Raw genomic sequence first — 102,246 nt, forward strand, 5'->3', positions numbered from 1 at the left:
GCATTACTCTGACTGAGCGGTATAAGTGAAATTAAGTGAATTGGCCCAATAATGTACGCAGTTTGATTTAATGCTTCGCCTCTAGTTATAATGTATCAAGAGTCGGACATTTCGCAAGGCTTAGCTTTTAATAAGGCGTCGTTAGAATAATGCACAGTGTAGGGAAATTTCAGAGACAGTGGGTTATCAATTTATAAATACATTTCCTACTGTTTCTTTTTGCTCATATAATTTTGATTTTGTGTTCTATTTTTGTTTATTTACCAGTAAGGCCCTAATCTGGATGAGAACTGTCTTCTGAAATACAGATTGATATCTAGTTCGGAAAACAGTGCTTAATATAATTTGGTGAAATAAATAAATCTTTAAATATAAATAAATATGTGGGGAAATCTCACACACGGCCATCCGACCCCAAGCTAGGCAGAACCTGTGTTATGGGTGTCGGACAGCTGATATATCTACACAAATATGCCTATTAGATAGATACATACTAAATATAAATATCGACACCCAAGACCCGAGTACAAATATCCGTCTTTAAACAAAAATATCTGCCCCATATAATACACTCACGGGCAATGAAAAAGTTCCACTCACAAAATGCAGACACCAAAAAACCCCAATTTTTTCTAACTTTTAATTGAAAAATTGAACGAAATATATTGCTTTTTGTTGGTAATATCCTGATGCTCTGTTAAATGTACTTCAATGCTAATAAGGCGTCAACATCAATGTCATTAAGCTAGCCTTTTCCGTTTAGGAGAAATTTTGAGGAGAAGTTTTTCTCAGTGGAACCTTTTCATTGCCCGTGAGTGTATATAGGTACTTACGTCGATGTCTGTCCGTTCATGACTAAGTACACAAGTAATCACACCAAAAGTTTCTTTATATTTGTGATACAATCTAAGTGACTTTTATGCAACGACTAATACCAAAGTACACAGCAGGTTGAAATTTAAGCAGTGGATCTCAAAAACAGGTCGATGTAACTTTGCAGTCACAACATGAAAAATTTCCAGTGACGTATGGAACTACGAATTTATTAATAAACGTTTTTTACTTTACAATGGCCAGTGCAATTTTTTCACTGCTCGTAAGTATTTACACTTTCTATAGATACTAAATTGGGCCTACTCTACATTTTCTTTTTTAATAGTTGTCATATTATTTGCTCATGCAATCAATGATGGTCATAATATTTGTACTTACATCCATTTACGATGACATGCCTTTGGTAAGTTCACTCATAAAACTCCAGCCTACAATATACAATATTGTAGTCGGAAGTTTTATAATTATGTATTTATTTTCTCACTGCTGGGCAAATACCTCCTCTTTCATTTTTCACTCATCCCGATCCAACGCCGCTACCTCCGACTTATAAATAATAAAATAATAAATATATGTGGGGAGACATCTCACACACGGCCATCCGACCCCAAGCTAGGCAGTACCTGTGTTATGGATGTCGGACAGCCGATATATCTACACAAATACATAGATAGATACATATTGAATATATAAACCACAACCAGACACAAGGCAAACACAAATGCTCATCACACAAATGTTTGCCCTAGCCGGGATTCAAACCCGCGGCCCCCAGCTTCGGAAGCAGCTTCACTACCGCCTTAGCTACAGTGCCGTCATCTTCAATATTGAGAACTAAAACCGCCAGTGAGCCCACTGCCGCTGAGTACTCTGGGCGGTACCCCCAGCGACGTCAGCCGCATGATGGATGGCTCCCGAATCCCGGCTCGCGGCTACCTTCATATTTATTGGCGGGACTCTCCCAGGCGACGCGTATCCGCTCTCATGTGAGAAACGTCACGTTGGACTAAAGGCAGGTTGTTCGAGGTTTCGGGTGGGTTCTTAGATTAACGATATACGAAGTAGATATAAAAACAAAGGTAATAAGTGTCCGCATTTTGTTTACTGTCTAACCATTGTACCAACGAATAAAGTCACAAATCTTCTAAGCGAACTAATTCAAAATAAGGACTCAGTGGGAGAAGTGGGGCGTTTTTTGTCGAGACGTTACTTTTGCACTGACACTCCATCTAGTCCGATTTGAAATATTTTTTGGTGATTTCATGAAGTACTTGAACCATTTTACCACCCTAAGACACGGGGGTGAATATTGATATTAAGAGTCATCAATAAAAACTCCGTAGAAAACCTTTAAAAGCAGACGATTTAAAGACGTGGAATAGTGACCTGAATTTTAGAAAACATGTGTCGCTGGTTAATTTAGTTGAATCAGGTGCTATATGGTGGGAAAAACCACTAGTCAGTACGAAAATGACTTGCAGAAATAAAATATTATCCATTTGCGTCACCGTTAGCTTAGTCAAAATCTATAATGTGTTTTTCTACGATATAGGTACTTTCTATGTCCGTAACTTTAAGGTGCATAGCTTGGACCTTAAACAACAAACTGTATAGAATAATGCTACATAATATAAAAAATATAAAAAGGCAAACGGATCAATCGGTTACCCGCCTAAGAATCGATTGTTCAACAATAAATTATCCAAATAACATAGTCCTCTAGCTAAATAAATAAATCAGGAAGTCTTAACGGTTTCGTCAACGCCGTAATTACTTGCAAGATTTATTGCAATAACTGGCTATTATCACCGAAACTGTGATATTTGAACCCTTTTGTATGTAAGTGGCCGACGCCATCAAGAGACAGGTGAACCGGAGACAGGCAAAGCCGCGCGTAAAACATATACCTTTCTTCACGGTTTTTGTTGCGTTTTTTGTGACTATCGCTGGTAAATCGTGTCCAGATAAAGGTCGAACTAACACCAGCAGTAATTAGTAGCGATTAATAATCGGTTATCTTGATCACAGAGTCGGATGGCGTAATAATTGTCGGACATTTCGGTTCCGACTATCAAATCTAGCTTTCTTTGTGGTTAATAGCTGTTATTTCAAAACGGCAATTATCCTTTGCAATTGATCTATTATTAGGTATAATCTTTTTAATGATAATCCTTTTGTCCCGGCTGTAATAAATGGTTACAAAACATAATTCACAGTAGGAAATCGCTTCGGAAATCCTATCGATCAATGTTCGATACTCCTGTAAGTCAAACAGAGACTGCTCACCTACAGGAGTTATTCCGACTAAACGAGATCAAGCATCAGATACCGTGTCGTTGTTTAAAATCAATTTGTGGGAATAAAAAGCTTGGTTCATGTCATAAGTGGGCTTTATCTAAGATCGAGTGATGTCGGCGGGAGTTTCGCGCATGCGTTGTGAAACATAAGAATGTGACGGCGCAGGGTGCCAGTAAACGGACAGTCGACTGACTTCCGAGCGGACTTTCAGGATTAATATTTACTGTTCGAACTTAGAAATTAATAAAACGCTATTATACACTCACAGGAAATGAAAAGTTTCCACTGAAAAAAGCACCAAATCACTCTTTGACGGAAAAGGCCAGCTTAATGACGCCTTCTGCGACATTGGAGTAAGTACCCACATTTAACAGAGCATCAGGATATTACCAACAAATAACGGTAATAGTTTGTTAAAAATTTAAATTAGATCTTTGAAAAAATCGTTTGGTGTCGGAATTTTGTGAGTGGAACTATTTGATTGCCCGAGAGTGTATTATCTACCTACTCTACATTTTTAGTTTGAATTTGGCTGAATGTGTTGAGGCAAAAAAAAATGTAGATGGTATTTATATTACCGTTGAATAATTAACAGTGAAAATCTTTATAAAGACGTTAAATATAGTACAAACCTCAAATTAACGTTCAAATTTATGTACCCTCATAGTTTTGGCCATGAAAATTTGGCACTTTTTTGACAATACAAACATAAAATAAATACAAAAACAAAATGCAAGCATACTGTTCTGTTTTTACACGGACAGCGCGCAGACTCCAGACTTCCCCGAAGTGCGCGGGCGCAGGTCTGCTACTGGTGCTGCCTAATTACTACTTATATCGACAAATTACCGACCATTTCAAATTTAGAATGCTATCTGTCCGTTAGAATTCCATAAGGAAACACGAATAGCGTGCATAGTTTTTCTCTATTTCTGACATATCTCTCTAACAACATCGATTAGGTTTTGAAAATGGCTACCGCTATCTAGAGGTAGTGTTTTAAAGAAACGGTAGCTGTTGTAGACGAATTATAATGTTTGGTCTTTTCATGGGGTCCGTTATTAAGTCGCTATTTGGGGAAATATTTAAATTGGTTGTTACTAAATTAGTTTTGTATATAAAAGCATACCACCGTCGTCGCATCCTTCGCATATTTTTATTTAGTTTTTGAAGCACATAGAAAATCTACATTAAGCTACAGAAATTCAGTCACTTAATAATTAGAGATCTACAAACAGTTACAAGCCTAAATAAAACATGTTAATAAATGTTAGTGCTGTTCAGTGAGGTACACATACATTCACATCTCACTGAAATATCGTTGGCAATCTTCGTACTTATGTTACTGAGAATAGTTAAGAAAATATTTAAGACCATAATAAAATACTTTACTTTGTCTTAGGTCCGGTACAATTCACGAGTTCACGTATTTTGTTACTCCACATTTTTTCCCTACTATCCAAAACATCGACATCCTTACCCCATCCCTAGCCGTCGGCTACTGACATGTAGCTCCGGCGCATGCGTCGCCCTCCGCTCGCGATCACTTGATGCATGGCCTGCCTGGCCGCGCCTGACACTACCAACTAACTTGCGATGAGGACTGGTGTTTAAATTTTCGTGGCTATATCTAAAAATAGGAAATAATATTTATGCGATACTTATGAAAATTTAAGAGAACAGGTGAAAATAGAGACTGGTCAAATAGAAATTTACCCAATTTTACCTACCTTCCTACTCCCGCCAACCCTCAACTGCTGGAGAACCATTTTGATTATTACCTATTTCCTCAAAGACAATAACCAAATTGGTATTATCATCTCTACTAGCGAAAGAAAGAAAGAATAGCAGGCATTATTGACAACTGACCACAGTGCGTATTTATTGATGGGCCCGCGCATCAGACCTTGACAGACAGATAGACATGACGATACAATTACAGCTATATAGGCAGTACCCATCATCAGTAATAGTGGACTTGTGAACAATTTGTCTATCAAATTGCATATCTGTCTAGTACTTCGAGCTTGCGTGCACGCAATTGGTACGCAGTGAAAATTGAAAAGAAAAACGTTATAAAAATTTGTAATATTACATACAACCTACTACGATGAACTATAATTTTAACTCTTTAATTTACGATATTTTTAACCGGTATCCCCTGTACATATAAATTAACCCTTTCGCCACTGAACCTTAGTACTTATATTTTGAGATTGGTATGTTTTTATAATACCTAGTAGGTATCATAATTTTTCACCACAGACATCATTGTCCGTGTTTTTCAGTATTTCAGAGTTTCTCCGTTAACTAGGTACTTTAGTATGAAGGGTTGTCCTCTCTGGAAATTATCTGAAAAAAATACCGTGTTTATTTGTTTTCTTATTTAATTTAATTTGTATAATCTAATCTAATAGTGTTCAACCATAATCTTCTTATATGTTTTTATAATATGTAATTAATCATGTATGACATACTTACCTTACAATGACATGACTGTATTATGTGAGATTATTGTGTTGTTTCTTATAACAATTATTAGTTTTTGGTAATTAGTAATAGTAGTTAAATATAAGTATTTTTATTATCTTATCTTATGATTGGACCAACTTACTTCAATAAAGATGCTTTGATTAAAATAGTTTTTAGCGTAATAACAGAAAACAACAAATATTTTATTAAATTCGTTTTAACCGGTCAAAATAAATGATAATATGATAGTGATAATTTCATTAAAGAATTATGTGAATATTTACTAGCTACTTTTCATTTTACGAATCCAACAACGTACCCACCAAAAAGGCGAAAAGCAAAACACCTTTGAGTTGGAATCTGTTGTTTATTTAACAGAATTCAAATGCGAGTTTAATAAAGTGGGCCGAACGTATAATTTTCGATCGAGCCGGTAAGCGTCTTCGGTCGATCGATCATAAAAGAGTTAGCGTTTTACTGCGGCCGATCCCGCGGATAACGACCGTCCGCAGGTGCGCTTGCGCCGAATATTTAACACTGGAGGGTTACTCTATAGTATAGAGTAAATAATAAATTTCAAAAACGAACGAATGAGGGCTATCGTTCAAACGTTCAATCGGCACAGCAAACAGTACAGAAGAAAAAGAAGCAAGCAACAGCTCTCCCCCTCATTTCCAGAGTGGTGAACAATAATAGAAGCCTTTTCATTCCTGATCCCTGCCCGTACTTCTGTCAACCAGAATAGGTGCATCCCGCACATTTAGAGCCCAAACCTTAGTTTTTCGTCAAGTAGAGTGACCCTCCTTGTTTCCACCCCCTACTAATAAATGTACCCTTAAGACTTTCATCATAGAATAGTCACTTACTGGTGGTGTACATTATTCAGTGGCTTTCAATGAAATTTCTAGGTAATCATTTGTTTTGTGAATTGGCATTGTGAGATTTATGATGACTTGCTAAATTTAGTGCTTGTTTGTGAATAATATTAACAATTTGAACTATCATAACAAAAGCGGGCATTGGCCAGTAAGGGCCAGTCGGTCTGATATTAATGGTTCCGTAGTAGTTAAAAATTCTATCATTTTAAACCAGCAAAAAATATGAGGGTTGTTGATAGACTTTATTGTAGTACATACTTAAGTTTGAAACTGAGTAGGTTCTTAATTAAATTATATAAGACATAAAAGTTTGAAGTCGTTTATGACTGTCTTTACTTGTGTAGGTTACTCACGGAGCAAAGTGTGACCAAGACCAGCAATTTGGAAGATTGTAAAATACACAAAACACGATAATGAGTCCTCATTATGGCCAACGAAGTGGCGAGTTTATGGCCAATATAAATTCTGATCTTGATTTACGACCACTTTGTTACAAATAGCACCAAATGTCGATGAGACCTGCATGTCATTTGTTGATATATTTATTGGTATTGTAAAATTGTAACGCTATTAACTTGTTTGGTTTGAGGGTTAACCAATTAAGAATCAACTAGGGTTATCTACCAAACCCGAGTAGTATAGATAAACGAGGAGAGTCAGCTGCAAATGTTTTGATAACTTTTATAAGTAATGATGAATTTGTATATCTGATGGTACAACGTACAACAACGATGTTTTTATTGTAAGTATGGTATACGTGTTGCATTACTAAGGTTCAGTATCAACGATTAAAGTTCTGCAAGGCACCTAATTGAGTGAATAAAACGCTTCGGCTAAATCGGCGGATGGCACGCGTCACCCAAAAGGTGCGGTTTTTGCGGTCGCCAAAATATTCACTCAAACATACCAAACAAACCCTGCGCCACTACTTATGTCACCCTGTTTCCCTTAGAGCATTGTCTTACAGCACCTGCATATCCTGCATCTTTGCCTGACTACGAGTGTATTTATTAACATCCCAAATACACTTTCGCGAATTCCGTTAATTTGCGGGTTCCCTTACGGGGAAAGTAACGGGCGGCCAATCATTTAGTTAAACTTATGGGCTTTGGAAATTATAAGAATCATTGGCATTTTACCGTTGAGCTGATTGCAGTTAATAGATGAAACAATATTAAGTGAGGCAGTGGTGGTTATTTGTGATAATGAGCGGAGGGTACCAGGGTCGCAGGACCAGCAGGCGAGTGGGCGCCGGCACGCGAACTAGCAGAACCAGATTTAACGGCTCATTCTGCTATTTCATCAGTAGTCTTTTGTGTGATCATGTAAGGCAGTCTTCCAATTTTATCTTAGAAGTATGTTTACATATTTACAATATTTTTTTCAGCTATCTTTGTACGTTAATCAGTATTCTTACCTGAGTAAGTACCTACCATCTTATAGTCAAAAATCTATGCACAAATATAATAGATTTAACACATGGAAATGAATACACTAAATACACTCACGGGCAATGAAAAGGTTCCATTTAGAAAAGCACAAAATTCCTCCTTAACGGAAAATGCTGCAACATTGAAGTACCTACATTTACAGAGCATCAGGATATTACCAACGAAAAACGATAATGTTATGTTAAAAAATTAAATTCAATCTTTGAAAAAATTGTGGTCGTTTGGTGTCGGAATTTTGTGAGTGGAACTTTTTCATTGCCCGTGAGTGTATGTATTCAATGTTTTAGTAGAATAAGCGTCGCGTCGCGGTAGGCGCCGCCCCTCGTTTCACATTTAACCTCAGGTTAGGTTACCTGCACATAACTCTTAACCTTAACCCATACCATTGTTACCGGAGCTCATCTCAAAAAACAGACAACTAGTTTATTCACGTGTCTAAAGATCCGTGTTTTTACTCGCACCAAATTAAATAAATTGTTACGTGCGATTAAACCCACGTATTTGGTTCAAAGGAATTCGGATGCCGTGGTGGAGCTATCGGTTTTTTTGGTGGTCCCGCGGTAGGTAGCGTCTAGCGAACCACCGGTAGCTGCGTCCAGCGAACATTTCATGCGCAAGATCGTTCAAACAAATCGTCCAGCGTCACCGAGCATCACGTCTGTCCTTCCAGCTCGGTGGACGCGGCGCGGCGGCGGCGGCGGCGGCGGCGGCGGCGGCTGAAGGAAGCCGCGCGATATCAGGATAACATTCCCAACAATTAATAACAATTATTTCATAATCTCGATTGTATTGTTGCTGCGTCCGTTGCATAATAATCACTTTTTACTCACATTTAATCGAGCCGTGCGGCTTCCGACGATTAAAACAATTTCGGTCGCGTTTCGCTTTCTTTTTGTGAGTGGCAACGCGGTGTCATGTTTCCATAAAATCATCGAAGCGGCTACATTTCTTGGGGCGCTCTTTGTTTTATGTCCATACTCGGTGGTGAGGGATAGTGTGCTTTAAGGTGATGAGCTTATAGGTTAGGGGAATAGTTGATTGTGATCAGTTGCAGCATTTCACAAGAAGTGCTAACGCCCAGTAGCCTAGGTAGTAGGTAACCTGATAATGTGGATATCGCTCTGCCTCCGCTCGAGTATTCGGTACGATTAAGATGAAATTGGTTTTGTTTTAGTATTTTTCAACGATGACCATGTCTTTGAGCGGCTCACTTGCGTGATGAAACTTAATAGGTGTTTTTTTCTTGTTGTCGTGAACAAGTAATATTACTTCGTATCTTCTTGCATTAGATTTTGTTAGGTAAGTATTTTTAAAGGATAGAGGTATGCGTGGTGATCAGTAGCCGCTTGCTGTTGACTTTGTGGCTGGTTTGCGGTAAGTATCTCTTATGGAACCTACTAGGTACACCAAATAACCCTGACGCTATCAATAGTAGTTTGGGGACATGGTTGCACTTGCACCCAAATACCTAATTATTATTTTCTAGGTAATTTTCTCTGTAAGAAAATTTTCACAATTTTCACCTCCACTTACCATTTTTTGCAGGAAATTTCCAATAATATTCCAGCCAGTCTGCCAATCCCGAATTCCATATCATAGAATGTAAGGATCAGTGAAGCAAAAACAATGCCATCTGTTAGTGTTAACGGTTTATAAAAAAACTTTTTAAATGCGGTTTTAAATTCGGTAGCTTTTCCACCCGAATGAGTTGTTATGGTTTTTGTTTTCTCTCTGGTGTGTAACTTAATAATTTAGAGTTTTTGTTTATTTGTTGATTCTTCCAATGGATTAGGTTAATCGATTATGTGGAATGTTGCCAAATATTTATGGTTCGGATATTTTAATCCAGGTTGGTTTAACTAAGCCGAAAGGGGGTCATTCTGAGAATGCGAATTTCCAAAAGTCATAAAACAAAAGTTGCTTTCGGTCTTGTATACCACTTTTACAACAGTAAATAGTACTCAATACTTTACATAGGTATTTCCGAGTCCATGTGTTTTTGAACATACTAAGAAATTAACCGACACCGATCACTAGTTAATATAATACCTGCGTATTCTAATCCCGGCGTTACAAAGTAAAAAAATAACCATAATAGAGTCTCCCACCTACGGCGTTCCCACTGGTTATACACGTAACCGAATACAGGACGATCCGTCCGTCTGTCTGTCCGTTTATTTTAATTCGATCTGTCAGAATTGAGACAAAAAACATTTGACGGGGGCGATGCTACCGGGCGCGGGCGCCTCGCTACGCGGTAAGGTTTCACTTCCAATTTTCGAATCGTTTATTGGGTCGCCATCTAATATGGTCGGTAATTCTAGGTTCGATTTTAAGACCGGGAGAGAGGTAAAAAGTATATACAAAGTTCGGTTTGAAGGGACCAATCAGAGTTATTATATAAATTGTGAAATTACCTATTTTGTGACATTTACACTCACGTGCAATGAAAAAGTTCCACCTGCCATTGCCGTTCCATATGTGACTGTAACCTTTTCATTGCTCGTGATCGTGATCATGAGTGTATTTTGTAAAAAGTAATTGTTTTTGACTTCATCTTTCATATTACTTACCGTCTACGTTACGGTGCCGTTACATTACGAAGATAGTAAGCAATACCATTAGTAAGCACTTGGCTACTTATGTTTCTTGGTTTCAACAAATGCTAGGTTAACCATCATTTATAATAACTATGAATTCTGAAAGTTATACGAATCGATTAAGTAATAAAAGTTCAATCGTAGATAGATATCCACACGATCGCCTATACATAGATAGATATCCTGTCGATAAAATATGAAAATGATAACCTGTATTATCGTTTGAAAAATTGGACCCCTAAACAATCTTGTCATCATGGTTTTTGTTACTTTGGTTCGATTTATGTTTGTCTCCACTATTCTTTCCATCTACAATCATAGGTCGGCATCAATATGGCCACTTTGGCCTGAGCTGTTGCAGCTCGGAACAGCTCTATGGTGGACATATTGAACCATTCAGCGAGGTTCTGTAGCCAGTGCGTTCTTCTAGGGCCAGGTCTTCTCTTGCCTTGAATTTTCCCTTGGTGTATCAATTACCACCATCACAAAATGTTATTTATGAAATATGAATTCCGCAATTTCAAATCCAATTCAAAATGGCGACCCTATCTTAGGACAGGCGACACCTATCGCGCTAATCGATGACCGCCAGCCACGCGGCGCCGGCGCAGTCGCGCGCGCATCGCTCCACCGCGAAACCTGACCAGGCGGCCTGGGCTACCTAGAGTAGAGGTCGATCTACATATATACATTATGTGTAAAAAGTATCGGGATTATATCCATAAAACAAAAAACGTTTGTTATTCATCCAAATTTATTTTATCACCTTCAAAGTATGCTCCTTCAGAGACGATACACATACGCCAACGAATTATCAAATCATCACAACATTTTACATTTTCATAAACGCTATTTTCATAGTTTTTTTATACATTAGTACTCGCGGCGATTTTTCCTTATTGTCTATATAATATATAATCCCCGAAGGGGTAGTCAGAGGTGACCTGCAAGTGAGTCACCCGCTTTTCGTTATACATTTGCACTCAGGAGATAGGTCACGAGACTCACAAGCAGTATCGCAGTTTTGGAATGGGCACAATGCACATTAGGCTGTCCCGTCAGACCTTTTTTTATATTATATTTCCCTTGCACAAGTCCTCTTAAAAGTTGCGTATTGGGTCATATATAATCAAATAGTTTTATTATTTAAAAAAAATATCTTCAGGGCTCTACCGATGTTCAAACTTTCAAAATTTTGCATTTTTTTTTAATATCCACCATACATTTTTTTAACTTTTGTACAAAAATTAACACAATAATGTGCTATTATAGTGTTTGTGAATATAATAACAATAAATGTCAAGATCATCATATCATCGATTTTTGGATCAAAACTTCAATTTCAATCCAATAAAGAGCGAGTTACTCAATTACTGAAGTTTAACTTATAAAAATATCTAAAATTTAAAAGATATCCCTTTAACTAACAAATTTATAGCTATTACTTAAAACACTTCATTGTTTTATCGATTATTTTGAAATGTTCTATCGATTATTTTGAAACGTGTGTTGGTATTATTTTTTTTTGTATGAAAGTTACTAAAATTCGAAGTGAGGTAGAGCCCCCAAGATAACATGATATTCTATTTTTATTAGATATTTCGTAATCAGTGTAATATTACGCAAGTTTTGGTGCCTCTTGTGATACTGTAAGCTAGAAAACGAAATTTCCCCATACTACGACGGGACAGCCTAATGAACATAGGGTACACATGTAGAAAACTAGATGTGCAGGTTTCCTCACGATGTTTTCCTTCACCGTAAAAGCACGTGGTTTTTTATTTTTTTATTTATTGAATTATATAGGTAATAATAATACATAAGAAAAAAACAAGCTTAAGGATACTACAATAATTGTATGTACTTAAATTTCTTATTTCTAAAGAATTCATTGGTACATGGCTGGATTCGAACCCACGACCTCACGAATAAAAGTCGAGCGTCATATCCGTTCACCACCACGCTGCTATACTTACTGACAAAAAACGAACGAACCGGAACTTTCGTGCAATCGCCACAACAACAAGATAAAGTCGGGGCTCGCGCAACGCGGCGGTCCGAAACTTAGTTTTTCGTCATATACAGTGACCCCCCTGGACCAAAGGGCATGGTCAACCTAGTCTCCTCTGTCGACGTGCATGCTAATAGTTTTGTTATAAACACTTACATGTATGCATGCATTTTTCTTACGACTTTTATTCCCGAACGGATTTAATTGTCTTTCACTGAAAAGGTATCAAACGAAATTTCATAAATGTATGGAGAAACGGCGTGTGCAATGCCGATGTAGAGGGCCGAAGAATCGCACTTGTGTTATGTTGCATCGCAGTCACTTCTATATTTAACAAAACTACTTATTTTATTTAATATTGTAAACCTATTAAATACATTAACTAACTATACCTAAACTATTACCTATTTTTTGTTACAAAAAATAAATGAACGTTTATTCAAATTCTTGTTTTGTAACTTCAATGGATTTGAATACGCACGCTTGCCGCAGTGCCCACGGCGACCCATTATTGTCTGATACGGTCCGTATAATTTATGAAATTATCAAAAATTATATTCCAGTAGTCACTGCCCAGTAGTTAGGTACCCATTGTTTTTTGTGCCCAACCCCAAAACAGGACCGAATAGAAGAAAAAAATGAACGCACGCGACACGCAAGGTACCCTACTGTTTGGAAAAAATAAGATCAATAATGAAATCTCTGCCAGTTTGAATGCGGTATTAAACGGCTATAAATTATCCTAATATCGGTAAACTATGATTAACTCATAGGCGCCCGTCTGAGTTTTTATCAACTCTTTGTTAAGAATAATTAGTTTTTTACGGTCTTTGTATTCTTTAACTTAAATGCGGTTGACCGCAGAAACGGTCATCGGTATTTAAACTGAAAAAAGGTTTTAGCGGAGTTAGGACAGTAATAAATAAGTAGGTACTTAAAAACTTTTTACAATACTCTGAACCTAAAAGTAGGTATAACTATAGGAAGGAAGCAACACCTACAAAATAGACACTAAGGAATGGTAAAAAAAAACATTAGCTTAGTACTAGTTACCTATACGAAAACGCAATGGTTTTTGTATAAAGGTAGCTGAGTTTTGAATATTACATTTCATCTAAATCCCTCAGATTTAGATTTACCTTTCTCGGTAGTTCAGAAGCTTGATATAACGAAAATGCTTCCCCATACAAAATACTTGACTTACTTGTATGAGTAGGTATGGGAATTAGGTAAGTAAACAAAAGTTGATCAGAATAAAGAGCTCTCTGACCAAATTTCACTCAAAATACAGTGTATTGTTTGTTTTTGACTCAAAATACAGTGTATTTATTTTATAGAGGACCAGTCCTGTGCCAAAAAAAAACATACATACCTCGTCCTTTTTTCGAAGTCGGTTAAAAACAAAGCGCTAAAGTGAACCTCATCAACCATACCAATCTCTAACTCCATCTCTGTTCTAGTATTGAAACTTTTCAGTGTATTCTGTGGCAACCGACCGTTTTGTTTTTTATTGTTCCTCCGTCTAAAAGCTCGAGCCAGACTCGTCGCCTATAGAAGTTACAAAAACCTTACCTCATAACTTATAGATGGCGCTTTTCGTTGTATTCTAACAGACACTATTACGAGTAGCATCAAAATCCAGTAAATAAAAATACAAATCTGAGATTCGATAAATTCACAATTGAATATCATACAATTAAAATATCAAAGACATGGTAAGTTTACCTACTTTTCGATATCTTGATATGTACGGTAAAGTACCTACCACGTTAGATAATCTTAAATTGTTTTTAAAATATAGTCTTATTCGTTACGTTCTCTTAAAGCAGTCAACATGCGACTGCTAATAATTTGGTCTCTCATAATAACTGTGGTAAATGCAGGTTAGTTTCATAATCAAAAGTGTATAAAGTGCTACGGTAAGCCGCAATGGGGTGACTCGGCATGTGATTCTGGATAACTATAACCATTGGACAACAAATAAATACAGTTTAAAAAATAAACAAATACAACCGTGTTGTTTGGCACATGGGCCAATAAAAAAATATCGGTGATAGAAAAATCCTCATGACCTCCATTACCCGAAATAAATGTGCCCACCACCTTGTACATTTTACACAATTTACACGATCAAATTTCATATCTAAGTAACTTTTTATTTTACAGAACCATCAAATGAAAACCAACTGGATCAAGTGCAAATCGAATATTTGCCATCCCGAAATTTCATAACTGACGATGTAACCGTCACAATAGGATCAAATAAGTACCGCCAATTCAAGGAATGTGTAGTACAAACACCTGACGGTACAGAAATAAACCTTTCTGAGGGAGAAACTTTGCCAGGAGTCCAGCTCGCCACAGGGAAGAAAGTTGTTTGTGGAGTTAACGTGAAAGTATGTAGACCTTGGCGACAATCTAGGAGACTGGGTCCTAGTAGCCAAAGAGACATCCCAACAAGCTGAATTTGAGAGAAGGTTAAATTTCACAATTTCGAGTGTCGGTACGTTAAAATCTATGTAATTTTTTTAAATTTACATTGGTTTCCGTCATAATTTAGCGAAAATTTTATGGACTTAATTCAATAAAAAAAGAAAGGCTTCTACCTACTTGTATTTTTTCAGCATCACCAGGTTCAGACGAAAACCTTGACGCAGTCGCACCGCAAATTGAATATTTGCCGTCTAGAAACTTCGTGTCTAACGATGTAACTGTCACAATAGGATTAAATAAGTACCGTCAATTCAAGGAATGTGTAGTACAAACACCTGGCGGTACAGAAATAAACCTTTCCAAGGGAGAAACTTTCCTAGGAGTCCAGCTCGCCACAGGGAAGAAAGTTGTTTGTGGAGTTAACGTGAAAGTAGACCTTGGCGACAATCTAGGAGACTGGGTCCTAGTAGCCAAAGAGACAGCCCAACAAGCTGAATTTGAGAGAAGGTTAAATTTCACGATTTCGAGTGTCGGTATGTTAAATAATACCTAACGGTTTTAATTTTACACAGTTTTTCTTCAGTCTTTCGGTAAATTTTATAGACGTCATTCAATCATAAAGGCAAGGCATCTACATGTATTTTTTCAGCATCCACAGGTTCAGACGAAAGCCTTGACGCAGTCGCACCGCAAATTGAATATTTGCCGTCTAGAAACTTCGTTTCTAACGATGTAACTGTCACAATAGGGTTAAATAAGTACCGTCAATTCAAGGAATGTGTAGTACAAACACCTGACGGTACAGAAATAAACCTTTCCAAGGGAGAAACTCTCCCAGGAGTCCAGCTCGCCACAGGGAAGAAAGTTGTTTGTGGAGTTAATGTGAAAGTAGACCTTGGCGACAATCTAGGAGACTGGGTCCTAGTAGCCAAAGAGGCATCCCAACAAGCTGAATTTGAGAGAAGGTTAAATTTCACGATTTCAAGTGTTGGTATGTTTATATCTATTTTCATTCATTTCTTTTCCTTTTGCATTCTAATAATTATTTTTAATTATATCTATATGGTATTTAATATTTAATAGAGCATACATTATTTGTCAGAATCTACAGGATCAGATGAAAATCTTGACGCAGAAGTCGAAGCCCAAATAGAATATTTGCCGTCACAAAACTACACGTCTAACGATGTGACTGTCTTCATTGGAAGAAATAAAGCGCGTGCAACTGAAGAATGCCTGGTCAGATCACCGAAAGGTCAGCAAATCAGCCTCACTAAACATGAAACGTTACCAGGAGTTCAGTACGCAGCAGGAAAGAAGACTGTTTGTGGAGTGAATGTGCAGATGAAATCTGAAGATTACGAAGGTGAATGGGTTCTCATAGTTAAAGAATCTACACATGGCACGCCGTTTGAAAGAAGACTTAAGTTTACTATTACAAGTCCAGGTATTCATCTTCATATTATTATATTCTACTAGTAGTAAGTAATACTAGATTTAACTATTGAAAACTATGTAATTTTATCCGCAGGACCGGAGGAGGGCGATATAACTGAGGATATTGTAAACACAGGGCCCATAACGTATTTACCATCAGAAAGCTATGAAACCACAATATTAAGTACTGTTAATGTAAGCATAGCAGCAAAAGCAAAAACTGGCACTCTTGATTGTTCCCTAATAAATCCTCAAGGAATACAGGTTATTGTCGATGATGAAGAGAAACTAGAAGGAGTACAGGAGTATAAAGAGCATCATATATCATGTGGTGTCACTATCAAGATGCTGTATCCAGCCTTTGCAGGCCAGTGGGTGTTGATAGCAAGGGAAAGCTACAAAGGCAAATTTACTGAAGAAAGACGTCTCAATTTCACAGTTGTCCTTATAGGTTAGTAATATTATATTCAATCATTATTTTATAAACGAGTCCCTAAACCTTGTGTTTGAAAGGTGTATTACGAAGTCCAGAAAATACCTACATATTTTAAAATTTCGGTCGGTATACTATCATTTCTTTTTTTTTGCTGTGCTTTAATTTTTTTTTTTAAACGGCGGATTTTTTATATATTTTAAATAATTTTACGCACGCAAAGAGTTATTTTTATACCTTGTAGTTTTTGTTTCTACTTACATTACAATGCTTGCAAACATAATTATAATCCTGATAATCGTGTATGTATACACGTGTAGGTATATACGATATACCTATAGTAGAAATGATAAAAAATATAATAATATGAAGTTCATTGATATCATGACGTTTTAGTAGCTCTATCAATATAGATCTACTAAAGCAATTATGTTTATCTAGTCACGTAGAGATAATTGGTTGTAAACCTGTAATATTTTTTATAAATATTTGGTGTCTTTGATTATTTTATCTACATTACCGATGCTTGAAAATAAAGGATGTAAAAAAGGTACCTACATTCTAGGTGCTGGAGTACTGGGTATTGGGAGGTAGCTTCAAAAAATTTCAATAAGCATGAAGAGAGCGTGGTCACGTTGGTTGTTTTGAGAAATACGCTTTCAAGCGGAAATGATGGTTTTTAAGATTTTTTGTATAAAAGTACGCAAATTGCACACATCAAAGGTACTTACAGTGCGACAAACTTATCTGTTCCGGTGAGAGCGAACTAAATTGATCCGAAATTGATCCGAATGAATTATATATTTATATATTATAGATTAGATGGGTTTATTAAAACCACAAGAGCGAATTACCACTACTGGCAAACTTAAAATCTCTCACCGGAACAGATAAGTTTGTGGCACTGTACCGTTCACTGAGAGGTGGCGAAATAATTAATTATGAGTTTGAATATGAATAAAATAATTTCAGAACAAGTGGATACATTTCCCAAAGACGAATCAACAGTGACGAAAGGCAACGATCTTTACCTTCGCTTGGCCGAACAAGTTTTCCCTGGGGATACTTGCCTTATAGAAGCACCACTTCCCACCCGAAAGGTGGACGTCATTAACCCAGAATACTGTGGGTTTTTAATCCGTTCAGTATCAGAAGAAGACCAGGGGCTCTGGAAGATCTCTTATGGCCTTGGAATAACAAAGAGAGCCACTTTCAATTTGACTGTCGCGAGTAAGTTTTATTTATTAATTATATACAGAACCGAAATTATGTAGTTTTGTCTTCTCACCCCTACTACAGCTACCAGAAAAGACATAAATAAACTAAATTACGACGACTTGGGAATCTCGACTAATTACTTAATACGTAAATAGCATGTTTCCAACTATCCTAGGTTCCAGTTCTGAGGGAAGCACAAATAACTACAGAATCAGTCTCAGAAAACATCAATCTTTCAATGAGTACATTGGACCAGAGGAATCCCAATACTGCATGATACAAGACCAAGACGGCTACACCGTCGCTGAGAACTTTGGACGCTGCAAACTGCAGCTGGGGCCAAATTACGATTACCAGAGTGGATGGTTGACTCTGAAAGTGGCTCTTCCGGGACAAATAAAGCTTTCGGAGTACCCACTCGATGTCACTATTGTTGGTAAGTTATGTTAAAAATTTCTTGGTTTATTGATAATTATGATAGAGATAGCCATGTATCTGCTATCTGCACAGAAATTTTATATTTTTTGTAAAACTTACTATGTACTTACAGTATTATTTATGAAGGACAAGAACTTGATATCCCTTACTTCCTGTAGCAAACTAGGTTTGTATGTATTAATTTTACCTGTACCTATTAATTTTTCAGATCCAAAGCCCACAGTAAGTGTGGAAGTGAGAGAGGCGCAGCCCTCAATATTTCTGTCCTGCTCCGTCGCCCCTCATCTGGAAGTGAAGGTCTGCAAGTTCCGGAATCCAGCGGGAGAAGTCTTCATAGCTGCTGAAGGGGTGGGCCAAGATCGGTTCAGATATTACGGCAGAGGGGACAGGTATACATACTATGTAGTTTTTTTTTTTTTTTTTTTTTTTTTTTTTCTAAATGAAACCTATTTACTGAAGTCGGCCATAAGGGACTTATTCAGTTTTACCCTAACTGTGGGGGAGGCGCCGATAGGCGCCTTCACCCAGTTAAAAAGAGAGACCTACCTAAGTGACCCGTCACCAGATGGAGGTGGTGAGAACCGGCCAGGAATGTACCTGACGCGGGTATAGTACCTGTTTTGGTGGAGAAGGATCCTAGCCCTACGATTCGGACCGGCAAAAGGCCGAGTCCGAGTGTGAGTCCCTCCCCCGGGTCTGGGGCGGGGTGTGTAAAAGTTAAGTGGGACAGTTGCCGAGGCAGGGGTCGGGGAGTCAAAGGTTTGCAACTCCCTAATACGGACAGTGATCTCATCGTCCGGGTCACAGAGAACGTGTCTCGGACGACGTCGCCTCTGTTTGAACTCAGGGAAAACGTGATAGTTAGCCGGTTTGCTAATTAGTGGGTTCATGTGATTAACCGCTTGGTCGAAGTAGCGGTTTGAGGAGACTTTGAGATACTGTCGGATAGTAGGGATTTGCAAATCTTTGTGCAAGTTGAAATTGCGGACGTACCAAGGCGCGCCTGTCGCCCTGCGCAGAAATCTATTTTGGATTGCTTGTAAAGAATTGATATATCTGTTCGAAGCATGAGCAAACACTACGCTAGCGTAGGTCATGACGGGTCTTATGCAAGTTAGATAGAGTCTCACTTTGCTGCGTAGTGAGAGCTTTTTGCTTCGAAACAGAGGAGTTAGTCTTCCTAAATAGAGAGAAGCTCTATTCCTAACCCTACGTATATGACTAGCAAAAGACAGTCTGCTATCGAAAGTGACACCCAGATATTTGACATGGTCGGACCAAGGGATAGGCTTGCCGAACAGAGTGATGTTGGGTTGAGGAGCAGTGTTGGGCCGGCGGAGAGCCCGTGAAAAGTACACTGCGGTACTTTTCTCCGGGTTCACCTCCATTCTCCATTTGCGAAACCATTCGCCGAGGGCGTTGGTTGCGCTTTGGAGATGCCCGTGCTGGACTTTGCCTTTAAACCTATCCCTTAAGTAGATCGCTGTGTCGTCAGCATATAATGCTAGCGACACATGCGTATGTCTGGGGATGTCACTTGTGTATAAGGAGAAAAGAAGAGGAGCTAGAACTGACCCTTGCGGGACACCTGCACGAATCGGATGAAGAGATGATCTGGAACCCTCGACGCGAAACTGGAAGTACCTGTGGAGCAAGAAACTGTGGAGAATAAGCACTAACCGATCCGGGATGCCTAACGTGAAGAGCTTAAAGATGAGGCCGTTGTGCCACACCTTGTCGAAAGCCTTCGCTATGTCGAAGAAGAGAGCTGCAGTGCCTTTCGGCCTCTTCCTATGGAAACCATCTAAGATGTATTCCGTGATACGATGAACCTGGTTGACGCAAGAGTGCTGGGCCCTAAAACCAAATTGTTCGTTGGGGATGAGGCCCTGAGCGTATGCTATCTTTTTGAGCCTGTCGGATAGCAGCCGCTCATAGACCTTACCTAAGGAAATTAAAAGACTGATGGGGCGGTAACTAGAAGGTAAATTTCTAGCTTTGCCAGTTTTATGTATTCCTATGACGTCTGCTATTTTCCAGAGGTCTGGAAAATAGCAGTTCGCCATAGCTGAATTAAATATGGTTACTAGTAAGAGGATAAGCGAGGCTGAGAGGTTCTTAAGGACTCTGTTGGAGACGCCATCAGAGCCAGGAGCCTTCTTGCAATGAAGGTCCCTTATGACTAACTTAACTTCGGATACCGTCACGAGGTCGAGAGAATCTACTGGAGGTAAGCTAACCCTACGTCCTACTTCCTCGTCTACGACTTGGATGAATGTGCTGTCGGGATGCTCTTCCGAAGGAGAGCATTGCGCCTCTAGACTTAGGGCGAGACATTCAGCCTTTTCATCGTCGTCGAAGGCGAGGGAGTTATCAGGTTTCGACAGGGGGGGCATGTCTACTACGGTATCCGATTTAAGCGCGCGTGTAAGACGCCAGAAAGCAGTGTGGGTTGGCCTAATATCATCCAGCAGGCTATCCCACCGCTCTGAACGTAGAGCCTTCATCCTAGATTTGCATTTGAGATGCAGAGAGCGGAGCCTATCCTTGTTTTCCCTACTTGGAAAGAGGTCGTGTGCCCTAGTGGCGGCGTGCTTTGCCCTGAGCAGGGCCTTCATATCATCAGGCAACCTCCAACGATGAGGGGTCATCGCAGGAACCCGCCTGGTGCAGTCAGTGATGACTGTTTGAAGGTGACCGCTCAAGGCATTGATCGCCGTATCTATCTCTACTGTGGAGTTAATTTGAGAAGGTAAGTTTGCTATGTCAGAAGGACTAGCCGAACCTAAACGCTGACTAAGCCTATCCCAGTTAGTTATGGTTTTGGTAGGAGAGAAGAGGGAGTTGGCATCTCCGAGACCCAGTATGACCGGTCTGTGATCGGAGTCAAGCTCGTGTATTACCTCTAGCTTATTTAAAGAAAGAGAAATGTTCTTTAAAAGTGCAATGTCTAAAATGTCTGGCTGATGCTCAGGATTGAATGGATAATGTGTAGGCTCCATTGGAGCCACCACATCAAACATGTATTCATCCATGAAATTAAAAAGAATATAACCGTTTGGGTTATTGACTCTACAGTTAAAAGATTTATGTTTACTGTTAAAATCCCCTGCAAGTATGACATTATTCCCCATATCCAAAAGTGACTTAAGGTCCTCAGTTTTAATTACTTTTCCTGATGGCTGATAGCAAGAGGCAATATACAGATCCGGATGTCCGGTCATAGCCAGCCTGCACACTGAGGCCTCGAGGCTGACAAGCTCCGGGGTATTGACACAACAGACATGAAGTCCACTACGGTAGTAGATAAGTGTACCACCGAGGGTGGACGACAGTCTGTCATGCCGTATGATTTTATAGTTACTAATGTTGGGATTCTTCATGTGAGGCTTTAGAAAAGTTTCCTGCACAAGAAGGATGTCAATGTGATGATCGTTGAGGAACTTGTGAATCTGTTCTTTTTGATCTTTAAGAGAGTTGGCATTGAAGAATCCCAACATTAGTGACCTAGGTTTAGTTCTACAGGTGTTAGAAGTCATTGCGAAAGTTTATTGGAAAGGGCGGAAAGTTCCGAGCTTAGATGGTGGAACTGAGCGAACACATTCTGTTGGATCAACAGCATGCGTTCACTCAGTTGGGTTATCGCGAGCTGAAAGTCCCTGTTTGGATCACCGTTGTCCCTCCTCGGGGATGGAAGCGAGGACTGAGACAGCGGTGATGGTCCTAAAGAGGGCGGGCAGGTCGCGGGAGGCGGGGGAACCACCCGAGAGGGTGCATTCATCCGACTCGACGACGGTGCCTGCCTTGGTCCTTGTGAGGCTATGGTTGGGGGTCGAACCCAAGCGTTAGGTGGGGTGGCTACCGACGCGTCCGCAAGGGCCGCTAAAGGCGCTTGTGGACTAGGGTTTTTCTTTATAGATGATGATGAAGTTTGTTGTTGACTGGGCTTGGATTTGGGAGCCCTACGGTTACGAGGGCGCTGGGGGCAGCCGCCATATGAGGCTGTGTGTCCCAGCGTCCCACACAGAACACAACCAGGGGCCTCCGTACACTCCTTGGGATCTTTTGGGCGCGGGCAGTCGTGGGTGTGATGGTCGCCCAGACATTTAACGCACCGCGCCCTGACGTGACAGTAGAGGAGTGCCCGTAGGATTGGCAGTTGTGGCACTGCGTGGGACTCGACTTCTTGTAGGGCTTCTCAATCTTGAGCCCAGAGATTTGGCATATGGCCGTTATATTGAATATCTTTTTCCCCTCAGGGGAAAGGTCAAGGATGACGAGGATCATGTCGTAAATGACCCGCTTGCCTCGCCCGTACATGCGGTGAACCTCATGCACCGGCAGAGACTGCGCCTTCAGATCCGACATGATCTCCGCAGAGTCGAGTTCCTTGGGAACTCCCCGGATCACTACCCTTAGGCGGCGGTCCTCTGGGAGCTCCCAGTGGTAGTACTCGACCTTGCGCTCGTCGAGAAGTTTGGTAAGAAGGCGGTGATCGCCAGAGGTGGGCACCTGGACCAAAATACCATCTCTGGTGTTTTTGGCCTTGGTGAAACCGATTTTGTTTGCGGCAAGGGCCTGGGAAATAGAGTTCCAGGAACCTTTGTCGCGGAGCATCAGAGATGGAGGGGCTCTCGCCTTCGGACCTTTCGGAACAGCGGGAGCAGAGGGCAGGGAGTAGGAGAGGAAGGGGGGAGCTGGGTTCTGACAGCTTTCGCTGCCGGACGAGGGAGCTTCGACTTCGCCTTTCGCTTGGCTCCAACGACGGTGAAGCCGTCGTCAGGGTCAGCGGATGAAGCGGAGTCCGAGAGGTCCGAAGGATGAGCTACGTCCATAGCCTCAGGCGACGACGACCTACTGTGCTGAGCACATTGGAGGGACAGAGATACTGGCGATGTTGGGATGACCCGGGGCACACGGCGAGCAGGAGACGCTGAAACGATTTCATCAGGTGACGCAGGCGAGAAGTCAGCGTCAGGAGATGACGGACATGGCTCCACAGGAGAAGCCGGAGGGCTGATGGCGGCAGGCGAAGCAGGATGGCTGGATGCAGGAGCGGCAGGCGACGCAGAACTAAGCTGAAATTTTGTGAGGACCTTCTGGAAAAGCGAAGGGTCCTCACGTTGTATGAAGAGGAGCAGCTTTTCAAACATGGAGTCCATAGTGGAATCCATGTTGAAAAGAGGTTAAGTGTTACCTCCCTGCCTTGCGGCAGGGGGGCAGATAGAGTACCTACTACGTACCTGTAAAAAGGTACGCGTGCCTGACTGACCCTAACAGTCCCTAGGCAGGCGCAGGTAGTGCAATTGCGCCTGCGTGTACCTGAGTTCAGGTAGTTGTCCCTACGGGTACCTGAGTTCAGGTCCTAACGGTCCCTACACTAACAGCCCAAAGGACCGAGAAGCCGGGCCGTAGACCGACTCCAAACAGTCCAATGGGAATAGGAAATAGGGATGAGGAGGGGGTGGGAGGGAGACAACTGGAGATCAACTAGGAGTTCCCCCAAGGCTGATGGTTCCAGTCCCGTCCGGTAAGTTGATATTTCCAAAAGGGAAATATCGGGCAGCCGGGTCAGTGCCCCGTAATCGGGTTCGTTAACACCGCAAGGTATCAGCCGATACGACCACACAAGAATGGTGTGGATTTTCAAAATCGTATGCAAGTCCAGAAACAATAATCGTTTGTAAAGAGTCCGGAAACAAGGAGGTCCGTCCTCGGCGCGCGGCGAGCGGTGACTGGCACCGGTCGACCACGGCGAGGGGTCGGGGGCGGCGACGGCGGGGCGTCGCGGAGAGCGGCGACGGCGGGGCGTCGCAGCGGGGCGGCAGGCAAGGAGACTGCAGCGGAGGTACACGTCTGCTCGGCAGGAGCGCTGAGAGGCGTGTGTGTGACCGTATTTTGTCTGATACTATACTATGTAGTAGGTACAGAGGGTTTGTTATCGACGTAGATAAACGTCACTATATCGCGCTTCGTGATATAAATACGGTGCTGTGGAATGCACATTAAACGACCTTATCCACGTCGATAAGGAACCCGTGTAACGGCCGCTTGTGTAGTTTTTACAAAACATTTTAAAATCCAAACTATCGCTTCATTGTATATTTTTTCTTTTTTTCCCGGTAGCTTATTGAGCCTTGAAGTGGTTCAATGATAAAATTGAACACTGTAAATAAATTTCAGCTCATATCACTGTAAGCCAATTTGAGGATGAAGCCGGTGCGCTGATAATTCAAGGAACTTCTTACTCCAAATTGGACTACTGCCGATTCGTACGCATTGACGGTGTTGGTAAGTGACTAAAAAGCTTAAAAATATCATTTTACTAGCAGGCCCAGCGAACTTCATACTGCGTCTTAACTCTAACCCGCCCTACCCTTACAGTTTTACCTTTTAAACCTTTCCTGGACTTCCACGAATATTTCAAGACCAAAATTAAGCAAGTCGGTTTAGCCGTTCTCGAGTTTTAAGCCGACTAACGAACATCAACTTTATGTATATAGATTTTAAAACAATACCATTCTTACTCTGCCTCAATAAATTATTTATTGCAATTATAATAATTTTCAGGTTTCACCACAAACAACATGCCATCTGACTATCACAGCGTGAGTGACCTAGCGGTGGGCAAGTGTAGCTTACGTATCGAGAGCCCTTCGGTGCTGGACCGCCACCCTTGGACCGTGGTGGCTGCCAGAAACGGCCAGGAGTACAGTGCTGCCACCAACCACGCACTGACTACGGACGATGGCGGGGAGGAAGGTACGTTATATACTACGTAACTGGGGGGTCAAATAAAAAAAATGAAGTTTCGAAGCGCTGCTGCACGAATTGCACGATCGACGACTACAGGCACGTTCAAAAACCTACTTTTACATTTTTCGCATTGCATTTCGATGAATACATAGACACATCCTTAACGCTGTGAGTAACATTCCTTGCTAGTTTCATTTAAACATTTAAACGGTAAATTGTTCACAGCAGCTGCATCGAGCCGAAGCAACGTGTTCCTGCTGTCCTGGGTGGTGATATTCGCCAACCTCGTACTCATGAGTACACTAGTACTCCATCTGGCCTGGGGCTACAGGAGGGCGCAGCCTGGTAGAACTGAACAACTGAATCATATACCTCAAGTGGTCATTAACGAAGCCGAGCCAAGGAAAGTGCCTTTAAATTAGAGATAACAAAAGTTCTGAATTAATTTATTTTATACTACGGCCAAATTATGCTACGGCGTAGCCTCGTAGCAAATAATTGTAAAACGCCATCTGTGAATTATTCAGGAAACCTTTTCGTGAATGCTCTGACTAAAAAGTTTTGTTTGGAACAATTTGAAAGTAGATGGAGTATAGAGTTCAAAATTAAACAGTTTTTATAATTTAATAATAATGTAGGCAGGAGGTACAACTTTATTTTTGATAATAAACGGGTAAATGTCAATTATTCTTATCTATTTTTTTATTCCGTAAGTGATATCTTGTTTGGGACTGCGGTGTGGATCTAGGTTTCTTACCTAGGTAAGGTACTCTCACACTCATGGTAATTTTTCATTTCATCACGTAAAGTAAATTCGTATCTAATCTTGAATATTTTATGTTAAATTATAAAGTCAGGAGCGTTGGTAGCTCAGTCGGGTAAGCGCCCGCAACTCACGCCAGAGATGCGGGTTCGAATCCCGGCGCTGACATGTACCAATGAGTTCTTTGAATTTAAGTACCTACAATGTACCTATATACCATCGCTCTTACGGTGAAGGCAAACGTCGTGAGAAAACCTAGTAATCTAGATTTAGCACATCTAGATATATATGTGAACCCACCAACCCGCAGTGGACGAGCGTGGTGGGAAATGGTCCAAGCTTAGGAAGGCAGTTTAGACCTTGTGGATATGCACAAAGGTTCCACTCGAGAGAGCCAGCTGCAGGTACTTACACCCCGACAGAGAATAGAATAAAATATAATATAATCAATGATTTCAAAAGGACGCTAGTAATATTTAAGTCAATGAATATACTTAATAGAATATAGAAAACGAAGTCATATACTTTGTGATTTCCTAAAAATATTTTATTTTATTTATTTACTTATAACGATACAGAGTTGCGAGTTGTTTATATTTGACATAAGCTGTTCTAAGTAAATAAGTAGGTACCGAAGTAGGTACGTAAACTCTTCACATGACTGAACAATTTAAGAACTTTGTAAACATCTGGAGCCTCCTACATGCCCAGCAGTCCATCTCCATTACACAAAATTGAAACTTTGTAAATTACATTACTTTTCTTTTGTGTCGGCCAGAAACTTTGTGTTGTGTTAGACAGGTCTGTGTCTTAATGTCCTTAGCACAATTTTGGGCCCATTTTTTTTCCTAAATTTACATATAATGATGATTTACGAACATTGCTAGTAAAATAAAATAATGTTTATAGTTTAAAAAAATATGACTCAAACGTTATTTCAAACAACATAGGTAGGTACTAACTATAGGTACTTACCGCTATCAGAAACATAAAATGTCTAAGTAGCTATATGCATATTTTAATACAGATTTAATTGATTATAATCATAACAATGAACAATACAATACAATCAATTCAGACTGAATCCGCAATCCGTTCTCAGAGAATGGAGGTGGAGACCCGAAAGACATAAAGAATCGCAACACATTAATCTCGCCGAAATCCTGGCAGAGTAAAAGGAATTCTAAGTCTCCTATTGTTGGTTTGATTTGACCTAAAAAAGTAAATGAGTCGTGGGTAAAGTGGACCGTTCTTTATTAGATATTGATTGGTCATGTGGACTCGCTCGTGGCATGTAACACCCTTACGTCATTTCTCAGAAGCTTATTAGGTCTAATGAAGGCTTGGTGGGACGTAAATAGATTTGTTTTTCTTCAGTTCATTCAATTTACTCTGCTTGAGTTATCTTGCGAGCTTCAAAACTTGGGTCTCTACAGCGGCATCCACTACATGTGGGACCCATCATCGCCATCGCTAGTAAAGACTAAAATCACCCGAAAGAAATGTGCAAATTGGCAACTACTGAAATGATTGACAGGTTACTTTGATGTCCCGAGTCCCGCCTTGTTCCACAGATGCGAATAACATGAAAATAGACAGCCATGTCGGATTGTCTGAATTCCCTTTCATTCGCCATTCAATAGGAAAGGCACTTTGAAGATAACGATGGTTTTAGGTTGCATTTTCTACGATCCGTGTGAAGGTTAGATAAAAGGCGGAAGTTCTTTTCATGTAACGAAGAAAGTTGCTGTTATTATAGACATCATTTTTCTGCTACAAATTATTGTAGAAATCATTTTATCACATAACAATCCGTTACAATATAGGTAGATGTAAAGGAATGGAAAAAAGTAGGGAGCATAATAAAAAAGGTGTGTCTTAGCAAAAGCGGAAGTCATAAATAAAACACCTTACTCAAATATCACAATTTAATGGAAAATAGTTCAAAATGAATTATTTTTGTTAGGAATTTCATTAAATTACATGATAAAATTTCAAAAGCGGTTACTTAGCTATATTATGTGATCCAAATTTCATTGATACAATATTTTATAATTTCTAAATTGGTAATTAATGTAGGTGGGTAAATTATTTTTGATTACCTCTATTAGATATCGTCGGATATTTTTATCTATACTGCATTGGAATGATTATGCTATACCGAGAAGATAATTTTATTATATGCATTAGAAATATGAATTTAAGTATATTTAGGGAATTAGACAGTATTGGGTATATTGAATAATTACATTATTGACTAACAGTTATGAGATTCTACAGAAGACTAACAATCATGTTTTAAGAATTCCAAAAATGCATTTAAGTATGTAAATAAAATTATAATTAGATTTTAATTATTACTAAGCAGGCAGGTCTAGTGAACAATATAGAAACTTCGGGTAGAATCTTATTTTTAAATGGTTAATCCTCAAGATGTAGGGATATCAAGGGCCCGCGCGCACTGCATTTTTTTGTAGCGCGATAGTTTGCGAAAAAAAACGCACTACTCACATAAAATGCACGAAGATACAAAAATGCACAATACATTCACTAGACCGTACGCAATACGTTTGTAGAACTCTGTTTACATTATAATATTGTACCTTATAATTTTATTAATCTGCCATTGTTCCCATTCTTTTTTTTAAGAATAAGTAATCCCAATGTACATAATTTCCTAGATTTATTTAGAGCCAAATCAATTAAATAGGTGAATTATGTCTACAGTACTTTAGTATATGTTTCAATTTGGACACAAGGCAGTAAAGTCCCATACAGGATTGTAAACTTGGCACCAATATAAAATATTGACTAGAATTAGTAATTTGATAAGATATCAAAATATTCATAAGCTTGGCTTAGAATTTGAAATTTTGTAACGCACTTTATACAATTTAATTTACTCTGCGAAAAATAATAAACAAGATTGAATTCATAACATTCTGAAAAAATTGGTATAGATTGCTCTAGGTGTTTATCTCGTATTTATATTGAAATATTTATCAATCTGTACAAAAATCTTCAGAATTTCGACTTTTCTGTAGACTTTATTGTTCAACCGCACTTATTATTTTAAACTTGCATGCCAAAATTTCGACCCAACTCGTCTTAATAATCCCAAGAAGACATTATTTTTGTAAAGCTACAACCAAAAAATTAAAAGCTAACAATCACATAAGTCAAAAATTAATGCAGTAATAGTTACGAATTTACATAATTTCGAATACCTATATTTATTTTTTCAGTTTGGTTTATTTCAATGTGCTGGGTTGAAATTTAAGCACAGGTTGTTATTATTGAATAAACTTAGCTTCAATTACTCACGAAATCACACCATTAGGTCATATAGAATATATTTTTAATAATAGATTAGACAATTCAGGCTTTATAGCCTAAAAAGAAGAAAATATCAAAATTTACGAGAGAATAGAAATATAAGTAATTTTAGAAGTAAAGAAGTTTCGTTCAATATTTAATTAAAATTACAGAAAACAAAAGTTTTATATATATTATAGATAGCTACAAATAAATACAATAAGATACAAGTAAAGGTAAAACCAAACCTCTTTACTTCTAGCTGACTCATTTTATTATATATTAACTAACACACTTTAAGTAATTATATATTTATTTAACTACACATAGACATGGAAATAGACGTAATTTGACCCAAATAAGTTTCTTTCAGCCCAACGCAGTACCCATAATAGCCATCTATTTAATCAATATCTTATTTCAATATTATAGCATCTCCTTCAGTATCTCGATCACATAGCTTTAGATCAGCTAGCACGTTCGTTTCAATACTATATTCACAAAAAATCTAAATTAGATATTTTGACTTGTATCATATTTGACAGTTAGTTGTATTTTATTCGAATTGTAAAAATCTGAATACTTCGCGATGTCGCGAATACAAAGTATCTATAGACAAAATATTTCAAATGTAAGTAGGTACCAACCTAAAGATTCTACCAAGAAATTATTTTTACGTTATACTGCAGCCTGCTATTACGTCTACTCCGTTGCGCCTAGAAAATGTTAGAAAATACATTACATATCACTCTCCAGCAGGCCAGCCCGGCGCGGCGGACTCCTCTCACAGTCGATGAGCTCAATATCGTCCTCCTCTTTCCTCGGCCTCACCGTTTCTCCCATTACATTATTCGCTGTCTTTTTGTCGTCATCCAGCTTGAGTATTTCAACTGTCACTCCGATCTCATCCTTGTCAGCCGCCGTCCGGCTGGGCCGGCGGCTGGGCTCGTGTCAGGTGGCCTCCAGCTCTATCAGGTCTCCGTCGTCATCGGTGAGACTCTTCTCGGCCAATCGGAAGCTCTCTAGGAACTCGTTGAGGTCAACGAACCCGTCCTTGTTGATGTCCATGAGCCGGCAGATGTCCACGAGTTGTTCCTGAGTCATCTGGTTCGGCATGTACTTGCCCAGGATCTGGCACGCTTCTGAAAACTCCTCCAGTGTGATGAAGCCTGCGGAAGCGTCCTTTTTATTAACAAAAATAACGTTTGCTGGATTTAAACACTTACTACCCTGACTACCTTTTGGACAGTAATGTACTAAAGAATGTCAGATCAATTAAAAGTAGCTCCACTAAGAAATTATTCTGCCTCCGTTCACTGAAAATCTCTGATTAACTTCCGACGGTAAACGTAATTAGTCTTTTCTTGCACTATCTTTACGATCGAAAGTTCAATAAGACGGGAACTGCAATTTATTCTTTTGAGAGCTTTTGGAAGTAAAAGCATATTTTTTCTGCTTTCTTATACGATGGTCAATAAAGTATATATTATATCTATTCTATCATTTTATTTATGAATAAGTGTATAGCTGCAATAAAGTTTAACAGTCAGAACTTTCTATCGTGCTTCAGTTACGTTTCTGTACAATAGAGGTAGTATTGTAGTAAACAAGACCTCGAATAAAGCTAATGGATCATGTTTATTGCCGCTGTAATATCATAAAAAGATAAAGCATACTCCATTACACTAAAGAAAATGGATAGTCCACTTAATCCCCTGAGGAACCGATCCCCTACAAAAACACCTCGTTTTATTAATTAACAAGGAGTCGTCGATAAGGCTGGCCGTAAAGGTCATAATGGACGCAGGTTTTGCATAAAATATTTCTTAAGAACAAAGAAAAGCACGTAAAGTAGGGCATACGTAAAAGATAATGGAACACAAAATATCTATCATGGTAATATAAATCTTAGATTTTAAAAGATAGACCACGAGTATTGGCACAAACATTAGTACATATAGATATTTTTAACTGAATTTTCCTTAGAACTGAATTAACCCTTCTAGTATTGGTCGTTACGACATTTTATACCTGGACATACAATAAGGGTAAGCCTTTTAAGGCCATAAAAAGCTAGGAACAACGTTAAATTAAATAGCTCATAGAACAATGCAAACTCGAGTTTATAGCGGCAATGGCCTGAAATAAGTTTAGTACTAGACTTTTAAATACATATTTTACTAACTATACTCGGAGCTGCAAAAGCGAAAAGAGGGAGCTTGGCTTTCCATTTTCAACAATATCGCTAAATTGTATAAGTAAAAATTAGGTTTCTAGTCCTTTTTTATTTCGAATCTCTAATCTTACTTCTTTTAATTTTAATGATGTACCTAGTTACAACAATTTTAGAATGTGATACTTATTTTAAATCTCAATGTAGTTATGCTCTACGAGGCTATGGATAATACTTTATAGCTTTCACGTTCTGACATAATGGCACTAGTATTCAATTCTACGACAGTTTTTAAGTACTTACACTAGTTTTAGTTCAGATAGTGTATAGGATCAAAACACAAGATACATACATAGACACAGCATGAGTACAGCCCTAATATAAAATGACATAGTCCACTGCAGTACGTATTAATAAGTATAGGCATACTGACCCGAATTGTCTTTGTCCAATATCTTGAATATCGCTTCCAAACTGCTTTTGTTTTTGTACAGAGTTTCGACGACGGTTTGCGTGTCGGCTTTCCTGCCGTTTTTCTGGAACAAAGGATTTTCAACAGCTACATTAGTACAACCCTCACATTGTAGCTTGCACTTGGAACTCACTTTTATGTTATTTGAGTCATATTAAAGTAAGTAGGTACTTTATGGAAAGTATCCTTGAAATTTGGGGGTGCATGAGAGGAGCCTCCCAGAGTGTTGTACTTGTATGAATTATAATATCCATTATAATATGTACATCCTGGGTAGTGAAGCGAGTCACAAAAACTAATCTACCTGACTAGTATCCTTATAAGACAACACTAAATGAACGATAAACGGGAGGGTCACTTGAGCTTACGAAAAAAAATGTTTCAGAGTTAGTTGCGCCAACCACGATTCTACGTCGTTGTATTTTTTATGCTAGATTAGCCCCTTAGATTTGGTCACGCAACTTGGTGTTGTGTAGATAATAATTTTCAGGATTTCGTTCCTTTCCAGGAAAGTTAATGACGTGTTCAGGCGCCGTAAATATTTTTCGTTGCGCCTTTTATTATGCTGATTGTAATACCTTCGCATGAATGGCTGTGTAGATTGGTTGCATTGTAGGTTTGAAAAATAATACCTTTGCAGGTATAATATAATGTATAAATAAAATAAACAGTATTGATAAGTAGTGGCCGATATAATATGAGCGCCATGTTTTGAACTTTAGACAACTAAATATTTTAACTTTTATACTTACCAGTGAAAGAGATTAAAAATATATAAACCTAAGTACTACTCTTTTTATGTCTTATACGTTTAAGATAATAATGTTGTATAAAAATTTTCGTGTGTTTAAGTAATAAATATTTATAATGAACTGGTAATTACAGCCATTAACGTGGGTAGAAATTCATAACATCTCAGAAATTAAGTTATGAAATTACACAACAGCATTATTATTTCTTAAGAATGAAATATTTCAAGATAAAATTTATTAAACTGTTAGGTAATGGGGACTACCGTTTTTTTGCTCACCAGTTGGCGCCACTGTCGACTGAGGTAAAGAGGTACCATAGCTGTCAAATTTATCAAAGGCGACTTTATCAAATTGGCGCCAAATAAAGTTTTTAAGTCTTGAATCTTATAAGCTTATTAATTATATAATAACTATCATCATATCGAGTTACTATGCCGCAATGTTGTTCAGATCCGTTATATTGGGAAAGAAAAGGAGGACATATGTTACCAAGTGATAAAACTGTTCTAAAACAGTGGCTTGTGAAATAATTATTATCCGATAATCTCGTGTTTGTGAAAATCATTATAACCAATTTCAGAAAGAACATAATGTAAATAAGGATTAGGCATTTAATAAATACACTAAAAATAAAAGAATTACACACTGATTTAACTTTTATTTATCCTCTCCGTTTAAACACACTGCTATACAAAAAATATAACACATTTGTAATCCACACAATGAATGCTGGTTGAGTTGTTAGTTGAAACTTAATAATGGTAGTATAGTATAAGTACTAAGTATTCTATTATTTGTGGGGGTGTCAGTACCTGCACCTGGCTCACTCGAATGGAGCCTTTGTCCATGTCCGCCTTAAGGTCTAAACTCCACTCCTAAGCTTGGACCATTTCCTACCACACTGGTCCTCTGCAGGTTGGTGGGTTCGAAAATCTAGATATGCAGGTTTTATCACGATGTTTTCATTCACCGTAAGAGCGATGGTATGTACGTACACTGTACATAAATTCCAAAGTAGTTACTCATTGGTGACAATATCTAGATCTGGAGTTTCATTTTTAGTGTTTACACTGCTATACAAAGTTTCTTAAGGCCACTCAACAGTATACACTGAATCATTTTGTTGTATGTTCTCTACGTTAACAACCAAGTTACTGTTACGGTCATAGTCTTGGTGTCTGTAAAAAGCAAAAACATAGCTGTTACCTAAGCAAACAAGCATACATTTCGTAAAAAATAAGTTTGTAAACAGTAAACAAACTAACCTCTGAATTAGCTGCTCTTTGAGACCGCTTATTTATGCGCCTCTTTTCCTTAATTCAGCTTTCAAAGCGTGCACATTCATCGATAAATAATCCATATTTGCGATAATTTCGCGAAAAGAGATCACTTTTCAACAGGGAAATGAACGAAAATATAATTTATCACGAAGCCCGCCAAACAAATTATATGAAAAGTAAAATGTCACTTAACCTCAGTCGACACCAGCGCCCCTAGCGGCAAATTCACACGCGTTACTCCCCATTGTAACAAACTAATATTTTTATTTGGAACACGCACATTTTTTGTGTTTTGCGACAGGATAATTTGAAGTTAGAGGTCTAATTAAAAACTCTAGCCTACTAACTCATTATACTGTATCAGTAATGTAGATATCTCTGTAAATGTGATAAATAGGTACTCCATTTAATTCTGTAAGTACTCGTAACAGTTGTAATCTAATTAGCATTCCTAATCTCCTTGAGAACAATTTTGGGCTAGCGTATATATTTATACGCACGTATGTGTGTGTTGGTAGTACATTTATGCTCGAATTATTATATTCTGCCATTACACCACCGGTTCGGGCGAACACGCCAAAAATATGCCCGTCTACGTGCATATTTTTAAGCGCTTTATGTATCGCGCGTGTAAGCGCGTATGCTGAAACGATCGAAATTATATGCGTAAGTTTACGAACCACAGTATCAAATATGTATTTATTTATTTAAATATGGAACACCAGCAGTTGAACAAACAAATAAACAAAAAGCAACCACAATCCCACTTACAGAAACATTAAAGTCGAACGTGTCCATGTAGCGCACCCGGCGTGTGTCCGGGTCGGTCCGGACCAGCTTGTCCTTGAGCATCCGCCAGGGGAGCCCCAGGTGAGTCACCTGCTCCATCACGTGGCACCAGTCGCTGATTGACACGTAACCTGAGGATTTATGGAGAGGGTTAGGGAGATGGACTGAAATAGCTTAATTAAAATCTTAGCGTGTCGGTTCAAACACAAAGCTGGACTAGGGTTGGTCACTGACGTAATGGCAGGATTAACTATTCAGATTAGGTTATCAGTCGCTGACTGTCCAGGGTTTGTCGGACGTCTTATGAACGTATTGTACGCTACAAGAGAAGCCCCGACTCTATTTATTATGTCAGTCAAAAACTTTATGCCACGCAAGCCTTATAAACTGGCAGATAGTTCTATGAATGTGGGGGTATAAAATATGCTAACTAAGTATACAATCCTTAACGAGATATTTTCATTCATCTTCATCGTCTACTCAATGTGGTCCGATGTCTGTCTGAGATCTATCGTGGTATGCGGAGGTACATTTCGGCATCCACATTCCGACCCTGTTTCAGAACACAGCCCCGATATAACAGAGGATCGGCGGAATGTTTGTATTTCAGTACTGAGTTCATGGCAATATTGATTTAATTGATTAATGTTCACATAATCTGACATCTTAAATTTAAGGATCGGTAAATCGTAGTGTACCCTCATAGTAGCTACCCTTGCCTACTTCTATTACGGGTCTAATAATAAACTTTGCAAATTTCCCTATCTAAGGGTAGGCTATTGGGATGACAGCTATATTAACTGCTCTTTCCATATTTTCAGTAACTAAGTCAGTAAAAGCATCGTGGGAACTTTAGCTACTCATGAAGTTATTACTGAGTAAATTACGACCCTTACAAATATTAGAATATGAAATGGAACTGTAAACGGAATAAACGTACGGCCATTAAAACTCAAATGTTCCATATCCCACTTCCATCCTTCTCTTATTATCATTATCAACATAAAAGCTATCCTGTTTTGACGCAACTTTTAAACAACTTTTCGCCAATTTATATGCCAAGAGAGTTGGTAATATTACGCTCGTATTCATACGCATAAGCTAAAATAAATGGAATGAAATTTGACTCTGAGGGCTTCTCTAACATAAGAACTTCTCGATACATTAAACGTACCGATTGCATGACAGATCTCGTTTGTAGTTTTCTTGCAAATCTAGAGTAACCCCTCCTGTTTTGAACAATGGTTCTCGTTCTGGCGGTATATTACTTTTATTACTTGGGACTCGGGACTTTAACTCGATTACACTAGTACGTCTGCGATCTGTGAATCGATTCCTAATTGACGATTCCCTCATTCGAGTTCAGAAGGGATTGAAGGTCAAACAATTGACCATTCCATTACAGCTGAAAGCGATAAAGGTATTTGAGCAATTAATGACTTAGGGCTTAGTCCAATTTATTTATCTAAATTAAGGAAACGTACCATTTTGGAGGGTAACAAATTTTTAATGGTTTGAATTAAACTTTGCGGATTTGATACAATGCCCAAAATCCTAAATTTGATTCACATAATATGATACGCGACAAAAATATGTTAGTAATTAAGGCCGACGTTTTTGTTGATCCTGTAAACGACGCAATAAATCACAAGATACGATTTAAATTCAGAGTAGGTAACTTTTTCGCATGAAATACATTCGCCGGGTGACATTATTATGAATTGTTTGAAAATGGCAGTAACCGCGCGCCAGTCACCTGTCGTGACCTACACTTAGGGGCGCAAACACTTTGAAATTCCCAGAAGTGGAATTTCAGGGAAACCTTTTAAAAGCGGTAAATGGGGTAAATGTGAACTTTGAACCGGTATGTCATTTTACAAATGCGTTTATGATGTATGAACGCATTTGTGTAAACACGTTATGATGTAGGTGCAGTTCATAAGTGGAGGACTATTTACCAACCACTATGGTTCTACATACCTAACTACTAATTGAAAAGTGAATGTCGTCTAGATGTCGTAATATAATGAACCACGATTTCACATTACGAATTATTTAATAACAGATTTCGATGAAATATTACAGGTAATAAGACCCATTCAAGTTAAAGAAATAGTGCAATTTAATTAAGTTTATTAATACCTCGTTGTGTACTTATGACAAATAGACACCATAAATACATTATCCAGTTTCAAATATGTCAAAACCCTCTCTCTCAGTTGTCACTACTCGTGTAAACTCGTGTGCAATTCAAACTCACCACTCTGCTCCGAGTCCAGGTTCCTAAACGTAGCCTCCAACGGCCGCCGCGCCATCTGTATCTGGCTGTGCAGCTCTCTCATGGCTGAAGACTCAACCAGCCCCACTCGCTGGCGGAAGGTGAGCCGCCTCGTGCGCGACACCGCCGCTGTGTACTGCACGAACTGACGCTCCAAGGAGTTCCCGCACAGCTTCAGGTATGCACCTTTGTTGGAGCCCAACTCGTAGTAGTTGCTGGCCGAAAATATCGTTATCACCTGACAGAAAAAAAGAAAAAGAAAATGTAAGACTCGTAAATCTTCGATGAATTACGGTCGTCGAGATTAATATAATTTCGGAATCCAGACAAAACCGCAATTTTCCAGTTATTTTCAAACGTGGATTCTTTTTTCGACAATGGCACGAAAAAGGTATTTTAATGAGAATTCTTTTTTTAACTAAATTGTTTGGCAAATATAAGCGCAGAAGATTGGTAAAAGTGGACCTTGTTAAATAAAAAAATCTTCAAACTCTGCAACATCTGTGCTACGTAAATTTATTACTCAATCATCGAATATGATTTTTCTCCACTTTTTTAGACCCGTATCGTAAAGAGGCTGCTTATTACGTCGTCGTTGATATGAAAACATTTTCAAAAGAACATAATTCGCTTTGAGAATTTACTTAGGCATTACGACGAGATCACAAAATGCTTTAGTAATATCTCTTACGCTTATTACAGATAATGTAATCGCGATTTTATCAGGCGTACCCAAATGACATTCAGCTAAATTACACAACGTTCTCTCGACGAGATTCTTTGTTTAAATTTAAATTAGGTACATTTTACTAATGCTCGTAAGAACATCAGAGAAGCACGTAGGTATTATTCATTTGTTTTTTAGATGATAAATTCACAATTTTAGGCTGTAATGATCTTATAGGTAACCTTCGGTTGAGAATGTTGAGATTCTTTACCCTTCACTATCCAGAGTATATAGGGTGTGTGACTGAATAAATTAGGCGATCGATAGAAAACCTCAAATAATTGATATTGGGAGCGATCGCGATCCCTTAAAATTTAACAGCAGCTGCGATTTTTTGCAGCAGTATTAATTCTGTTTAACACCAACTCAATACAACAAAACCTCACATTCCCATTGTGCAGTATCTCGTACCCGCCCGGCTTGCACTCGTGGCTGCGGACCAGCAGGCTGAGCTTGTTCCGCTGCAGGAAGGCGCTGGAGACGTCGGGCCCGAAGTAGGTGCCGGCGCCGCGGAGCGCGTTCGCCACGCAGCCGCCGCCGCACTGCGGGTCCGACCACAGGATGTCGAACACCTGAGGGGATTGCACAGTTAGGACTTGCACAAAATGTTAAAAATAGTTTAACCCTCAAATGTATAGCTTAGCTCTACAAATTCACGGGTAAGTGATTTATCTCGATTTAAGAAACGAATTCCATATTAATTTAAAGCTTAGCAAATATAGGTAGTATTAATTGGTGCAAGTCACCCTTAGAAGAGGAAGGTGTGTTATATTGTTGGTGACGTATCTTTCTAGGTCTATGTAAAAAAATTGGAAGCACGGTTTCTTGGAACACGAATCCGCGATCTTAATGCATAAGTTTAGTAAAATTAATAGGGCTTGTGTTGTGAATTGGTACGAGATACTGCACAATGGGAATGTGAGTCATTGTGTGAATCTTTATCGATTGAATAATCTTTAACTCATCTATCTTTTCAACTGTATCATACAAATATATTCGTAACCATACAAAATGTTTTCCGAAGTGAAACAAAAAAAGTAGCTTATAAAATAATACGGTAGCTTTAGTAGGTGCGTTTTGAAATGAGATCCTTGATGTAAGAACTTACTTAATTCTCGCTCAAAAGTTGTTAAGTGTGATTGTGTAGGTAGGTACCTGTCTCGTGTTTAGTACGCAAATAAAATTAACTCATTAACGAGAGAGAATGGAAATGCGAAGACTTTGTCGTAGCTAGAAATTGGAATAAAGACATAGTTAATTCTACCTTTTTTAATAAATTAAACTAATTCTGGCTTAGGTTATGCTATGATAGGTATAATTTAGCTATGTTGGATGGATAAGTTAAGTACCTATTTACCTTCACTTTTAGTGTACCTAAGCACTACAGCTATAAGTAAGGATGTCACATCGAATCATCGACATCCAAGCCACAAGAGCATTGAACAAAAATTCCTTTCATAAAAATAATAGCAATGAAAATAGACACTCAGATCGACACGTGTATTTGATGAAACTCCTGAAGTTTCAGAGGCTATAAAACTCCCATTCTGAATAACAATGATCGAGGTTTCGACTATATTCGATACAAAAAGTCTTGTATTATATTTTATGTCTCTTCGACGTATTTCCGTAATATTCACGTGACTCAAATATCGAATGAAGCATGACATTTAATCGCTGAAGCGTTCGTGAATAAATTATAATGATTTTAATTGAAATCTATTCTATATTTTACTGACGTCCACCAAATATGCTTCCACAGCTTCCATTATTCATGCTTGTTTTTAATGCTTGAACATCGATCTCGTCATCAAAAATAGATTACGCGGGTGTTGTGAAATATCCCATTTCGATTCATTTTGAGGTTTTGTTTCAGTTTCGCATTGCGTCAATTGTTAGTATGTGGGACAGTGAAGAAAGCGGGGTTTCAGGGTTTCACAGAGTCCCTAACGAATAAAACCACACAATTTGTATTATTCTTTTACTTAATGTGAACGATATAGGATACTTATTGTAATATTATAACCAATACGATTTATAAATGGATATTTTATATGGATCCCAGTTTCCAAAAGTACAGAAAAAAATATAGCTACTAACTTCATTCATGTCATATGAAATTAAAATTGTAGCCTCCTTTCCCGAATCTGGTAGTATGTATTATTTTGGTTTATTTTGTATCGTATAGCATATGTAGGGTCTTCAGGCATCCATAGAAATGAAAATAAAATACCGCATTTCACATAAAAGTAAATAAAGATTTTATCTATCTATCTAACAAGCTCCATGTCACGCTGTTATGACTTTTAATTGTGTTACAATAAGGGTTCTCTTCAGATTTCTTATGTGGAACCCAGTAGATATACGTATAGAGGCCAAAATAGCGTCCTCACACGTGGCGCGGCCAATTCGTCGGTTTTACGACTTTTTTATGCCGTCAATCTGTAAAGTGACTCAGAAATACGGTTTCCTGATACACTTCTTTAGTAGCTAGCCATTTATTTACCTTGCATCGTCTTTAAATAACCGTTTTGATTGATTTGTAAGTATTAACTATCTGGTAGGTTACATACCGGACAGGCCAAATCTAGCCTTTTATTCTAGAAAAAAAAATACACGACTTAGGTTACTTTACTGACTGCATAGAGTCCAAACAAGAAAGTAAAAAACCATTATCTTAAGTAGCGCATATTTATAATAATGATGTTGGTAGGTAGGTATACCTTTTCACTAATGTACGAGTATGTTGACACAGACATGGCAATATTTTTTCTTGTAGGATATAATCCGAAAACCGCTTTGTCACACTACATTTCAGTGATAAAAGTGCTAAGAATTACACGCCCGATTTTTCCCTAAGGCCTACCGATGTAGACGTATTTCATGTCTTTTTTGTCGGAGATATATGGATAATTTTACGTTTAAATTGTTCTTGTGTTAAAAGACGAAGGTATAATATCTATCCGTCTAACTTCTTCTTATTGACGCATTAATAATGTAAACCATTGTATTATACCTTATTGTACCCCATCTGTCATTTATTCTGCTAACACCGTCCTACATATGTACACACTGCCTTACAAAGACTTCCTTACTTTTTGAATTCCACCCAAACGGAAATTACTATTAATATTAACACATAACGCGTAAGTAATCCATTGTTCAGGAAAGTAAATGGAAAAATAATAACATCCACTTTTGACTAACGAAATGGAAACACATTAACGCTTTCTGGCGGATTCATTTCAATATTTGGAATTCAATTTATGTCCACCCGTCTTTTATGTTTATGATACAAGTAGTGTACTGTGAAGGCTGTAGGTCCTTTTACTTTGTATACATAGCCCCAGAAGAAAACATAGTATACAAATACAATACTAAATACAAACATATGGATAATATATTATAATTATATGGATATTATGAGGTACGTATGTCATGTTACTCGTCTGGATGTCTGCAATCTACATGCAAATATTAGGAAAAATGTTACAAGAAAATGTAAATGCAACATCAGAAACTTTTTGAATAATGAAGCAGAGTCGCTAGTCAGAAAGACGCGACGGGTTAAATTTTTCAAATAAGTACAACTTAACGAGGGCACATAAAAGGAGCGCGGCGGCGGCGGCGGCGTCCCGAGCGACAAATCGCTAGACAAACCCTCCTGGGAACTAAACTAGATAAACTAGTCACCGACTAAATTCGTCATCTCAACCCTCGGGTCGATTCCCTCTGTCCTGGCTACAAAATTATATTACGCGAAACCTCCACGGGTGAAATTGCTTCAAAAGAAATCAGATTATACCGCCATCGTAAGAGGCGATGGGCAACGAAGATAGAGATACTCAGTAAATGCCTTTCACGACAAAATTACGTGTGAGATCGTTCAATCACAAAAAGCAAAAGAAAAAGAAGTGGCATTTTCCGAATCGATCAAAATAATAGGAAAACTGATCCACCGATAATATAATGGTTGTTGTTTGCGGCGTGACCTTTCACTTATTTCATAAATAACAAAACAAATTGCTCCAAGTGGGTACCTATTTTACGCAGCTCAGTCTGTTAAGCGATTTTATATAAGAGATTAACCTCTGATGACAGAATTAATAGGTTAGATTAGTCAATTACCGGCTGATCCTTTAATAACTAGTTTGATGCAGCGAGCGGGTGGTTGACTGAGATGTTATTAGCCGCTCGCTGCGGGGCTCCATTACTCTCCAAGACATCTACACTAGCAACACCGATGTCGCAGTCTACAGTGCAACAACGCTAACTTCGCCACAGAATCAAATGCCACCAAAAAAAATGTCAGGCCAACAATTTTTTAAATCTTTGCAACAGATTCAATTACGAACCAAAAAAGGTTTTGTTAGGGCAAAACAAGTTTACTAATCGTTGTAATTTCAGAAACTTAATTTTCTTACTTGATACGTAGGGTATCTTTCATTGTTTTAGGAAATTAGTTAGAGATAAAGTAATTTTATCATATTTTACCCGTTGCAAATTTAACTTTGTCTGACTCTAGTAACGTTGGGTGACAGGGTTATCTATATAGGAGAACCGTTTAACATTTATGTCTTTTGAACAGTCGAGTCGTTCATTCATTGGAACTGTAATGGTTTTTAACATAAGAAACAAAAGAACTAAAAAATAGAATTCATATTTACGCAAAATAAAGATAGGAAGTTTTTTATTTATTTAAATCACAAACCACGAAAATCTATTGGAAAATCCATGTTTACCGCTTATACAGGAAGTTTACTAATACACATCCTCTATCTAAATTTGTAATTGTGTAATGCATTTAGTACACGACACTCTAACTCTGCTATTAAATTTTCCATGCTCTAACTAACTCCCGGATCTTTGAATATACAATCAAGGAGAAGCGAATATTCAGTCTGCAGACGATATCGATCTACATTCTACAAAGTATACATCAGTAACAGAGTTACTGCACTAATCCATTTAATGCAAATGAAATTTATCTTTCTGCGCCAACGATTCTTTGTGACGTTGCCGTTGTTATACGAATTTTATAGCGTATAGTAAATCCAGGATTTTAAAAATATATTAGATCTTTATTTTAGTTTTATTATAACTATTTCAAAAAGCATCGTACTTTATCACATTACACTAGCACCAATATAGCGGGATTTTAGGAACACCGGTGCGTATAAAACGAATGAAAAAATAAACGTTTTCTATAAACGAACGCAGCGATGACAAAACAGGTGACGAGGCAAACACAAACGCATTGTACAAACCCATTCGGTGTCCACAATCCACAACCGGAAAGCGCGACCGCCGAAATGTCAGCCGCTACCGGGTGAGAATTAATCAATAGCGACAAGCGAGACATGAGGCTCGCGGCATGCATGATTGATGGCACCAACCTGCTTCCACTCCGCCTTGTCGATGACCTCCGCGCCCGGCGCCTGGCTGTCCGACACCGGCGGACGCAGCAGCGATATGTACTGGGAATTAAAAAAAAACATTAGTTTTTCTTTTAATTGTATACTTTTGGGGTTACGGTTTACGGTTTAAGACATTTATTTCTCAAAAAGAATAACAAATTCACTTATATGAGAAACAACATATTTTCTAAGTACTAAATCTATCTATATTAACAGCATGCGTAATTATGGATAAGTACGTACATTATATAAATGAAGGGTAGTCCTAAAATAAGTAACATAAACAGATTGTAACAAAGAAATGTTTGCCAAGGTTGTGTTTACATTGATGGCGATTATGGCGAATACAAATGAAAAATATTACAGTGCGTTATATAAAATTTGTGCTATTTAAAATATAAATTCATATTATAAATAGGGTATAATATTATATGTATGTATGAATTTACACTTGAAATAATATGTAAGTATGTAAATAGTTTTTTTTTTCTTAACATGGTCTTATGTAGTATTAATAGAAATCTGACGTAGTATTAATATAAAATACCTAGGTATATATCCAGGATAGGCTGGTATAAATCTTATTTTATTTATTTATTAAGTAACGAAAAGTCCTTTAAAATGTGCAATTTTAGTAGTTTCTTAAAAATTGTTAGTGTTTTTGCTTCTTTTATATCTTTAGGTAATTTATTGTACATACGAGCTCCTTCGGCTATTATGCTACTCGGTTCCCCGATTTTTTTCTCTAACTACGCGTCCCGCGGTGGCGTCGATGCCTGACAGCTAAGTATTTGGTAGGGTAGGTATAATGCTACTATGTAGTTAGAGTCGCGGTTTACAGAGCAACGCTCCGAATTTTTTTTTTCATATGCTAGCGTGAACTCCCTGTATCGGTTCCATTAAATAGAAGGTACTCCGCTTAAAGTAATCAGTATTAGGGAAAACAAACGAATTGAAAGTGCTACTATCATGTTGCATGCATATCGATCATTAGCGAGGTGGTCAATTGTCAAATGTTTAGTTGAATCGAAACTCCATTTTCATAAAACCGTGAATGTAGCCGGAGACGTGATCAACGATAAATTAAACTTATGCTTAGCTATCCCTTAAAAACGGGTCAGTTAATATACTTCAGCTATTCCTATTACCTCATCACCGGCAGGTATTCAAGCTTGTTACTTCCAGCTCAGTGCGTTCACATTTTCAAGTTCCTTAGTCTGGGTTTAAACGCTATTATCACATTGAATAGCCGGTGCACTCGAGATCTCCACGAGCATGAAAAGGAGAGGTAGCTATTTGTCCGACTGTTTTAATATTTTAATTTGTATAAAACTTGATAAAGTCGGAAAGCGATGCAGCTGCAACTTTCTTAATTGAATTTTGTGCACTTCTGGAAATTCCTTGCGTTATTGATGAAACAAAAGCCGTTTCTGATGGGAAATTGGAATCAGGTGCTGTGGCTTTGCTGTAGTACTTAATAGTTATTTTGAATAACAATGACCAGAATCATTAAGTATCGGTAAGTATATCTATAAGCTAAGTTACTGTATGTAGGTATATCTAATGAGTAAAAAAAACTAAAAGGTAAGATTTAACCTGTTTATACGAACATTCTCATCTGATAATTGCCATACTTGAATATATTTTAACTATTATGTAACTATGCCACTGAATTTACGTCGGCCATGTACATACATAATATCTATACATGAACATGTACATTTTATATGTGTTATGTACTGTTTGTGTTATTTCATCGGGTAGTGGTAAACGGATTAGGGATGTCGCGTCGGTTCTTTATTAGATTAGACTGGAAATGTTATTGTTGAATTCCTTCCCTTTGAGCAATCTTTACAAAGGCGCAATCGGAAAACATATTTTTGGGTTTCTCTGGTTGTCTGAATTGATAGAAATGCCATTTATTGTATCCGCTAATTCATTTCGGTTGAAGTTTTCGTTCTCGTTTTTTTTTGGAAAATTATTCATTTCACTTTTTCTGATCCAATTTGTTAAAATAACAACACCAATCCCGCTCAGTATTCATAAGATTCTGCTCAGTAAAAATTACGAGTGGAAAAGTTTAGTCCGTCCGTAAACAAAGTTGGAATAACAATGCAGGTACGTCCGGTATCTGTCGAATTGAGGGAAATACCAGATTATGAAGATATTTTCTTACGATATTGGTGCCTTACATCACCTTTGGTTTGTGACGTACAATACCTTAGTTAGTAAATAATGAAGCAATTAATTAACTCCTTATTCTGAGCAAAGTGGATCTCGTGTTTCACACCAGGGTTTTCAGCGTGTTCCATTATTAATAATAATCATAAGTACATCGATCACTTAATTATTAGTGTAGGTATAAGGTTTAATTAATTCTAACACATGAAGAAATATATTTTATTATTATAGTTGCAAAACAGAACTTGTCTTTTGTATCTGCAATGCCGCTAAAACATCGATCTGTAGCAAAGTGTCTACTGGGCATTTTCAAGCTATCGCTACATTTCCTCCTAATGGCTCTTTGACAGATAAACTTATACTTTCGCCGCTCTGCAAATTACGACGCGACGTGTCGCCGTCTTTTTTTCGCGAATTTCCAAAACTTGTTCAGAATGACCCGCCGAATCACCTTTTTGCTTAGTATACCCTTTTTGCAACACCCTATATAAGTATTGTAGTGATCGAGTCTCTCAACAAATAACTAGTTGATTCCGTTAACTTGTAGGGCATTACCTATATGTGTAAGGACCTATACATATCATAAACGCGTGTAGCTCGTACTACAACAACTCTATTCAACGTGACTGACAGTGGTACGGGACACCTTTACAATACTCGACATTCAGCAAGCTTGTTTACCTGAAAATGTCGTATTGGTCGGGCTGCTACGACTTATGAAATGGTTTGAACATAAGTTTGAATGATAACTTTTACTACTTAAACCCTATTCGTTTCTTAGATAATTATATTCGAAATAGACCTGCATATAGAGTATGAGTTTCGACACTCCACATGGTAGCCTCTGTTACGTACCGTGAAGTAGGGTACATTGAACTGATAAAGGCATATTCACACATATCAGTGATGCTTCAGTGCCGACTGCCGACACAGGTCCGCGGCGGACCTGTGCCGGCACTGTGCATGTGTGAATGATCCTTTAACGGGAAGGTCACTGATACAATTCCACTATGGATGGAAAGAAGTACCTAGATGGACAGTATACGCTACATACTGTACCAAACTGTTTTGTAAACTGTCATTTCAAGTTTGATCTGAAAAATTATTATTATTATTATATCTTTGCCCGTGAGGAAGGCCGAGGACCGAGTGTTGTGACGCTACATGGGAGAGGCCTATGTCCAGCAGTAGATGATTATTGGCTGATGACGATACCTTCTCCCGGTCGAGGCTGCGTATGACGTCGAGGTCGGTGCAGTCGGAGATGCCGCCGTGCACCACGAGCACGCGGTTGTTGATGACGGCGCCGAGCGGCAGCCAGCGGTAGACGCCCTCGATCAGCTTGAGGAGACGCTCTGCGTTGTGCTGCAAGAGGAGGAGCTTCAGGGAGTGTATCACGAGTATAGCCTACTCAAGTCGATAGCAATTTGTATGAAATCTTCATCGGCGCCACTGTCTAAAAATTCATATAAACTCCAGGAACCGCCTATCGAATAGCTAACGACTTAAGTCGACAATATTTGCAATACGTAGGTACACACAGTTAGTGTTTCGCGAACTCTTTTACAAACAAACGAATAAAGAGAGAGGTTTATTAATGTAAACTTCATGTTAAATTGTGGCTTCGCTGTCGTTAAATATTCAAACGTTGTGAATACCGGTAAAAACACGCAGAAAGTGCCTTTTATAAATGTGTACCTACTAAAAGTATGATAATATGTGCACCAAAGTAAAATAAACAGGTATTGCAAACCCTCTATTCATATATGACTCAAAGGTATGAAATTAAAATGTTAAAAATAAGTCAAATCTATGTTTGCATCATTAAAAAAAGTTTTGAAGAGTAAAAGTTGCGCGCGCTTTTATTTCGGTACGAAGTAAAATTGTACTTTGTCAGCTACGAACCCTTTGACGTAAAAGTTTTAGCGTCTTAGCTCTAGTTTTGCAACTTACTCAGGTATATTTACTCACCTTGTATTTCTGATGTACTTCTTTAATGAATCCGTACCTAATTGGGGCAGAAAATAAAGAACTTTATTACACAATTACACACAACTCTCCGTGAAAGTTTCATAATTTGCGTCTGCGAAAGCAAGTTAGTTAAATACTTTAGCTAGCTATCCAACTCCAAGTATTTTGTATTCGCCCGTACAAACGCTACAATGCAGAATGCAATATTAAAAGCGGACTGCATCAGTCTGTCGTATTTGGTGAACATAACATGGTGCAAATTGACTTTGGGATTTTGTTATTCATGTAACAAAATCCCAAAATAGTTATTTAAATATTATGTGCCATATCAAAGGCTTCAATATGTTTGAGTTACACGACACGTTACACCATTTTAAATTTACAAAGAATTATTTTAATAGGTCCATAAATTGCAAAGTAATCTATGAACATACAGAAAAAAATTACATACAGACGAACTGACAACCTCCTCCTTTTTTCGATGTAGGTTAAAAATGCGTAATAAGACCTTTGAGCTCCAGTTTAACAACGCAAACCGCCGTCACTCACCTAGAGTTCATAATAAGGTCCTCGTGGTTGCCCCGGTTCAGATAGACGCCGCCGGGGAAGGCCAGCATGCAGGCTAGCAGCAGCAGCAGTACCTCCAGCCCCTTCTTGCCGCGGTCCACGAAGTCTCCGTTGAAGATGTACGGGTTCTCCGGAGACGGGAGACCGTTCTGCGTAGGGAGGTGGTTAGAGTTAGTATTGTTTGTCTTTCGTACAACTTATGGATGTAATAAATGATTGAGTATTAAGTATTGTAATATGATTCATTCATACGTGGATGCTCCACGGGATTATATTTTGAAATTCTGCACTTCAAAATAACCCGCATGACCGATGTTCTTACACTGGTAACCGGTAATATTGGTATAATAAGTATGTAAGTTCAAAGAGCTCCCTCTTTTGAGCCTCCTTGCCTATGTCCCGTGGATGATGGTTGGTTTCAATGATTCAAGCATACTTATTACTTAATTTTGAAAAAAGGTATGTTGTATATATTAGGCTTTAGTTTTTTTACTACCTTGTAAATTGGCTGACAATCAATGGATTTCTATTGAGTCTGATTTCCCGGGACTCAACCTGAAATAATATAATTATGCACCTATATTGTTGTAGGTATGTTGAATACGGAAATATCGGAGTTTGGGTTATGTAAATTTTGAGTAACATCTACTACAGTAGATTCAAATCAGATTTTCAATTAGATCTGCGGGGACTTGTAGCCGATCGTATCTCCGGAACAGATTGTGCGGGACGTGCCTGAGTCCCCATGTCGGACTAGGGGGGTCACTCTATATGACAAAAAACTAATTTTTGGAGCGCCTCTGCGCGATCTTTGACTCTTACTCGTTGTATTCAACGTTCCGATTGCACGACAGCTCTCGTTCGTTCGTTTTCGTCAGTATAGAGTAACCCTCTATAGAGGAATACTATGAACTACGGTCTAATATCAGCACGCCAATAATATCATTTTGCATCAGATGATATTTGCTTTGCATTTCACATCATATTCGCTTGACCTTTACGTCAAAGATAGAATCTTATTCCGGATTTTATATCTGCCACTTTGTTTTATTTATTCATTCAGTGCACGGCTAGATCATAAAATAATACAATAAAATTTTCTGCTCCATAGAATCTAAATGTCTATTAGTATTCATACCTAATCTAATTAAGACTCTACGTACTTTGTACAATCTAATTGTCTGCTTCAGTAAACTTTCAGCTTCACTATGTGTCTAACACTCAGATAATATGGGTCTTTGACGATATCGTAGGGCTAAGTACTTCCCTTTACGGCTTAAGTTATTAATATTTTTCGTGAATCCGTACATCGGCCCACGCAGTGCCTGCAAGGTCGCCGTGGCACTGTCAGGGATCGATGGGCGGCGTGGGGCTCCCTCTTGCGTCACCGTTATCCTTAGTATAAACCGCACAAACCCTGTTATCCCCTTTTTACGAGGACATGACCTGCGCTCAGCTATTATGACCAGATACGGGCTCCGGGCTGTAAAGAGGACAGGCCACACATAAATTTTATACGCACTTTAAAAAGTAGTTTCCTTCTAATTTCAAAATATTAAACGACTTTATTTACGAAAAGCATGAGATGAGCTGTGACTCGTGTAATAAAAAGAACGTTAAAAAGCTCTCTCTGCAGTGAAGACATAACTCAATTGTTCACGTGGCAAGTGAGGGTTACGTGTGTAAAATACATATTATGATTGCTTTTGTGCTCTTCAACTCCGTGAACATAACAATCTTAGTACCTATGAACGTATTGTATTTTAAGAAATGGTGTATTACGGACAGACGCCAACAAAATATCGTGTGTCAGTCCAAAAGTTTCAGAAAATGCCTTTTGAAAATAATGACTGTGTCCGCTGAAACTCGAACCGCACGCGAGCGGCCATCACATTAACAAAACAGATTAACTGCCAATCTCATGCTCCAACCCTTTAACAAATCCATCCACTCCCTGTCAGCTGAGCGAGGCGGATCGTTGGCCATCACATTAGATTATAATGCACACCACTGTCAGCCCTATGTCATCCTAGTTAAGAGCTAAGAGCATAAGGATTTTATGCCCTACTCCTTAGATCTCGTCCCACAAAGGATGGCATTAAAGCATGAAACTTATAAGCTCCGATCGTAACGTCCTCTCGTGTGCATAGTTGAACTAACTAATAACCAGAGTTTGGTGTGTAGGATTGAAACTATGGCAGTAAACGTGAAGAGCGATTAATGGCGGGTGTCGCGTTTAGTCGCGTCGTTTTAGGTAATCCTGTTGGTTGTATTCTGCTTCTTTTGAGTTTTATTTAAAGTGACTGCAATTTTCTTTTATTGGAAATTATCTTCCCCTTCAACAATAGGTATTACTAAATGAAAATAGAACATCTGGTTGAACAAGAATTGCAATAAGTAGGTATAAGCGCAAACAGCTAGCTAGTAAGGCTGTATATTAATATATTAATATATTCTTTAGTTCTTTATTGCATAACACAATACCTATTTATAAGTTTACAAAGAGCGGACTTATTAAGTTAGTCAGACAAGAGGAAGTGGATTCAACTCCATATAAAGTGTTCAATTTAAGTCTCTCTTTAATTTACCTCTATTTCTTAGTTAAAGATGAATCAGAATAGGACTGTTGAACAAAAGTAAAGGTAGTTTATACAATTGGTACGCTTGGGAGAGAGAACATAAAAGATCGTCAATAAAATATGTTTACGCCCCGATCCCTCGAGCGTCGTATCTGATGTCCCTTGATATGAAACGTTATTACTTCTGTACATCGATACTGGAGGGTTACTCTACCCTACAAAAACTAACGAATGAGAGACATCATGCAATCGAATCGGTACGCTTCATGCAACGAGATAAAGCTTTGGTTAGCACAGCAGCGGCGCGTCTGAAACTACATGTGTCGTAAGCTAGAGTAAGTCTCCTAATGGTGATCATCGATCTTATTTCTGGATACCATTACCACATTTATTTATACGAATTTTAAATAAGTAAATCATAGCAATGTAGCATCAGTAATAGCAAACAGCAGCAGCGGTCGTCATTTTCATTAGCTCGGCTGGTTCTTGCCCATCAGTATTAGCTTATCATTATTACCAAACCCCAAACAGGCCTGGTCAACTATCCATCAGAAACTGCTGGATATGCTATGCATGGCCTCGAGCTCCGTTTCCGGAATTCCTTACACAGACACTACCGACTGCCCTCTCCAAGACCATTAAACATTGTTTGCCTTCGCATTACGCGCATAACCCCTCCTTATGTACTGATCTCCAGTAAACATTGTAATATCATAATGATAAACAAACAATGCAATAAGCGATCGACAAGTAGTCGGGGCTTACGGAAATAGCGTTGTGAAAACATGGCGTTTAAATGAGGTCGGCGTAACAGGCGGTCAATCAATCAAGCTGACTGCGACTGGACAAATTGGATGACGCGTGCGCCGCTCCCTCCCGCCAGCCCTGCGGGGTTGCTCTATACTGACGAAAAACTAACGTGGTCATCCCAATTTATTGTGGTATATATTATTGTGTCACTATATAATAATTTTATATAGTGGCCTCCCTGGGTCGCCGCAGCGCACACTGAGAGGTTGATGGTACTGCTAAATGCGCATACCACAATAAATTTGGCATTCGTAGGTATATATGTATAGGGTGTTTCAAAAATGGTATGCCGAAAGGGGGTGACTCAAAGGGTCGTTCTGAACAACTTTTGTTATACGAGTTTTGAGAATTCACGTAAAAAAAACCTTCACCACAGAAACTTTGTTGGTTACATGATCTTTCGTTCTAGATGATCCTTAAATAAATCTGTACAGACAAAAGGTTTTATGTAGACATACAGTGATTGTAGATACAACAATATAAATGCCATAAGTACATCATAGGAACAAATAGTTTTTCGTGTATTTCGTTTGTTTTATTCAGTTCATTTCACTCTGCAAATTGTTGCGTAAATAGAATGGCACCTAGTTTGTTTATTTATACAGTTGATTCACTCTCATCAGTGACTTCTATTTGTGACTACATAACTGTAGTACATTTTCGGTTGTAGGAACTGGAAAATCGCAACTTTATTGCCCCACCAACGTCGTTTATTACCAACAGTAGTACAAGTATTAACTCATTAAATTATGGTTATAAACTCTCCAAACAAGACCGTTGAAAACAAATTAGCCTGCAGGTTTAATGGTGGCTATCAATAAAGGCGTAGCCGCGTAAGCTGGCCGTTTGTCTGTTTACCGTCCCCGTGAGCCGAGCCGAGGTGAGCCGCTCATCCACTGGACGCGTGACCTACTCCGCCCCCTCCACGTCAAAACCCCATAACTATACTGTGGCTATGCTCATGTTCTTTGAGCTGTAAATATTTTCTAGAAATAGAAAGATAACGCGGTCGCTGAGATCATTAGGAGCTGATAAAGAAGCGAGATTTCAATTTCTGCGTATCAGAATATACATCCTATTTTCATTTCAAAGTTATGGCTGGCGCTTTTAAACTGCAGTTACTTTTGACTCTCAAAAGATAAACTCTCCTTTGAATTAATGCTACTAGCGGGTTCAGTATTTGCTCTTGGCGTCAGCGGAAAATAAGCGGAAAGACTCCTTACGGAAACCTTACGCCCGCTCAAATGCAGACTACTCTTCTAAATAAACGTTTACCCAACAAATAGCGGACGTGTCTCCTATTTGCTTCTGTATGCTCTTACAGTTTATGCGATATGTTATAGGTGCACGTGCTATTTGGCCCGGACAGGGTCACTCTAGTTTCAGGAAAACAGAATTTTGGAGCGAAGCTGCGCTATCTACGACTCTATCTAGTTGTAATAAGCTTACCGATATAGCGTGATAGCTCTACGAAACTTTGTATTTCGTCAAGCAAGAGTAGTCCCCTGGAACTAGAATGTTCCGCAGATACTATGTCACTTCCCCTTCAGCTCCGAGTGAAGACGATGTCGAGTTTGGCTTTTACTAACCTAACTGTATCTACATAGTGTACCTATTAGTTTGAAAACTACAGTATTAATTTGGATTTGTACACCGTGTACAGAACGGTTGGTAAGCATACATTTGTCCGTGTTTAGCAGTCTATAATAATTATGAACAAAAAATTAGCGTAAACATTTATTTTTGATGCAACGCTGAATCTTTATCTTACCTTTTGCCTTTTAATATAAATACCTTTTCCACGTAAACTGGCATACATAGTTCTTTTAACATGTAGAAATATTTGACGCTTACCTAATACAAAATAAAGTCTGTATTTGAAATCAAACCACGTCTTTCAATCGCGAATTCTATTCGAATAAATTGCATGAACGTTTGTTGGAAGCGCCGCGGTGACTTTAACAAATCGGTACGTTTCTTTGGATTGGCTTCGCGAGGGTCAATCAATGGCTGAATAGTGAAAATGTCAAAGGTGAAACCAATCCAAATAGCATGGCTGATGATGTAAGTTTTGACATAACAAATAAATTGCTTACGATACAGTTTAATTAATTAAGTACAGTTAGTAGTAAACTACAATACTTACGAAGCTGCAATCACCTACAGTACCTACATCAAGGTAACATTTGAGATATTATTAAAGCTTGTGAGTTTATACGTTCGGCGGATTAAAAAACTCATTTTAAATCAAGCTAAGCAGCTATTAAACCATATTAGCTTTTTCGTTCTCAGGGCTAATAAGAGAAGTTTCCACTGAATGTAATCCGGACCCTTAACATGAGACCGCTTTAGGATTAACCCCATTTACTTCCGATCCAGAAAGTACACGATAAAATCCGCCTAATGTCTAAAAATAGGAGTAATCACAAATAAGCTTATGAATAGACCTATAAGTACATGTACCTATAGGCAATAGATATATGTATGTTATGTATATGTACATGTAGGTTGAAGTGGTAGATAAATGTAATATAATGTGAAGCGTTAAAAAATACGGTGCCGCCGACTGCATTAATCTACAGGTTTCAAATTTTAATAACATCACGCTTGCAATCCCTTACGGAGGAGGCAGAAATGCACTGCTAAATCTCATTTCAGTATAAATGTCTTTCACATCATGTAAGTATATTACGTGAAGCCGGTACGTATCGTATTTAAATTAGTGAGACGGTGTACGGTATCAGCTGTAGTTTTTGTTTACTATTCCGTGCATGGCGGATGGTGACTGTCACGCGCGGCGGACGCTCTATCTAGTTCGTATTGTTTATCAAAGATAACAAAGTACTCTGTGCCTGGTACGTTAGTAGCGATACTCACCCAAAGAAAAATGTAGGGGATGGGCCCTACAATGCCCTACATCTGTGACAAAAATCGCTGAGAAAACGTATTCTTTTCTCTATTTGGCACTGTTACGTTTGCGTCGAAAAGGGCTAGTAAGCCGCTGCGCTGTGCGCGAAACTAGAGGGCTGCTCTAACTTGACAAAAAACGAACGGAAGACAGCTACCACATCACAGAGGCGTGGCGTGGTTAGTAGCGCTTCGAAACTTCGTATGCTAAAGTGACCTTTCTGCCTGCCTTTATACAGCCTGTATTTATAAGCAAAAAGTTGAAAAGATTCTCAACGAGTTTCTTTTGCCATTTCTTTCCTCCTTAATGAGCCCGTGAAATGGTGGTAGAGTAACATTATGAGTATCGACAAATAATTGTAACATTTTACGTCGATTACAAACATTTCAATATTTCATTTCCTTGACCCTCACCTTATGGAATATAACGAGCAGATCGTCGAGCTTCCCGTGCAGGTCCCCGCAGATAGTGATCTGGCTGGAGATGGAGGTGGTGGCGGCGTGGATGTTGGGCAGCCGCTTCAGCGCCGCCGTCGCCTCCTTCAGGATCTGCGCCACGTGCCGCGCGTGCAGGCGGTGCTGGGAGGGGAGAAGGTCATCATCATCATCATCAGGTCCTGAGATCCGTAATCAGGGACATAGGGCTTGAAGAGTAGATTTCCACTCTGGCCGGTCCGTAAATTACCGCCGAAACCGGCACAAGACCGGTCAGTGGAGAAGATTACTAGGGAAATAAAACAAACTCTTCTTTTTATGGTATTGGTGGTAAATACAACAGAAGAAGAGTCTGGGCTAAGGTTTGTCATGCTGATGCAAGGATTAGTGAGACAGATCAGCGTATTTCGTCTGTGTGTTGATGAATCTAAATTTCCCTAAAAACGGTTGTTACTGGCGTAAATGAAATTAATTTCAACATTGCACAACCGAGCATTGGAAGGTGAGTTTAAAAAAAAATTAGCATGACGTGAGTGATTATGATTTTCCGGGAATACATCGCCTTAAGGTAGTTTTCCTTCAGTGCCCGACTTATATATGTGTCTACCCTATGTAATATAAAAAGGTAATCAGGCAGAACTCGATCGATAGCTCGTGATGACAACGTGACAAGCCCTCGGCAGTTACGGAGCGGGTTGATTAGTCACGATTACCCCCCGTTGCCTGATGTTTTTACGCCAATCCTTGGAGCTCTATTCAGCGCAACAAAATCATTCCAAAGCGATAGTTAGAAATATTTTGAATACCAATATGATATAGATTGATGGTGTAGTTGTAGTGAATTATGACATAAAATATATTGTGAAAGCTTTTAAATACCAATATGATATTAATATTAAAAAGAGGGGGCTTTGAGTTCTAGTTATTACTCTATGACTGAAGGTACACTCACGAGCAATTTAAAAGTTCACATATAAAAAGACATACCAGGTGGAACGATTTCATTGCTCGTGCGTGTAGTATAGAATGTCAGCAATACTTCCAAGCACGGCCACTTTGTGATTGCTTTGCTGCTATGAATAGTCAACCTGCACATGTTTGAAACACCGCGCCGCCACCTCTAACTAGGTTTTAATGGCGTCAGAACTCATTACAAACAAGTTTGGTCGCCAGAAGGACCTGTATATGAAGCACTTAACACCCAACCTTTGAATAATTTTCACTAAGTATACAGTAAACTCACCATAATTGAGGTAAATAGAGGTCCTTTACCCTGTACATATACGGTAAAGTACCCGTTTCGTGGGTACCGGATATACCCATACCCACTGTCGTCTTTACATTTGCGGTTCCACGAATGTGAATAGCCCCGTGGACCGGACAATGTAAGAAGATCTCCCACAAAATCGCTTTATTTGAGACGTTAGTAGATGTCTAAGGTAAGGGAATTTAACGGTTCATCAACATTCGGCTACCCAATGAAATGCTATTTCACATAGGTAGGTACATTATTGCCAACGAAGATGATTTGAGGTTTCCCACAAAGTGGACGAAACGTTCGATAGGCGAAACAGACTGTGGGTTTAAAGTTTATGTGCCAAACGATAGTGGACAAACCGTTTCAGGGGGTCACTCTCTCACGAATGATCTAACAAAAACAAAACTGCAGCTCTTACCAAGACACTATCTCATTGTATTAGGCAATGACAATTTACGTTCGTTCGTTCGTTCGTTCGATTAAGAGAGTGACCCTCCAGACTCGGAGCTTACAGTAACAGAGTATACTATAAATGATGGTACCTTTTTCTTCCGGAATGCCTCTATGAGTAGGTCGATGTCCTTCCTCTGGAGCGGGAACTCAATGTCCGGCCCCCGCATGGGCTTGGGGGGCGCCGTCTCGTCCACGCCCCCGCCCTCGTCCGACTCTTCGGAGAATACTTGCTCCACTGCAGGGACACCAAGGAAAGGTTACACATCTAAGAGGTTATAGACAGATTTTTATAGGTAGGAATGATTATTTTCTCTGAACTATTTTCATGGAACTAAGCATACATAGGTTAAGCCCCAGTTTCATCATACTCGGTTAGATCATAACCAGGGATTAGTTTTTGACTTTTGACACATCTGTCAAAAAAATTTAAGACATATAATTGATGAACCAATCCCTTGTTATGGTCTAGCCGAGCATGATGAAACTGGAGCAAAGCATACATAGAATAGCTTAAGAATCTATGTGAACCTGATTTGAATTTGAATCCATTTGAATGGCACTTGCCCTGAAGATTCCAAAATGTCAATTAGGCACTTGGCTTACAATCTCGGAATGAAATAGGGCTTCTCTCAACCTGAGCCCCGAATCCCTATAAGTCACCATGAAATCCTGGCGGCGTCGCCGTTCACAAAAATAAAATTCATTTTCCCAATCCAACTGGAGCCGGACCGAATAAATTTTGCACAGCACAGCTTGTAGAGCTTAAAGAATTTCGGTAAAACAATTTGTTATTGGAAGGCTACCTAAGCTTTTGCCAATAAATTTTCAGGAAAAACGCCTCCAAAGTCACACTCAATTATGCAAGCAGCCGGCCTTAGCTTTATAATATTAAAAACTAGGTTTCGTGTGACATAGTTCTAGAAATAGCGAAGGCCCAGTTCTATCTTCGGAGAGGTCATTGCAGTTGGAATTATGTATTTGTATGTGACATAGTGGACCGCAGGGCTCGCGTGCGCTCCGGCACTGAAATAAACCACAAAGAGGCCAAGCAAGTGGACAGCCATTGTCACACGAATAAAAAAGAACATACGTGTCTGAAGTAATTGAATTCATGTGTAATTAAATGTACTAAGGACATTGCCTTTTTTGTTTAGTTGACTTCTATGCAGTGGAATTCTATTATTTAATTATAGCACTACTACCTACTCTATTTTTATGTCCCAAAACAATAAAAATAAAAACCTCTTAGTAATCAACAACTTTTCATGGTAGGCAGAGATGCATTCTTCATATGTTTTTATTGGTACTTTTCGACACCACATACAACATACAACACTCGTAAACTTTGGCTCTTTAGTAAGTTTAGGTAGGTGCACTCACGAGCAATGAAAAAGTTTCAGGGACGATAGCACCAAATTACTCCTAAACGGAAAAGACTAGCTTAATGACGCCGTCTGCAGTATTGAAAAACATTTATTTAACAGAGCACCTGAATATTCTAACTAAAAAGTAAATATTTTGATCAAATTCTAAATGACTTAAAAAAAAATGATTCATTAGGAGTCGATATTTATTTAGTGGAACTTATTCATTGCTCGTGCCTCTCGTGAATGTACTAGCGGTTATACCGTTTGATCGACATCAACATAATTATTTAATCATTGTTGTCTAACTTCTATTCCATTCATTAACTTCTGACATTTACGAGTTGAAGGGCAACTTATTTATAAAAGACTTCGGCTAAAAGGAAAGCATACGTAGGGTTTCAGAGAAAATTCCACGAACTTGACTATGGCTAGTGATAGCTTTGTAAGGATTATCACTCGGGACAACAATTAGTACATATCTACAGCCGGTATTAGTATCTATAGCAGGTATTTCCTTATCGAAAGCCACATTCAACAAGCCAAATCCTTTCAGTGATTAATCGTCGGAGGGGAATTTTCGAACGGCAATGGCGTAGATAAACGCTGTAGCCGCAATCGAACAATTGTTTGTTTTGTTCTTTCGGGCCGGTAGGTAATCGATCGGAAACCGCTACGGTGATAAACATAGTTAAATAAACGAGTCAATATTTAGACTAAGGGTGGACAAAATGTGTATTAGTGGGAATAAACTCAGGTGCTTTTTTTCCCTTGTCTATTAATAGATGATTTAATTAGATTGGTATTCAATAAACCCCTAATGTGTTTGTTTTGTGATAGACATAGGCATCTCTAACTCTAACTCGTCTGCTGGTTTATAACAATAACATTATTTTCTTTGAGGAGGTATATATCTAGTATATGTCCAGAACTGGATAGCATTTACACTCTACGTTTGAGTAGAGCTACAGTCCGCATGAGTTGCTCCCCTCGACCCTTTTTTCTTCTCTCGTCTTTGACCCTAGTATAGCATAGGGATATGCGGGGTCACTTTCTAAATCGCTCCAAAGCTTCGGAAAAACAAAAGTGCAGCGCTAACGATCGTTGTATTGTGCTGATTGTGTGACAATTCTTGTTCGTTCGTTCGTCTTCTTAGAGAGGGTTCAGGAGGGGAGCGCTTCAAGGTCAACTCTCAAGATAATTCTTGCGGGTTACGTGTGTACACTCACAAACAGACGCAGTGCGCGAGGTTTTTTTAGTATAACATTATGCAGACGTGTACACTCACAGACAGAGGCAGTGCGCGAGGTGCGCTCGGAGGAGGTGCGGCCGCTCGTGTCGCGCATGTGGCTCAGCAGCGCGTTGAAGAAGTTGTACAACTGCAACAATTATACATATGTTTACTAAGTTATATGGATAGGAGTAGAGTATTCAGGAATTTTATGTTCCAACCGAGATATACCTACATACGGCGGATCCAGGGCAGTCAGCGACTTACAACTAACCTTACCACAGAATAATAACTACACTCACGGGCAATGAAAAGTTTCCACTGAGAAAAGCACCAAATTACTCCTAAACGGAAAATGCTAGCTTAATGACGCCTTCTGCAACATTGAAGTACATTTAACTGAGCATCAGGATATTACCAACTAAAAACAATAATAATATTTTGTTGGAAATTTTATTTCAATATCTGTAAGAATAGGGGCGGTTTGGTGTCGACATTTTGTGAGTGGAACTGTTTCTTTGCCCGTCAGTGTAGTATGACTGTATGACCTTACTGGAAAATCATCTTCGCACGTTGAAAAACCCAAATCCAACAAAGAAGAAGAATAACTCAAAATATAAATTCAGCTAAAAGGGCAAATTTTCCCCTTTACCTAAATTTATATTTGAGGCAACTTCAGTAAAATATTATTACCTTCCTAAAGCTTGAAAAACTGCCGCTAAAGGTATGAATAGACGTGAAATTGATAAATTGAATTAAAATACGGGCCTGAAATAACAGCATTAACACGCTTAATTTAACGCTTAATCTGAAAGATGATAGGTACATTTTCAATTCGGTAGGGTAAGTGTTCGGTTTGATTACTTTTCAAATCTAATTTCTATCGTCTTCGTCAAAGCTCTATACAAGAATACATAAATGATATAATATGACACTCTCTGGAGTCTGGAGGTGAAGAGACAGTCAGCTTTATACACACTTTTGTTTTTTGTGAAACTTACAATATTGGTTCAGTCATTAAAACTGTTTGTGGGTTTTTGGTCTCGCTCGAATTTCGCTTTCGCCACATGTGGATAGGACGGTATTTGTGCATTCGTAGTGTGTATCTTTCTTGTCAAATTAGAAGAACAAATACACTCACATGCAATGAAAAAGTTCCACTCACAAAATGCCGACACCAAATGACCCCAAATTTTTCAAACATTTAATTTAAAATTTTAGGAAAATATTACCTAACTTAGCTAAGCTAGCCTTCTCCGTTTAGGAGTAATTTTTTGGAATCTTTTCATTGCCCGTGAGTGTATAATTAGTGGTGTGAGGGGATATCGTTATTTGACAACATACAGCAAATACATAGGTACGTATCGTTTACGTATTAATTAATTAAATTAAAATTTCGCGCCGCGCTTCTCTTTCTAAACATCACATTCCCGCATACCTCGAATTTCTATGTATAATATTACTTAAAAAATGCAAACAAACTGACTCTCAATCGGAAATACCTATGTATAAGTCCTTCCAAAAACATATTTGAAGGGAACCTTTCCTGATTCTATCCTAAACAGAGATAAAAAGGTTATTAAAGGAAATTGAACATCAAGGGTAAGGGGTAAGGCTCAGGGGGGGTCACTCTAAGACGAAAAACGAAGCTTTGGAGCACTGCTGCGCGAGCCACGACCTTATCTCGTTGTATTAAACGTGCCGATTATAGAGTAACCCTCCAGATGTAGGTAGGGATAATACCTACTTATTCAGAGTATTTCCAGCGCGGTCGTGCGTTCAAATTGCTGATCCTACGTAATCAGGGAGTACCCCAGATCTTATCTTCAAGGATAAGAATTAACCTGATACTGTGTTCCGATACTATCCTGAATAACTACTAATTTCATTCAAATTAATGCATATAAAGAAAACAAACAAAGATACCTATTAAAATAAAATACAGGATGACCCATAACCCATAAGCCAAAATAATCCTTCTAACTTAATTCCTTAGCAAACTGTTAATCTTCATTCTGGACTACTTTTTTTCCTTACTTAGGTATTTTTGTTTAAGTATTTTTTTTAAATTGCTTTTTTCTTGTACATGTAAATATAACCGTATAGGGACTGCAATTTCATAAAACACTGATGCTTTGGAAATTACTAATCCGTTATGATCGTCCATCAAGACCATCAATCAAAAAAGTTATTTATTCTTCAAGGGCTAAAAGGTACCACGAAAAGAATATCTAAGAATAGCAAGGTAAGGGGTATCACTCAATAAATAATATAGGTAATTTTGTTTACTTATGGATAATATACGTAGCATAAAATATATAGGTACCTAGTATCGCCATGTTTTACGATTCTGATTGTTTATTTACTATCCCACATATTATGATGATCATCTAAGAAACATAATCGTTATTGAATTGGTTCATCTCTCTCTATTTTCCTTTGTCAAAGTTATAAAATCCTATCCCGTAGTCTTAAAAATAGAGGTTATCAAGACGCAAGAGGACATAAAAACGATATCAGAATATAAATTGAAAGTCAAAGCTCATTGGATTATAAATTTCACTTTTAGTACGGCTTTAAAATTTTCCACAACCCGATTATTATTTAAGTGGCCAGACAGATAGTCACTGCACTCTGCATTTGTGTGATGTCAAGTATCTATTGACAAAATAATTTATATCATCCTGCCTATCATTACTTTATGTACACATGGAAATTAAGGACCAGTATACAAAGTTCCTATACCTTACCCAATTTACTCAGGGAATAATATCAACGTTTGACGATTTTAATAGGTACTTACCTAATATCCTAATATCGACTTTCAGAAATTTCACGAATTTAGAGTGTGTGTGCATCTACATAGGTACATATTGCTTTATGCATTCGGTTCGACTATTTGTAGGCACGATTCGTTTGCCCAATGAACGCTCAATGACTGCTCAATGACTACTCAATGACTATGCAATGGTCAGCGCGAGCTAAAATGCTAACAAGCGCATCGGGCCGTATTTTAGGGCTCATTGTAGGTACAGTCAGCTGCATAAGTAGCTACTAGCTATACACTTTTGTACCTTGTCAAACTGACTAACCGGCAATTTTTCAATGAATGGATAGGCGGTTTCAGGTTGACAAGGTACGAAAGTGTATAGTTACTTATGCAGCTGACTGTACCTACTAATATGACATAGTTCAATGTCATTTTAGTGCTTAAATGCACATTTTAGACACGTGTTGAGTGCCCACTGAGCATGTTGAGTGTGTTGTCGTTTAATTATTTGAGCGGCATCACACCTTTGAATGTTTGTTTGTCTTTAATTTTAATTTCGATCGGGTTAAAGCGAATTGTGTTCTAAAAATAATGTCTTTTTCGAAACAAAAGTCTACTGCAATTACCTAGATTGAAATGCAATATAACACACACATATACAAACTCATATAAGTAATTATAAGTTATACGTCTGCGACAAAAATATCAAAAAAATCGCATTGCGCGCACAGCCCAGCCTAAGTAGAACTACTACCTAAACATTTTGTAATTCAGACTCAAATCTTATAAGCATTGTTTACTGTAGTTAAATATTTGCCAACTCTTTTCTTATCAGGTTAAAACCGAATTTAATACTTATTTGAGAAATGATTCATAGTTATACAGTGCTTTAGATTTCGTATGCGATAAGAATGCAGGCAAACTACACAATAATTATTATACTGCCACACTGTTATATTTTCCTGATAATTTCGTGCAGTGCCCAATAAAATACCAAGCAACGTAAGTAGGAACATGTAACGGGTGGTTTATAACGGAATTTGAGACATTTTATAAGGCGTTAGACGACTGTTTACAATAATTAAAACGCTCACCATGTGTCCTAAATCACAATTTTTTTTTGTCGTGTGATATAATTACAAATTATAATAGTCCACAGAGTTGAATTATCAAAAAAAAATATACGCACACCTAGTTATCAGAAGACTATCGGATGCATGTGTTACCTACGTAACTGAAACAAATCATAGTATATTATGTATTTAATTAAGAAATGATGACTATTTAACGAATTTTATCTTAGATATGAATGAGATAAGGGGGCATGAACACTTTCAACCTCTACTAACTGACTTACACTACTATACACCTCCTTAATTTCCATTCTCAAACGCGACTCATGTCATGATTAAAATCAACTAACCTAACAGTTTAAAAAAAAACGATATTCAACACTGCATAACTTCTGAGTGGGAGCTACGCTACCACAAACAGATACACACCCACAGACAAACACTTTCAACGTATACCACCTCTCTTCATCCTCCGTATATAGTTAAACCACCTACCTTGACCTGGTCCTGCTCCCCGGCGTACTCGATGCTCTGGAAGATGGTCCAGGTGTAGCGGCGCCGCACCTCCATGCGCGCCAGGTAGCGCCGGTACCACTGCTGGATGAGGATGGCCGCCTTCATTGCTGGGGACAAGCGGGGGAGGGTTAAGATAAAGAGAAAAAAAGGATATAAAATACCACAGATCAAAAAATTAAATAAACAAACAAAATAACTATAAATATCTTTTTATTTATTACAATTTATTACTTATAGGTACTTTACTTAATAAGAAATGTATTAACAAATGTTGTGTGATTTCCTGCACTGGAAACGCCCGCGCCTCAGCTTGCGTTACTACAGTGCAGCGATCGATAATTTTTTCGAATCTACACAAACATATAATAAATAATAAATAAATATGTGGGGACATCTCACACACGGCAATCCGACCCCAAGCTAGGCAGAACCTGTGTTATGGGTGTCGGACAGCTGATATATCTACACAAATACATAGATAGATACATACTTAATATAAATACCAACACCCAAGACCCGAGAACAAATATCTGTGTTTAAACAAATATCTGCCCCAGCCGGGAATCGAACCCGGGGCCGGGACCTTCGGCTCAGTAGTCAGGGTCACTAACCACTACGCCATTCGGTCGTCGAATGGAAAAAACAAATGCCACTTTTGGAACTGACAAATTTGCTTTACATTTTGACAGTGACAGTTGACGATACTGTTCTTTTTCCATATGTTTGTGTAGTTTCGAAAATATGTAAGTAGTATCAAATCCTGTGATCGCTGCACAGGTGAGGTGGCATCCAGCCACTTGACGCGGCACTGATTTTCAGCCGCGTCCTTCAGGAGTTAGAATACGGTCAGCTTTATTCACTACTTGTTCGAGAAAGGTCATATATATATATTTATGACCGTTCCTTTAGAACGCGATGCGTCACCTAGCAGCGCAACGCACCAATGGGACTTCACCTCACACTTAGACTTTTTCTTTCTTTTGAGATTTTAGCTTTTAGCTATGAATCTAAAGTACGAGTATTTGTTTTCCAATTGAGTCGTATTGTTTTGTATTGTGTATTCGTGACAGGGGTGGCAACGCGAAGGCAAAACGAATGTAGTAATTAATTGTCGTCCGTTTTTTAATTTCATGAAAACCTCTTGACTCAAACTACAGTTCCATTCTGATTCTGATTTTAATGTAAATACCAAACCGACAATGCATGCCCAATTAATTAACAAACAGCATTCGGCAAAGCGCATAACTTTTGAACCAATTTTAATGATCTCTCGATTTAATATAGGATTTTCACTTCTCAATCTGAACTCGTCACGATACGCATCTGTATAAATTGTATTATATTCAGTTTTCTTTGTAAATAAACGTAATATCAGCACAAAACCTATGGATTATTAATCGCTTGAACATAAATTTGGTTTGAAAATTCACAATACAATTTGAATCGATTTTCGTTTTGTAGCTTGGACCGACAGGACCACTTATTCAGTATTTAAACTAGTAACTATAACAATCCTCTTTTCTTGTTTAGAGGTTAAAAAGAACATTCGATAACTGTACTGTCATTTACTATGAGGCAACAATGGTAGGTATTTATTTAATTTTTCATTGCACAAAATATACTTCAGTGTACAAAAGGTGGACTTAATGCTATATGGGAACCTTAGCATTTTCTACTTGTGAACCTACAGGAGGTACGTATGGTATCGTAGTGTAGTAGTATTAATACAATACATATTTTATAAACCCAAAAAACGGAATGCAAGGCCAAAGTATACTTATCAGAGCATAGATAAATTACGGCACTAAATAACGGAGAAATACTGCACATTATAGGCTCAAAGTGGACCGATCCACCCCTTCCCTCGATCCCATAAGAAAGGGTTAGAACGTTAATTGCCGTACAACTTTTCAGACGAGCCCTTCCTAACAACTAGATAATGTCCATCCCATTACATGCCCAAAGAATTATTCAAATTTACGAGCCACGAGCCCAACGAGCCGTGTGTGTATAGGAAGACCTTTTTGATAAACATTCCGTACAACACAAAGCCGGGAACTCACGAAATACGTGTAAAACTTGAACTTTTTTGAAACTTTCACAACGTATGACGTTAGTTGTAAAGTTGTTTAACTTTAAGGCCCGGTCGCGCTACACTGAAAGGTACTCGTACACTAGTTTTGAAACTTTGTCTACAACTTTAATTTGTGAGTATTTGCGGATTATGCTTTATACGAGTAATGCATTTTCAAATATTGTGTAGCAGTTTACACAGCATTTGGTCCATGATGTATTACAATGATTGTATAGTTATTTCAAATTAAAAAATCCGCCGAAGTAATTGGTGTTATTAGTCATTACACTTACTATCCATCAACTTAAGGGTAGTAATTACCTAGGTACTTATAATTAACAACTGAAATAAAACACAGACATATAGATAGAAAAAGGAAACTATTATCTCAATTAATGAATCTACTCGTCTGAAAACTAGTCGTCTCGTCCACCAAAATATGAGTGTATCGTCCTATATCCGAGATGATTGTGTTCTATTTATAAACAAGTAGCGAAGAGGACACCCCTCTGTGACGCCGGCGTGGAAATTAGTGTTTGACCCAATTCTATTATCGCGAGAAAACAACAGAGAGATAAATTGTAACATGCAGGCTACGTGGTTACGTTTAATGAACTGTATCCCCATTAAATCGCGTTAAGGCGATAAGTCCGCCTTTGTGTACTTTAACTGTTAACTCTTTTATCTGTACCCATCTTGTGAAATATTGTTTATCTGTATGCAATAAAGTGTATAAATAAATAAATCTAAATTTAATTTCATACATTAAGGCTGGCTTGCACCAAATATTCGATCTCTGATAGTAGACTGTCGAAGCAAGACAGAGATAGATTTCAATTTGATTTAATATTTGGTTTAAATAAAGATTTAAATAAAGGTCATAGCAGAGAATCAGTTAAAAATATGCACGAAAAAAACTAGATGCAAGGAACAGGCGGCAGTATAGGGCGTCTGAATCAAGGAAGCTATAAAATAAATTACACTCAGGTTATCATTAATAAATTTTCCTGTTTTTTAACTAACACAAACTTTGTATAATCCAACAGGGAAATAAATTGAACAGTAATCTAATCTCAAGAATAAATTTGTTTTATCCTGAACTTCATCGCTGGAAAACACGATAAAGTGAAAGTTCTTCAATAAATATATTTATTAGATTCTGTTCTTGGAAAAATTATAGAACATAAACACTCGCAGTACATATATTGTCAGAAATTTGATAGAGATTGCAATATGAGATCTAGATTTTAGTTTGCATTCATTGGCAATAAAAACTGCATGAGTCGACTTGTGAAGTGATCTAAACTGGAGTGGCAAGTACACTTCTGCAAGTTTTATACATGCCAAAGCGGACTTTTGCTATTTATATTGCCAATAATATGAAACCCGCTTATGCTCTGAACTAATGAATGATATCTAGGTACCCTTTAATGATGATGGATCATTTAACCATCTACTAATCGATGTTGAACAACGACAATGAGCTTAATGTCTCCAATCAACAAGATCACTGAGCTTCATTAACCAATCACCGTATCTGAATTGGCAGTCAGCCATATTGAAGTAGGTATATAGACACCATGGAAGTAATCAATACTTACCTACCTAGAGATGGAGGGATTTAATCAGTGTTGTTTACGAAGCCTGATGAAAGCATCTACAGGATAATAAATTGATCTTTTCCTTTTATAATTCACAAATTATTCACCATGTCGTTCATAAATTGATCGATAGGCTCTATACCGAATGTCTACCATACCCATCATTCATACCAATATCTACCTAGAGCTACCACATAGTGGTGAGCCAGTCACTGTTGTAGCATACGAAAAACTTAGTTTCTCGGCGTCACCGCACTAGCCATGACTTCTCTTTATAAACCGTACCGATTGCATTTTTACCTCTTTTCCCACCCCTTTGGGATCGAATTCATTTTTAAAATAAAATTGGATCGAGGTAGACGAGACTGTTAACTAGACTGTTAAAAAACATTCTTATACAAATTTTAGTAACTTTACCAAACAAGCTGAGGCAAGCTGAGCTACCTCAAATGGAAGGACACAGAGATATGCATACCTCAGCATCAATTCATTTGCTAAATGGAGATGTGCCCGTGTCCTAACACCAAAATACAATTTCTAAATGAGTTAGGTGTAGAGCTGGGAATTCGCAAAATTTATGTTTATCATATTGTTGTGTTAGGTTATAAAGTTGTAATATGAATATGAATGTGAGCAACAAAGGTTAAATTTTACAAAAAATCAACTGCATTTTAAAAGAGATACATTTTATAAGCGTTTCCCACAGGATGACCTGCTTTCACACTACCTAAATGCAGATGATAATAAAAAAGCTCAATTACTCAACAACTTACTGAGATAATTTAAAATGTAAATATTCTAAGATGCTTTCGGAGAAAGTTTTAATTTAAATCTTCTAGCGATTGTCTTTTAAAAAAATAACTTTGTATTTAGGAGGTTTTTATTTAGGAGGAATGTTTTTAAAAGTAACAGAGCGTTTGCTACGTTTCTTGCAAAGATTCTCACAAACGGATCTGGGATTAAACTCGTTATCTGATGTCTGGAGTTGTACGGAGATGTTCAGGTATATTTTACCGAGTAACTCAATCAGTTTGTTCTATAAAATGAAATGAAATAGACTGTATGTATTCCAAGCCCAAGATGTTTTTGGTAGAACATACAATTATTTTATCCTTATACATATTATGTATAATGTGGTACCTATATGTAGCATTTACTTTAGTTTAATAAAAAAAATATTTGTGATGTGTGCAAACCCGATGTGGAAGACACAGGATGAATAATATAAAATTAGCTGTAATCCACACAAACATTTCCTGGGCACAAAATCTACAATAGCCGCAATTCAAACACACTGCACGTATTTGGGTGGATTTCAACAAGTCCTAAAAAATCTTCATTTCCGTGGACTTTTTTATCTTAAGGTTTTTCATATTAAAAAAACGCTTTTATTAAAGATTTTGTTAATATTAGTATTCTTTCTTAATGGCTAGCAGATAAGTTAAAAACTTAACGAGATACAGATGATTAAAAATTTCGTGCCACGGCGATGAACCATGCCTTCACGGCAATGAAAAAAGTGTCCACGGCAATGAAAAAAACATCCACGGCAATGAAACTAACGTCCACGGCAATGAAAGAACTGTGCTATGGATATGAAAGAATCAATCCACTGCAATAAAAAAAACTCTGTGAGGGAAATGCAAACTTAGGCAGATTATGTATGGTAGATAGAAATATTTGGATAGATATTGGAACGAAAGAATGAACGACAGTATGTATAAAATAATAAAGAATGTAGTATGGAATTCTTTAAGTACTATTATGGGGTTCGTATTGCGACTTATAAAAACGAAATGTTTAATTTGATATTAATATCGTTCACAACATATAATTAACCTTACCTATTATAACATCTATATTTTCATAAAGTATAATATTATAAAGTATACGAACTGTTAATTTTATGTAAAATTCATAAAATATACTATGATATGACATAGTCTGTACTGAATTACACATCACCGAACAAACCCCTAGCACCAAAACCTAAAGATAGGTGCAGTTAGGTGCACATGTTCGTCAACAGCGAAGCGGGGAGCAGCATGTGCACTTAACCGCTCCTCCTCGCTTTCCTCGTCATCGCACCTATCTTAAGAATTTTGGTGCTAGGGGTTTTAATGGTGTTGTGTAATTTTACACAGATAACGTGATATGATAGAATATTTTATGAACTCTATGATAAATGAAAGTATATTTTAATTGATATAATAATATGAAATGTATGTTATCATCATCAGCCTATAATCATCCACTGCTGAACATAGGTCTCTCCCAAGGAGCGCCACAACACTCGGTCCTCGGCCTTCTTAGTCCGGCTACCTGCCTACTGCCTAAGCTTTCACATTTTGTTAGCTATGTCGGTGACCTTAGTCCTCTGACGGATAAACTCTTTTCTGATACGATCCATTAGAGAAACCCCAAGCTTAGCTCTCTCCATAGCACCCTGAGTGACTTTAAATAGGTGGACCAGTCCCACTGTCAGTGTCTACGTCTCTGCACCATACGTCATCACTGGCAGATTGCACTGGTTGAAGACCTTTGTCTTCAGGCTCTGAAGAATGGCCGAGGAGCATATATGTGACGATGATTCCCGAATGCAGCGCAACCCAGTTAGATGCGCTTTTCAGCCTCTTTGTCAAAATTGCTTCTGCCTAGCCGAATAGTCTGCTTGAGGTAGACATATACCTAGTTGTCTCACCAACGATCAACGGCTCCCGTTTGATGTGAACATTCTACATGACTTTCATCTTGATCAAGTTCATGCTATTCTATTATCTGCTGGGGGTGTAAGTACCTGCACCTGGCTCTCTCGAATGGAACCTTTTTGCATATGCCCAAGGTCTAAACTGCCTTTCTAAGCTTGGACCATTTCCGACCACGCTGGTCCACTGCGGGTTGGTGGGTTCACATATCTAAATGTGCTAAATCTAGATATGCATATTTCATCACGATGTTTTCCTTCACCGTAAGAGCGATGGTATACATTGTAATTAAATTCAAAGAGCTCATTGGTACATGTCAGCGCCGGGTTTGCACCCGCATCTCTGGCATGAGAAGCGGGCGCTTGAGCTAATACCGATCTTATTTATACATAACGTTAATTATAATACTTATGTTTTAATATTTAGTTTTTATACAACGCGATACGCGTCCGTTTTATCGAACTGCAAAAAGAGGTAATTTGTAGGTAATTTTAGTGATTGGTACCTGTATTATAAAAATGGTAGATATTTTTCTTTCCCTTATCATACATACCATGGCGATGAAAACATATGTCACGGAAATGAATAATCTGGGCACGGAAATGAATAACCAGGCCACGGCAATGAAAATAAATTATTTTACAAGACATGGCGATGAAATTTTTCTCATTTCCGTGTCTTTTTTTTCATTGCCATAGCAAATTTTGGCCACGGAAACCACGGAAATTAAAGCATGGCGATGAAAATCAAGGCATTAAATATAAATAACAAAAAAAATATTAACTCTTCAAAGAAACAAACACTTTATACGATGAATATTTTCAAAATGCTTTCTTTTGAATGCTTACTCAAGAAGACAAACTTAATTTTATAGAAGTTATATCTATCCACGGCAATGAAAGAAAAAATTTCCAGTTACCAAAAACAAATATAACTTTCACTATAGCGCGAAATCGTGGCCACCTGTGTACCTCTTTCTACGTCGAGCAGTTAGGCGACACTTGTAAGAAACGATTAGCGCACCGAGGGGGGTACCAAAGTTCATAGATAAAACAATATCATTGATCATGTTTAGGACACGGCAATGAAATTTAGTTCTGGGACACATGGATTTTCACTTACCGTTCGTTATATTCTTTATTTATTTGAATAAATCTATTTCGTAACAATACTTTAACTATTAATGTATCAAATGAAACTAAGTTTAAATCTAAACACTCAATATTTTTTCATCAATGAAGAATAATACAAAACGAGGTGACCTGGGGACAAACACGGCAATGAAAGATTTCGAGGTTTAATATTTTTTTGTAAAGTATCCATTAATCCTATTGATAAAATATTTACTGCTTCATATAGATTACTATTCCACAAAACCGGAAAAAAATATTAGAAAATTAGATCTTTGTTTTTTAGTACCGATTTCATTGATGCCACGCAAATTTTGGCCGCGGGAAATTCACCCATTTGAGTCGCTTTGTAGAAGTATAAACACGTTCCGTATCTTTATACCTTTGTGAGTATTATGTCCCAGTGACCAGATTATTCCTCCTCTTTTGCAAATTTTATCTTGAAATAACTGAATAAATACCTGAAGTGCCATATTTTAACTCCCACGCCTCCCCTAAACCTAATACCTACGTGTTTCAGCCGTAGCTATAAGTACAATACGACCTTTGTAAAGATAATTGGGTAAACGGTTAAAGTGCTAGTAATCTACTTATAGAAGGTTCATTTTATGTATGACTGTCTCAACTTGGAACTATGTACTCTTAATAATTGTAATGTATAAGAGAAAGATATATAATATTTTAAATAAAAATAGGCTTTAATATTATAGTATTAAAAATAAGCTGTAATGTAGTAACGATAACGTGACTACAATGTTTAATAATTAAGTGCTCTGTAAATGTAGGTTCTTACTACGTACGGTGGCCTGCGCCTAAAAGTATACAGGCGGAGTTTTTAAAATAGCGATCTCAAGCTTACATGCTGCTCAAGCACATCCACATAAACACCACTGCTACACACATCACACACAACACGTCCCCGGATTTATAACAGATGTAGCTGGTCCCTTCATCATCAGGGATCGCTATTTTAAAAACTCGGCCTGTATACTTTTAGGCGCAGGCCACCGTACCTAACATATTCATTTCAATTTAGTCACTTTGATAAGATGAGTCGTGGTCCAATTATCCAGAATCAAAAATATCGCATTTTTACTTAACATTCCATAACTATACATACTGTACGAAAAGTGTCGCAAAGCCGTGAAGATGAATATTTAGATAAGAGCAATTTACTGTTCATTTTAGTAGGTAGGTATTTACTTTAGCATCCGAATCTACTGTTTACACAATAATGGCTGTTAGTAATAACTACTTAGTGAGTACAACGTAAACTTCGTAACGCGATAGTCCGGGGCAATAAACACGAATAGCGTTCATGAATCAATCTGAAGTTTAATTAAAGTTTCAGGCACATTTCAAGAAAACATTGTGAAACCAGCTATCTTGCAAGACAAAGAAATCTTTTGTTGATTTAGCATAAAAATAGCTACTCTAAACAAAATGTAATGGTTAGACTAAAAAGACTCGTTTTCTAACTAAATGTTTCATTTATGCTAAGTGTGAACAAGATTCAAGTCACTACTCTAAATGAAATTCAAGCGACAACCGCAGCAGTATCCTTTTCTATATTCCCTTTCCCGAGTACTTACTTCTTTCAGCCTTAGTCATGCTGACGTCATCGCGGCGCCAGAAGCGCAAAAAAGGCGCGAACGCTTTCATAGTGCACTCTCCGTTGAGCACCTTCTTGCCGAGTTTCTTGGGCACCTCCTGCTCGATCTCTGAGCTGCGACACGAGGAGGAGTCATCACCAATGCTCCTGGCGCGTCGCCCACCACGGAAGCTCACACACCCGCAACCCTCGCTCAACGAAAACATTTTCCCCGAGCTCTTTGTCTTCTTGTACTTCTTATCTTTTCGTTTTCGCGTACATCGCGGCGACTTTTGGCGTTGCTTAGGAATATTGACTCGTCCGCGGGAATAAGAAATATGTTTTCATGGCCCAGTTGATGCTGGTGTCTGTAAGGAAAATAAGTTTACGTTAGAAAAATGCTCTCACATCTTTGCCGTCAAGTGAAGCCATAAAGGCAGATTTAGATGGGGTCAGTGACTGACGCCAAAATCGAAACAAGTAAATTGATATCAAGTCAGTAGTGGCGGAAAATCAGTGCTGACTTGTAAATTTTCATATAAATATTTTAAGTCAGTCGAGTCAGCGCTCACTTGTTTAGATTTTGGCGCCAGTCACTAACCCTGTCTAAATCTGCTATAAAACAACGCCTTGAAAATAGACAAATGGGCAATTCTGTGAATAAAACGGGCCTTATATATTCTTCACGACGTGAGTCTACGCAACGGGCATCTATCACGCGTCGGCAACTTGTCACTCACGGGGATGTGGGAGCGGCTAATAGCCACGTATTAATTTCCCCAAATTTATCGCCCTTCCAATTTGGGATCCTCTTACACATCCACAAATTAATAGGTAAAATGAGACCCTTGGATTTGGTGAAATGGTGACAACATAACGTAACATAAATACTCCCGCCTGGTTCTAATGCTGTGCTCCCTTGCGGAGAACGATTTTGGTGGCTGTAATTAAATTTAAATGTAAACATATTATAGGCATTGAGCACATGGAATGGGCCTCTTGAATAAATTAACTAGTCAGGTATGTTGTACTTAATTGAAAGTCTCTGAATTTATTCTTTAGCAATGTACATAACAGCTACCTATAATACATTATTATGATTCTACACTGTATAGTGTACATGTATAAATAATTGTCATAGTTTCGGCTGAAAACAGGCAACTAAAGTGTTATTACTAGGACGAGGCTGTAGGCGCCATCAGTACACTTACTATTAATTAAAACTTCGGGAATACATGTCGCTGAAAATATACATGTCTATTTACATAAAACAGTTCGTATGTTAACTGAGTCTGAACTTTATCTGAAAATTTATAGTTTTACGCTCCATCCTCCATAAAGGGCTGCCCTAGTTTTAAATGTCAAAGGTTATACATATTTAATTTCTTTATGTAGTACAATTTTATTACACTTATTTAGAATATTGCTTAACATTTCACTCAACTCAGTACTTGAAGAGTGATTTTTTCATAGCATAAAGGGACCGTAGATTTGAATGTTTATATTATGGTTTAAAATTCGCGCTTTCCCGATATAAATTAATGATTTCCCGTGTCTTGAACTCTTGAAAGGCGAACAAACGTAAGGACGAACAACAAAGTGATCCTATAAGGGTTCGTTTTACCTTTTGAGATACAGAAGGTTCTACCTTTTTTGGCATAAGATTTTTTTGCCTAATCTCGTATTGCATAGTAACGTTTGGTCAAAGTCTCGTTACGCCGAAAATCGTATGGCATAAATCTCGTTTAGTAAAAAGTTATTTCGCATAACATTGTTTAGCCTAATAATGGTATGGCCAAATCTTGAATAGCCTAATAATGCTATGGCATAGGTTTATACAAAGTAATAATATTCGTTTGGCTTTAACTTCGACGGAGCGTCTCCCAACATAGCGCAAACTGGTGCCTTGTATTGTTTCCGCTGTTTGAAAAACGCTCCGCTCCGCTTCGCTGCGCTCCGCTTTGGTTTTGATGAACATGTGCCCTAACACGCTCCTCCTCGCTTTGCTCGTCGTCGCACCTATTTTTAGGTTTCGATCTCATGGGGTTTGTAATAATTATATTGGTCGTTAACTTTCGATTTTTTGATCATACAATATCGTGATTTTCGGGATGTAGGAGAAAAATACCAAAATTTGTACATTTACTACATACTTAATAAGATAACATTAGGAGAAACAAGATTATACATAGGTATAGACGAACATAAATTTGAGCAAACGAAACTTAGGTGTTTAAAGATTGTGCCTAAAGAGTTTTAGACGAAACGAGCCTTATGCCACATAAGTCTTGGCAAAGTGATGGTTCGGCCAAAAAAGTTTAAACCATACGAGTTATGCGAAATGAGTTTTGGTCAATAAAGATTATGCCAGATGAGCGGAACCCGATACCGAACCATCAAGAAAAAAATTAATCACTCATGCCCTGCAAGTAGGTGTGGATTACCCGAAAAGAGGCATCTAAATATATCTTTTCGTGCTCAGGGAAAGTTGCATTAAGTATAAGCATTTTTCTATCCTTGGGTAACAATTTACTGTTGGACATATATATAATCTATCCAACAATATTTTTACAATAGCCCAGATTTTGTGGAATTACTTGAATTTTCTAATCCCTTGTGCCCACAGCCGTTATATTTTAATTAAGGTTTTATAGCTTTCATATCTTTACGCAGAATCCTCTCTGAACAAAAGGTAGGTCTCGAAAGATTTAATTATTGGTTATTGGTAAGGCTCTATTGGTCTTGCGAGCCGGCAATGCTTTTTAAAGAGATCAAAGCCCATAATGAAAGTTTAACGCGTAATTAAATGAAAAATCATCAGTAATTTTCAAGACTTATCTGGCAAACTCACAGAGCAGCAATACAATGAATTGTGTTATCTCGACCATAAAACTAAAGTTTGCAACATTACTCGAATTAAGAGCTTCGTGCTCTGTTTTAATGTGAAAGTTTCGAAATCGCAATGTAATTTTGAACATCTAATTACACAGTCACTACAACTATGTAATGTAACCTACCTATCTATGTATGTACCTAATAAGATTTCGCTGCTAAAAGCTTCGGTAGTGTGACATTTAGCTTGGAGTTTCATTATGTGGTTTGCCGCGGGTTACTCGCAATGTAACCCCGAGTGCGGAAGAATGCTGCCTCCCCCCGCCTGTCCCCTACCCCTAGCCCCACCACCCTTCCCCGCCCCTCAACAAGGAATTCGCGATAGAACTGAATAACATTAATAACTACCAACTTTACTTACATCACGCGCAACAATACCAACTGTGTGCAGTTGCAATACTAGCTAATGCATACGGTAAAAGGTCACATATTTAAGTCGCCGTCGGCTTGCTGTTAATTAACTAACTTCAAATAAGCATTAGTTGATTAAATTACAAAGTTGAGGTTGAGTTAGGTATGACTTATTCGTTGTACTGTTGAATACAAACTGATTATATAGTTTAGTCCGATTAGCATTCGTATCCGAATATTACCATTTCCATGACAAAAGGGACGCGATTAAATCACGGCTGGATGTTTCCAATTATCCAGCGACTGGAATAGGAATAATCTGCGTAAACTCGCACAGTGTAAAGATAACATGGCGGCGTGTGACTGCCGCAAGATGGACGACCTGTCTGGTCAGTATCAGAACCCGCTGACTTATTGTGAAAAGTTACAGCAAATCCTCGCCCTGCCACTTTATTTGACAAATGGTTTAGAAGTTACGAAAGCAATCTGCTACTATCTAGGTGCAGCTAGCTACTACAAGAATTTATCCCAGAGTGTGACTTTAGTTTTACCTTGCGGGAATTCAGCACGCTAGTGACAGGGTAACAAAGTTTTGCGACAACAGCTTTCAGACAGGCAACTACTAATATGTACTCTAGTTATTGAAATCTCAAAACTAAACACAAACACTAACAAAGTTACATCATCATAGAGCACTCGCCGCTTGTAAAATGAGTATAAACAATACTTGCAAGCAGACTTCAATCAAATTCGATTATGCTAAACGTACACAAATTCCATCTACTTTTAGACTGGACATCACAAAGCGATGATGTGATGCGGCGAATGGATTGAATTCAGGCGACAATTTAAAAGATGCCAGCGGATATATTTTCGTCCGCAGCTACTAGTAGTTTATCTAAGAAGTCAGTTTGAATGGGCGACGTCGTAAACCCGATTTTACTTTATTTCCCTCGGGAAAAGCGTTTTGGTTAGAAAATTCAACCCATGCCCCGAACGCCTCCTTTTCAATGCTCTACATTTGTTGATTCCGTTGAGTGTACGATTTATAACCTCATTTATTTGTTACTTTTCATACTTCCCATCTAAAACTCGTTTAACTCTCACTTTATGTTTTACAAGAGGATTGGTCTTAAAATGTGTGTTCTTTATTCCGAGATTTTCTTAAGGCGTCTTTTAGACAATCTATAGGAAGTGCAAGAAAATAACATCACATTATATTGAGTGCTTTCATAATTCGCGATGAAAGGTTCGCCTTGTATCTGTACATAATAAGATCAATGTTTCGGTAGATAGGTAGGTACTTTACTTTCTTGTGACTTTACCTACTTAGGTAGGTATATATACACACTTTTTTTTAAAAAAGGACAAGGTAAATTACACTTTTTACAGAAGGACGGACGGTTCTATTCTGTTCTGATACTAAAGGTCCTTGGTCCTGGCTACCTAAATAATAATACTATGTAGAGTGATTGATTGTAATTTTTATTTTAATTATACGATTGCCGATTGGTGACGCTATCTAGCCATTAATTATAGTAGGTACCTATTCATCATCAACCAACAATAATTACCCTCTCCTGGTATCTAGGTTTCGTTAGTCATTTTGCATTGATCGTGTAATAGAAAATTGATTCTGAATTATCTGAATATGACGTGCAGGCAAGGCCTAGGTCTTGGACTAGGCCTTGGACTAGGCCTAAACCCTTCCTTCATTGGAAGGAGACCCGTGCCCCAGCAGTGGGGACGTAATGGGTCGTGATGATGATGATGAATGATGATGACGTGCAGGCAACGGAGTGAAATTTCTTTTCACAATCTTATTGTAATTATTTTTTTAACCGTTTTGTAGATAGATAAGACGTCGTATTGCCCGAGGGCCGTAATAAGCGTAAAACTGAGGTTAAGATGCAAATCAGGACTCAGGACCAAGTGGTGGGTGCTAATAAAAATGGTAATCTTATACCTTATTTTAAAATTTTGAAGACAACTGTCTTATCCTTAGCGTTTTTGTATGTTTTTTTTAAGGCATGACAAATAAAAATCTAATGAGAAGTTTAAATATAGGTATGTACCTTATCTACTTATACTATATATATATATTTTACAAATAAAAAAATACAATGTTTATTTCTGTGTAAAATAATAAATTACAACTGATGTTTATTTTCTGTATAAAGGGTTTCGATTTAGAGCACCCTACGGTACGTGAAATATGAAAGCCTCACATTACAGATAGGTGTGGGCCCCCAACATTCTTGAGTTATGAAACACTCAGGATAATAATAATTATATTGACTTTGGATTCTAGGTTCGTATTTTTGTCATAGGCTATTTATCTTACACTAGCTGTCCCCGCGAGCTTCGCTTCGCCTTAAAAAGTTTTCCCGTGGGAATTCCGGGATAAAAAGTAGCCTATGTTCTTTCTCAGGGTCTTAACCATATGTATACCAAATTTCATTCAAATCAGTTCAGTAGTTTTGGCGTGAAAGAGTAACAGACAGACAGACAGACAGACAGACACAGTTACTTTCGCATTTATAATATTAGTTAGGATAATAGCAATGCGTAAAATAACGATTTTAAGAAATGTAAAATATATTTTCCTCAAATAAGTACCTACCTTTTCCCGCGTCAATTCAGAGAACTGACGACAGAAATATCCGCGTAATTGAATCACCTTACTTTAAAACTAAGTTTAAGTTTGAAGGCTGAAGTTAAAAAGTTTATCGAAACCCTTTTATATCCTCGCAGTTCCTTTTAACTCGGTCTTGAAAGTTACGGAGTTTTTTTTTCTTTTTATACATAACAGCCACAGTCCACTCCTTGGCGAAAAACTCCTCAAGTCAGCTGGTTTAGAAGTACATATACGAAAAATATATATTAGGTAGGTAGGTACTAAAGGTACGTTTAGATGAGCAACGATTGAACTCATAAATTATTGAACCGAGTTAAACATATTTTTGTCTATTTGTGATTCTAGGTAAGTACTAGAATGTTACATTATCCCACAGTGCTGACAAAGGCTCTCCTTATCCTGGTTTTGGAAGGCAAAGCTATCGTAAAAAATGGTGTTATATGAAAACTATAAGACGTATTGTTTAACTTTGAATAGACTCTCTAAGATTCTGCAAATAAACCCCTTCACCTTCACTTAATTTCTTCATACAGAACAAAACCCGTAGTGCCAATTAACGAAGACACGCTTAGAGTGGAGTGTACTACACCTCGTGTGCAGTTTACGACGCGGAAACGTGTCAACTACAGTGGAGGTCTGGGCAGCTATTCAGCAGACTGGCGCCGTATTCCTGCCAACTTAGCGGTTGTAAAACGATAGTTAGAAAGATAGATAAAAGAAAAAAAAGAAAAAAACACGCACTCACGCCTTGTACTACTGTACTCCCTTGCGGGTAGGCAGAGGTACATTGCTGCACCCACTTTTCGCCAGAGTGTTATGTTAGTCCCAATGTAATAGGGGGCGGGCCTATTGCCATTTTACGGGCACATCCAAGACCCGAGAACAAATATCTGTGTTTAAACAAATATCTCCCCAGCCGGGAATCGAACCCGGGACCATCGGCTCAGTAGTCAGGGTCACTAACCACTACGCCATTCGGTCGTCATATAAATCAGTCAGATAAAAGAAAGTTTTTTTTTTTAATGTACTTATGTGAAATGAAAAATATGCAACACCAGAAAAGGGTTCAGAGGGCTAGTGCGTATGTTAGCAGTGAAACCTAGCTCAAAATAGAGAATATGCATATTATGCATTTCCATTTATTTTTTTATTCGACATTTTACACAACGTTTGTAATTTTATTTCAAGTAGGTATTTTTATTTGGGTATTTTTTTTAATTCAAAGTTATAACAAAGTGTATAATATGCAAACAATTAACGTGAATTTAAAGAAACCGATAGATTTAAGAAACCCAAAAATCCGTACACCGATGTCACGATGTTACTTTAGAATCGCTGAGTGGTCCGGAATACTGCGCCTGCATTGTGGCACCGTGGATCTTTGTGTGCATCGCCGGAGTTGGGCTGCCAGTCTCCGCTGTAAGGACTGCGTGTTCAATTGTGTCATCGACATTTCGATACTGTGTGGCCGTTGGATGGACACTAGAAATGACAATAGCTATATCTAAACTTAGGTTTGATAGTAATCTTGAACTATTTTTTAAATCATTTATGAATAAAACCGGTAGGTATTTCCTATCTATAACACTAGAAAACTCACCGTTGGATGGATTTTAGGAAATTTATATCTCATAATTAACTCTACTCTTATAAATTCGATTGTTTTAGGGTTAATTCTCGAACTTGCATTTCCCAGAATCTATCCGAGAGTACATTGTCTAGGGTCAGACCGAAACGAAATATTTGCTTTTTATAGTAGGGGTACGATCAGCTGCATAAGTAGCTGTAACTGTCAATGTTTTAATAGGCAGCTTGTGAGTTTGACAAGATACAAAATTGTATGTACAGCAGATCTACTCATGCAGCTGACTGTACATAAAAATTTAATGTACAGCTGCTTTATTCCTACCGTTCCGTTTATTAGTTAGACCTGAGTGTATGTAACTATGTATATGATACGAATGATCTATTCCAATCCTAATAGCTTTTTCTTATCCATCATGAAGCTCAACGAAAATACGAGCACCAAATTACAAAATCCACCCGAACTCTGCCAGGGAAAATAGTTCACACTACGAGTCATCCCGTGATAGATAGGACATGGCTTTCCCATCACAGATATCATCTATTTTAATTATACGGTTTATGTCATGCACACCGCCACTGCCATTACTACACCTAGGTACTTAAATTGGCGCCGTATAGACCTATTCAAAGAATATTATAATTAGGAATTATGATTAGTCTGCGAGATTTTTATTAGGTATAGTTACTTGAAACCGCAACCAAACGAGTCCTGTATATTTTATTATAAGTTTGGACTACACATGCGTTCGAAGCTAAGACAAGTACCTAAGCCACGTTGGAAGGTGTGGTGTGGTAGGAATAGACAGCTTTTTATTTATGAGGATATTATTTTGATCGAGACTTTTATTAGCTGCATTAAACTAAGTACCTACGTGTAATCCTAACTAATATTATAAATGCGAAAGTAACTGAGTCTGTGTGTCTTTCTGTCTGTCTGTCTGTTACTCTTTCACGCCAAAACAACTGAACGGATTTGAATGAAATTTGGTATACATATGGTCTAGACCCTGAGAAAGAACATAGGCTACTTTTTATCCCGGAATTCCCACGGGAAAACTTTTTAAGGCGAAGCGGAGCTCGCGGGAACAGCTAGTTGGTGAAATAAAGTCAAAAAACTAACATGCACGTACACTATTATTAGCATTGTCATAGCTTCCGACATTGTAGACGGCGGAGTGTACATTTGTACATTAGTTACATGACTAGTGCATGCACCGTGACAGGAGCGACGTTGCGGTAAACAAGTTCTATTTGTGACTGAACGTTGTCCCAAAATAAATACAATTATTATCCCGAAGACCACGTTAGCGGATTAGTATAATGTGTCAATGTAAAAACGTAGCTGTGTACAGTCTGGAGCAAGAAAACCTGACCCTTCTCAGAGTGACAAGTCTATAGCTTTAATGTACGCAATTGCACTACATCGTTTTTTATTAACAAATATCAGATCAAAAAGACTACTAAGTAAATTGAAGTGTTAATTGATGAATGTAAAATTATATGGATTACCTTTCGCTTTGCAACACTTACCAATATTAGCCCGTACAATACCTACGCAAACAAAGGGAAAAGTCTACAAAACAAAAAAAAACAACAAAGTTTTTCTTTTGTGGCAGCCACCACCGTCACCTGCTCGCTATATCTCAGCGACAGAGGAACTTCGACTATTACTTTTTTTCTTTTGTTTACTTTAAAAAAATATCGACCTATCGACGAAGCTTAATAACTGACATAGAATAACGATTATGGCACCGGCAAAATTAAATTCCAGGTAATTTAAGTAAACCTCTGTATGGTGCTAAGGTAATTAATCATTTAATGCTTAAAACCGAGAAAGGCTGTTCCAGACCCAAAAGGATTAAAGTTAAAGAAAGTTACAACAGAGCTTAAGGGTTACGACTTAAGGGCGAGGCTGCAGGGTAATTCTGAAGCTTTGAATCTGGTTGAAGATAGCGCGTGCTACTACCTAGATACAATGGGTGTCCACTCAGAGCTAAATCTTTTGTTAAATTATACCTAACTGCGTATTCAGATTTGATGTAGCATTGTTCTACGCAACAAGCACGTTTCGCAGCTTAATTACCTCCCGTAAAAATGCAGTGGAAATATTTTATAACTACTGCTTGCCTTTGAGCTTATCACAGCTTTTAAGTTTTTCTGTGGAAAAATCTTAATTAACGCAAGACAGCGTAATTTACTTCAAGGCGCGTTTTAAACTATCTTGCAAAATCAGATGCAATACAGGAACTGCCATAAGCACCTAGCGTGTGAGCGAAGCGTATGTCTTTTTGTTTTCCACGGGATTGTTTTTTTTTGTTTGTTGGTATCGTCCGCCATTCATTTGATTTTTGTTGACGTGTGTTGGAATCCAGGCCGCCCGCTGCCGCCGTGCTCGAATATAGCGCAAAGAAATGCGCTTGTGGGAAACCGCAACCGGAAACTGTACAGTGTGCGCGCACACCACGCCACGCAGAGGTGGCGCCACTGCCTGTGTCCTGGGGGATCTCGGATATACCTTGGTGGTCGATCTATACCTGTGGTCTACATCAGCGCCCCGTGTGCGGCGCGAATGATCAGCTTCGTTGTGGGTGTCATCTTTAATTACACCTTGGGGAATTTAAAATAGTTATTTCGAGATAATTTATTAAAGCACGCTCAAATGATGGCATTTTTTATAAAGACTTGTTATGAGGAGTGTTTTTGCCCAAAAAGCCCCGCGCGCCGTGAAAAGACGAAAAGTATATTTATGTAAATATTAATAATTATAAATTATATATCAAGAATTTTGATACAATACGCGAAAGAAACTATGGAAAATGGCTGCGAGCCAAACCACGTAGCTCTATATTATTTCACTTCTTGCAAAAAACTAATGAATGAAAGTGAACCAAGTTTAATGACTTTTTTTTATTTGATATAAAATATAAAATAAAATAAGTACTTAAGTAATTTATAGAAATAAAAAAAAAAACACGCACTCACGCCTTGTACTAATGTACTCCCTTGCGGGGTAGGCAGAGGTGCATTGCTGCACCCACTTTTCGCCAGAGTGTTATGTTAGTCCCAATGAAATAGGGGGCGGGCCTATTGCCATTTTACGGGCACATCCAAGACCCGAGAACAAATATCTGTGTTTAAACAAATATCTGCCCCAGCCGGGAATCGAACCCGGGACCATCGGCTCAGTAGTCAGGGTCACTAACCACTACGCCATTCGGTCGTCACGTTTTTTAGAAATAAAAAAGCTCCAAAATACAAGTACCTACCTACTTCGTTTATTTATTGTATGTATGTTGCTATTGGTACCTATGTATTAGCTACTGTACTTATGCTATGGTATTAGACGGTACGGTATTTTATTTCATAGAAAATATTAACAAGAGACAATTTCATTTTCATAGCTCTGTAAAACTTTTATAACCATTCCTTTGCTTTAATACTTAATTTTGCAAAGCAAATAAGACTTGTTTTTATATACAATCGTTTCATTTTATAACAGTGTTATCAAATTTTACAAAGGTACATTTTATACAATGTTATAACATCGAAAATGCGAGATACAAAATTAAATTATAATGTAATCATTTTAGTACGTCATTTTATACAGGGTGTTGCAAAAAGCAATATAAAATATCTAAGCCCGAAAATGAAGTCAAAATTCGCGAAAATTCCTTGACTAAGATCTCAATGCACGTAGAATATGTGCATTATGAAAATTACACAACAACAGATGGAACCTATACAGACTAAGTATTAGTATATACATTACACGACTTCGCATGTTCTATGTAATAAGTACAGAATTATTATTTTTTTACTTATTATTTTATAAATTTTGGAGCCACAAACAGTGAACAAACTTTATCAAAGTTCCTTTTTCGTTCCTCAGCCTCCTCAGTAGAGTTTGAGGTCACACCAGAATTTTGTGAATTTGTTCAAAACAAAATGCATTAAGTATTTCGGTTATCTTGAAACCCATAAAGCACGGCAGTTATTTTTAACTACGCAATAAGCATTTTATATTTTGATCACAATAAGTCTCTCCTTTTTGCCGTATCAAAGGAAATTATCGCAAAAAAACAATGAAAAGTTGTGAAATGGTTTCATTGTTTTAATATTGATAAAACAGTTTGTTTACTAAAATAATGACAAGCGTAGCCTACCTACATTAATAAACCACCTACCCTTAAATATAAAAAAGTGAAATAACAAAAAACAACATTAAAAACAAACTTACACTTTTCTTTTCTTCTCACAATCCCTTTCATAAATAACTAATCGATAAAAATAACCACCTAGTGTGTCTACACCAATTATGTCACTGTGTATTTAGAATGTAAGCTTTATCTGTAAGTACCCTAAGATAGTTTTTATTAATGAGAAATGTCGTGTGAGTGCCAGTGTGCGGTAAAACCTAAACTGGTTTTTGTCACACTGTTAGTATTTAAGTCTTTATTGTAAAAATATGTTTGATTAATAAATAATAATAAATAATAAAAAGCCAAGAAGAGAATGTGTAAAGGCTGATACGATATTAGTCAGATCTCTCCGGTCATTAGGAAAGGTGCGCAGCAGGCTGGCTGCGTATTTTGAACCATAATTATACAGGGTGTTGCAAAAAGGGTAAACAAAGCCGATAGGATTGACTCAGGGGGTCATTCTGAACTACTTTTGCTCTACGAGTTTTGAAAATTCATGATAATAAAAAAATATTTTCCATAGAAACTTTGTTGGTCACGTGACTTTTTACTATGGAGAACGAATATTTTTATAATTGATTATTTTTATTGTGAAAATAAGCCAAGCATCAAATACGATAAAACTACAAAAATAGGCTCGGCTTTCTGTAAGTGATTATGATTAATTATTAGTCCATTAACGATGGATGTTGGTGATGTATTTTTAATTTAGACCTTCGATTATGAGAGCAACAATCAGGAATGGAAAAGGGGGGGTAACCTTCCCTGACACAACACAACTCACCCAACATATATCTTTTATTATCGATCAACTAATAATACCTTACATAGGTATATCACACTCCTATTATGAGGTATGTACATAACACGAAGCTATTATTTTGTAGGTGCAGTAAAAATGGTATAATTAAAACAAAGTAATTGTTCCAAAGGTATATACATGTCCTTGTTGATACATAAAGACTTTGTGGTAATTGCTAACATACAATTTTACATTAAAAACCCTATACTTCATAAAATAAAACAAAAACAAAGAACCATAATATTATATGTTCCCTGCTCAAAAGATAATACGAGTATGCGGGTTTCATCCCTTGGCTTAAAATGTACCTACTAATTCATTACTCTTTGGTAACATCACAAAATGTTTTAATCGCGACGTGATTTTTTATGCTACTACGTCATGTTATACCTAAGCGTAATAACTTGCTTCGTTTATCGCAGGAAACATATGAAGCCTATATTATTATACATGCTCATCAGGAACATAATTAATTTTGAGGTAGGTAGGTACTTACTTAGAGGATTAAACAATTTTTCCGATATTTTACAGGATTTTAACCCTCGACGGGAAAAGAGGTAAGTATGTTTTAAGTTTAACGATCTGTCTATCTGTCTGTGGCAGCAACAGCTCCCACTCCCAATACTCCAACTCTGCACTATTCGGATTCGAAAACTACCTGGGGTAACATAAAGAAAGTTAACAGCTGAAGTTACTTATGATAGAGGCTGCTCTTCGGTACGATACCTATAAATTCATTTCAGTGTTCAGGTACTCACAACCTTCGTGTCTGAGTACAGTCGCACCGCCACCCAGAAACATGGAGTGGCTCATTCATCTTCGCGAGACGAACATTTATTTGTATGTTGCGCGGATATTTATTCAGGGTTTTCCTCCCTAAATCTCTTTAGGCGCGAAATGTTCGACGGCGGAAACGAAAAACATTATTGCAAACAATCTCAGTAATTGATCTCGGGACACGAGCATGGAAAGATACTTTGCTTTGACAGATATTATTTACCACATTTTATAAATACAAATGCAAATCTTCTTTTTTTACAAAGAATCGAAAAGCTGCTGCAGCGGGTAAGCTAATTGACATTTTGCAGCGATGAAAGCGCTGCCGCTGCATCCTTTGAATATGCAAAAGTCTGAAAACTCGGGATGTTTGCAGCGTGTTTGCAGCGCTCGCTGATTAGCGCTGACGCGATGCGGCGGCGGCGCGGGCACGGTGACGTCCGACGAGGAATCACGTTTGCGTCGCCGGACCTAATGTAATCGCGGGGCAATTATTACCGTTTGTTCGGGAACAACACGTGATTGGATTAATGAATTCGAAACTCGATGTGCAATTAGGGCTTACTGCAAACCCTGGATGCCTGATCAGTGACCGCCTGAAATACGAAATGTATGTTTATTTAGTAAAGTATGTTTGTATAGCTACCCCATATTAGGGATAGTGTAATTTACACTTATAAAGTACCTATGTCCCAACTTTTCATTTGCAACAATTTTTTTTTTTTTAATAACTGAACAAACAGCCAAACAAACAATGATTAAATACATTTGACACAAATAATAAGGCCTACAGTTCAGATAGATTAACTAATTATTTATAAACTATGCGTTAACAGAACAGCTTATTAATGGACAACATTTCATTTTCTTTACCCTATATTTTTATTAGCTATTCGGAAAGTTTATAGAAAATTAGTGGACCCGTATTTTTTTATTTTGTATATACATTAATTTTTGCATGTTATTTTAAACTTTAAAGTTAATTATTTTAAAACCGGAGGTGACGTCACATATTAGGCTCAATTTTTATTTTTGTCTATTGCCTGAGTCTCGAAAAAAAACATAAATGACACTGACAAGTGACATTTAAACTTTGTTTACATGCCAACCAACAAATGGGTCATTTTCAAATGACATTGATATTTCTGATGATGGAAAGTAGGTACTTATCATGTAAAAAAATAAGCAGAAGCATTTTTTCAGCTGTGTAGGCGGTGGCATACTCTGGGACATATTATATAGAGGTCATCTCTTAATAAAAAATAAAAAAAATAGTCAGAAAGTGTCAGAACAGAATTAATGAAAATGACCCAAATAAACAACAACGTCACGATAAAACGTCAACGTCAATCAAAAATGAAAGTGACAGTTACTTTGTTTTTAAATCTATGGGCTTTGATCATCAAAATGCATCGCACCTGATGCATGACGTCATCAGCACTTTTTTACTATTTTATGATTTTCTCGAAAATGATACATCCAAAAAATACAAAACCATTTTTTTTGTGGCCTTTAGAGCTAAATCTCGAAATGGTTTTCGATTTATAGCAGCTTTAGTTTTTTGAAATGTTGTCCATTATAAACGTAAGTAATTTTGGGTACACTACATAATTCCGAATTACTTTTTTACGAATATGAAAATAACGATTTTTAAAATTTCGAATTTCATAGTTCCGAATAATTCACAATCCCGAATTTTAAGTTTCCGAATAACGAAAATCACGAATAGTTTATAAACGAAATTTCAAACAACACATTTATTAAAATGACGAAAGTCAATTTTCCGAATATTATTATTTCGATGTTTCAAAATTACGATTTTTTATTATATCAAATTGTTAAAATTACGAATCCCGAAGTTTTAATATTCCGAAAATACAAATTTCCGAATGTTTCCTAGTTAACAAGAAATGGTTATATGAATAATGCAGCATGCAGCATAATGCGTATAAAAACAATATTTTTTAAGCTATATTATGTTAAACGCTCCGCTCCGCTTCGCTGCGCTCCGCTTTGTTTTTTGATATCTATGTGCACCTAACACGCTCCTCCTCGCTTTGCTCGTCGTCGCACCTATCTTTAGGTTTAGGTCCTAAGGTTTTTAAGTTTAAACACCATAAAAATCCTAGCAATTGTTTTGCTCTAAATTTGAAACGCTCCGCTCCGCTTCGCTGCGCTCCGCTTTGTTTTTCGATATCTATGTGCACCTAACACGCTCCTCCTCGCTTTGCTCGTCGTCGCACCTATCTTTAGGTTTAGGTCCTAAGGTTTTTAAGTTTAAACACCATAAAAATCCTAGCAATTGTTTTGCTCTATATTTGAAACGCTCCGCTCCGCTTCGCTGCGCTCCGCTTTGTTTTTCGATATCTATGTGCACCTAACACGCTCCTCCTCGCTTTGCTCGTCGTCGCACCTATCTTTTGGTTTTGGTTCTAAAGTTTTAAAGACGTTTATGTTTTTTTGTCAAAATCACGAATTATCATATTTCCGATCGGGATTTGACTTTTTCGTGATTATAATAAATCGGTATTTTATTTTTCGTATATTAAAGTAATCGTATTTTTTTACATTCGTATATTTAACAATCGTAATAACAATATTCGTGATTATAATATTCGAAATTATAATTTTCGTGATTATTATAATTCGGTATTTAAAAAAATCGGTATTGCAATATTTCGTAAATTACATATTCGGGGTTATCAAATTCGGAAAAAAGTTTTTCGAAATATTTGGGTGTTCCCAAGTAATTTTACTTAAGTATAAGTAATAAGAGAGAACACACATATAGAAAGGCAATTGAAGTGCTTATCTTTACATTTAAATTTAAGAATAATTATTTAAGTTTAATTGCTATGTATATTGTATGCAACAATATTGAATAGCTAAATTTGCGCAGTGGGAGACCGGAGTATTTATTCGCTGTCCTCAAATTGCGTAAAGCTCAAGTGTCATTAAAGCACACATTAATTTTCCGAGAACCGGCCCAACAAGACATCTTTACGGTCGTTGTAACTGTTTCATGGCAGAGCGGACAAGACAGGCATACCGCATAATCTGGGACCTATTCGTACAGTGTAAATACTCTAGGTATGTAGGTACTTATAATGTAAGAGAAAATTCTCCTCAGGTCTCTCCATAAGGCGATGGCAGCAATCACAGAATACCTTTGGAATCTGTGACACGGTAGGCGCTTCTAACGAGCTAATTGGCGTTTGAATAGCTAGACATTAGTGAGTCGTGACGAAACTCGTTTAATCACTGCGACACCAGAGGCTCGTCGGACTAATAAGGATTGCGGCATGGTTTCGTATGTAAAAAAATGTTTCGGTTATTTTTATTCCTAAGATGAACTAACTACCTCACTTGATAATTAATTAGTTAAGTATATTATTAATATGAAATAAATGGACCCTGAAATACAAATGAAACCATAAAATGTTACAGCGAGGCGAATAATGTAGATTGCTGCTCTTCATTCTTCTCTTCATGTTGTTGATGTTGTCACTTACAGCAGGGCTAGAGAGCTAACAAATAAAATATGAAAAATTGATGTAATGTATAATCATCTAATGATGAAGTAAACACCGTGCCCGAAAAAATTAACAACACCCTCTCCCATACCAAATTCCACATTATTTAACTTTGTATGGGGGAATTGGGGCATGAAAACAGTGTGTGTTTCTTCTGAAAAGATGTAAAATTTTCGAATTGAAAAATTCAAATTTTCTTTACTTTTATTTCTTTATGTTTAAGGTTGCCTGTAAGAGATCGCTCTTAGCGATAAGGCCGCTTATTGTTCATTGTTCCTAGTTTATAAGTTCTCTTTGTATGTTTTAATTTGTGGTGACCAATAAAGATATATTCTATTCTATTCTAATTGAGCTTTAATTTTGCGCGTGATTATTTACACCCTGTATATCATATCACTATATTGAATTCATGAAAGTAATTTTACATAGAGTGAAATGTATTCATATATTCAGAATCAATACGAGACGATATTCGATAATATTTTATTGCGGACGGACGGTCGTGGATTGCTGTCTCTCTCCAGTCCGGCTCTAGTACGTAATGTTTTTTTCTAATAAGAGTTACTAGTTATTTCTGACTCTCAAGATACAGGGTTACCTAGTTTGGGAGTCAGGGTTTTCATGTTTTATGTTTACTCTGCTTGTTTTCAATAAAGATTTATTTATTACTAGCTGTTCCCGCGCGCTTCGCTTCGCCTTATAAAGTTTTCCCGTGGGAATTCCGGGATAAAAAGTAGCCTATGTTCTTTCCCAGGGTCTAGACCGTATGTATACCAAATTTCATTCAAATCCGTTCAGTAGTTTTGGCGTGAAAGAGTAACAGACAGACAGACAGACAGACAGACAGACACAGTTACTTTCGCATTTATAATATTAGTTAGGATTATTTGATTTCCTCTGACAATCAACAAACTTAAATCAGAGATCAGAAGTTACCTACTTGGGAATCAAAAAAATATCTAAGTAATCTTAGAATTTAATGATCATTTAAATTACTCGGTGGCTTGACAGACAGGTAAGTAGGTAAAAAGAGATGGGAAATGGCATTTTGTCGTGTCTTGACTCTCTTGATATAAGAATGAGGAGGGCCAACCGAAACAATTTTAATTAGAGGATCCTTAAACAGTTCAAGTATGGGAGGAATTGACTTTGACGGTTTTATCTCGTATTTTGAGAAGGAAAAGTTGTCTATTTGGGGTTTTATTGAATCTACTAATAAAGGGTAAGTACCTAAATTAACCGTTCGCTAAACCATAGGAACACTGCTTATCTGAACCTTTAATCCAGTCACGAAATTAATCATATTTTAGCAAAAACCTATTTTGAGCGGATATTTGCTCCTGCCTAGATAAATAGAGGCAGTCAGTAAACGAATGTGCCCGTCGAATGCCCAGTGAACTGGAACACACGCCGCGCGCTCGCTCTGACACGTTTTCTGTTACGCTCTAGGGTTTCTTCAGTCTATCTTTACTATGGGGCTTATATATTCCTCAGAAGGGCTAGCACAGGGCACATTTAAGACGTGACAAATGTTTTCCATCGCGCTCACTCACATCGCGCAGCCTCAAGAGCTAGTGCGACGGAGAACTTTTGTCACGTCTTCATTGCGCCCCGTGCTAGCCCATCTGAGGAATATAATAAAGATAGACTGAAGAAACCCTAGAGCGTAACAGAAAATTAAAATTATCGGCTGGCCTAAGCTTTTAACGGAAGTAAGTACTTAGTTATTTCTAAAGCAAGTAAGTATGTAGGTGTGTATTGTTATGTGAAATTTTACGACATGTAGTGATTATAACAGCGCTTTAAATTGTATTTATTTAAATACTAAAGATACCACAAAGTTTATATCTAGATATTACCCATAATACAGAAATATTACCTAATGTTCATCAAGAGCTGTTTAAACTATTCAACATTAACATTATTGATATTCAAATTATATTATGTTATGTCACTGTTATAGCTATACCTATGTCAATATAAATTAGATATGCTTCAATACACTTCTTGTTCTTGATGCTATTCAAGTGTGCTGGTGACAAAGGTTGACACTTTTGCCGCGTGAAGACTGGTTCAGCTCATTATAGCCACCCGGCACCCATACGCCCCGCCTCGTCACACGGCGTCCACTCGTTGTCGACAGGTGGTCCACGGGTGGACGCCGCGGTATCACCAATAAACGTCGTGCGGTCAACGAGTGGACCTCGCCGTCGTCTGATCCACGATTTTTCGAATAGTCTTAACATTTGGCACTTGCGGATTATCAAAAATGATTCTAGATATGCCATAAGGCTAGAAACTATTTCATGAAAAGACACGCAGATAAAGCTGATGGTATTAGAATGCGTAAGAGTTGAATGCGCCCTTGGTTTTTTCGGGAAAATACGATTTATTGTATCTTTTTACTACGGATAGGTACACCGAAGAAGAAAGGTTGCTGTACTGATAACAACTTATGCCCGCGGATATCCAATCTCCCCTTACTGATCAAACTGTGGTACGTCACTGGCCGAGTTTTAACGTGCACTAACTATCTTTCTCCAGAACTCGCTAAGAGAAAATCCCTAACTACCTACATAACTTCGCTTCCGCGCTTACGCTTCCATTTAATCTATTCAGCATTCCATTATTACTTTACGTGATCCTCTTTAATTATTCAATTTATGCTGGAGTTGCTGGACTATTCTCTGTAAAACAATTTTAAGTGCTAATTAAAAAGACAAAGGAAGTTCCTTCAGATCTTGAAATTGTAGTGCAATTAGGTATTTGATAGCAGTTGGCAATTTAAGCGTTATTTATATTGAATACTGAGAACAATCGAGCGAGTAACTGCTCAATCACAGTGGACACTGGGAGCATTTTCTGAATGATTTGGCAACCCGCCCCCAACTATATTTAAATAGTAATCTCACTGAGTCAACGCTCTCTCCGCTCTTACACTCGAACACTCGAAATAAACTGTGTCGTAAAGACGACATTCGACCGAGTTCAGCCACTTTCACGAAAAACATCAACTGAAATACAGGCTGAAGTGAAGCGATTCAACGATTCTAAAACTCTCGCCGCGCTTCGCTTTCAGGCTACTTGCAAAAGTAAAATATTCAAACCCTAAGTACCTATACCTACTTAGAAACTGTAAAGTTAAAAATATTGTAATACGTTTACGTATACGTTTCTCTGATGAAGAAAATTGTGTTTAACCACACACGCGGTGCATTTTAGTGAGACCATGTAGAGTGTCTGAAAATTTTGGTCATTTTGGTCATTATGTATTCAAAAAAACAGATGTTCTCCTCTGTATCCTACATGTTTTTTGAAATGGGTGATGTGGACAAATCTTGATAAAACCTAATAGGATCATAAATTATTTTGTAAACACATTATACAATTTACGTCGATAACAGCTTATATTCGCTCGGTACCGACTTAGCCACGGTGAGGCTCGTCCAATACGTAGGTTTTCTTTTATGTAATACTAATTAGCGTATTTACTTAAGTCGGTAACTTAGTTACATTGTTACATATAAATAATAAAATAAGGTACTCGATACGCGGTGGTAGCTCAGTCGGGTAAGCGCCCGCTTCTCACGCCAGAGATGCGGGTTCTAATCCCGGCGCTGACATGTACCAATGAGTTCTTTAACTTAAGTACAAAAAAAACATCGTGAGGAAACCTGCATATCTAGATTTAGCACATACATCTAGATATGTGAACCCACCAACCCGCAGTGGACCAGCGTGGTGGGTAATGGTCCAAGCAATGGATAGCCAGGTGCAGGTACCTACACCCCCACAGAGAATAGAATAGGTACCTACTCTATATTTTCTCAGGGTTATCAACTTTTCAGTTAAGTATATTATATCACACTAAAATTATGAAGGTGAAAGTTTGTGAGTGTGTATGTTTCTTACGCTTTTACTAATAGTAATGAACAAGATGTTTTAAGGTAGATGACGTCGTTTTAGTGTAGTAGATTGATAATGAAGTTGTATATGTACTTATTAAGTAAGTATTCTGTCGAAATAACTTGTACCGGTAGAGCGGCAGCAGGAAGGCTACTCCTGCTTCACATTATGGTACAATAAGTTACTATAACCCCCAGTAAGGCTACTCTTGTTTGTCGAAATACGGAGTCCGGACAGCTCCAGCTGTTGCGTTAATCACTCCATTGCGTGAACAAGAGTAATTCTTTTTAGTCTTTTGTTATGATAGAGTAGCCCTCCTGCCGCGCCGGGACTTTGTCTGAAACTACGTTACAGACCTACCAAGTTTCCGCCCACCTTCCTTCCTTCCTACCAAACTTATGGCAAGATCGGTTTACAGCGACGGAAACATTGTAGCGCTCAATTTCCGTAGGGAAATTCGACAAAATTAACCAAATTGCGAAGTTTTTGAGAAAAATTACAGGATGTAAAAAATCCTGTAGTAAGCCGAAAGGGGGTGATTCAGGGAAAACATTGTTGGTCACGTGACTTTTTAGTACCTGTGAGAGTAGATATTTTTTTCAGGCACTCGTGGTCAAAAGTTGTTTAGAATCATCCTCTATGTCATCTTCTTTCGGCTTACTTTACTACTTTTGAAACACTATGCATGCCAACGAATACCCCGGTATCTGACTGGGGACAGTTGGGGTAGGTAAGTTGTCGAGTAGAGGCCAGGAGCATCCAAATATAGCGACAGACAACCGACGAGCAGCTAGAGTGACTGGACAGACTTATGTGACCTATATTATATCTTGCAGTGGACGATTGTTAGTTAATATAAGAGGTGACTAAGATTTTATAAAAAGGCGCTTTACACTGATCTCCGCAAAATTCGTCCATAAAATATGATAAAAATATAAGTTCAATGGTAACTTTTCAAGATACCTACTTTCTATCTAAATATCAATGTATACCGTCTACAGCTTAGGTTCGAAATGCCCCTAATGATTTAAGTACACGGAATGCATATTTTTCTAAAAGGTAGGTAACATCATATCATAAGAATTGTCAAGTTCAAAAGAAGTGTGGCTGAAAACTGAATTTTCACACATTCTTATCAGAAAAACAAACCTTACAGTGTGAACATTAATCCCTGCCTATAGTCTTAAAGTGGCTGAAGAACAATGTTTTCATTGTAGTTGTCGTTATGTGCTGAAGAAAAACATTATATTTAAACCATTTATGACATGCTATTATTATAGCAGATCATAAATATTAAGAACTTAGTAATCTTTGAGTTGAGTGAGGCTCTCATTCGTGCGGCCGTGGGTTCCAATACTGCCATGTACCATTGAATTCTTAAGAAAAAAGGGTTAAGGGAAACATCGTGAGGGAACCTGCTCGTTTGCTTAATACCTACTTACTAATTTAAAAAAAGGAACCGAAAAAAAAACCATCTTAAAACTTATTACAATTCTTAAAACTAAATGTAGAAATTGTCTTTAATATTTACCGGTAACTCCAGATGCAAGCAGATCCAACAAAAAATACAACGAAACCACTAACTATTTAGAGTCACATTGGGATGCCAGTTCGAAGATGTCTGAATTCAAAAGTTGTTTTCACGTAAGTTCGAATCGTCGAAACCGGGCGATTCTACACAACCGGCCGCCGTGGAACCGCGAGTTCGACTGAAGTGGGAACTGAAAAGACGAACGACTCTTCATGACTGTACCCACTGCTGAAATTCCAGGCGCGCGGTAAAAATGTGCAATGTAACCAACTGACAACATTAGTTACATGACCTACGTTTACCTGAAAATATGTGTAGACTCTTGAAAACTTAAAATTTCATAGAGTGAGTATACTTCTTAGTTAATGTACTTATAGTTACGGAGTGATTATTGTAATTACATTGTACTTACTTATTGATTTGAACGGTAGAATATTGTAGAGGAAAAAACCTAATTTACTGTAACCTTTTACAATACCTCGATATAATTGAAAATCTATGATATTTTAAATTATTCGTGCATCGTTAGTGTTATAGGTGCACAATTTTCGAGCAAAAAGTAAGTACCGCAAGTAGCGTAGCCCACAGGAACAAGCTAAAAAGTACCTAGGTACTTAAAAACTAGACAAGGGCCTCTAAACTATCTTTTTCACTTCCGACGGAAAAAGAGGGAACTATAAGTTTAGTTTTGAAGTAGAATATAATGTTTAACGTGTCTGCATGTGTTAGCGTAGCTTTCAAACGGCTGATCCGTTTTCCGTTTTGTGTTTCCGTGTAGATAATGTTACGAGCTGTGTTGTATGAGCCATGTTTCATGAAAATCGGTTCAGTAGGTACTTAACTAGTTCAAAAGTTATGTCAGGGGTTTATAACGTTTGGTTTGGTTAGGTTGTTAGTCGGTAGTGGTACAACGGGTGGACGCCGCTGCCGCCGTCGTCGTCGCACGGCAATCGAATACACATTCGGAAGAAAGGCAAGAATGAAGGGTTCGCGTTAATCGCGCGTTTTCAGCAGCCATTGTTTCAGCTTTGTTGAGTTGTACACTCGGAGTCCACGTCATGTCCACGTGTGGACAGCCAGCGGCAGCATGTGCAGCGAGTAATGAGCAAATAATCAATTCGATTTCCCAGAAACCGTTCAGAAATATTTCCTATTTACAGTCTAACAACTGTGCAATGATTAAAAATTAAGAGTGCGATTTTCTAAAGACTTTACATTCACATACCTATAAGTATTTTAAAAATAAAATACCAACTGAGTATGGCTTTTTAAGGGATTAGCGCTGAAATAAATATATCCTACCTAATAGCAATAGGTAGATCGATTAAATGACAATGAGAGTTTTGGGACCTATGTCCAATAAAGATGAGTCATACATAGTCATACATACATACACTCTTTTCAAGTGATCAAAAAAATATTATTACGACAAATCCGTATGAGTTGTCCATTTTGAAATACATAATTACCTATATTCGTCGGATATCAAGTATTTTTCTACGGCATTTCACTCTGCTCATGTAAACACGTATTATTAAAATGGGAGAAATTACTTTCAACTGGTTTGATTTATAGTAATAGTAATATATTTATTGCAACTATGTAAGTTTTACATTGGTCTTAATATTATGTAATGTACACATGGTCTTTAACATAGTGCCCTGTAGGGCATAGCAAGTTGAATTCTTATATCTAGGTAATAATATTCTAAGTAATACAAAGTAACAAATTTTTAGGTATTTGCTTACATAATAAAGATATAAAATCTATATAAAATTTTAACATTCGTAATATTATAATCTTTAACATGAAGTAGGTAATAATAGAATCAATAAACAATTTTTCATAATAATGATATAGGTATTTATAGTTAGTTATTTAAATTTTCAAGTAGGTATTTATTTACTGAGTAATAGCATTTCTGTGTTAGTAGAGTTTTTAATTTGGAAGTGAATTTACTATTGTTTAATTCAGATTTAATGAAGGTTGGAAGTTTATTATAGATTTTTATGCATTTAAAATATGGGCTATTGTTAAAAATTTGCATATTAGATTGTGGCACAGTTGTTCCTAGTGTTAATTTTATGGACTTCGTTTACCTGTTTAAATAACTGCATATTGTTCTTTACAAACTTGGCTATTTCGAAGATATATAATGAGGGTAGTGAAAGTATTTTATGTTTGATGAAAAATGGTTTACAGCTTGTTGTGTTTTGAAGATTTGCTATGATCCGGAGACATCTTTTTGTAGAACAAATAGGTGGTGTACGTCTACACTATCACCCCATAGAATGACGCCATAACTTAACCATGCATTTATTTTGCATATGCATAGTATGCTGTGAGAGCAGTGTTTATGTTGGTGTTAACTTTTAGTATACCTAGGGAATAGATGAATTGGGACAATTTGCTTTTAGTTAATTATTTGTATGTGACATTTCCATTTTAAATGAGTATCTAAATGTATGCCTAATAACTTAAATGTGTTGACTTTCTCTATATTAGTTAGTTGCAGATCTATAGGAGCTTTTTGGTATGGCCTAAATTGGATCATTTTTGTTTTTAGGATGTTAATTTCCAGGTTGTAACAGTCTAGCCAATTTTTAGTTTGGTGAAAAATGTCTTTTAATTGGACGTAGTTACGCAGAAAGGCCTCAATCCACAACTTCGTCAAAATTGAGTTATATACTAGAACAGTGTTTTTCAACCTGTGGGTCGCGACCCCCTGGGGGGTCGCGAAGCTTCTGTAGGGGGGTCGCCAGTTGACAGCTGTTATAACGTACCTAAATAAATATAAATAAAATTATCTTTAAACAATTTTACATCATCGTGTACTAAAATGGCAATATTTTTTTTCTCGAATTAGGTTTAGAAAACCGTGTTTTTTTAAAACATACAGCATTACTCGTTACTTTCTTAGACTGTGATTAGAGATGGGCCAAAATTCGGTAAACATTCGGTTTAACCGAACGTCGGCAGGGTATTCGGACGAAATTCGATTAAAATCCCTAACATCCGGCACACCTTTTTCTACAATTTTCTGAGAAATATAGTGTGGAATTTTGTCAGTGACGTTTTTGTTGGCGGGTGAGTCTACCCGTTATGCTGAGCAACTTTTGGAACCACTCTGATAATCGCGAAAAAAAAAACGGTTTCATAGTAAATATGAACTAAAATGTATACTAGAACGGCTGCATTAGTTTTTTTGGATTTTTTCGTCAATTTATGAAGTTGTTCAGTATTTCGGGTACATTTCCCTGTCTTCGGGGACTTCACTGAGGAAATTTCATCCTGAATGATAAAATTTTAAAAAAGCAACAGATTTAACCGAATATTGGGCTGAACTTCGGATTAAACCACATTCGGCCCATTACTAACTGTGATCAATAGTAGGACTATACATATACCTACAGGTTGATGCAACATCAAAAAAACATAAATATGGAATTTTGTACCGGAGGCAGCGGCAAGCCAAAAACTGAACCGAGGTGTCGATTTTCAGCAAATTTATAAAAGTGTAAATATTATTATCAACCTGGCTACTTCTGAGCTGGCCTATCAGCCCTTCAAGGCATGACATTGGTAATACTGTGTATAATTATAATACACATAGGTACATGATAAAAAAAAACCGAAGGGTCAAGGGGGTCGCGAAATTTTTTTTTGTACCAGGGGGGTCGCATCCTGAAAAAGGTTGAAAAACACTGTACTAGAACATGCTATTTAATGTAGGGTCTACCTGTCAAGAAAACAAACACAGTAAAAAACCAACTACAACATACTTTTTTGATGTGGGGGACCAACCCACATTGTATGAAACACACATTTTTTAGTTTCACATAAAGGACTCAAACTGTTTGAGTCCTTTTACAGAAACGCATTTCCTATGAAACCATGAAAAATTTAGTTTTTCATAAAAGACTCAAGCGCTCTGAGTCGTTTTAGAGAAATACGTATTCATTAAAAAAAGACAATTTGTATTTAGCAGAAAGGACTCAACCCGTCTGAGTCGTTTTAGAGGAATACTTATTCATTGAAAAAAGACAATTTGTATTTAGCAGAAAGGACTCAAACCGTCTTGAGTCGTTTTAGCGAAATACTTATTGATTGAAAGAAGTCAATTTGTATTTAGCAGAAAGGACTCAAACGGTCCTTAGTTGTTTCATAGAATATAAGTTTTTAATAAAACAGTTCAGATTTTATTTGGCAGAAAGGATTCAAACTGTTTTTGTTCCGTCTCTTGGCCACTATTCTGTCACCGCATTTTTCCACCTTCCGTCCCCCCACGAGCCAAGTATCCTGCCACTCCCATTTCAGTTCGGCGACCCGCATACCGACGTTGAACACTTTCCTCTTTTGACGGATCACCACGTTGGGAATACGTCTAAGCGAAATACTTAACATGGCTCGCTCTATAGCTCTTTGTGGAACTCTGATTCGGTGCACAGTTTCGTTGGTCATCGTCCATGTATCGGCACCGTATGTTAGTGTGGGCAAGTCACATTAGCAATTAACAATCCATAAGCAGCGTCGCTCGACTCTCAAACATCTATCAGATTCATACAAGTTACGCCCGATTTGATAAGCGAGCGACGATGCCTAAGGATTGTTAATGGCTAATTTTCGGTGGTGGTAACTCCAAAGGAATGTCACAAGGTGACTTGGTTCTCACACGACTGTCGGACCGGGAACCAAATCGACCACATTTTGATTATTCGAAAATGAAGACATTCACTTCTAGATGTTAGAAATACTTAAGAAGGGTTGCTAAAGTCAAGAGTGATCACCACTTAGTGGTTGGAAAAATCTGCTTGACGATAGCGGGAGCTCAGAAGCAGGCCACAAGATCTGCTAAAGATATCGCTGTAAATAAGCTGCAGGACCCAGAAGTCAGAAGATAACTTAGTATCCAGATCCACAACAAATACCATCAACCTACTAAGTGTGGGCGACAAGCCTCAATCAAAGATAACTGCACTGGCATTAAAGACATGTTTTAAAAAAGTTGCGAAGAAATAATAAGGCACGAGGAACACTTAAAGAAAGAATGGATGTCAAAAGGAACATGGCATATGATCAACTCTCCAAGGAAGACTTAACATCGAACTAGACTACCATTCTAAAGAAGCACGAGTTGCGTACGAGTATTTTCTTTGTGAACAAAATATCAAACGTAATTTAAAAAAGGACCAACGCTGTTAGTCTGATTCTATATCTTGTAGAAAACAAACAGCGGCTGCCATGAAGGATCTATAGAAAGAATCAAATAAACTTTGCAACAAACCCCTGGATATCTCCTTGTTACTATGGAAGACCGACTTGTAAGATGGTATGACCACATTGCCGAAGTTTTTAAAGATCTAAACCAGTCTGCATCTGAGGAGTTGGATGCAGATTCAATAAACCAGGAGCATCTTGTATATCCAGATCTTGATGTATGTCAAGAAGCATAATCGTAATCATTATGATTATAATAAAATCGATAGCAGTCGTTAAGCTTACTCAGAGACCTTCGGGCGGCTTGAAAACATCTGACAGTCGGGTTGCCCAATTACCCGTCAACTCTGTCAGCACAAGCTTGCTTGTGTTGGGGTCCACTAACCCACACTGGGACAGAGTAGTGGACTAGGTCTAATCCCTTCCTTCATTGGAAGGAGACCCATGCCCCGGCAGTGGAGATGTGACGGGTCGTAATGATGGTTAATGATTATGAGATTTATAATTATTCTGCATCTTGACATAAATTTTAATATCCAACCGCAAAGTAAAGTCGAAGTGATACGGACCATACGATCGCTGAAATCCCACTTTTCAGCGATCGTATGGTAAGCACAGGGAACGACGGATATCCTACGGAGGCATAAAAAGGAGGATAGTTGCAATATACCGAGGATGATGAAGTGAAGTTAGAGTAAAAGAGAATTTTATTTATGTCCAACTTTATCCTTTGAGGTTTGCTTATGTTCATATTGCTTTATCCTGAAAATTATAGGATAATATGGGATGGGACACTTACTAAAAAAGTGGGCTTCTATTTCGTAAAAAAATGTATCAAAATCGGTTAAGTTGATACAGAGTTTTTCTCTTGGGAACACATTTCCGGTTAGAATTTTATTCATGCCCAACTTTTTTCTATGAGGTTTGCTTTCCGTCAAAATGCCTTATCCTGAAAATTATGGGATACAAACGGGTCGTAGATACTCACTAAAAACGTGGGCTTCGATTTTGTAAAAAAAATATCAAAATCGGTTAAGTTGATCCAGAGTTTTGCGCTTGGGAACACATTTCCGGTTAGAATTTTATTCATGCCCAACTTTTTTCTATGAGGTTTGCTTTCCGTCAAAATGCTTTATCCTGAAAATTATGGCATACAAACGGGTCGTAGATACTCACGAAAAAGGTAGGCTTCTATTTTGTAAAAAAAATATCAAAATCGGTTAAGTTGATCCAGAGTTTTGAGCTTGGGAATACAGTTCCGGTTAGATTTTTATATTAGATGTGAAATGTTGTTTCCGAATACATTTCAATATAAATTATTTAATTATAGGTTTACTTTTGATATATAATTTTTATTTTGTGTAAAAAAGTAATGTCTTGTGTCTACAATATAAATATTTTACTTTAAAAACCATATTGTTATTTAAAAAAATATTTTATAAAAATAAATATTTGGTTGGATCCTTTCTGCGAAACATTGAATTTCCCTGCTTGCATAGAAAAAGCAATTTAGGAGAAAGGATCCAAGTGCATATTTTCATTAATAACTCAATAAATATTCGTTATAGCTACACCATGATTTGCAATAGTAAAATAACAATAAATATGCATAATTTAAGATAATTTCCACATATAAGATGCTTTTCATTGCTGAAGAATACTGATTAGAACTTAAAACGTCTATATCTCAGAACTAGGTTTGTGTGGGTTGAGTCCTTTCTGCGTAACTACGTCCAATTGTTTGTTGCAGTCATCTTCTGTGGAACTTTGGAGTAGTATTGATATATCGTCAGCAAAAAGTATATTATGGGTTTTAATATGGTTAGGTAGGTCATTTATGTAAACAAGAAAGAGGATGCATCCTAGGAAACTTCCTTCACCTTGTGGTATTGAACAGTTGGTTATGCCGGTAGTAGATTTTATTGTTTTTATTCGTTGGGCGTGGAGGTCGGTATGTTGTATCTGAACTAGGGCATGCAATACCGGAACTATTTTCAATACCGGTATTGAGTTCCGGTATTGCAACTCAATACCGGGATCCCGGTATTAATACCGGTATTAGATTTCCTTGTGATAAATGGCATATATTGTGATTAAAGGTCGTATACGTCAAAATAAAACGAGAAAAAGCAATGAAATACAGTTTTTTGTAATAGATTTTTACGAGAATTGAGTATTAAAGTTTAAATTTTACAAAAAAATATTATTTTTACATCCAGTGTCCGTTTACGCATGGTCAACAGTAGATATCAAACGGCTTAAAACTGCATCAAACGGTTGGAAACAAGTGCGCTTTCACAGTACTTAGGAATACTATATCTTAATCGCTTTATTATAGCCTAAAAAAGTCCGATTCCGGTATTACTTCAATA

The 102,246-nt window shown here is 37.7% G+C and overlaps 3 protein-coding genes across 4 annotated transcripts; 2 read left to right on the plus strand and 1 right to left on the minus strand.

Moving 5' to 3' along the window:
• Window positions 1-14,267: 14,267 nt before the first annotated feature.
• LOC105395943 lies at window positions 14,268-19,115 on the plus strand. Its single transcript, XM_048625021.1, has 10 exons — window positions 14,268-14,427; window positions 14,711-15,047; window positions 15,169-15,510; window positions 15,627-15,968; window positions 16,080-16,424; window positions 16,509-16,865; window positions 17,820-18,077; window positions 18,241-18,501; window positions 18,712-18,905; window positions 19,008-19,115. The coding sequence occupies exons 5-10, from the start codon at window positions 16,322-16,324 to the stop codon at window positions 19,113-19,115; spliced, it is 1,281 nt and encodes a 426-aa protein (XP_048480978.1). The 5' UTR covers window positions 14,268-14,427; window positions 14,711-15,047; window positions 15,169-15,510; window positions 15,627-15,968; window positions 16,080-16,321.
• A 5,522-nt stretch (window positions 19,116-24,637) lies between these two features.
• LOC125489335 lies at window positions 24,638-25,943 on the plus strand. 2 transcript variants are annotated; one of them, XM_048624980.1, is made up of 3 exons: window positions 24,638-24,794; window positions 25,074-25,265; window positions 25,485-25,943. In XM_048624980.1, the coding sequence occupies exons 2-3, from the start codon at window positions 25,091-25,093 to the stop codon at window positions 25,679-25,681; spliced, it is 372 nt and encodes a 123-aa protein (XP_048480937.1). In that variant the 5' UTR covers window positions 24,638-24,794; window positions 25,074-25,090; the 3' UTR covers window positions 25,682-25,943. The 2 variants fall into 2 exon arrangements, with proteins under 2 accessions (XP_048480937.1, XP_048480938.1); XM_048624981.1 differs by having other exon boundaries at window positions 25,488-25,943.
• A 1,993-nt stretch (window positions 25,944-27,936) lies between these two features.
• On the minus strand, window positions 27,937-94,833 carry LOC105386976 (serine/threonine-protein phosphatase rdgC). Its single transcript, XM_038111773.2, has 15 exons — window positions 94,658-94,833; window positions 72,443-72,809; window positions 63,320-63,447; window positions 59,039-59,129; window positions 56,476-56,621; window positions 54,655-54,819; window positions 47,927-48,093; window positions 47,378-47,414; window positions 46,622-46,771; window positions 43,205-43,285; window positions 38,195-38,380; window positions 37,064-37,319; window positions 34,786-34,934; window positions 31,944-32,046; window positions 27,937-30,506 (listed from the first exon to the last, which is right to left on the minus strand). Exons 2-15 carry the CDS (start codon window positions 72,666-72,668, stop codon window positions 30,289-30,291), a joined length of 2,103 nt encoding a protein of 700 aa, XP_037967701.2. The 5' UTR covers window positions 72,669-72,809; window positions 94,658-94,833; the 3' UTR covers window positions 27,937-30,288.
• Between the last annotated feature and the right edge of the window lie 7,413 nt (window positions 94,834-102,246).

Source organism: Plutella xylostella, chromosome 13 (assembly GCF_932276165.1).
Source record: "Plutella xylostella chromosome 13, ilPluXylo3.1, whole genome shotgun sequence".
Classification (NCBI taxonomy): domain Eukaryota; kingdom Metazoa; phylum Arthropoda; class Insecta; order Lepidoptera; family Plutellidae; genus Plutella; species Plutella xylostella.

What these genes read in the sequence shown, in the direction of transcription:
- LOC105395943 (XM_048625021.1), top strand. Translation starts at nt 16,322, where the DNA reads ATGAAATCTGAAGATTACGAAGGTGAATGGGTTCTCATAGTTAAAGAA. An exon ending in GTTTACTATTACAAGTCCAG is followed by an intron (nt 16,425 to 16,508) that starts GTATTCATCTTC and finishes TTTTATCCGCAG; the next exon opens with GACCGGAGGAGGGCGATATA. An exon ending in ACTCGATGTCACTATTGTTG is followed by an intron (nt 18,502 to 18,711) that starts GTAAGTTATGTT and finishes TTAATTTTTCAG; the next exon opens with ATCCAAAGCCCACAGTAAGT.
- LOC125489335 (XM_048624980.1), top strand. Translation starts at nt 25,091, where the DNA reads ATGCCATCTGACTATCACAGCGTGAGTGACCTAGCGGTGGGCAAGTGT. An exon ending in GGACGATGGCGGGGAGGAAG is followed by an intron (nt 25,266 to 25,484) that starts GTACGTTATATA and finishes AATTGTTCACAG; the next exon opens with CAGCTGCATCGAGCCGAAGC.
- LOC105386976 (XM_038111773.2), bottom strand. Translation starts at nt 72,668, where the DNA reads ATGTTTTCGTTGAGCGAGGGTTGCGGGTGTGTGAGCTTCCGTGGTGGG. An exon ending in CATGACTAAGGCTGAAAGAA is followed by an intron (nt 63,448 to 72,442) that starts GTAAGTACTCGG and finishes GCTTGTCCCCAG; the next exon opens with CAATGAAGGCGGCCATCCTC. An exon ending in CTCGCGCACTGCCTCTGTCT is followed by an intron (nt 56,622 to 59,038) that starts GTGAGTGTACAC and finishes GTGTCCCTGCAG; the next exon opens with TGGAGCAAGTATTCTCCGAA.